At 45.2% G+C, this 142,230-nt stretch overlaps 6 protein-coding genes across 24 annotated transcripts in view; 2 read left to right on the forward strand and 4 right to left on the reverse strand.

Annotated features, from left to right (window-relative positions):
- Positions 1-17,171: 17,171 nt before the first annotated feature.
- Positions 17,172-44,992, reverse strand: FBXW2 (F-box and WD repeat domain containing 2). 4 transcript variants are annotated; one of them, XM_079926906.1, is made up of 8 exons: positions 44,901-44,992; positions 44,690-44,798; positions 39,255-39,764; positions 30,681-30,875; positions 28,489-28,622; positions 23,536-23,622; positions 22,755-22,924; positions 17,172-17,844 (listed from the first exon to the last, which is right to left on the reverse strand). In XM_079926906.1, exons 3-8 carry the CDS (start codon positions 39,742-39,744, stop codon positions 17,556-17,558), a joined length of 1,365 nt encoding a protein of 454 aa, XP_079783032.1. In that variant the 5' UTR covers positions 39,745-39,764; positions 44,690-44,798; positions 44,901-44,992; the 3' UTR covers positions 17,172-17,555. The 4 variants fall into 4 exon arrangements, with proteins under 4 accessions (XP_079783032.1, XP_079783033.1, XP_079783031.1 ...); XM_079926907.1 differs by having other exon boundaries at positions 39,255-39,672; positions 44,410-44,798; XM_079926905.1 differs by having other exon boundaries at positions 44,410-44,798.
- A 3,069-nt stretch (positions 44,993-48,061) lies between these two features.
- B3GALT9 (beta-1,3-galactosyltransferase 9) lies at positions 48,062-49,293 on the forward strand. Its single transcript, XM_079926816.1, has one exon. The coding sequence runs from the start codon at positions 48,216-48,218 to the stop codon at positions 49,188-49,190; it is 975 nt and encodes a 324-aa protein (XP_079782942.1). The 5' UTR covers positions 48,062-48,215; the 3' UTR covers positions 49,191-49,293.
- A 239-nt stretch (positions 49,294-49,532) lies between these two features.
- Positions 49,533-65,455, reverse strand: PSMD5 (proteasome 26S subunit, non-ATPase 5). Of its 3 annotated transcripts, XR_013829098.1 has the most exons (11): positions 65,225-65,455; positions 62,485-62,629; positions 61,350-61,463; positions 60,786-60,914; positions 59,291-59,400; positions 57,587-57,729; positions 56,628-56,819; positions 54,584-54,693; positions 54,054-54,194; positions 50,866-51,303; positions 49,533-50,148 (listed from the first exon to the last, which is right to left on the reverse strand). XR_013829098.1 is itself a non-coding variant. In XM_079926737.1 (10 exons), exons 1-10 carry the CDS (start codon positions 65,395-65,397, stop codon positions 51,046-51,048), a joined length of 1,515 nt encoding a protein of 504 aa, XP_079782863.1. In that variant the 5' UTR covers positions 65,398-65,455; the 3' UTR covers positions 50,553-51,045. The 3 variants fall into 3 exon arrangements, 2 of the variants coding, with proteins under 2 accessions (XP_079782863.1, XP_079782864.1); XM_079926737.1 differs by lacking the exon at positions 49,533-50,148 and having other exon boundaries at positions 50,553-51,303; XM_079926738.1 differs by lacking the exon at positions 49,533-50,148 and having other exon boundaries at positions 50,553-51,303; positions 65,180-65,305.
- Positions 65,456-65,607: 152 nt separating this feature from the next.
- On the forward strand, positions 65,608-85,450 carry LOC307189226 (protein CutA homolog). Of its 2 annotated transcripts, none has more exons than XM_079927107.1 (6): positions 65,608-67,869; positions 73,592-73,740; positions 79,269-79,328; positions 80,967-81,012; positions 81,260-81,309; positions 85,324-85,450. In XM_079927107.1, the coding sequence occupies exons 2-6, from the start codon at positions 73,622-73,624 to the stop codon at positions 85,424-85,426; spliced, it is 378 nt and encodes a 125-aa protein (XP_079783233.1). In that variant the 5' UTR covers positions 65,608-67,869; positions 73,592-73,621; the 3' UTR covers positions 85,427-85,450. The 2 variants fall into 2 exon arrangements, with proteins under 2 accessions (XP_079783233.1, XP_079783234.1); XM_079927108.1 differs by lacking the exon at positions 65,608-67,869 and adding an exon at positions 69,248-69,772.
- Positions 85,423-110,286, reverse strand: PHF19 (PHD finger protein 19). 6 transcript variants are annotated; one of them, XM_079927103.1, is made up of 15 exons: positions 110,066-110,286; positions 107,448-107,648; positions 106,852-106,933; positions 104,339-104,434; positions 103,737-103,837; positions 102,919-103,067; positions 101,118-101,213; positions 100,301-100,369; positions 99,979-100,099; positions 97,686-97,753; positions 96,235-96,393; positions 95,530-95,617; positions 94,682-94,767; positions 93,603-93,698; positions 85,423-92,415 (listed from the first exon to the last, which is right to left on the reverse strand). In XM_079927103.1, the coding sequence occupies exons 2-15, from the start codon at positions 107,631-107,633 to the stop codon at positions 92,073-92,075; spliced, it is 1,740 nt and encodes a 579-aa protein (XP_079783229.1). In that variant the 5' UTR covers positions 107,634-107,648; positions 110,066-110,286; the 3' UTR covers positions 85,423-92,072. The 6 variants fall into 6 exon arrangements, with proteins under 6 accessions (XP_079783229.1, XP_079783232.1, XP_079783228.1 ...); XM_079927106.1 differs by having other exon boundaries at positions 92,050-92,415; positions 107,503-107,648; positions 110,066-110,265; XM_079927102.1 differs by lacking the exon at positions 110,066-110,286 and adding an exon at positions 108,809-108,892 and having other exon boundaries at positions 92,050-92,415.
- A 27,403-nt stretch (positions 110,287-137,689) lies between these two features.
- TRAF1 (TNF receptor associated factor 1) overlaps positions 137,690-142,230 on the reverse strand; it is a 22,723-nt gene continuing 18,182 nt past the window's right edge. For all 8 annotated transcript variants that reach the window (XM_079926704.1, XM_079926701.1, XM_079926702.1 and 5 more), the window contains 2 exons: positions 141,082-141,230; positions 137,690-139,000 (listed from right to left, as the gene is read on the reverse strand). In XM_079926704.1, the coding sequence (XP_079782830.1) occupies positions 138,782-139,000; positions 141,082-141,230 (368 nt within the window). In that variant the 3' untranslated portion in view covers positions 137,690-138,781. The remainder of the gene's footprint in view (positions 139,001-141,081; positions 141,231-142,230) is intronic.

Raw genomic sequence — 142,230 nt, forward strand, 5'->3', positions numbered from 1 at the left:
GAACCCGTGTCTCCTGCATCGGCAGGCGGACTCTGAACCACTGCGCCACTAGGGAAGCGCCCCTGGTGTGTTTATATACTGTTTTTTATCCTTTACTATCATGTTGGGTCTATAGAAGGGGAGAAGATAAAGGCAAGATGAACTTGCCATCTTTTTAAACAGAAGCCCCATGAGAGAGCTTCTTCGAACAAAACTTTATTGAAAAAAAAAGAAGTCATTTACATCATTTTTGGTGAGTAGTTAATTCTTAGTCGTTAAGTCTGAAACCGTGGTTAAATATCTTTTGCCCTTGCTGAATATATATACATGAGTTGAGATTCTCCAATCTGGTTAATGTCAAAACTAAAATTTTGAATTGGATTACTGATGAAGAATTTATCTTCATCTTTAAAAAAACACAGCTAATATTGAACTGAACACTCCTTTAATCTTAACTGATCATAAACAATTCCTTCTCTTAAGGAACTGATTTTCAGGTATGCATTTTTGTCAATTGATTTGTTATCAGTTGTAATTCATTGGAATTTAAAATTTGTAATTTAAGAGATGAATAGCCCTATTTGATTCCTACTATATTTCTTTTTAGTAGCTTCTAACTTTGGCATTTGCCAAAATCAGAGATCATTTAACTTTCTCTAGGCTAGACCTTTTCTTTTAAAATAAGGAATGGGGTGGAAATATCCGGACCCCAAGTTTTCTAGGGCTTTTTTTTTTTTTTTGGCTGCACCACCATGGCATGTGGGATTTTAGTTCCCTGAACAGGGTTCAAACCCGTGCCCAGGCTAAACCACTGGATCGCCAGGGAAGTCCCAAGACTTCTGTTGCTTTTTATTCTCCACCCAAAAAAATGTTTTACAAAAGTCAGATATTATCTCACTGGTTTCAACCATCCCTTGGGAGAGGGCTTTTGGTTTTTTTTCTCCATACTAGAGCAGATCTAAACCTTTCATCAATTTGGAGGGGAAAGCCAGTTTTGTCAATCTGCTTCAAAATTGGGGGGAGGGGTCCTGGCCCCATTTATAACATCAGAGACAGGAACAGAGTTCCAATCATGATTCCTTTATTTCATTTGCAGCAGATTAAATGGGCAGGTCGTTCTCTGCTATTTAGTAGCGACTTTAAACGGTAAGAAGGCACAATTTGGGGGTTAAATTTTCTCACAGAAACTTTGCAAACGCTACGTGGTTCATTTGTGGCAATGATGTAAAAGGGATCTTTCTGAGAAAGGTCCATATGTATTTTAGTTTGAGAACAATCTCAATTTATGCCCACCTTTTTTCTGAGACACAGGAAAAGATTTTAAATATATCCTGGGTGTCAGGAAGCTTTCAGTGTATAAAGGGACATTTGACCGAGGGATTCTTAGAAATACGACTTGATGGCAAGTGAGAAATAGCTTTCCTTTAAAATAAATTCATACAAGAGAAAGCAGTTGTTTCAAAGAAAAACATTAAGTGTGCAGAAATGATAAAAACTCCAGGGTGGTATTTGAATACCAGAAGGTCTTGAAAACATTGTTTAGTTCATTTCTTTTTTTCCAGAAATAGTTATTGAGTAGCTTCTAGCTTTCAGGCAATCTTTTGGGCACAGAATACAGAGGTGAGTGAAAAATTGTTTGAAAGCTCAAAGCTCAAAGCTCAAAGCTCAAAATATAGAGCTCATAGAATGTTATATCTGGACAGGCTCTGAATAGCCACCTAGCCCAAGTCTCCTCTTTTTACTGACAGGGAAACTGAGGCTGAGAGAGCAGACATGACTTTGCCAGCTCACACATTTTGTTGGTGTGAAAGGAAAATGAAGGAAGCCTGTCAATTCCCCATCCAGCACGTCACTGTGTCTTCATCCCTCTGAATCTCGATTCTCTGGAGTCTGTTCCTGGGACTGGCATCTCCAAGACTTTTGTCATGAAGGTTCTGCCCTGGCATCACCCATATTGGAGGCAGCACAGTTTACACCTGGGGGAAGTCACCCTCAGGAGAAGGACTGCTCTGTTCTAATCTCAGGTTCTACTCCCATGATCAACATTAGCCAATCAGTGCCAACTGCCAGAAAATACTGGCCTTGCTTCATTCTGAAGAAGCTACCCCAGTGTTTGTTGGAGGGAGGAATGAATTTTAACTACATTTATGGTGACCTAGTCTTCTCTCTTTTCTCTCATATGTGTCCAGGAAATCAGGATGCCTCTAGTTTTTTTTACTACAGATTTTGCTTACAGTCATATAATTCATTTTGATTCTGTACATCATACAGTTCTATATGATAAAGCCAAAAGAGAATTGAGGAAAAATAAAATTGTGGCTGCAGGGTCTTCCCTGGTGGTGCAGTGGTTAAGAATCCGCCTGCCAATGCAAGGAACACGGGTGTGAGCCCTGGTCCGGGAAGATCCCACATGCCGCGGAGCCACTAAGCCCGTGTGCCACAACTACTGGAGCCCGTGAGCCACAACTACTGAAGCTCACGTGCCTAAAGTCCGTGCTCCGCAACAAGAGAAGCCAGCGCAATGAGAAGCCCGTGTGCCACAACTACTGGAGCCCGCGAGCCACAACTACTGAAGCCCGCGTGCCTAAAGTCCGTGCTCCGCAACGAGAGAAGCCAGCGCAATGAGAAGCCCGCGCACCGCAATGAAGAGTAGCCCCCGCTCGCCGCAACTAGAGAAAGCCCATGCGCAGCAACAAAGACCCAACGCAGCCAAAAATAAGTTAATTAATAAAATAAAATTAGTAAGTTTAAAAAAAAGAAATCTGTGGCTGCAGAGGGGAGCTTGCCAGAGATAAAAGCACACCTCTCAGAGATCAAAGGACATTTATAATAGCCTCTGGTTTTGTTAATCCTTCTCAACCAAATCTCATCCATGTCATTGGAATCGATCACCATGGAGAAGTGCCAGAGCCGTATTGTTTGTTGCGCTGCCTGCCTGCCGTCATAAGAGCAGAAATGGTGTTCCACAGTGATAGCAAACGGCTTTATTTTCTATACAGCTCGTGTGCTATGTGAGATTCCTGAGAATTCCTCCCTGTTGGCTCAATTCACTGGGCCAAGATGACAAACAGCCACATACCAAGGTTTGAAATCAGAAACCCAGTTCCCGTGGATCCTGCAGAGTTCACTGTGTGCATTTCACCTCTTTGGGGGGGGAAATTATAAGAATATTCTACAATTTATACAAAGCATAGAGATGTGCAAACTTCTGGCTCTTCAAACCTGATAATTTACAAAACCAGCTGCAGCAAATTTCTGGGAAGCATCTTGCGGTATTGCATCACAGTAGGGTCAGGAGAGGTAATTCACGGCCTGACATGTCTCCTCCCTGGCACTTCTTCTTGAAGAAAAGTGACTTTGCTTTACTACAGCCAGAGGACAGCCCTCGGCAAGCACGTGTATGGACATACGCACAGCAGCCCATCTGTACTGCTCACTGACATTGAAGAGAGGGTGCTGCAGATCAGGTGCCGGGAGTGGAAGGCTATGGTCGGGGAGCTCAGGCATTTACATCCGGATGGGGGGATTTTCCTGTTTAAAAACTTTGTCTTCTCCAGTACTGTTCAACATAAATCCCAGTTTTACAGGTCTTCATGGAAGCATCTCCTTGGGGGTAAATGTGCTGCAGTCTACTTATAAGGAGCAGGACTGGTTTAAGTCATGGAAATCCAAGAAAATGTTGGTCAAGCCAAAGAAAGTTGTTCACATTTCAGCACACACTGTCCTGGAGAGATGTGGTCCCTCCGTTGATGTGCCCCTAGATCCAGATGCTGGCTTTCCTTTACCACTGCAGAAAGCCCCTCCTGAGGGACGAAACAATAGGGCAAAGTAGTAAGTCTGTAATTTAAAATGTGGGCTTTGTGCTAAGTAAATTATACTTGACAAAAAAAGTTCCTAGATTTCCTCTTACAAGGAGAGAGAACCCTGAGTTAACTTTTGACAGGAGGCCCAAAGTCAGGTCCAGATGCTCCAAGTCATCAAATACAGCTAAACCACACTCTAGTGGGACTTCTCAAACACAATTGAGTGGAAAACTCCCTAGAAGAGCAAAGAAAGTCAGCAATTTGAGCAGTCACCTGACGGAAACATCCATTAGCTTTTGAATCTATGGGAAAGAGATGATCCTAGGTCTTAACAGGTTCTCTATAAATATTTGAAGGACATTCTCTTCCAAGGACATTTAATTAAAAGTACAGTATTTCAATTTTTCTTTCTTTTTGTCTTTAGAATAATGTTATTGGAAGCAGAAAAGAAAGACCTTGTATTTGAGACCTAGATCATTAAATACTTCTCTAAAAAAAGTCTTTGACTTTGCTATATCAAAGCTCTTCTCAAAATCATGTCTATCAAAAGGTTGTGGTGCTGAAGATGTTAGATGTCTGTAAGCAAGTAAGAGATGCATACTTGAATGCTGATTGTAATTTTGAAAGGATGTTTTTTCTTTTATAAGGATTTCATGGCATTTCTTGAGGGAGGCGCTCCTGGCATTCCGGATGGAGCTGTTCTTTGTTGTGCTGGAACATGTCATGCATGTCAGGAAGTTTGGCGTCACTAGCCCTGAGGCACAGAACAGTCTAGTAACCTAGGTCCTGGGACAGCCACCCACAGATCCTACCACTGGACAAAGTCAGCAGTACCAAGTGCCTCTGATCCAGGCACTGTGGCCGGCATTTGGGACACAGACATGAAACAGAGAAGCACACCCATTGCCCTCAAGGAACTTACAGTCTAATGGGGAAGGGAGACATCAAACGACTCAGATCAGGGGCTCTGGCCCAGTAGGGCCCACTGAGCTCGGCCAGCCTAGAAGTCAGGAAGGCTGCCTTGTGAAGGACTGTGCCACTGACCCCCAGGATGAGTAGGCGGTAGCTCACAAGGCATCATCCGTTGTGTTTAGTTCTTATGTTGCTTCTAGTTTAGTCTTCGCTTCTAAAATAATTTCTAATTCTTTTCTGAATTCTTCATTTTTGAGTTTTTCTAATTCTGATTTATGCAGTTCTTTCATGTCTTAGGCCACTTGTTCAATGTATTTTCATTTGTTTTTAAATAACTGACTGCTTTGAACTGTTTCTGACATCTCCGAGGTGTGCTTTCATTGTCTATGGGGATAGCATTCTGCTCCCTCTTATCCTTTTAATAAGTTTGGGTGGAAATTGGCCTTGATACTTTCCTATTGTTTATTTTTATGCAAAATTATTTTTCCTGACTTTTTGGAATAAGGCTATCTTCAGGAAAGATTTTCAACCTTCACAGAGCCCACTCTTGTTGTTTTTGTGTGGAGTGTAAAAATAAAGCAGCTTGATTTCTGGGATTTCCTGCCTCTGTCCTTATCCTTTCTTGGGTCTGGTCCATCTCATTCTTTCCTTGTCCTCAAACTCTGGTAGTGTCTTACATGTTCCTCTATCAGCTACAAAGACCACCCCCGCTTGCCCCCCAGCGCCCCATGAGTAATACAGCCTCTCTCTCTCTCTGTGTCTCTCTCTGTTTCTCTTCTCTCATCTCAGTCCTGCTCAATTCTGATTTTAGCCTAGAAGACAGCAGGTCAGCCTCATGAGCTTATAAGGGCTACGCTGCTCCAATCCTTTCAGGTATTCTAACCATAGGCACTTGCACTCACCCACTGTTGGGGAGGACAAACCCTCTCCCAGCTTCAGCTGACATTTTCAGGTTGGTTGCCCAACTCTCCAGTGATCACCATTGCCCATTTTGGGTTCTGTTCTCAGGTCCATGATATACTTAGCCCTGTTCCTTCTTTCTTTTTTTCCTTCGCCTCTTACACAAATGCTGTTCCTGTGGCAGTTTTTGGTTTGCCCCTCTAGCTTGTATTTTGGGGCTCATGGAGTTACCTTGTTACCAATTTTTTTGTAAGTATTGTCTGGTTTTTTGGTCTTGCTATTTAGTTGTTATTTTTATGTGGGGATTCGAAAAGATTGAAGAACTATGCCGCTACCACGAACCACCTGCTCCTTTTGCGTTGAGTGTCAGGTGTTTACAATGATTTTGTCTTCAAATTCTGGTACTGTCCTATATGTACTTACATTGATTGTAAAGACCCCTGTGATTAATACAGTCCAGCCAACCACATGTATCCTGGAGCCCTCTAACAAAGGCTGGTAATTTACAGGATGTTTGCATCTAGACTCCTCATCTTAGCTTGGGAACTTGATGGAGGGTTACTTCCTCTGGGAAATCTTGGTTATCACCCCAAGAAGAACTTCTCCCTTCTTTGAGCTTCCTTCATTACACCTCTTGGGATTTTGTGTATAGTATCCCAGAGAACCTGGAGCCCCTAGAAGCAGGGGCCATACACAATTATCTCTGTATCCCCAGGCCCTAGCACAATGCCTGGTACAAAGTAGGGACCTAACATTTCCTGATAGAAGGAATTTTAGCTAAATGATGCCTGCAGCTATATTACATACTTATATGAAAATTTTTAAAAATTATTCTTAAAAATAATTTATGCTCATCATAAAACACTTAGAAAATACCCCCCCCCCAGAAAAAAGCATACAGAAAATATTCACCTATAATCTCATCCCCAAGAGAGAACCATTATTACCCTTCTGGTATATTTCATTTTGTTCCTGTGTGTATTTGAATCACGGTGTATGCCATTTAAAAAATTTTATAATAACTTAATTTTTTAAACATCTTTATTGGAGTATAATTGCTTTACAATGTTGTGTTAGTTTCTGCTGTATAACAAAGTGAATCAGCTATATGTATACATATATCCCCATATCCCCACCCTCTTGCATCTCCCTCCCACCCTCCCTATCCCACCCCTCTAGGTGGTCACAAAGCACTGAGCTGATCTCCCTGTGCTATGCGGCTGCTTCCCACTAGCTACCTATTCTACATTTGGTAGTGTATATATGTCCATGCCACTCTCTCACTTGTCCCAGCTTACCCTTCCCCCTCCCTGTGTCCTCAAGTCCATTCTCTACATCTGCGTCTTTATTCCTGTCCTGCCCCTAGGTTTGTCAGAACCATTTTTTTTTTAGATTCCATATATATGTGTTAGCACACGGTATTTGTTTTTCTCTTTCCTACTTCACTCTGTATGACAGACTCTAGGTCCATCCACCTCACTACAAATAACTCAATTTCGTTTCCTTTTATGGCTGAGTAATATTCCATCGTATATATGTGCCACATCTTCTTTATCCATTCATCTGTCGATGGACACTTAGGTTTCTTCCATGTCCTGGCTATTGTAAATAGCGCTGCAATGGTACATGACTCTTTTTGAATTATGGTTTTCTCAGGGTGTGTATGCCATTTTTTTTTTGCGGTACGCAGGCCTCTCACTGCTGTGGCCTCTCCCATTGCGGAGCACAGGCTCCGGACGCGCAGGCTCATCGGCCATGGCTCACGGGCCCAGCCGCTCCGCAGCATGTGGGATCTTCCCGGACCGGGGCACGAACCCGTGTTCCCTGCGTCGGCAGGTGGACTCTCAACCGCTGCGCCACCAGGGAAGCCCTGTATGCCATTTTTTATCCTGTTTTTTTCACCTTAAGTTTTTGCACTTCCCCCACAAATTATTCTTCATAGCATTATTTGACAGATGTGTATTATTCCAGCGTATGATAAGAGAAATTTTAATACAAAATTAAAGGTATTTATTTATAAAACAATAGGGAAGAGTTTATGTAGTCTGCCTACTGATGTCTTGACATGAAATGCGCTATAATAACTGAAAATAAAGTAGAAGCCAACTCCAGTTTTAGAACACATTCAGAGTGGCTGTAATTTTAAGTGCAAGAAAGTTCTTAGTATAATTAATGTATTCTACAGCAACCGACTTCTGCTCAACTCGTTGCCAGATGCTATTCCCAAGGATTCCACTAGATGGCAGAACAGGCTAGGTAAGAGCCATGGTTCTCAACCTTTGTGGGCGCAGGAACCACCTGCCTAACTCCAGCCTCAGAGTTTCTGATTCATTAGGTCTGGGGTCTGGCCCAATAATTTTCATTTCTACCAAGTTCCCAGGTGATATGAATGTGCTGGAAGGATATCACACACATCGGGAACACTGCATTATAGGAATCAATGCAGACCAACCCAAAGCCCATTCACCCACACATCCATCCAGCCCCTCCTTCCGAGTTTATATTAAGCCAGTTCCAGGCAATATGGGCACAGAGAAGAGTAAGACACAGTTCCTGTTCGCAAGACATAGTCTTGTGGGGTAGAAAAAAAGAAAGTAAGAAAACAGTGCTTAGTGTTGTCCTCTTAAGCTGACACATAGCCTTCCTAAGCGTTTTTTGTTTTTCTGATTCCCTCTCAAAGAGTTCAAGCAGGAATTCCCCTGTCGGTCCACTGATTAGGATTCAGCACTTTCACTGCTGTGGCCTGGGTTCTATCCCTGGTCAGGGAACTATGATTCTGCAAGCCCCGCGGTACAGCCAGGAAAAAAAAAAAAAAGAGATCAAGCTTTATGGCCTTAAAGCTTGAATGATCAACAAGCTCAGTCTGCTGAACTAACCACCTCAGGAATGTTCGCTCTCCTGCAAAACCTCACAGATGGAAAATCTCCTCACCGAACTCACAGAGGCCCGAAATATAAAAGCACGCCTGACAGCACCCTCTGCATTAATGAGTAAAAATAAAACACTAGGATGACTGTGTTCTTGGAATCTGTACTTGGTTGCCTTCTGAATTAGTTCAATTTAAATTTCAACACATTAGTTTTGGAGAAAAACCTTTTGATTCACGATTGCTCACATTTTCCTTTAAATATTATTAATCACCTGTGGTATACCTTCATTAGGAAAAGTTTAAATTAAGACAGCTCTGTATATCCAGTACTGTTGACTGGCTCTCTTCTGAAGTTCTAGACCTACTCTGACAGGCAATGCAGTTTATGACATATCATGTTAACTACTGGGATGTAAACAGCGATTGTTGATAGGTTTACTTAACACGAATCCTGGAATGAAAGAAAACTTCAATGCATGCCTTGGGTTGAATTCTTACTTTCAAGTGATGCCTAGATTAGTGAAATTTTATTTGTGACTATAATTCATCTCAATGTTTCCCAAGTTTTTGAAAATGTAATAAAAATAAATGGGTAAAAGAAGAAGAGTTCAGAAGAAATACAAATAAGCACACATAAAAATATGTCTTCACATGTTAAAGAAACGACAATTAAAGCAACCTTGAGATACCTTCTTTGTACCTACTAAATCGGCCATTTCAAATAACCACTCAACACTGATGATGTTGAGACATGTACACTCAATCCAGTAAGGTGGCAACATAAAATCCCTTTAACCCATTTGGAAAGCCACATGATAAATATGAAGCAAAAGCCATAAAGCGTTCCTTCCTGGAAACAGAGGAGGTTTCTGGGGACCCAGAAATGTTCTTTCTTGATTTGGACAGTGGTTAGACAGGCGTTCACTCTATAACTACTCAATAAACTGTGTGTGTTTTATGGTCTCTTCCATGTCTAAATGTTAAGAAAAAAATTTCCTTTGCTTTTACCAGTAAGTCATCTACTGGGAACTTGTTCTAAGGAAATCATGCGCAAAGAAGTTCTCTGTAGCATTACCTAAAAAGCAAAACTAGCAACTACCTAATTATTCACCAAAACAGGAATGCTTTAGCAAATTATATGTAATAAAGGAATATTACAAAGTATTATGGTAATTGCAAAGACAGAGCACAATTCTGACAATACAAAACAATGATCTGTAATTACATAAATCTATACATATATGCATAAGGATTAGAAGAGAATATTAAAAATTGTTATGATAAAGGAGTCTGGGTAATTTTCTCCAGAAGTTTGTGTTATTGTTAGATGATCTTTGCCATAAAGAGAACAGAACATGTGGTTAAAATGCAAAGGACAGGGGCTTCCCTGGTGGCGCAGTGGTTGAGAGTCCGCCTGCCGATGCAGGGGATGCGGGTTCGTGCCCCGGTCCGGGAGGATCCTGCGTGCCGCGGGGCGGCTGGGCCCGTGAGCCATGGCCGCTGAGCCTGCGCGTCCGGAGCCTGTGCTCCGCAACGGGAGAGGCCACAGCAGTGAGAGGCCCGCGTACCGCAAAAAAAAAAACAAACGCAAAGGACAGGGACATCCCACTGGCAAGGACTACCCTTGTCTAATCACAGAGTGATCGTCAAACATTGTTCGAGTGTACTCAGAACACTTTAGATGTTTATAGAACACGGCAGAACAATGCACCCCTATGTTCATAGCAGTACTATTCACAATAGCCAAGACATGGAGACAACCTAAATGTCCAAAAATGGATGGATAAAGAAGATGTGGTAGACACATACAATGGAATACAGTAAGTCCCCTACATACAAACCTTCAAGTTGCAAACTTCCAAAGATGTGAATGTGCGTCCGTCCTCTACAAGTGGTTGTGCTTTTGTGTACTTTACTGTACAGTCCTGAATACAGTAGTACAGTATCTTTATTTCAAGCCCAGGATGTCTGGATGCAAGAGGGTAGATAGAATTGAATCCAGCAAGGAACCAGAACCTGTGCCATCAGCGTCAGGCATGAGCAAAACTGCAGCTTGCCCTCCGTCTCCTGTTGCTGACGATCCTTCAGCTCTACCATCTCCCACCCCCCTCCCTCCTCCAGTCAGTAACTTTTCTTGCCTGTTCACTCGATGCCAGCCCCTGTATGCCAGCTGTTGTACGGTACTACTGTACTTTTCAAGGTATTGCACTGTAAGATTAAAACTATTTGTTTTTTATGTATTATTTGTGTGAAAAGTATTATAAACCTATTACAGTACAGTACTGTATACCCGATTGTGTTAGTTGGGTACCTAGGCTAACTACGTTGGACTTACGAACAAACTGGACTTAAGAACGCGCTCTCAGAATGGAACTTGTTCGTGTGCAAGGGACTTACTGTACTACGCAGCCATAAAATAATAATGAAGTAATGCCATTTGCAGCAACATGGATGGACCTAGAGATTATCATACTAAGTGAAGACATAGAAAGACAAATACCGATTGACATATATACACCAATATGTATAAAATAGATAATAAGAACCTGTGTATAAAAAAATAAAATTCAAAAAGACAAATACCATATGATATCACTTGTATGTGGAATCTAAAATACAACACAAATGAACTTACCTACGAAACAGAAACAGACTCACAAAGAGAACAGACTTGTGGCTGCCAAGGGGTAGTGGGGTGGGGGAGGGATGGATTGGGAGTTTGGGATTAGTAGATGCAAACTATTATATATAGAATGGATAAACAACAAGGTCCTACTGTATAGCACAGGGAACTATAGTCAGTATCCTGTGATAAACCATAATGGAAAAGAATATGTAAAAGAATTTATATATAACTGAATCCCTTTGCTGTACAGCAGAAATTAACACAACATTGTAAATCAACTATACTTTAAAAAAAAATACGGCAGAGTAGGGAAGTCTAAGAGAGGGAGAGCTGTGTGTAATTGGTCTTTCATTCTGCTTCAAGGCTCTGACATTCTCAAAAGTTATTTTTCCTCCATAACATGTAGCCCCTAAGATAATTCATGGAATTTATTAAAATATCAAGTATTGAGCATCTTGTAAGAACTCAATCTTAATATGTTACTGGAGAGACAAAGCATTCACCTAAATCTTGAAAAATGTATGGCTTGAGGGTAAAAGTTAATGGTTTGCCAACTGCAAAAGGTACTACATGATGAATTGCCAAATGAATTGCACACCTACCTACCCTGGAACAAAACACTGAGTCAGGCCCAGTGCGGGGGCGTGGTCACCAGAGGCTTTAACGATGGTGGGAGGTTAATGGGATCCTACAGGCTGGCCCAAAGACAGGTTGGAAAGAGCACAGAGGGCTTCCCCACGAGGACGGGGGAAGACCCAAGGTGCAAAGGCAGGAAACGAAAGAGCAAGAGTCCTTTGAAGAGATGAGCTGGGACTCAATTACACTGATAGAGCTAGACACCCTCTGCTGATAACAGGGAGTCATTAAGGCTGTTGAACAGAGATACGTGCTCAAAAGAGTGGTTGGGGAGAGGCCCTGGAAGCAGAGTCCATGGTGGCTCAAGAGGTACACACGAGTGCCGAAGGCAGATGGCAGCGGGCCAGGTCTGGATTGAAGAGACTGAAGTAGAGAAAATGGGAAGGGAAACAAGGAAAGGCAGGAAAAATCCAGGTCTGCAGAGGCTAAACATCAGGGCCCCAGCCTCATCCTCGCTACTTACTACTCCTCTAAGCAATGAGCCACTCTTTCAAGCCTCAACTCCTTTTATTTTTAAAATAAATTTATCTACCTATTTATTTATATTTTTGGCTGCATTGGGTCTTCGTTGCTACGCGCGGGCTTTCTCTAGTTGTGGTGCATGGGCTTCTCGCTGCAGTGGCTTCTCTTGTCATGAAGCACGGGCTCTAGGTGCCCAGGCTTCAGTAGTTGTGGCTCGCGGGCTTAGTTGCTCCGCACAAGCCTCAACTTCTCACCTGTAAAACAGGAAGGACAATCTGCCCTGTCATGGTGCTGCTGGGGATCAAAAGTACAGGACCATGTTTGATGACAAGGAGTCCTACAAGTTTAAATTAAGAAGAAAGAATGAACCAACTTGGGGATGTGCTCAACAGAGGAGGGCAAAAGAGAGGAAGCTGATCCCAAGGTCTCCACCCTGCATAAACGTACTTTCCCTCCATCTGCATCTATTCATGAGGGTCACCAAAATCCTTCCTTGCATTTTACTTTTAAATTTATTGTTTTCCCTCTTGGATCTCATTCAGAAATTGTTACATTGTTAGACTTACATTCTAGAACATGCAGAAACAGTAGAAGAACAGAGTCACTTTAGATCACTCGAGGGGCAGTTCATTTCTAAAGATGCATTCTAAAACACTCGCTTTTGAAAAGTTTCCTTGGAATTAGTTGGGGGAAAAAAGCAAGAAAATAGTCTTAACTACAGAATGTAATTTTTAAGGAAATGCAGCTTTATTTCTTTCAAGTACAAACAATAACTTGGGCTTGGCTAACCAAATGTTGCCTAATCAAGGGAACCTGCTTTAATGTATAGATATAAATGATTTACAGTTAGCACAATCACTCACAGGTAGAAGAATGCTTCTATGATGCATGAAAATAACTTCTCGTCTTATAGAGACATCTTGTTCCACAATCACTCCACTATTTGCTTAAGCAATCCCTTCTCCCCCGCCCACCCACCCCACAGACAGTTCAAATATAAACTTCACTTCATTCCCCCTAGATCACAACATACATCAAATAAGTGAAACATAAGTTCCATGTTGCCACAGCCGTTGGATTGGTGAGGCCAGCCTTTTTCAACCTGAGCATTCTCATCAAGAGTACCAAGTCTAAATGAGTGAAATACGTTCACAATGTGAGTATATGGACACCAAACAATTGTGAGCTTTTATCATCTGAATTCATAATTTGCCAGGTTTAAATATAGAAAAACACATTTTTATTTGAGCATATTCATGAAGAGTAGAAGTAGCTGGATTCTTTAAGCTGCAATAATTAAGTATGTTTACACTGGTCAAGACGGTAGTACTAGCTTTAAGCAACTATACCATTCTGGGGGAGATCGGAAACGCATTGAAACAACTTGACAGCAAAACACCTTTCTGCACTGAGCATGATCATTCAGCCTGATTAGGCTGAAGGGAGTGATACAAAGACTATCCAGTAATCCACGTGAGGATTTATCCTGAAAGAAATTCACTTTCCTAGAGTAAGTACAGGGAGCTACGGATCAGAACACTGCCAAAGATGGCTGGTAGGCATTTCTGTCAAGAATGCTAACCTGTTCTCTCCATCAGACATCCTATCTGGGGACTGCAGAATTCTCGAGTGTCTTGGTTGTCTTAAGTATCTTGGCAAGCACCAGCATAACCAGGTAGGAAGGCTGTGTCAAGGGGACAGACCTAAGGTGCCTCTCCCCTATACTGACAACTCTATGGCCCTAAAGGCAAAGGGCACAGTGTGCCCTGGCCCAGGCTGCATCCTAGGGCAGCAATCTGACTACACACTTCCCTACAGAGGATGGCAAGTGGTTCAGACACCAAGGCCCAGTAGAGGCCCAGACAAGGAGGAGGTACGGAGAACTAGAAGAGGGACGATGGGAAGATTCACCTCTAGGCTCCCAAGAAGCCAGGGCAACAGTCACGGCTTCAAGGAGTTGGCTGGGTTTGGCCAAAGCAACGCATAAAGCCAGGCTCTACTCTCCTTAGCTACTTCTGTTTGGTTGAAACGCCTCACCTAACAGAAACAAATTCTTCATGTCTAATGTAATACTGTTTCCAGAAGTATTTCTTTTCTCCCTAAGATTTACAAATGCAGAGCAGTAATCATTCTCCTGAGAGCAAATACTAGAATGATTACATAACCCTCATTCACATTTTACTGAGCATTTTTAGTGGCCAGCACAGATTAATTTTAAACTATGAAAAATGAAGTACACAGCTTAAAATAGCAATATTCCCCATCTTCCATTTAAAAGCTATTCAAACACGTGTACTTCCTGTGGAACGTCTTCAAAGTCTAGCCCCTATCCTGGAGGAAGTCTTTCTTCCTACTTCTCTGATAGGTCTAACAGGTCAGGTTTGACAACACTTATTACTTCAAATAATGGGGCTGGTTGGAGGAAACTAGCTTCCTTTGGAATGGGAACAAAGTCTGCTAAAACCACACTCACTCAGCTCTCCTGAACCCCGTCCTCCCCCGGAGCCTGAAGTTGTTATGGTTCCCTACACCAACCGGAGAGGAAAGAAGCCCACCTTCTACCACAGCAGGGCCACTCAAGAAATCCAACACTCATAAAGAAAGATGGAGTCTATCTGCTTATGATTAAGAATTTTTCAGAAATGAGAATATTCACAAAAGAAGAGGCAAAGGCAAATCCCTTGCCTCTGAGCTAAGGAAGCAGAAGTCAGTGTGTAGGGCAGAGGGGCCCCTGACTCCATGAAGGGAGACTGAGTTATCCCCTACCCACTGTTCTCACTGACTCCCCACCTTGCTTTATTTCTTTTTAAAGGATAAGTTAAGTTTTCCATTTGTATAAAAGCTGACAATACTATGAATAAAGCTAGCATCCATAAAGCAATTAAATAAAATGCTCAGGTGACCTCTGTGAGGAGGATCAAAGTTAGGACCCTAAGCACTGCTGTCAAAATCAGCTGTACTACCTTGATGGTAACTTTGGTATTCACCTCTGAGAACTTAAATGGGACATGCCATACAGGTTTCAGGTTTGTCACTTTCAAAACATTTTTCCACAAAGGACTATAGTTATAATCGCTTGGTCTCTGAAGCTACTGGATATATCTGATGGTGAGGTGGGAATAGGGATGGTCATTAGATTAGTAATCTCAGTTTTTTTGTTCTGGCTGGATGAAAAGGAGTTAAGTTGTTTACCCTTATCATGGCCCAAAGCCTCCTGAGGTTCCTGCAAAATAGATTCCAGCTTCTAATCTGGTTCCACTTCTTGAAGGACCGAGCAGAGCTCACACACAGAACTCAATGTGAAACGGATTTGGGGGATGGAGAAAGATAATTGTTCTTTTACGTAATTCCCTCAGAGCCTCAACATGGATATTAACTAAACCCGTCCTTGAAACCAACCATCAAAATTCTCTGAAACCCTAACTTTGCAGCATTCAGAAGTCCACTGTCAGGCTCTAGGCTGATAGGATTCTGGGAGAGCTGTGTCCCCACTGTACTCTGAATCATTCTCAGCTCTGCCAGCAACCCTTTTCCTACCTGAAAAACAGATGTGCTTTGTATCAGAGTTAAGAAGATGAATGAATACCTCATATTCCCAGGCAAAGGCTCTCACTCAGGTTCCCATTAAGTTCATCTTCAAACTAGTTTCCTGTCGGTCTGTGAATGAAATGCCCCCCTCACTCCCCTGTAACACAACGGGGAAGAGCTGAATTCTTCCTACTACTTGCTCCCTCGACTTTCTCCCTAGTGTTTGTGACAGTTACTTTAAAACAGTTCCACTGCGGAATCACAGCATTATCTAATTTACAGGAATGAGAGGGTGGAGAATACAAACTGGCAGCCCGCAGACATGCTTTGTTTAGCCCACTACACCTTGAATGATCTTCAAATCGCTGTCAACATTTTTAAAATTAGGGAATTACAAATACAATTCTGGAGTTCTACCTCCTTCTGAAAAATCAGAAGACGTGCCAAACACTGGACCTGTTTCTGCCTAACACTTAGGGCTGCATAACTGCCCTGCCGGATAAGCTTCCCCTGGTGCAGCCCCACCCTACACAGCATGCTGCACTCACTTATGTTTATCTGCCTGGTTTCCCTGGGCGTGTGGCTTTGCGAACCTTAATCTAGGGCAATTCCTTCATTTCCAACAGAAAGTTAACCTGCCTGAGGCTACACATCAAGTTAGAGGCAAAGGAGGACGAAAGTCAGGGTCAGGGATCTTTCTTTCTAATATGGCACACTGCCTCTCTAGAGGACCACAGCTGCTCTCAGCATTTCTTCTACCAATCACTTACATTTTTAAAGTGGAACATGTAACATTTTCTACATTCCCTCTTATCCATTCTTTTTTGTACGTTTGGATTTCCTTATACGTGACAACCTTCTATCAGTGATTTCATTTATATATTATCTCCAAACCTAAAGAAGCAATGAATCAGCAATCAGACAAAACTGAAATATCAACTTTTGCACACCTCAGCAGACACAGGACCAGAAGGAGTCTTAGAAACCAAGTGACAGCCTGACGACTAGCTATACAGACAGGGAAAATGGGGACCAGAGAAGTATATGCCTGGGGTGCAGGGTTCCTAGGTAACAGAGCCAGTCTTCAATCTGCCAGCTCAGTGCTCTTTCTACTGTACCATGTCACCCTCTGTGCAGTGACCTAGGCCGTGGGGGACCAAGGACCAGCTTGCTCCACCTAGAAACAAAAACTACATAACTTCCTCACATAGACATGGCCCACCTTCACTCCGTCAAGAACTAGGGTTTAGAATGTGTTACAAACCATCAATTTATAGAGCTGGATTTGCACTGGAAGACGACTTTTCTTTAGAACTGGCATTTGGTGGAGAGTATGCATGTCACAGAACCTGGTGGTCTTTATAACACGGGTTGTTAGAAAAGCTAAGCCCCATGTGAGAAAAGTTGCTGTAACAACATCATAGCACCTTTGCTTCAACTTCAAAAGAGAAAAAGGCAATGGTAAAAAGCTTTAATAATAGACTGAATGTGTTTTTATAGGCAACCAATTAGCAGATTAATGAGCCATTTAAATATCTTTACTTAAAACCAATATTCAAGAAAGATGAACCCCAAATGCAGCCTCTTATACTGACCAACATAACTAAGTACGAATGAAGTCAACGGTGCACCCCATCAGCATGCTGCGGTGTATGTCAACGAAATGAGCCCTCCCCGACCCCGAGCCCTGGTCCCCTGGCAAACAGAGATAAATGATTGTGCACTGCGTGATGATACCATTAGGTGAGAACTTTGGTTCATGCAGTCGGCTGCCACAGAGGTTGCACTCAAAACCCGCAGCCCCGGCGCCTGAAGTCAGTCAGCGGCGCAGCTCGCGGCATCAGCCGTGCTCCTTCCACAACACCAGGTGAATACTGTGGTCAGGCATGCTGGTGGCAAAGACCAAGCCCGTGTCATTGTGCCCATCCAGTCCATTCAGCCAGGACGCTTCGCCTGCTAGGAAGCTGGAGCCTCTCTTGGATTTCCTATACTCTGGGAGAGGCCAGCGGCTAATCAGGCTCTCTGTCCGCAAGTCCATGATATACAGGTAGCGGTTGTCAAACAGCAGGGCAAAGATATCTCCAAAGCCAAGCAAGGCCAAGTTTGCTATCTCAGGAGTCTTGATGACCCTACAAGGATGAGAGTTAATAAACATGAACCAGAAGGCACCTGTGCTTCTGTTTATGCTACTGTAATCTTTTCTGGAGAAATTTAAAACCAATGCAAAATTCAAGCAGCAAATTTAGAGTTAAATGAAACATTTTTATAAAAAGGAAAATATGAGGATAAAAAGCTCACCCTCCTTTAGAAAAAAGGCCGGGGAGAAGAGCCCTTCATAATGATAAGGGAATATAACATAGGCATATAAGGAGATGAATATTTATAAAAGCACAAAATGCCCATCTAAGCTGGAAAGGATCTTACAGATTATCTCGTTTAATACTCTCACTTTTAAGATGTGAAAACTGAAGTACAGCTAGGGTAAATAATTTGGCTAAGGATTCACAACTAGTTAGTTACCAGTCAGAACGAGAGGGTAACACTCAACTCTTACCACTAGGTAAAAACTACTATACAGTCATCCTTTGTTATCCAAAGGGATTGGTTCCTGGACGCCCTCAGATACCCAAATCCGAGGATGCTCCAGTCCCTTACATAAATGGCGTAGTACAGCTGGCCCTCCACATCCATGGATGCAGAGCACACGGATATGGAGGGCCGATGGTACTGGCCTAGGGGAACCTCCCCCAGCCCAGAACAAAGACTAAAAACCAAGTGACTCAGACTCAGTGCTTCTCTATTCGGCACGTAGCAAACACAGGTTCCTCTCTAAGAACAGCAGAGGCTGAATATATAAAGTTCCCCCAAATAATTCAGAAACATTTATTAATAGATTGATAATAAGTTAGAGAAAACTGTGAGAGTTGGGAGGACAGCCTTAACCTTCTCAGGTTGGCAGTTCCTAAAACATCGACGACAAAGGCAGAAAGTGGGAGGGACCTTGCCAAACAGGAACACAAATGAAAAAAAACAAAACGAAACGAAACCCTCCGTCTCTCTTATCTGCACATTTAGTAAGGCGAAAAGTTGCTGTCCTCTTTGGAGGCACTAGGAAAAGAGCTATAAGACAAGGGCTATACAAATTCTGCTGTGACAATATATTTAGCCTAGGTGAGACTCCAGTTTATCCTACATCTTAACAAGGACACTACCAACTAGTGTATGTCCAAGAGGTCAATCAGAAGGGACAGGGCCTGGTGACCAGGACAAGCAAGGAACAGCTGAAGAATATGAGCTTGAGGTGGGGAGAAAGCAAAGTGGCAGGGACAGGGAAGCTATACATGATCATCGCCTTTCAATAGTGAAGGATGCGTGAGAGGCCAGGCATCAGGCGCTCTAGCAGAGAGAACGAAGGTCAAAGGGAAAGACCGTTACAAAGGAGCAGATTTTAGTCTGGTATCAGGAAGGGAGGGGATTTAGCAGTGAAGAGTAAGACCTGCTCCTCACACTCAGACAGTCCAAAACAACCTTCTTAACCTGCTTCTCTTCTTCATTTCCTTGCTTGCTCATTCACCCAGCTGCTCAAGCTAGGAAACATGGCAACCATGCAAATCTCAAACCACAAATCCAATCACCAAGATCTACGGATTTTACCTCCTAAACTTTCCTTTAATTTATTCACTACTACCTGAACTGCCCCAACTCTGACCCAGGACATCACCTTTGCCTGCACTGCTACCAAGAGTTTTCAATGGGTGCCCCCACGTCTGCCCTTGGCCCCTTCCAGTCAGTTAACCTCACACTAAAATCTAATCCTATCATATTTTAAACTTTTAAACCCTTCAATGGCTCTCTACTGCACTCACATCTGCCACTCTGGCCTTCTTTCAGTCACTCAAAGGCACCAGGCTCTGGCGTCTCGGGGCCTTTCAGCAGACTCTGCCCTCGCGTCTACAATGCTCCTCGCTGCACTCTCGCCCCTGGCGCTTAGTGAAATGCGTCTACTCATCCTTTACAGCTCGGCCCCAATCTCCTCCTCAAAGAAGCTTTCCTTTACTCCTCAAACTAGGCAGGGTCTCAAAGTACCCTGAACCCTGTTGCTCTTATCCCAACCATGAAAACACCTGAATGTAGTCAGCTGTTTAATTTAGTCAGCCTTCCCTGGGTAGTCATTTCCACAATTTGGTAAGTGTCTCTGCTGGTTCCCAGTGTACATCACGGTGCCTAACATACAGGTTAAATAAATAATTATCTGCTAATGACTAGAGAAGTGGTGCAGTAAGCATGGGAAAATACAAATTCCTACAAGAGAGAGCCAAAGGAAACTGGGGGAAGCAGCAGGAAAGTCTAGTAAGTCCCACATCATCAACACAAGCAGAAAATGACCAGAAACTTGGAAAACAAGAGTGGCTAGGGGACAGGACTTAAGCCTGAGGAAGTTGAGCTGACTCCAAAGACCCCAGCACAAATGTGCTGCAGGACAAAACACAGGTCCTGACGGGCTCACAGCCTGTCTACTTTGATTACTTTAGAACTGTAAACAGACATCCCTGCAGTGCACTCTGGGCCCTTAAACCTACAAAACCCCACCTGCTGTACTGAGATAACCTAGCTCAAGGGATTGCACCATAGCTTAGCTTTATGGAGCAACATGCTACTATTTGTGCTTTCTTTTCAATTAGCATCAAAGCTTACAGAATGCAACCTGGTCCTGGCAACTGAGGCCACAGGATTTGTACAAGATTTCAAAAAGAGGCTGTTATGTTCATGTTTGAGGGGAAAAAGCAAGAGATAAAATAGCCCCTTTTCAAAAAATAAAAAAATCTGAACCTAGTACTTGCTAGCAGCAAACAATCTTGCAGATTTATTGGTTACAGCTAGTATATTGAAACATCAAAAATTAACAGAACTTTCATCTGGGACTCTGGACTCTATATGCCATTCTGAGTAAGAAGCACGAGAATATAGGATCAAATTAAACCTTTAGAGACTCTCAAACTCTAAGCATTAATCAGATTATAATACCTCTATTCCACCTTGCCTCTTCACCCCTCTCTCCCAAATTTTAATTCAAAGCAAAAACAATATTAAACTATCAAAGATCTGATTTTCCCACGGTGACTAAGGTCATATCTGTGGGGAACTGGTTCCAGGACCCCCCTGGATAACAAAATGCATGGACGCTCAAGTCCTTTGTATAAAACGGTGCAGTATCTGCATATAACCTACACACATCCTCCTGTATACTTCGAACCATCTCTAGATTACTTACATCTAATACAATGCAAATGCTATGTAAATAGTTGCTGGTGCATGGCAAATTCAAGTTTTGCTTTTTGGAACTTTCTGGACTTCTTTTTTTTTAATATATATTTTTGATCCTCAGTTGGTTGAATCTGTGGGTGCGGAACCCATGGCCAAATGTACTTCAATTTCTTACTTTGCAAAGAATCAAGTTCTTTCAAAAGTTCCTTCTCTCTGGCTTGCTGGTTCCTTAAGCATATGCCTGCCCGATGATCCAACCACAGATGGATGGATGGATGGATGCTGGACTAGGGTGAGCTGTGGGATATTGGGCAAGGCCCTTATCCTCTCTCAGCTTCAGTTTCCCCATCTATAAAATGAAGAGGTTGGACTAATGTTTTCTGGTATCTGTTCCAGTCTTTCTTTGTCAAAATGTAATTATCAATCATTTCTAGAAATTATTCTGACAGCTTGGAAATCTAACTGGTTAGAAATGTAGGTCTAACTCCAGGAAGACATAAATGAGGTTGTAACTTTACAACCAGAGAGACTGGGCCCACCAAAGTCCTGCGGGCTAGCGGGATCAGATTCCATACAAGTTGACCTCAAACAGTCATGCATAAAAACAATGAAGAAAATGTTCAGTTTCTGTCCCCAGGCCAGCACTTCCTGAAGCATGCTATGGAACACTAATTCTGTGAGCTGTTAACATGTGCTCCTCAAAACCAGGGCTCTATGCACAATACATGTGAAGTACAGTAGGTTAAAGAAATTAAAACAGGTTTCTTTATGTACGACTTCTCACACCTATTAGTAATAAAAACCTGTCAGGTCGTCTGCTAGGTCCTCATTACAGGCATTTCATTTAAACTTTACTTTACAGGTGAGACAATTCAGACACAGAAAGGTTAAGAAACTTACATAAAATCACACAGCTCATAAGAAAGAGAACTAGGTCTTAAACCAAGGTTTATTTATCACCAAAGTAGGTTCTCTTAATCACCATATGTCACTGGCTTCCATCAGCCTCCAATATGCTAACAGATACTGCCAGTCTCCAAGAGTGGTCTATGATATACAGTGAATCACAAAATTATTTGTCTACAGACCTCTATTTCTTTCTTTGGAGAGAAACTTTGCAGGTTGTAACTTTCTCCAAGTTTCTCTGTCTTTCTGCTAGTCAGCAGAAAGCCACTCAATCCCTCAACACAGAATTTCAACTGACCAGGAAGTAGAACTTAAAATATTAGAACTAGAAGAGATCTGAAAGATCTTTTCATCCAAACTCTTCATTTTCCAGAGAAGCTGGAAGGGGAATTCAGAAATTCTTAAAGTGGAAGTAACTCAAAGCAAGACGACTTAGAATCTAGACCCTTTACATTCTAACATATAACTCTAATTTAATTACTGCCTTTAAAACATTTTTATGTGTGAGATTTTCAGCACACAACTGATGGACTAAACATTTCCCCAAAGCAAGTTACTAACTGGTTTATGGAAATATTTAGTCTTGCCTTTATTATTATTATTATTTTTTTTTTTTTGCGGTACGAGGGCCTCTCACTGTTGTGGCCTCTCCTGTTGCGGAGCACAGGCTCCGGACGCACAGGCTCAGCGGCCATGGCTCACAGGCCCAGCCGCTCCGCGGCATGTGGGATCTTCCCGGACCGGGGCACGAACCCGAGTCCCCTGCATCGGCAGGCGGACTCGCAACCACTGCGCTACCAGGGAAGCCCTTGCCTTTATTATTAAACTGCAACAGACTGTTAAAGGTAAAGGTCCAAGGGAATATTACCTGAGAATATCATAACTGGCAAAGTCCCACTGGTAGAGACCCAGTGCCGAACTACAGACAATGTATTTGCCATCAAAATGAAGTCTTGGCTGCAGGCAGATACTTCTATCCTCAGAGACAGACAACGTCTTTAAGCACTTACAGTTAATTTCTCTCCCAATTGGCCAAATCTACAGATAAGAGAAAATTAGCAAAGATGAGAGATCACATCACCATAGAAAAGCTTGTCCTTAAACAATGTGGCCTGTGTTTGCTGACGTCAAATACAAAGTGAAGTAAACTGGAGAGACCACAGGTTTTACAGCTGAAGCATGGGTTCAAATTCTGATTTGGCACATATGTGTTGCGTAATCTTGGGTAAAATATTTAACCTCTTTGAACCTTAGTTCCTGCAGTGAAGATGGTTAGTGCCTACCATATGGAACAGTTTAAAAGATGCAATAAAAACACATGTAAGAGTGCTCTGTAAACTTTTTTGCAAATTGCTATTATTATGACACAAGTAAATGTTTATGTTTTCGTACTTTAGATCTAAGAACTGAAGAGAGCAGGAGATATATGTCTTAAGAAAAGGTAAGAACGCATTGAAGATAAATTTCTGTGGATTTCTTCCCCCTTCATTTACAAATCAGAGTTAGAAACTGCCTAGAACACAGGAAAATGAACAATTCTCTTTCCAGTGTGTTTAAGAGGGCTTAAAGACATTCCTTCCTCCCTTGAAATATTCCCCCCGTGCCACACTCTTTCATAAGGCAAAGTAATGGAGGGAAAAAAACCTCACCTTGATCTCATATTTGTCTGCACTTAAGAGGATGTAGTCTCCAGGGCTGTGCAAGAGAGACTTGACTTTGCACTTTTGCAAGACCACCTAGAAATAATAAATATCCATGTTACAGAAAGATCCTTTTAGTACTGTTCCTACCCCTATGAAAATAGGAAAAAGAGCTCAAAATGATATGGTATATGAGTAATCTATAACTCTATGTTAACTATAACACAAGTTAACCTTTACTAAGAGTTTTACTATTACCAGATTCTTTAGATTATTAGCAAGACCTAAAAGTGTCTAATGTTGGCAGCATTTACTCTTAGCTTTAGTCTGGAAGCAAACATTAGGACTGACTTTAAAAATTATAAAACGTAAAAAAAAAAAAATTATAAAACGTGACTTCATAAAAAATGTGAGGGATAGGAAAGAAAAAAGTCCATTCACATAGTAGATACAAAGGACCTGTTTTCATAAGCATGTGCATCATAAAGGGAAAGGCACTCGACTTGGGACCAGAATCTGTCATATGTTGACTCTGCAACCTTGGGCAGGACCATCTAACCTCTTCATTTCTCAGTTTCCTCATCTTTAAAATAGGGGATGGGGCACCTATTATCTCAAATAATTGTAGTGAAAATGAAATAAAACAAAGAAAATAATAATGTAATGGAAGCTAACATTCCATTAGCATGTGGGATAATCTGTAAACACTAGCTTCTGGTTATTTTAGGAATAAATAAGCATAAAGTGAGAGGGGAGGCCAGGCTCACTCATTCAGAAGCCTGGGTTGCAGATTCAAATGAAACTGACAGACCTGCTACTGAGTGCCAGGCACCTTGCTGGGTTCTGTCCCATCATCTCATTTAGTACTCACAGGAACATCTAGCAGATGATGAAACTCAGGCCCTGAAGGGAAGAGTAACTTATCTAAGACATCTCAGTCAGTGTCCTGGCCCCAAGTCCACTGTTTTTAACATAACACCAACTTGTATTATATATCTTTTCTATTTAAAATTGAATGCACCCAGTACAGAATTTTTTTTCCCAATGTTTTTATTGTCCTAAAATACACATAACATAAAACGTAGAATCTTAACCATTTTTAAGTGTACAGTTCGGTGGTATTACTGGTCTTCTCACACAATCACCCACCCAGTCTAAAAGCCACTAGTCATCAGATTCTTTCTTCTTCTTTGCTCCCCATGAGTAAGTTCAGTTGGCTTTACCTTAAAGACACATCCTTCGTGTATGCCCTTCTCTTTCTTTATTGCCACCCAAGTCCAAGCCGTGGGTCTCTTTTGCTTAGACTACTGCAAAAGCCTAACTGGCCACCCTGCATCCACTTGTGCCCCACTGTAACCCATTTTTCACTCAGCAGTTATCTTTTTCTTTTAAATTTGCTTTTAAATTAATTAATTTATTTATTTTTGGCTGTGTTGGGTCTTCGTTTCTGTGCGAGGACTTCCTCTAGTTGCGGCAAGCGGGGGCCACTCTTCATTGCGGTGCGCGGGCCTCTCACTATCGCGGCCTCTTGCGGAGCACAGGCTCCAGATGCGCAGGCTCAGTAGTTGTGGCTCATGGGCCTAGTTGCTCCGCGGCATGTGGGATCTTCCCAGACCAGGGCTCGAACCCATGTCCCCTGCATTGGCAGGCAGATTCTGAACCACTGCGCCACCAGGGAAGCCCAGCAGTTATCTTCTTAAAAACATGAAATTACACCAGACTCTTGCTCAGAACTCATCACTTGCTTTCTACTATACTTACAATAATCCAGAATCCTTAATGAGGTCTAGTAAAGCGTACATGATGGCCCCTCTCCCACACCTCCCCCAACTACAGCACAGCTCCGCTGGCCTTCCAGGGCATCAGCTTATCAAATGTTCTAGGCTCTTTCCCACCCCAGGGCCTGTGCACATACGGCACCCTCTGAAACACTCCATTTACACAGTTACCTCCCATTTATTCTTCACATTTGGCCCCTTCTCTAAAAGCTTTACCTGAATCAAAATGAATTAGACCCTGCACTTTTCCTCCACAGCACTTAACACAATTTGTGAACTTGTGAAATTACTAACAACTATTCCTCCTACTAGACTAACATTCGCATCAAGCCTGGGTCTGTTTTGCTCATTCCTGCATCCTTAGCCCCTCACAGAATAGCACGATAAACTCAAGAAAAGTGTTTCTGCATGGCATTTCCACTTTTTACATGGCTTTTGATTCTCACAGCAATCGTTTTTTTGAAAACTAGAAGACATCACAACATTCTTCTAAAGATCCTGTACATTTTTGGTTCACTTCTTGCGAGCATTATTTTCTCCTCCTTCCTCCTTCCCTTTCTTCACAATTTATTTAAACTAAAAAACCAAAAAACACTGTCCACCCATTTCTCCCACTCCCCACATCCCACCCCCGGCCTCTGGCAACTACCAATCTGTTCTCTGTATCTATGAGCTTGGCTTTTTTTTCCCCTGTAGAGTCCACCTATAAGAGAGATCGTATGGTATTTGCCTCTTTATTGTCTTACTTCACTTAGCATAATGCCCCTGAGGTCCATCCATTTGTCACATATGGCAAGATTTCATTCTTTTTTTACGGCTAAATAATATTTCAATACATATACCCCTTCATCCATCTATGGACACTTTGGTTGTTTCCATATCTTGGCTATTGTAAATAATGCTGCAATGAACATGGGGGTGCATGTATCTTTCCGAGTTAGTGTTTTCAATTTCTTTGGATAAATACCCAGAAGTGGAATTGCTGGATCATGTGGAAGTTCTATTTTTCATCCTTCGAGGAACTTCCAAACTGTTTTCCGTAGTGGCTGCACCAATTTACATTCCCCTAAAAGTGAACAAAGGTTCCCTTTTCTACACAATCTCACGAACACCTGTTATTTCTTGTCTTTTTGATAATAGTCATTCTAACTAGTATGACGTGATATCTCATTGTGGGTTTTTTCCCCCTAATATTTATTTAGTTAGTTGCCTGTGCTGGGTCTTAGTTGTGGCATGTGGGATCTTCATTGCCACGTGTGGGATCTTTGTTGCAGCATGCGGGATCTTTTTTATAGTTGCGGCATGCAGGATCTAGTTCCCTGACCAGGGATCAAACCTGGACCCCCTGCACTGGGAGCGCAGAGTCTTAACCACTGGACCACCACGGAACTCCCTCATTGTGGTTTTGATCTGCATTTCCCTGATGATTAATTATGCTGAACATCTTTCCATTTACTTGTTAGTTGTTGTTTTCATTTATCATCTATATGTCTTCTTTGGAAAAATGCTCAGATCTTCTGCCCATTTTTTAATCAAACTGTTTGGTTTTTTGCTATTGAGTTGTATGAGTTATTTATCTATTTTGGATATTAGCCCCGATCTGATATATAATTTTCAAATATTTTCTCCCATTCAGTAGGTTACCTCTTAATTTTGTTAAGTTTCTTTTGCTGTGCAGCTTTTTAGTATGGTGTAGTCCCACTTATTTATTTTTGCTTTTGTTGCTTTTGGTGTTAGATTCAAAAAATCATTGCCAAAACCTATGTCAAGATGCTTATGATCTCTTCTTCTAGTCTTAAGTTTTATGATTTCAGGTGTTAAGAAGTTCAAATCTTTATTCGATTCTGAGTTAATTTTTATGTATGGTGTAAGACAGTGGTTGAGTTTCATTCTTTTGTAGGTGGCTGTTCAGTTTTCCCAACACCATTTATTGAAGACACTGCCCTTTCCCCATTGTATATTCTTGGCTCCTTTGTCATAAATGAATTGACCATATATACGTGGGTTTATTTCTGGGCTATCTATCCTGTTCCATTGATCTATGTGTCTGTTCTGCCAATACCATAGTTTTAACTACTGTATCTTTGTCATATAGTTTAAAAGCATGATGCCTTCAGCTTTGTGCTTTTTCAAGATTGCTTTGGCTTCTTGAGTTTTTTTGTGGTTCCATACAAATTTTAGGATTATTTGTCTTATTTCCTTGAAAAATGCCATTGGAATTTTGATAGGGATTGCACTGAATATGCAGATTGCTTTGGGTAGTATGGACGTTTTAACAATACCGATTGTTCCAATCCATGAGCACGAAATACCTTTCCATTTATTTGTGTCTACTTCAATTCCCTTCATTACTGCCTTGCAGTTTTCAATATACTGGTCTTTCTGTTATGTACTGGTTAAACTTATTCCCAGGTAGTTTATTCTTTTTAATGCAACTGTAAATGGGACTGTTTTCTTTCTTTCTTTTTCTGATAGTTCATTATTAGTGTACAGAAAGGCAACAGATTTTTGTGTATAGATTTTACATCTTGCAACTTTACATGTAGTTTACAAGTTCTAACAGTTTTCTGGTGGAGTCATCAAAATGTCATGCATCTGCAAATACTGACAGCTTTACCTCTTCCTTTCCAACATGGATCCCTTTTTTTCTTTTTGTGCTCTGTCTAGGACTTCCACTTATATGTTGAATAAAAGTGGCTAGAAACCAGCACAATGTTCTTTTAAAGAGCCTGTACATTTTTCTTCCACTTCTCGCAAGCATTTTCTTTTTTAAAATGAAAATTACTTTTCTGATTTAAAAATATGCTTATCCTAAAGGGATAAAAGTACTCAATTCCACAGGAAATAATCATCTTCAACATTTTAGTGCAAAAACACATTTAGAAACTGTCGTCATACTCTACATAGTTTTTTGTAAGTAACCTGTTTTATTTGCTCCCTCTACCCACCTAATATATTGTGGGCATATTTCCATGTCCGTAAGTCACTCATTCATTAAACTATTTACTGAGTGTCTTTTACACGCTGGCCACTGTTATACACCATCATGCTTTGTGGTTGTAGCTATCCCATCTTATGACTCATCTACCACTTATGAGGCAGCATCTACCATCCTCCATCCCACCCCCAGCTCCCCCACCCTCAGCAAGACTGATGTCAACATTTCTTCTGTAAGTCTTCCTACCTTGGTGACCCATTCTGTGTGCCCGGTGAGTGTGTTCAGGCACGTCCCAGCAGATAAAGCCCATACTTTCACAGTGAAGTCTGCAGAGCCACTCACCAAGATGTCCAGTTCATCATTGTAGTCGACGCTAAACACTAGTATATACAACACACACAAAGTTAAAATACGCCTTTGCCTGTGGGTCTTTCATAGTAGAGTTCAATTACATTTATTCTCCCTAGCTGCCCAACTGTGTAATTTCTCAACCAGAACTACTGTAGGAATGATGCTTTCTCAGCTAGCAATTTTATGCTAAAAAATATATCCATTTCAAAATTCTTTTTATTATCATAGCTTATAATTCTAAGGATGAAAAGCTCCTGGAATAGTACGATCTCTTATACTTGTACTAGGTTCAGAGTGAGAGGTAAACCAGTGTAGTAGATAATGGCTTTTCTTCTCAGGACTGCCTGCCTGATACTACACGTAACTTATCTAGCCTATGCAGGAAAAACAGAACGTAAGTGGACCAACTCATATTTGTACTATTTACTGCAGTAAGATAAAACGTCAAGAGTATAAGCTGCAAAACAATACCCATACTCAAAAAAAGCCAGTGTAATGAGAAAAACAAAACAAAGATCTTAAAGGTCAGACTGAGCCATTCTCTCAAACTGTCTGATTTTCTTTAGAGCTCTATCCCCAGCACCTAAAACAGTGCCTGAGTATAGCAAGTACTCAAATATTTGTTTTTTAAATGCCTGCCAAGCTCTAAAGGAATACTGGGGACCCAAAGATGAAGACACTGCTCTTTTCTTTAAGGAACTCAGACTAAGTGAGGGGTGGAAGAGGAAGTCCAAAAAAAAAGATAAATAAATGTTTACCTCTTGCTAGGGAAACACCAAGGAGAATGACTAACTCTGCCCAGGGGTATCAGGGAGGACTTCAGGGAAGAGGCGATATTGGAGATGGGCCCTGAAGGATGAGTAGAATTTATCAAGAAAAGAAAGAGAATACTGCAGGTAGAGGGAACAGCAAAGGCATGGAGTTAGGTAAAGCCACAGCAATGTCCAGGGAACAGCAAAGAGGAAATTTTTTAGAACAGGGCTCTCAAAGCCGACCAGGTATAAAATCACCTGGAAGTCAATGTACAACCCTGGACACTGTGGAATATTACACTCAGTTTGATACATAAGTTCCATGTTAAATCATATATCTTCAAAATATTAATTTCTACAACAAACAAGTGGTAGCAGAGAAGACTGAAGAAAAATGTACAGGATGACAAACAAAATGGGGGGGGACTTGGTTTTTTGCCACAAAACATCTAGGTTTACATTAAAGAATTACTGAGTACCAGGTACGGTGCAAGGAATTCAGGACCTAAGTGTGAATAAGACACGCAGGATCCCTGTCCTTCTGGAGCTTACAGGTTGGTGGGGAAACAAGGTTATCATACTTACTTGTATTGATATGGTAAGTGTTAACACACGTATTGGGAAACCTACAGCAGAGAAACTCAACCTGTTTAGGGAGTACAGGAAGGCTGCTCATAAGTGTCTCAAGAGCATAGACTATGATTCTCAGGGGCTAATGCAGTGGGTAAAGGGCAGAAAGGAAGAAGGGAGCAGCTGCACAAGAGGCTGGGAACTACATCAACATGATTTCTGCACAGAGTTCCAAAATACAGTGAAGCAGAGGGAGAAGCTCAGATCTGAAGGGTACATTCAAATGACCAGTTTTTTACAAACTAAGGATGCTGTAAAATTATTGTCAACCAAGCTTCAATTTGATGTAATCTGTATAGTCACTCCAAATGATTTCCAGTCCTAATTCTACAAATAGAGTGGACTGAATTTACAAGTGTAGCACTTACTCAATTTGGAGGTATGGAATCTGATCAAAACAGAGGGGGCTGACTGTTCAGTAGGATATAAATGAAATAGGGGAAAAGAAGAACTGCCTCTCCTAGCATAAGGGTATAAAGGACATAAGAGTTAAAAAATGGGCCAAGGAAAAGCAAAATTAGGGGGAAAATTCCAAAAAAAGAGTAACTTGAATAAAGGGATTAACTGTAGTGACTGAGAAAGAAATTGGGGGAAAGACAGGTTAAATTAAAAAACAAAAACAAAAAAGGGATCACATTCTTGGCTCCTGGCTTTAAGGAATGAGGGTAAAGTAGCTGTTGAAACCCTTGAAGAAAGGCAACCCACCCGCCCCCGTGTGCCCCCGGAAGTGCTGGGTCCTGGCTCCGGAACTCCATTCCCAGCAGGCCACAGTGTTGTCAAAGGAGCCTGTCACAAGCTTCTGCTCATCAAACTTCACCGCTGCACAAGTGTGGGTCTGGATGCCATAAACACACTGCCCTGTGCTCACATCCCATAGTTTTGCAGACAAATCATCTGACCCTTCAAGAGAAAAACAGGGAGGTTAGTAAGAAAACAAACACTAAAGAAGGAAAATCAATTCCCCAAACCATGGTATTCTTAAAGGAGAACCTTAACAGTCACCTCCTCTAGCACTCTCACTTAACAGCTGGGAAAACCAAAGCGTGGAGACAGTAACACAACTTGCTCTGGGTCACCAGAATACTGTTAACAGCCCTGGGACTGAATCCAAGCCTTTTGGTTTAGTCCTTTTCCCTTAACTTTCCAGGTTATAGCGTGGTGTTAGACTAAAGCACCCCTTGGTGCTTCCACTTGTAAATTCTCCCAAATTTTTGGCTATCATGAGCTCTCTGATTTAAGTTCAAAATGGTGGGTACCACCTATGACTGGATGTGTACACTTGCATGCCTGTCCATTACCCAACAATTCTGAACAAATAAAGAATGGTGAATAGTAAAGTTGTCTGCTGGAACATGTTCTACTCTAAGGCAAATCATAGATAAGCCTCCAATCACTGGTTAATTTCTGCAAAGACTAACTGCTAATTTCTTGAGCCATCCTGAAATATGTGAAGGAACTTCAAAGAAAACTAGACATAAATTATTCTCAGACGTTCACAACAACTCAACAAAGAGCTTGTAAAGCCTCTTAAGATTCTGCAGAAAAGAGGGTAGGTTTTACTTCTGCCTCTGATGAAAATATTATACTGATTATGGTGACAATTCAGGACTTTGTCTTAATCACATTTAAAATCCTAACGATGAACACATGTCTCACAATTTACCTGTATAAAAGTAAGAATAAGAACTGACAAAGAGGGAATTCCCTGGCGGTCCAGTGGTTAGGACTCTGCGCTTCCATTGCAGGGGGAACAGGTTCGATCCCTCATCAGGGAACTAAGATACCGCATGCTACACAGAGCAGCCAAAAAAAAAAAAAAAAAAAAAAAAAAAAAAGAACTGACAAAGAAAAAACCATTCTGAAGCTACAAAAATGTAGTCCCTGTAATAAGGACATGGTATCTTGGAAAAGCACCAACTGATCAGTTTTCTAAAAGTTTAAATGACTAAATAAAGTTAGCCACAATGCCACCTTTAAGGGCTGATCAAGAGCCACTGTTTCAGACAATGGAAAAATAGCTATCAGTTATGAAAGAGGCAGAGTATGAATTTCAACTGGGACAAACCCTATGAGAGCATACTGAAATGAAGACTATATTTGTTGTTATTTTACTATTTAAGGATTCAGTTTCCTCTCTATAAAATGAAAGGCGAGATTTGGCTGGTGGTTCTCAATGGGCATATGAGGCATCAGAATCTACTGCGGAGCTTTATCAAAACACACGTGCAGGGCCCTATCTTCACAGATTCTAACTTAGAACATCTGAGGTAGGATCTAATTACTGTAAAAGCTTGTTAGGTGATTCTAATGTATTAGCAATGCATTGAGAACCAATAATCTAGAACAATACCGCCCAATAGAAATATAAGGCAAGACACATACACAATTTAAATTTTTCTAACATCTACTTTAAAAAGTACAAAAAAAAGGGGACTTCCCTGGTGGTGCAGTGGTTAAGAATCCGCCTGCCAGTGCAGGGGACATGGGTTCGAGCCCTGGTCCGGGAAGATCCCACATGCCACAGAGTAGCTAAGCCTGTGCGCCACAACTACTGAGCCTGCGCTCTATGAGCCCGCAAGCCACAACTACTGAGTCCACGTGCCACAACTACTGAAGCCTGCCCACCTAGAGCCCGTGCTCCACAACAAGAGAAGCCACCAAACGAGAAGCCCACACACCGCAATGAAGAGTAGCCCCCGCTCGCCACAACTAGAGAAAGCCCACGCGCAGCAATGAAGACCCAATGCAGCCAAAAATAAATAAATTTATTTTAAAAAGTACAAAACAGGGAAAATAATTTAATATTTTTAACTCAGTATGCCAAAAATATTATCATCTAACATGTAATCAATATAGAAATTAATGAAATAGTTTACATTCTAAGTCTTCAAAATCCAGTGGGTACTTCCTATTTCACATCTCAGTTTGAACTAGCCGTATCTCAAGCGCTCAAAAGCCATACGTGTTGAGTGGCTACCACACTGGACAGCACAGGTCTAGATAATCTTTAAGGTCCTCTCAGCTTTTTGGTCCAGTCAGCATTTTGTGACTATATTTCTAGGAAGCAAAGCAGGAAAAGAAATCATTTCAGATCCTATCTTAGCTTGGTTCTGATTTATTGCCAGTGTTTAGCCAGGGTCTCATTCATTCAACCCATATTTAGAGAACTTGTGTGTCAGGCAGGGCTCTTGCTCTTATGGTGCTTAGTCTTCCTATGAAGACAAAAAGGCTAAACAAACAATAACACTTCAGTACAGTAAGTGGTGGGCAGTACAAAAGCCCATAGCAAATACAAGGGGGGGATAAAAGGAGAAAGCGCCCCAGGTGAAGCTCCACTGAGTTTACAATCGTGCACCTCAACATCGAGGTGTTCCATGAACATGCCTCAGGAGATGGAGCGACTGGCTCCACAGCTATATCCTCTACTCTGCTGTTAAGCCGGGCTGTGCTGTAGGACTGTTGGAAGAAGGAATTTCATGGCTTAAAAAAAACCCCCAAACTTTCAGGTATTAACTAGCTGAAATCTAAAGGATGAATAAAGTAATCAGCACCCTCTCCCCAACCGAAAAAAGCAGTATATGCCAGAGCTCAGCCAAAATCTCTGTAGAAGACTAGACAGTAAATATACTAGGCTTTTTGAGCCCTAGAGTCTCTGTGGTAGTTACTCCACTCTGCTGGATCCAGCTCCTGCAGTTCGTGGTTTACCAATCGCTGGAATATAACTATTAAAGCACCTATTAAATATCCCTATATATTACATAAATATACGTGACTAGGCATTGGGGTCGATTCATAAAGAACTACTTGAATCCATTCTAAAAGCTACCTAGGAATTATTTACAATGTTTGTCAAAATGCATTGCCTAAAACATGGACACTGATAACAGTTCGGTATGACTGGGAAATAGTGGCAAGGTTAGGCTGGAGAACTCGGTCGGGAGGATGTTTAACTATGACCTTATCTGCATTTCTGAAAGATCACTATGGCTGCATCAAAGAAAATGGTTTGAAGGGGAGCAAAACTGGAAGCAGGAAGGCCAGTTATAAACTAGGAGGGGGGATAAAGAAAACATGGCCTATACATACAAAGGATTATTATTCAGCCTTAAGAAGGAAGGAAATTCTGACATACGTGACAACATGGAGGAACCACGGAGACATTATGCTAAGTGAAATTCAGTCAGTCACAAAAGAACGAACACTGTAAGATTCTACTCTAGGTACTCTAGGTACCTAGAGTAGTCAAATTCAGAGACAGAAAGTAGAATGGTGGTTGCCAGGGGCTGCAGAGGAGGGAATAGGGTGTCATTGATTAATGAGTACAGTTTCAGTTTGGAAAGATGCTAAAAGTTCTGGAGATAGATGGTGGTGATGTCTGCACAACAATGCACTTAAAATGGTTAAAATGATAAATCATACAGTTTACCACAATCTGATAAAAAAAGGGAGGGAGATTATCTAAATTAATTATTTAAACTAGTTTATATAGGAAAACATGAGGCCATTCAGTTTTACACCCTAATAAACATCAGAAAACAATCAGGTTGGGTAAAGAGGTTGTAAATGATACAGTGTAGAGGAAAGTGAAAGGGAACTAAATGTAGACTATTTTTCATTATATAAAAGGGAGAAAAAGCCCTCTCAACTCACAAAACAATCTTTGATATAAAAATTACAGAGATGGGTAATGTAACAAAGGTAAGCAGAAAAATGAGCCGTAACCCAAACAGAGTAAGCTATCTTATCAAGTTAAGTTTAAATATTTAACTGGTAGAATCAGATCTCAGCTCTCAAACCACCCCTCTGAGTTATCTGACTCTGTTAACCAACTGAATAAACATTTACCAGTGCCTCTTCAAGTCAGGCAACTTTCATTCTCCTTCTTGAAACTCTCTTCATTACCCTTGTTTCTTTACCTCTCCCCTTTCTCTGAGTACACACTCAAAGGATCCTCCTATGCTCTATCTTCTCCTCTCTCCATCTCCTTTTAAAATTTCACTTACAGCCATAGCTGTGATGTGACTAACTCCTAAATCATTCTCTCTAGCCCTGAGCACTCTCCAAAGCTCTCACCCAGCATTTCCAGATACTGTGGGAATCTCCATTTAGACATCCAACTGAATTCAGTTCATCCCAAATTGAATTCCATCTATCCTCCTGAATTTATCCCTTCATTTTCTATTCTTTTACTACTACTACTATCTTCCTAGTTATACACGCAGCTAGAAGCCTTCAGCCATTTTTGAAATCTCCCTATTCCTTACCACATACCCAATTCATTGACAAATCCTGTCAATTCTATTTCAATAGCTGCTCTTCTCTGCAACTGCTACTTTTAAAAATCTCTACCCTGACTATCCTATATCTAGACCTATTTAAGCTCATCTAAACTGCAAGACTAGTCATTTAAATTGCAAGCGCAAGATGTGTCTATGTCAAAGGGTATCAACAGAATTAGTATCATCTCCTAGGGGGAACACTTCAGAAATTTCTAGGGTGGCTTCACTGTCACAATGAGAGGACATTACTGGCATCTACTGGGCAGAGTCCAGGAATGCTGGACATCCTGCAATGTTTGCAGAGCACAAAAAGAATCTGTATTCTGTATGACATTCCATAAGGTTCTGCCAGATATTTGTAAGTGAAAATCTTAGTTATCTGACTGAACCTAAAATCTGTTTTACAAAGTGTATTAGCAGTTTAACTGTATACCTAATTTTCTATGAGTGTAACTACCAGATAAATTGAGGAACGACGTACTTTCCTGGGAACTCTGCTAAGAGTCTTTCACCATTTGAAAAGATGGTGTCACAGATGATACAAAATACAACATGATACAAATGTGTGACACAAACACAACATTCTGCATTCACAGCTGTCATGTTCACAGTAATAGTACACATAGGTGTAAACATCTGATTACTTTACCACCTTCTAAGCCATGCTTGAGCACGTGTTCAATATGTATTACTTTAAATCACAGTCCTCTTATTTCTCCTCTGGATCAAAGTTTGGGTATTGTATTGATTTTTAAAATGTGTACTTATAGATAAGTTACTTCCATGATTTTTACTTCATGATAGGAGAATACTGTAAAATATGTCATCCAAAGAGGACCTGGGTCTGACAGAAACAAGAAACACTAGCTTATCTGAAATGGAAAGCTCTGAACTCGGCCCTTTTTCTGCTCAAAAATCTTTCATAGTTTATAGAAAACTGTCCAAATACATGTTCCTGGCATTCCAGGCTTGTGAAAACACAGCCCAAGCCTATTTCTTCAGATTATACTCTAGGAGTCTCTCCCTAATTATATTCTAAGATATCAGCCAACATGGGTTTTCTTTATTTTCATCCTCCATGCTTCATGCTTGGCCCTTTCGAATGCTGATATTCCTATTGGAAAGCCCTGTGTATCTCAACTCACCAAAAATCTATACATTCTTCAAGACCCAACATAAACACTGCTCTACTTTCCCAAATGGAAGAAATCATTCCTTCTTCTGAACAATTATATAATTTTATTCCCTCATACAATTCAACAGTATCACTTTTTTGGTTGGTCTCTCTTTTAATTAAGATATAATTGACATATAACATTATATTAATTCCAGGTGTGTAATGTAATGATTTGGTATCTGTATATACTGTGAAATGTTCATCACAGTAAGCCTAGTTAAATATATCATTTGATCATACTTCTTTTATAGCTCTCGTTTTTCCCATTCGAATGTTAAGCCAGAGGTTACAACACAGCCACTTATAGGTTGAATATGACCCAACCACAATATTTTAAAATTCTGAATAATACTTAAAAATTAATACTTTTTAAAAAAATGAGGGTATTTCACAAAAATTTAGACTTGGGGCTTCTCTTGAAAAGTCAGATCTGACAACTCTGAGCCTGAATCCCACATGGCAATAATTTACTACAGTGGAGCAGCAACTATCCACTTCAGTGTTTTCTTATTAGCCACAGTTCACACGGAGACCTTTACTTAATCAGGTTACCTTCCTGATCCCAGTGTGTACGTTCTCTGCAGAAAGAACTGCTCTAATTCAGCTATGCATGCCCTCACACAGTCTGTCTGTCACACAGTAGGCATTTTATAAATAAATACCTACTGAACAGCACAAAGCACAACAGTTTCCTTTCTTACCATTTCAGAAATAAGCGGAATAACTACCTCATTCAATCCATACCATGTTAATTTTTAGCATTATCGATCTTTTTGGTAATACTGTTTTATTGCTTGCTTAAGGGCTAATTTGAGAGTCACTGTAAATTTATTGCCAAATTCAGAATTTCCCAATTCAACCACAGTGAAAATACAAGCTCTTAAGTAACAAAGTGATACAAACACATGTTTAATTCTATTAACAAATATTTCTCACTAGTTAACAGTCCCAGGAATGCTGCTTTAAACTAATGCTTTGGATCATTTTCAATAAACAAAGCATAATTTTCCATATGCCAACCTGGTGAATTTAATCATACTAAAAATAACATAGCATATAGACCCACCTGGAGAATAATCTTAAAATGCAGGGTTGGGTCCACAGTTATCTGCAGATATTAACTGTCCAGGTAGTTAAGGAATTCAGTGAATGTATTCCATTTACTTCTGTGACAAGTAACAGGTTTTACGGCATTTTAAATGCGAAGTTTAACAAGAAATTAAAAAAAAAAAAAAGCTGGAATTGGTTCTGAAAATGAGTCAACTGCCAGTATTGACCCAAGTGTGAATAAATGCCAAGCTCAAAGGCAATACGGCATCTTAATCTTTAAAAAAAAATTACCTGCCGGTGATCATGACGCGAAAAGGATATTGAAAAGCCATCACCACAGCTGGAAAAGTACATCAAAGTGTAAAAGAACAAATGATGTTGTTCCAGTAATCAGGCTTTTTATAGGACAGGGAAAATAATGTAAGCACAGAGTAATTTCAGGATGGCAAACAAACAAAACCATGAAATGCCTTAAATTTAATGTTTATTTTATAAAACTGACAAAGTGTCTAGCATTTCAGAGAATGTCACCACGTGAGAAAATGTACATCCTCAATGAATAAAGAAATGCCATTTTAAAACAATATTGAGAAATCATACCTCTCTTAATTATTAAAAATATTAAAACTGAGTCTGGTAGGACTCTGAGGGAGAAGCAGGTTACTTTAGACTTTGCTGTGGGCATAGCATCAATCCACTGTATCTGGAAAGGACATTTAAGAGGAGCTAGAAAATTATTCATACGTCTGGATCTTGTGATTCTACTCTGAGGCTTCTGCCCCAAATAAATAATTCAAGGGGAAAAAATAATGCAAACAAAAATATTCATAAAAATAGAAACAACCTGAATATGCATAATACGGAAATGGCTAAATAATTATGATATATTTACACAAAGGAACAGTATATACTATTAAAAATGACAACTCTGTAATTTAGGTAATACTCAAGTGTTTATTAGAAATCATCCTGGATGATTTCTAATCATCCAGAACATGGAGTATCCCTATACTATATATATTATATATGATGGAAATAAATAGGCATTGCTATCATTGGTTAAGAACTGCCTAGAGCCATTCTAAATTTTGCTTGAGAATTATTTACAACACCTATCCAAATGTATTGCCTAAAACATAGGCACTAATTATAATCACACATGTAGAAACACATGCCCATTATAATTGGAAGATACACATAATTCTAATTTTAATGATTACATTTGTTATAAAAAGTTACCTAACTACTTGCTTAGTTTTAAAATACCCAACTGTCTTCATTCCCATGCCCAAACTCTTCTAAATCTTCTCACCACAGGATCTTAGAGCAAGACAGAAATATCTCCTTTTCCATATTTTACAGACAAGGGAACAAACAGAGAGGTTATATAATTCTTCCAAAATGACCTATTTGCTAGGACTAGACAGCAACTTTTCTACTGTTTTTTCCCCTAAAATCATAGCTGATAGAAAAAAAAAAAAACCCAACATGGAGGACTGTACATGGAAGAAAAGCACAGAAACAAGTAGAGCTTTCTGACACACATCACGTTTAAAAAAATGTCTGGAGCTTTCTTCTCATAAAATTTTATAAAAATAATTGTCTTCTCAGAGTGAAAAAGGATAAAGAGGAGAAAAACCAGTCAGGGATGGAGGGATAATGCCATTATAGATATATAATTAACAATTGCCATTCTCAAGCCTGAGGAGTATTTTGTTCTATTTGTAAGACTACACTCTATGAAATGCAAAAAAAAGTTCCAGGCTCTCTTACCTGTACAGAGGAGTCCATCTTTGTAGTAAAGTGCATACACTCTGGCACTGTGTCCAATTAATGATGAGGTCTCAAAGGCTTCATGGTCCTCCAGTTGCTTCATTCTCAAAATAGCCTTCAAATAAACCTTCTTCCAGTGCAAAGCGTCCTGAACAGAATCATCTATCTGCCAGCCCAAATTTTTACAGGCAGTCTGCCACACCTCTGTACAGGCACTTATCACCTTATTCCACTGTTTAGAGACGAGGCAGCATGTGAGTAAAGTCTGAGGATCGAGCCATTTTAACAAATAAAAACTGAGCTCCAGGGGAAGGAGTTTGAGGAAGTCCCGCTTGAGGAGAGTCTCCAGGTTATTGGAGAGATGCCTGAGCTGGACTGCCCCACTCAGACTAATCAGGTGATCCAGAGTTTCATTTTTCTGCAAGTCCGTCAGAGAAAGAAATGTAACAGAAATGTTATCAAGCCATGTCTCAAAGTCCTTTCTCTCCATAAGGTTATGGAAAAATTTACCTGTGGCACATCAAAATATTGTATTAGTTCTGCTCAAAATGACCGTTCAAGCAAGACTGCTAACAAATGAAGTATTAAAAATTAGTGTAAAAAACTTGGCATTACAACATTATGCTTAGTTACATTACAACTTTACAGTTAATACACTGTATTTATCTGAAAAATTTCCATGCACACAAAAGAAAATACATTTGTGAAATCAAACTTTAACAAATCATGACCTCAAAACATAACTCAATGAAATTTATGCTGGTGTGTGCGTGATTTGCTCCTTTTGGAGTCTAGCACATGCTACATGCATCTCCACAGTAAAAGATTTACAGAGTATTCATTCCTTATGAAACAGTGTATTCTATACAATGGAACCCCCATCAAAACCATCATAATACCATTTCCTTAATACACTCTATTTGGGCACTAAAATCACAAAAATAAGCACAAGGATGTGACAACCAGAAAACAAGTCTCCGGAGCAGTAATTTGAGACATTGGTCATCATGCTAGGTACAACGTGACCTGTTACTAGAATCACAGAACTGACTACTGGCTTTTGCAATAGATATTCAGGCAAAAAGGTTTGGGGAAGAAAAATAAGCAGATGCAGTAAGTTATACGGCTCATGTATTCTGGTTCTTCCACTTCCTTTATGGCACTGCCTGTTATAACGTGAATTACCAAAGGCCTTATCTGGCCTTACATAGTCTGTTTTTATAAGCCTCATATGAGGTGGTGACAACTCTTAACCTCATGTACCCCCAGAGAGCCATGAGGGTCCTGGAAGCCTGCACAAATAAGACAAATTAGTAACTCTGATGCTTAAAAAACACCCAAAGAAAGGGACCATCATCTTCACTTTGCCGATGAGGAAGCTGCAGGTCAGGGAAGGTAAGTGATTTGCCTATAGCCAACAGAGCAGACTGAAAGCCAGTGCTCTCAAGATCAGTACTCTTCTAAACACACCAAGTGTCTCTCTCTGAAGCCAGCTACCACCAGGAGAACTGCAACCTGGTGATAGAATCTGGGAGCACCAAGCCTGATTATATACCACCTTCCCCTTTAGGGCTAGATACAACAAAAAAAATTTACAAGTATCCAGCAAAACATACTATGTCAAGGTGTCAACACACTCTTAACAACGGGGACTAAACTAACAGGAAGAGAACAAAAAATAAAGCAAATCACGTAAAAACCATCGTTCCCAAGATAGGCCATGTTGGTAGATATTAGTGCTGGGTGATGGGTACATGGAGGTTTTTTATTCTATTTTCATATGTTGAAACATTTCAATGATTTAAAAAAGAATAAAAACTTTCCTTCTAATCTGATCCCTCAGTTTCCCATCAGATTATCATACTAATTTAAAAACTTTATGTCCACATTAAGGGCTTCCCTGGTGGCGCAGTGATTAAGAATCCACCTGCCAATGCAGGGGACAAGGGTTCAAGCCCTGGTCCGGGAAGATCCCACATGCCACGGAGCAACTAAGCCTGTACGCCACAACTACTGAGCCTGCGCTCCAGAGCCTACGAGCCACAACTACTGAAGCCCGTGTGCCTAGAGCCCATGCTCTGCAACAAGAAAAGCCTCCGCAATGAGAAGCCCTCACACCACAACGAAGAGAAGCCCCCGATCGCCGCAACCAGAGAAAGCCTGCACGAAGCAACAAAGACCTGATTCAGCCAAAAATAAATAAATAAAATAAATAAATTTATTAAAAAAAAACCTTTATGTCCAAATTAAGTTAGAAGAGGAAAATAAACTCCTTTCCATATATGTCACCTAGATCAAGGTTTACACAAATATCCAAATCTCATCGTCCAACTTTGTTAATGTTAAGGTATGTAAAAATCATTTTCATTAATTTCCCAATATCAAATTTGGTGGGAATGTTATTAGACAAAAAGCAGTCAAAGCAAATAAACCTCTTCCAATCACATCATCTGTTGTCTAATATTTTTGAACAGTGAATGGACTTTAATCCTCAGGGTTTGGGCTAGGTAGGATTTATTAATTTAAGGATTTACTTGGCTGCCAAAAAACGATGATTTCACCAAAAGTTTTATCAACTTAACACAAGATAACAAGCCTCCTGGGACTTCCCTGGCGGTCCAGTGGTTAGGACTCTGTGTTTTCACTGCCAAAGGCCTGGGTTCGATCCCTGGTCAGGGAACTAAGATCCCACGAGCCACTCGGCGCAGCCAAAAAAGAAAAGAAACAAACAAAAAACCAAAATAACAAGCCTCCTCCTTTTTCTGTATCCTAACAACCTTTTATCTATAAAATTTCTGGAAAAGTTTTACTTTAAAAAAATCATTCACAGCAAGACCAAAAAAAAAAGTTTCTGTGGACATTCACAAAATGTCACAACAGCTAATTAGTTAATACTGGCCAATTAAAAACATAACCAAAACATCTGCCCAGGCATCATTTTTTGCAGTGAAGAAGCAGGGGGGCTTCCTCTATCTCACCTGCACCGCCACACACACACAGTATGCCACAGGTCCATCACAGAAACGCTGACATTTATGTAAGACGAACTGTCGTTTAAATGGACACAACGCAAATTTATAATACCCGTGAAAACAATATCATTACCAAATAACTAAGAGACATCATACAGCATGCCAAATCAATGTATCCGTGACACTAAAGAGATTATGGGACGAGTTTTCCAACGAGCACCTTTAAAAACCCAGCCATTTCTGATATTTATATACTCTCCTAACTCCTAATAAGAATTTTTCTTCCCACTCTTACATTAGAAATTGCCCTTTAAGCTACTGAACCCTTTACAGGAGGCTCTTTTCCAGTTCTTCATCTTTCACTGTCATGAAAAAGGCATCTTTTTAAAATAAAGCAGGCCCCATTAACTTTGCAGAATGCACTATTAAAAAAAAAATCAGCTTTCGTTTCTCTAAAAAATTGAACTGACTCTGGAGAGAACTTTCTTAAGGTCACAGGTCTAAACTGAACTCTTAGAGAGCCTCTAGGAATATCATGTACTGGCAGCAAAGGTCCCACGGGGAAAACTTCAGGAAGTGGGATTTCAATTCAACTGAAGGAGGAGCTTTTAAAACACCAGAGCTTTCCAATAATGGAACAGCTGCCTCCGGAGTGGTGAGCTTCTCATTACTGGGAATGGTCAAGGACAGCTGGATACAGAGGCAGAATGAGGTAAATGAAAATGCTTTGGAGCAGTCAAACCTTTTACTGATTCAGCCACTTCCTCTGTGATCATGGACATGTTCAACTAACTTCTAAGCTTCCGTTTTGTCATCTGTAAAATGGAAGCTAGCTCACCTTGAGGGCTGTGAGAATCAGGACCAGAGTAGGGACATGCCTAGCACAGGGCCCTTGTAAGTTTTATTACTATGAATACCTGGCAGGAAAGCTCCACTAACATCCCTTTCAACCCTATGACATTACCACAGTTTATCTTAAGATGGCTTAAAATACACAGACCAAAAAACTCAAGTGCTCAAACTTACTGGGAATTTAATTTTATAATTAAGGGCAGTTACTGACTTGAGGCTATGATTTCCCACCAGGTGCATTTTCTCTCCACCCTCTCCACACTCCATGGTGTCTCATCCTTTATTTTCCCCCTCACTTAAGACTAAACATTAAACTTGCCCTTCTGCCCTCAATAGTAACAATCACAAACCTCTGAAACAGGTGGATGATGAAAAGATTCCTAAACTGGGAGATGGGAGACCTGGGTTTGGTCTCTGGTTCTACCATTAACTCCCTATGTTCCCTTAGGCAACTCTCATTTTTGTACTGGTTTGACAGACTAAAGTACTACTCATAGATATTACCTCACTTGATTTTCACAACCTCGTGGAAGGTATCAGAATTGCCCTTAACTAATAAATGAGGAAATTTATGGCCCCAAAGGTGGAGTGACTGTCCCAGGGTCCCACAGGAAGGAGCAGGTGCAACATCTGTCCCAGCCCCCACCCTCCAAAACCAAAACCAAACCAAACCTATACTCCCAGGTCTTACTAAAGATACAACATTCTCGATTAAACATGATGAATGCATTTTCCTCTCCTCCCTCAGGACCCGGCCTAATCAAGAGAGAAAGCAAGACACTTGTTGCCCTTGGCTTCATCTTCCCTCTCTTTTCTTATTAAGTATAGCCAGCAATTTAAGAGTACAGAGGCTCTGAACTTATCTAAATGAACTTACATACTTATATTCTGAATATTCAAGACGCTAGTAACACTGGTTGCTTCCAGAGAATGCTGGAGGGCTGAGGAATAGGGGTGAGGGTCCCTTTATGAATTTAAAACCGTGTGAATATCCGTTCTGTGTAAATCCGCCTTCAGTTTTAAGATGAATTTTTAAAAGCTTTGAAAGAATACAAATAGTGTTTCTGAAATAAGGGCTCTGCAACACCACTTGTTGCTGGGTGACCCTGGGCAAATCGCTTCACCGATCTCAAGCCCAGTTTCCTCACTTACAAAAGGTAACCACGAACAGGTAACCCTACAAGGGTTTTTAAGAGGAATAAACAAGATAATGCACTTAAAACATTTAGCACAGTACCCGCACACTGTAAGCCTACAACAAATGCCGATTACCATCATTATTCAGCATTAACCTTGTTATCTTTATTGCAAACAGCACTACACATACACACCTGTTTCCATGGCATACCCACAATTATGGCGCAGTCCCTCACATTAGTACAGCGCTTTATACTTCATAAACCACCTCTCCACACTTCATCATCTTTCAAACTCATGGCAGCCCTGGGACATGACTGTTAACTCATTTCGCAGCTAAGGAAACTGAGGCACTAGGAGGCAGTCACTCCGAGACTCAATTCTCCCATCTCTAAAATCAACTCCAGATCCCTTCAACCCGTTCGTCGCTCCCGGGTCCCCTGCTCCCGGAGCCGTGTTCCGCGCGGCACTGACCTGAGCGAGCGCCCCGGGGCCCGGGACCTCGCGCCGGGTTCACACCGACTAGGCGCGTTCGGGCCGCCAGAGCCTCGCAGCGGCCGGGTCCGCTCCGCAGCCATGGCGCCTGCAGGGAGAGAAAGACAAACAGCCCGAGGCGCGGCGGGTCAGCAGAGGCGCGGGCGCCAGGCAACCCCCTCCCCGACCCGGGCCCGCCTCATATACAGACCTGGACCTGCGGCCGCCGCTCGGGTCCGCAGCCTCACAGGGGAGCGGCTTCCGGTGCTGCCTACGTCATCTCCGCGCGTCCCTCCACCCGCGGCGCCCGGCGGACGCGGCTGCACTTCCGGCCCCGCCTTAAAGGGGAAGTGGGAGAGCTGAGGAGCGTAGAGGGAGGCGGAGCATGCGTAGGTCCGCTTAGATCTGTGGCAGATTGTTCAAAGTTTACTTCCAGGCTGTACACACGGATTTGTCCCGCAGGTTTATGTCCGTCATCCAATCTGATCTTGCACCGACTGTGCGGCACTTTTTCTTATTATGCTTACTTTACGGAGGAGAGAGGGAGAATTTAAGAGAGGTGTCCAAAGTCAAACAACGTATAGACATAACATTTATATAGACAATAAGGCACCCGTATGTCCAGTTAGTGGTAGAGCACATCTAGGGTGCTCTTGAAACATGGGAAATAAAAAGTTGATTCTTTGTGGTGGAAACTAAGTATGGAGTCCAGAAAGGTTTCAAGAGAGCAGATTTGATTCGGTAGGCAACAGGAAGCCTCTGTGAACTTCGAAGCCAGAGAGTGACTGATGACAACATTACAAGAAAATTTAGGAAGACATGGGTACACAGATTGGATAAACTTTATGAAAGAAAAGGCAGTGCTAAGGTAATCAAGAAAACCAGGCACCCCTATCTATTTGCAGCAAATGGTCTCAACCCCAGGATGGTAGGAGTTTGATGAATGAAACTGAAAATTCCAGATGGAGCTGCCCCAGAGACAACATTGTTTCAACCTCTCATGGACAAAGAAACCAAATTGTCTAAGTTTAAGCCCAGAGGCTATCCAGGAGCAAAATTTATGGCTCATTAAAAAATGAAAAGAAAATTGCAAAATTGAATTTGTATTTAATTAAATCCAACACTTGTGTAACCATTCAATTTAGTATATGTAAAAATTCCCTTTCATTTGAATTTTTTTTAGGATATATATTCCCACTTTGTAAAAATCTCCAAGATTGCACAATGATTGTTGAGAAAACATAGCCAACTTTAAAATGTAATGAATTATTCCTAGCCAAATAACTACAAAAACTGCTATGAATGGCAGGTAGGAAGATCAACACGCAAAAAGAAAAACATGAAATATGGCCTGGCGTAGGAACCGAATGTTCATTACAACTGTTTATGTGACAGGAACATATAAATATGCTGGATGTTTTTTCTTTCCTTCCTTCCTTCCTTCCTTCTTTCTTTCTTTCATAAACTTGCTGCTCAAATGGTATTTGGAGTAATTCCTACACATTCACGCAATAGGAAAATTGCAAACATCAAATGCTTAGTTTCTCTGATTCAGGCTAAAATGGACTACACGTTTTCCATTTTGAGATAAAGTTGCCTGGGAAAGGTAGATGGATGACATATAATTTATTTAGGAATGTTCTTCCATGGCCTATACTAGGAATTCAAAATCCTTCTTGATGAGACATAAACCAAACCACACGTTTCTTTGGGTAGAAAAAAAATGCACCCACTAGGGATGACAAGTATCCCTTGATATTTAACACATTTGTTGCATGTGCAGGTACCAGGGAGCAGAAACTACTCCAACTATTTAGTTTCTTGAGATGCACTCCTTCTGTGATGATGCTATGGAGAGATGATATGGGTGAACTAACTGTTCTTTCAATTCCCACACACATTTCACCAGGCACTTCACCAGGATCATTTTCAAGAGGTAAATAAGGTTGGAAGCATTTGAAGAGGTTTGCTTTCTAGTCTTTGTTCTGGATTCACTCTAGCTGTAACATGATCAGCACTTGCTGTCCTATGGAGCCAGCAGGTATTCTGGGACAAAAGCTCAGGTTGATTGACAAGAAACCTTATCCTTAAAGTCTCAGGCACAAGGTACTGTACCTCAATTGCTGTTAGACTGAGTGATCCTGAGATACATTTGGGCATACTTTGGCATCTGGACTCAATAATTTCCAAAGCCCTGAAATCGTTCACAGACAACATGCAGGCAAGTTTCTTATAATCTTTGAAGCATTTTATATCTATTAAAATAAGCTTTTAGTAGGCTGAAGTTTCTTCTGTGTGTAAATCATCAGAACTGAGAAAATGGAAAGGAGTTCAGATTATAATTGTTTGTTTTGCTTTGTTGGGTTTTCCTATTCAATAGACACGGGAAAGTAAAAGATGGAACTCAGGATTCTCTAGTGGTTAAGAGCTTTGAAATCTGACAGATTTGAGTTCAAATCATGGCCTTACCTCACCCTCTTATTCACTGAGAGATCTTGGGCAAATTCCTATACTGCCTGTATGCTCAGCTTAAGTTTGAAGATAACATATCTGAAAGGGATATTACCAGGGCTGAATGAGTTCAGGCATGTAAAGTGCTTAGCACAGTGCCTTGCCCCCAGCAAGCGCTCAGGAAGAGGTAAGTGTCATTAGGGGAGTCTTTGTTGATTGAAGCTCCAATGAATAGAGATTTAATTCCTCCAATGTCCCCTGGCTCTGTTATATTGCAATACTACATTGTATATGCTCTTCCAGATGGAAAGTTTCCATCTCTTTTGATGAGGTAGAGTAAGCTTGGCACAGGTATGTCCTAGATCTCTGAAGAGGTGCTATACAGATAGCAGAAATCTGCCCATATTGATAGATGCGTCAGATGGATTAGGGGACATTGTCAAAACAATGTCAGAATTTATTGTTAAATTGAAAAGTCATACTAGAAGAATGTAAATGTTTGATAGTAGCCATTGTTCAGTGGCCAACAAAAGCTACCACTCCATTGAAAAACAGCCTTTGACCTTTGTAGTTAGAGAAGAAACTGATCCAAGTGCTTCAATTCCAGAAAGAATATCATATATTTTCCTGCAGGCTTTTAGCACAATGGCACTTGTTACTTTATATCCATGTGTCTATGTCTGATTTCTCTTTGCTTCCCCAGTGTCTAACACAGTGCCTTGTATATAGTAAGTAGGCTTTCCTCCAAGCAAGAAAACAACCAGCATTTTATTCATAATGCCTGCTGTCCAGGGGGCCATGATATAGTGGGAGAGACAAATAACAGAACTAAATAATAAACACTTAAAACAGTGTAGTGCTAAGTGTTGTGAGAGGTACATATAGTGTTCAGTGGGGACGAAAACAGAAATGGAGATGGAGCTTGAATGTGTGTTCTTTTATTTAGGTGACATTCTGCAGACTTCGGACTCACCAGTGGTGTTTCATTCTGTTTAATGTTATTCTATTTCATGCCTTGCTTTTTGGGGCTGATTTTGTGGAAGAATATTTTCTGCATGCTTTGCCTTATATAGATATGAAAGTTCTTGAAATTAAGGATAAGGCAAGAAAATTGAACATGGAGCCCCTAAGAAGTAATCTTTCCAAATACTATATCCTGAGCCAGTCAGAGGTGTGTAAAGGGAAGAACATATTTTTGCTCTCTCTTATCTTCAGTAGCCCAGGAAATGGAACAAGGCGGGACCTCATCAGGAAAACCTGGGGTAACATGACCAGTGTCCGAGGGCATCCCATTCTCACACTGTTTGCTTTGGGAATGCCTGTTTTGGTGACTGCCCAGCAAGAGATAGACAAAGAGTCCCAAAAGAATAATGATATAATTGAAGGAATCTTCTTGGACAGTGCTGAGAACCAAACTCTGAAGATTATCACCATGACGCAGTGGGCTGTGACTTTCTGCCCTAACGCACAGTTCATTCTCAAGGTTGATGAAGAGATGTTTGTCAATCTACCAAGCTTGGTAGACTACCTCCTCAATCTGAAAGAACACCTTGAAGATATCTATGTAGGAAGAGTTATCCATCAGGATACACCCAACAGAGACCCTAACAGCCAAGAATTTGTCCCTTTCAGTGAGTACCCAGAAGAGTACTACCCAGATTACTGCAGTGGTGAGGCCTTTGTTATGTCCCAAGATGTGGCTCGGATGATGTACGTAGTTTTCAAAGAAGTCCCCATTATGGTGCCTGCTGATGTGTTTGTAGGAATTTGTGCTAAATCCATTGGCCTAATACCCATACACAGTTCAAGGTTTTCTGGGAAAAGCCACATCAGATACAACAGATGTTGCTTTAAGTTCATTTTCACATCCTCAGAAACTACAGATGCTGAAATGCCCCTGGCATGGAAGGAAATTAACAGTGGGAAAGAATGTACGCTGTTTGAAACCTACTATGGGCTCATTTCCTGCAAACTTCTGACATACCTTGACAGCTTTAAACTTTTTCACATGGGTACCATAAAAAATAATGTCATGTATTATGGTGATTAGGATTTCTTTGTTTTTCTTAAAAGTGTGTTCTTTAAAAATTCCTTCCTACCTTGTTACAGAAAGTGTCCCTCCTTCCTTGTGTTTTATGTAGTTTCTCTGAATCTTTGATTGTACTCAGCAGGTTGCAGTGTTCTTAGTGCTCTGATGTACTACATTGAATTGAGATCTCATTTTAAGAAATTTAAGTTGGTGTAGCATAATTCTTTTCAAAATAATACCTTTTGTCTAGAAAAGAGAGAACATTAAATTTAATTATAACCAAGAGTCTTGTTTCTCTTTACAATTAATGGATTTCTAAAAATCACATTCTATGGAACTGTCATGACTCAGTGATAGCAGCTGTGACTGATTTTTGAGAATTCTCAGAATTAAAGGAAAACACTAAATAAGGAATGTAACAAAATGTTCATCTTGTCTGTAAGATGAAACATTTTAGTAATCTGAGTGGTGGAATTACACTTAAAAGTTTTAGCTACCTAGTATATATTAACTTAAATCTCACTAGTGTAAAGACTTGGATCTCTAATTTTTTGTGAAACAATTTTCATCAAGTCCTAATTAGGCAGTATTTTACAAACGGGATGCAACAAATACACATTTCATGTTATGTATACACTCTATTAGTTTCCTAAAGATGCCTAACAAAGTACAACAGACTAGGTGGCTGAAAACAACAGAAATTTAGTGGTATTAGCAGTAGGAAAATGGCCCATATAGAAAGATGGAAAAAGGGGACTCACGGATACCAGAGATGGCGGAACAGAGATGACTAATCTGGGGACAAGAAAATTCCAGTCACTTGAGAATCATTTTGTAACAGAGCAGGGCTGGTTTATCAACATCACCACCATGGCTTGAAAGAAACCTATCTCTCCATTCTGAACCATCACACTCTGATAACATATTCATGTAGAAACCTCTGGATTGGTGATCACTTTGCTGTTTAGAGAGCAGAGCACTGGAAAACAGGTGGGAACATTTTTTGTCAATGAAAAGCAAGTGCATCCTTTGTTAATCAGTAAGATGGTATCCTGGTTTAGGCATAGTGACCCCTCCATTCTGACTCTAGTTATTAGGAGTCAGTTTCCCTCTCTCTGATCAACTCAATATGGACCTGATGGATCTCAGAAATTAAAAGCAAAGCTCTCAACAACGATGACCCACCAATAAATAAAATAACAGTTTGGGGACCTTTCTGGTTTAGCATGTTATCACTCCTCCCCACCCAAAACCACAACACAGTAAGATGCCTTGATAAACAGCAAAAAAAAAAAAGCATCGAGGAACACTAGAAACATTTTAAAAAGATTTATTATCTATTTTTCAAAGGAATAATAGTAACAAAAAAGCAAAAGAGACCTTATTAAAAGTATTTATTCTTAGTATAGGGAACATAATTTTAAGATTGCATATTACTTGTTTTTCAAAGAATATTTATATCCAAGACTTTGAAAGTGGAATCAGAAGGGAAAAACAGACCAAAAAAATAAGGGAGTGGGGGGATAGAAAGAAGTCAGAAACAATTTGGTTCCATTTTAGTTAAAGTGGATTTTAAAATAAGATGGTAAGTCCACGAAAATTTTCTGGGAGAAGAACAAAACTTCCATCTTCTTGCAAAGATTAAGGCAGCCAAAGGAATCTGAGAAACATCTGGTTCAATTACGATCAACTTTACCTGCTTTCCTGGCTTTACGTTGAATTTCAATGTAGAAACACAACAAATGTTGGTGATAAAATTACATTAGACACTTCATGATAATTCTGGTGGGAGGGAAGTCTGTTTTGTAAAATGCAGATGGATTCAAATGCCTCAGGAGAAATTTTGGTCAATAAATGGTCTAGACTCTAGAAGAAATCACTCTGCTCCTTCCACTGCTGTTGTGGAAATAGGTTTCACATAGTATGGACCTTCGCTCAGGTAAGTTCTGAGCCTCAAATAATTTGGGTTCCCAAAGATTTCTGCAATTGTCTTAGAATTGGCAAGTGCTTTCACCAGTTCATATTTGGCATCCTTTGAAGCTCTGTCACGCTCTACGGACCGGTCCATCACATATTCTACAAAACCTGGACTGTTAAACATAAGTTTCTGAGCCCAGGGTTGGTTTGCAATGGCCTGAAATGGAAGGGGGAAAGAACACAATTCCTCTGAGCCTTAAGTTAAGTTTGTTAATAGGATGGCACAAACCTTAGAAAGAAATTTGGCAACATGAACCTTAAAAATGTTACATTTTGCCCAAGTAAATTCCCTCCTGAAACTCTAACTTAAGAAAATAATCAAAATATTTAAAAAATCTGTAAACGAAGATGCTCATCACACTGTGAAAGGTACACTATAAATCCTTAATAGTGGGAAGATGAGTTAGTAAATTAAGGTATATAGCAATAATAAATTAAACATTAAGAATAAAGTTTATAAAGGATAAGTAAATCTGTTATACGAAAAAAGTAGATCCAAATTATACATATGGCATGATTACAACAGTGGAAAAATCAAGACAAAGACTTGAGAAGAAGACTACCCTAAAGAAACTCTCATAGATGTGCATAAGAGGATATTTTTGAGAATGTTCATTGTAGCATCATTTGTAATAGATGCTATCTAAATCTTCATTTACTGGAGATTGACACACTGTGGCTATACAATGAAATACTAATGACTTTCTAATTGCCTCTTTTAATATAGATAAATCTTAAAAACATAACATTAGGGAGAAAAAGGAAATTGCAGAATGATATGAAGAGCACGATACCATTTGCAAAGTTTAAGAATATTTAAAATACTGTAATTTAAGCATATATGCATAGATAGTACAAGTACAAAATCATGCGTGCACTTGTAAACTCTGAATTCATGACAGTGATTACATTCAGAGAGGGAGGAAGGGGAATTGGATTGGGCAGAGGTAGCAAGGTATGACTGTATGTTTGAAATATTACACCAATAAATAGATAACTACTAATACCAATACTAAAAGGAAACACCTTAAAGTCATACCAAACAGGTATGACTCTATGTGCTTTAAAAAATTTCTACGTCTCAATCTTTTCCAAATTTAAAAATAATGAATAAGCAACGTTTATTAAAAATGTTTTTAAAAACCTCACTACTATATTTTAATGAAGAACAAGGCACAATCAAGTTTACAGCCTATGTCTTCCTCTCAAAATGTGTTCTGCAGGCCATCAGCTTCAGCATCACCTGTGAACTTGTTAGAAATTCAGGATCTCGGGCTCTATTCCAGAACCAATGAATGAGAATCTACATTTTAACAAGACATTACAGTTTGAGAAACATCAGCCTACTTAACAATAGTTGAGGATGGGTGGGTTGAAATAAAAACAGCTGCCCAAATCAGTAAATCAAAAATTATCTCTACAACTATGGCTAAGTGGAGCATAACGTAGAAGAGTGGGAAAAGAACAAATCATGAGAATACCAGTGCAGGAGCCAAAATGACCATCACAGTGACTACTGACAAGGGTGAAACAGTCTAAAAACAACATTCTTGAAGTTGACAGGTATCCTGTACCCTTCAAGATGCAGATCCTGTATCACATCCTGTGGGAAGCCTTCCCACTTTTTAAAAAAATTTTCTTTATTTTTGGCTGCGTTGGGTCTTTGTTGCTGCGCGTGGGCTTTCTCTACTTGCAGCGAGCGGGGGCTACTGTTTGTTGCGGTGCGCAGGCTTCTCACTGTGGTGGCTTCTCTTGTTGCGGAGCACGGGCTCTAGGCGCATGGGCTTCAGTAGTTGCAGCACACGGGCTCAGCAGTTGTGGCTCGTGGGCTCTAGAGCACAGGCTCAGTAGTTGTGGTGCACCGGTTTAGTTGCTCTGTGGCATGTGGGATCTTCCCGGACCAGGGCTCGAACCCGTGTCCCCTGCACTGGCAGGCGGATTCTTAACCACTGCGCCACCAGGGAAGTCCAGCCTTCCCTCTCTTGTCGCCCCCACCCTCCTTGTTCCCTCCCTCTCTAGGACAAGCGTGCTGCCCAAGATCCCATTATTAAGATTACTAAAGTGATGACTACATTTCTATGAGCCCAGGGAACCAGAGCAAGTGCTGAAGCTACAAAGTTAAATCAGCTATGGCTCTTATTTTCAATAAACTCTGTTGAATAGGTCAATAAATAAACATTTTCAACAAAGTGTAATAAACAGAACACAGAGGTATGATCCTTACCACAACTATAATTATACAATTAACTTTATATTTACTGCTTGGGTCCTTCAATAGACGATGAGCTACATGAATGGAAGGTCTTTGTATCTTTTGTTCACTACTATATCCCCAGAACCTAGCAAAGAAAAGAAACTCGACAAATATTTGCTGAATAAATGAATAAATGTAAAGTAGGAAAGCCAGCACTGCTTAACTCAACCTTGTGGGTTTGGGCAAAGCTTGCTGAAGAGACACCCGACTTAGTCCTTGAAGAATAAATAAGAGGTTAACAAGCAAAGTCAGGGAAGAGTGTTGAATGTAGAGCGTACACGAGGGTCCAGAGATATGAAGCAAGCAGTCTGCTATCACTAGAGCTGCCAGTGCCAGAAGCGAATGGCAGGAAATAAGGCTGAGGGAAACCAGGACTAAGGTAGCGAGGGCTTGCTTGATGGCAGATAAGGAATGCGGAATTAATTCTGTGATCCCACAGCACCCTCGAACATTTTGCCACAGCACCTAATACCTTTTACTGAAACCATTTGCTTACATATTTGTCTCCCTAATTAGTCTACAATAATAGTAGAGGGCAGAAACTTCCTATGCACTTGTGCATCCCCAGGGCATGGCAGAGAGACTGGCTCACTTTAAGCACGCATGTGTTGAACTGGCAGAGTCCCAGAAGGCATGGAAAAGAGGATGCCTACCGTGAACACTTTTAAGGCAGCACAGTGTAGTTCAAAGAAGGGTTGAGTACTGATGCCACGGAAGAGCTCCATCGGGTCCCGAGATAAAGAAGAAAACCAGGATTCTGTCATCCTCAGGAGGTCATCAGTCTGCTGCTCAGCCTACACGACAGAAAAGGAAAACCTCAAGACATTAGGAAGTCAGGAAACCTGGGTTCTGCTCATACCCTGTCATTAACTAGCTGTGTGAGCTCTGCCAAGTCTGGAGCATTCTTCCCCAACTCAGCCCAGACTTCCCCAGTTTTGTCTTGTTTCTTTTTTGATGGGGTTGATTAAGCAATCTCTAGGGTCCTATCCAGTTCTAATACTCTATGATTCCACTTTAACTTTAAAAATGTCACTAGTCACATAATGAGGGTCCTCTTCTTTCACTAAGAGTGGGAGAGATGGCATTTATTTGGTCAACATTTATAGTAAGTTAACTAGTATTATACAGACATATTCTCCCCCAGATACACCACTGTTCTTCATTACTTTCCCAATCTACTTACTGGTAAATAAAAAAGAGATGAAATTGCATCCAAACACCTAATTTTGAGCTCTGTTGAGGCATTCTTTGCTTGATATCCTATTCTCATCAGCAAACGTTCAAAGCGAGTTCCTTTGAAGAATAACAAGATATTTTTTACTATGGTAAAATACACATAACCTAAAATTTATCATTTTAACCATACAGCTCAGTACATTCACACTGTGGGGAAACCATCACCACCATCCATCTCCAGAACTTTTTCATCATCTCAAACTGAAACTCTGTACTCATTAATCAACAACTCTCCTTCCCCCTCCCCCCACAACCGTCCCCTGGTAACCACTATTCTATTTCCTGTCTCTGTGAATTTGACTATTCTAGGTACCATGTATAAGTGGAATCATACAATATTTGTCTTTTTGTGTTTGGCTTATTTCACTTTGCACTATATCTTCAAGGTTCCCCCATGATGTAGCATGTGTCAGAATTACATTCCTTTTTAAGACTGAATAATATGCCTTTGAATGTATATACCGCATTTTTTTAATCCATTCATTCATTCATCAATGAACACTTGGGTTGTTTCTACCCTTTTCGGTTATTGTGAATAATGTTGTTAATGAACACAGATGTACAAACATCTATGTAAGCCCCTGCTTTCAATTCCTCTGGGTATACACCTAGAAGCGGAATTGCTGGATCATATGGTAATTCTATGTTTAATTTTTTGAGGAACCACCATGTTTCCACAGCAGTTGTACCATTTTACATTCCCACCAGATATGCACAAGGGTTCCAATTTCTCACATCCTGTCAACACTTGTTATTTTCTGTTTTTTAAAAAAATAATAGCCATCCTAATGGGTGTTAAGTGAACAATGATTTTTAAAAGTATGCTTTCATATACTATGACTGTTACCAACCTAAACCAATATAAAAATAAACATGTAGTCAGAAACCAAGTGACAGGCCTAAGACACATTCATATGCAATACAGCATATATAAGTTAAAGTGTAGAGCTCTGGAATCAAAGGACCTGGATTTGAGTAGCAGCTGCCCCACAGTCTGAATGATCTTAGAAGATTTTCTTAACTTCTCTGAGTGTCACCTACCTTATCTGTAAAATGAGAATGACAATAGTATGTTCTTTGCAAGACTGTAAAAGGATCATATGTCATAGGTACAAGCAGTTAGAAAAGTACACATAATCTGGATACTAGCTGTGATACACAACAGCATATATAATTTTCAACATATATTTCACAAGGGTTTTAACAGTGCTGTACATTTTTCTTTTTTTTTTTTTTGCTGCACGCGGGCCTCTCACCGCTGTGGCCTCTCCCGCCGCAGAGCACAGGCTCCAGACGTGCAGGCCCAGCGTCCATGGCTCACGGGCCCAGCTGCCCCGCGGCATGCGGGATCCTCCCGGACCGGGGCACGAACCCGCATCCCCTGCATCGGCAGGTGGACTCTCAACCACTACGCCACCAGGGAAGCCCTGTACATTTTTTTGTGTGTAGAATTCACAGTACTTGCAAGATACTCATGAATGTGCCATGAGAGTATCACTCTTAACATAAAATCTTGTAACATATTTTTGTTTTCCTTCCTTGACATACAAATATAAAACAAATGTGTCTTTTCAGTAAATATTCACAACAACCCTGAGAAGTAGTTGTTATACACTTGTTATATATGAGGAAAGTGAGGCCTAGAGTAGTGAAGTGAGTAAGTGAAGCTCAAAAAGCTAAGTTAGTGTTAGAACTGGGACATGAATCCAGGTCTTTCTGACTCCAGACTATGGCCTTTGTACTATGAATACTATTTAAGAAAGATGTAGAGGGGAAAGAGTGCTTGGTCCAGCCAAGTTAAAAAAAAAATTCAGTAATAATTATGAAACTTTTTAGGGATTAGTCCAAGGTCATGGTAAAAAGACTGCCATCTGTAAAAGTAGTTTCTACTATGCAGTTAACATACAAGCAAATGAACTTATATGATGAATTCTTGTCCCCCCGCAAAAAAAGAGATATCCTTAAGGAAAGCCAAAACAAGGCATACCAACCTGTTTTCTGTAAAACTTGTTTTCCTTCAACATTGGATCCTAGAATTCCAATTGTGTCCACTGCCACACCAATCATGGTGGGGTCTTGACTTTCTGTCATTTCAAAGACTTTTTCCACAAAGACAGGATAACGCTCACAGATCTGCTGAGGACTATCCATGATAGCCAGGTTTCCAAAAAACTTCACAAATCCTAAAGATATTTACAAGAATGTATTTTAATAGAAAAAGAAGATAGCATAAATTGTGGCTCCTAGGTTTTCATGGGACAGTTAATAAACTTCAGGCCAGAAAGAGGAGAAAGGTTACAGTACTGTGTTGCCTGGAAATCAGACAGACCATAAGGAGATACTGAAGGACCTGTGATGTGTGGTCCTGATGGAATAGAAACCCCAGGGTGTCAACGGAGCTGGGTCCGAATACTGAAGCATTGTCATATGCAAGAGGGAGGAACAAAGAACAAGGACCAGCGGATACAAATTATAGGAAGGCAAGTTTGGAGTCATTATCAGGAAGAAATTTTTAAACAGAGATGTTCATCGACGAAATAAGCGAGGCTATCTAAAATTAATATCCAATTTCTGGAAGTGCTCAAGAAAAACTAATCAACCAAGTCCTAGAACAGAATGGCTAGAATAATTCTATATTAGATAAAGATTCCAACTCAAGATTTGATGAATCAGTGAAATATACTGTAAGTATCATTACTAGTAGTTTTATTATGATTCTTTTGGCTAAGGTTCAAGGGAAACAGCCTAATGCTCTAAACAGCAATATTTCCAGAAAATTAGAATCAACAGTGCATGGCTCCCAGAGCAATAGATTCCACTTCATTAAGGGGCTATGGGTATCATCTTAAGGGAATCAGCTCTACAGAAAACAATCCCTGGCCTCCTCTGTCAGAGATAACTCTGAAAACAAACATACACTGTCATTTCCACAAGTGTCAGTATTTCTTACCTGGCAAATAGAAGCTAGAGAAAGGGTCTGAATCTGCCCCAACAATTATATTAGAAATCTGGTCAATTACTCCTTCTTGAGCAAGGTACTGTCGTCCATGATGAGTATATGCCAGTGATGTCACCATTTCTATACAGGTGGCTCTGAAATGCCAAGATTTTGCATATGATTAGTATAGTTTATAAACTGTTTTCATATAGGTTATTTTATTTAATTCTTCCCACCAAGTGTGAAAGGTGACTGATCCTGGCTCTACTTTTCAGATCAGGACACAAGGATGAGAAAATTGTAACTTGTCCAGAATCACATTGTTTTAACAAGGCAGTTAAGACTTAAATCATGACCTTCTGACTTGAGGCCCATTGTTTTCATTATAACACAACTACCTCCTCAAAGAGTTTTTCAACCTTTGTTTTATTTTGAAATGTCAAACATGAATATTTTCTCACAAAATTATAATGCCTTTACCACATATTTAAAAAATAATTCTTTGGTATCATCTAAAGCCTAACCATGACCAAATCTCCTCAATTAACTAAAAAAAGTATTTTTATAGTTGATCCTAAGGTATTTTAACTGATTATTTGCAAGGTTTTTTCCTATGTCACAAAGTCTGATACTAAGTTAAAGAAATTTAACAAAATAATTTCCTTATTAGGAAGGCTTTGAAACAATGTAACTCAAATGCTCTGAAACAGTATGACTGAGGACTCGTTTATGCATGTGAGTTCAACAAATTCAATCACATTTAAAGAACACAGGACAATCAGAAAATCATTTAAGATAAGAAAAACAAAGTCCTGTGTACACAAAGGTAACTATAGCGCTCTTATAACAGCAAAATACTTGAACCAAGTATTCAACAGTGGGGATGTGTTAGTAAATTGTGGAATATCCAAGGAAACACTTGGCAGATACTCAAGGGGACTTAAGGTACAGGGGCTGGGAGTAAAAAAACTGGAATTAACATTTCTTTGAGAGCCTATATCAGCCATTATAGTGGTCTCTATGGTCAATTCACTTAATCCTCATATTATCTTCTTTACAGAATTGTCATTGTTCCATTTAGGAGATAAGGAAATTCAGGTGCAGAAAGGTTACAATAATTTGTCTAAGGTCAAACAGCTACTAATAGTAGAGATGCATGTAAGCCCAATTCTCACTCATTTTCAAAAGTCCATGTTTCTTCTATCATGCCGTAGTGCTATTATTTAACAACATCAAAAAACGTGCATGTTGGGAATTCCCTGGCAGTCTAGTGGTTAAGAGTTGGCGCTTTCACTGCCAAGGGCATGGGTTCAATTCCTGGTTGGGGAATTATGTTCCCATAAACCACACAGCATGGCCAAAAAAAAAGAAAAAACTTATATACATACATATATATATATATGACGTGCATGTTAACACATTAAGTCATACAAAATGACAGTTACCATGTGATTGGCAACTTTTAAACAGCACACATGCCTAAGGACAGGGAACACCGTTATTCAAAAGTAGCTGAATTGTCATGCTAAGTTCCAGTATGTTGTCACCATGTAAGTTGAGCAATTTTCAAAAAGCCCCTTCTTCAGGACATAATCAGTCATGAGATTGCAACCTGAGCATAGGCTCTACTAAGGGAGATCACACTAAGTTCCGAGGTTGTCTCCTGTCCCCCCAAGAAAGGACATTTTGCTTTAAGAATTCTCTCCATCAACATACCTGACTAGCACATCCTCACCGGTCAGTTCTCGGAGGAGCTGCGTTACCAATCCACTGGTGGTACAGTAGTTTAAAGATTCTGGTGACACAGAGGATATCTCCACAATTAGCTGAAAGAAAACAGAAAAAGCAGAAAGGTCCAAATAGCCCCAAACTTGTTAGATGGCATTTTAAGTTAAATGCAGGACTAGGAAGTATATTACATACTATTATATACTAGTATAAATTATATACTTAATATAATTGAATTTTTAAAAATCCATTATTTGTCTCCACAAGCAAGAAAACTTCATTGAACACATAAGAAATTACTCTGGCACAGAAACACTCACCCAGATATACCTGGGTATATCTGCCCTTTTTTAAAAAGAAACCATCAATCAGGACAAAAGCCCCTATCAACAATAACGAACAGACTGTAAAAATCATTCATTCATTCATTCAATCAGTCGGCTATTCACTTACTCGTTCAACAAGTATGTTCTGAGGGCTTACTGAGAGATCTAGGACACCGAGTATTTTAAGCAGAGGAACGACAGAATCAGATTTCGATTTTTAAAAGATCATTCTGACTACATGTAGCGATAGACTAGGGGTGACAAAAATGGGAGCAGACCAGTTTGGATGCAAATACAATAGTCCGGGTGAGAGATACTGGTAGCTTAGACTAGGGTGGTGGTGGCTATAGCAAAGCAGAGAAATGCACGAGTTTACGTAAAACTGACACAATGTGATGACTGAGTGGATACATGGCAGGGAGGACAGGGCCTCACAGAGAATAAGCTGGAGGTCCAACAGCCAGCCACGTGGACTGGGAGACGGGGCCAGTTTGTTGCTGCTGTTTTTATTGGGGGCATGAGGTGGATGGAGAAGATCAGAAGTTTGGTTTGAACTTGAGCATAAGGGGCCTAGCATGCCTTCACAAACTCCAACAATTAAAGGTCAATAGAGGCTAAGGAGCCAGGAGACCAAGAAGAAACAGCTACAGAAGCAGAAGGAAAATCAAGATTGCGTAATATTAACAATGCTGAAGACATTGTTCTGAAGAGGGAATCAGACTGTAAATGGTTCTGTTTTGAATATACAATCTATTAATTGCATGGCGTTGGGTCAATGACTCCATCAACAGCGAGATTAATGATAATGAAGTATCAGGTTTACTGTGAGAATTGAAGAGAATATATATGAGAGGATTTAGCACACTGCTCAGTACAAAGCTTCTTCTTACTACCACTACTACACTAATTTTTTCAGTCTAATTTCAATGGGATCTCCTCTATTATAGTACTCAGAGTGCAGTGTAAATATTTTTTATATGACTGTCTCACACACTAGGCTGGGAGTTCATCCCTACATCCCAAGCACCTGGTATATATAGGGCCTAACATAGACTATAAACTCAATAAATACATGTTAAATGAGCCATCTCGCCTTCTGATGTAAGCCTTGATGCATTCTGAATTATAGGCACCAGAAACGATGCTTTTAGTCTTACCTCATACACCCTGTATCGAACAATGTCATTTGTTTCCATTACACTTTTCAAATCATCCAGCAGATTACTTTCAAATAAAGCCTCCAGTCCAGCCTGGGTCAGTGATATTCTTGACAGGGATTTAATGGCCTTATAAGGAAAGGAAATATCTCTTGAGTCATAAAAATACCAAACTGTACTTTCTACTTCATAAGATTTATGTGAAAGTTAGTGTATGGAACGCAGCTTACCCAAGGAGCATTCACTACATTTTAGCTATAATTACTTATAATTGGAAAAAACACATAGTATTCCCAACAGAAAATAGAAAAAGCTTCTTATCAAGCAACCCAATGTAAGCTCTATGATGGTTAATTTAGAAATGTGCATTCTAGAAAATAAAAGGGGTTTACTAGTTTTATGTTGATGCCATTTATTTATTTCATACCATCGATATGAGGCTGCAAATTCTATTACGCAAATCATTTATTCTAAACCTCCACCTCTCAGTCCAGAAGGCCTTTCTCTGTCTTTTAGGACATTAATGTCTCTGCATGTTTAGGCTAACGGTTGTAGCTGACTCACCGCTTTAGCTACAGATAGATTCTCTCCACCAATACAATAAACGATTTGTTTTAATAATTCAGCATTATTTAGAATCTCAGTAACAGCATCAGAATTTTCAACAATTCTTCCAACCTGAAAGGAAAAAAACAATCAGAAATACTCTTCCAAGGTAGGGCAACATGGAAACACATGATGGTCAAATTTCCTTAGTGTGCGGTTATTTTAGGAGTTACTAACTACAGCTATGAGTCATTAAAAAATTCCAAATGACCCAAATTCATTAAAGCCAAACACACAGATGGTATGGTCACATCTTTGAAAAGAAAGAAAATATAAAACAAAACAGGTGAGTTAAGACTTGAGACACCTCAGTGAGTGAAAACAATACAAATCTTAGTTCTACCAACTTTCAGTTCTTGATCTTGAGCAAATTAAATAACTTTTTTTGAGCCTAATTTCTTGTCTGTAAAATGGGAATACAATACTTAACTGCAGGACAGTAATAAAGACTAAATGAAACTAAATAGGTAAAGCACCTCCTACAGAGTTTTGCACATAAATGGTCAATGGATAAATCGATCCTTTCTCCTTTTCTTGAATAAATACTTTAGAGAAAAAAAGAAAAAACAGTAGTTGAACATCTAGTGGATAACTAACTGCTCAGCTTCTATCCCTTCAAGATAATCCTCGGCAGCAGCTCTTCACCCAAACACTAGCATGTTTGGTTACCAGGGTGGTAAGAGTTACTGTCTTAATTTGTTGGTATAGTGACCTTTATAATAGTACTTCACTCATGCCACTATAATAAGACTTACCATGGCAATCTTTCTCTCTAGACTAGGGGCTCCTTGGAGGAAAGAAACAGGCTTTATTTATCTTGGTAGCTCTAACAGCATATGGTACAATGCCTGATAAAAGGAGCTCAGTATTTGATGACTAGCTGATTCAGACGGTACTCAGTGGAACTTCTTACTTTAGCTTGTAGCTGCTGGTTATAGTTAGCTACACATACTAGAATAGACTTGATACAGCCTACACAGAGAGCACATGTTTTCTTCACCTCTCTGTATTTGGCTCCCAGCATACACCCTGGCCCAGGGCAGGTTGTCACTAAATGTTGATCCCCTTATTATGTGCTAGTAAAATTTCATACCTGGGACAGAGTGAGGATTTTTACAGAATCATTGGGGTGAGTCAGTCCCCTCTGCAGGTCAACCCTGAGGTCCCGGGCCATGTGAACTGGCTCCAAAGCTTGCAGCAATCTCTCCAGGATGGATACACACAAAGTAGTCTGTTCCCTAAAAGAGACACCACAGATCTCATCAATTCATGTCCTACCAGGTAGGAAGCAACAACCTAATATCTGACATCTAGCTTAATGAGGCTCTTCTCCACCCAGACTTCCCTTTGAAACACCAGCTTCTACTAGTTTATTCAAATTTACCTAGTATCAGGCTTCCCTGGTGGTGCAGTAGTTAAGAATCTGCCTGCCAATGCAGGGGACACGGGTTCAAGCTCTGGTCTGGGAAGATCCCATGTGCCGCGGAGTAACTAGGCCCGTGCGCCACAACTACTGAGCCTGCGTTCTAGAGCCCACGAGCCACAACTACTGAAGCACACGAGCCACAACTACTGAGCCCACACGCCGCAACTACTGAAGCCTGTGCACCTAGAACCCATGCTCTGCAACAAGAGAAGCCACCGCAATTAGAAGCCCGCACACCGCAACTAAGAGTAGTCCCCGCTCGCCGCAATTAGAGAGAAAGCCTGTGCACAGTAACGAAGACCCAATGCAGCCAGAAATAAATAAATTTACTAAAAAAAAAAGATTCTAGGTTTACATCTATCAGAAAAGATCTCGAACCAATATATAGTGCAGGAAAACAGCAATATATCTAGAGACTGCCAATCCACTATCCAGAGAATTATTCCCACAAATTGCAATTGGTATCTACAGTGTACTAAGTTCTGAATTACTTTGTCTTTAAATTTCCATTAAAATTGTTTCCTAGAGAGCTGCTCATTCATTCAGCAAACCATGACCCCACAGACCTTATTCTTCAAACTCCCCTTCATTTCAGTTCCTAGTGCATCTCTGGTGTTAACTTATAGATCACTGAAAGTCTCTTCATCTATAAAATGAAGTGGTTGGACTAGGTGGGCTCTCTAAAATTTATGAGTTTAATCTTTTATTTGGCATATATTGTATTATGTGCTTCATCCTAAGAGGGATGCAGAGATGAATTCTTCAAAGAATTTACAAACTAGACAGAAACACATATGGAATTACAACATAAGGCAATAGTGTCAAGTATTATTAAGAGAAGTAATGATAATGTCCTTTAGGAGATCTAAGGCCAGTCACTTGCAACTGGAGTGACCAAGAAATACTTTTTGGAGGGGGTGGCACTTCACCTGGGCCTTAAAAGATGGACAGATTTGGAGGGGAAGGCATTTCAGTTAGAAGGACTGGCATGAACAAAGTTAGGAAAGTGCCAAGTCATGCTCAAGGGAAAGTAGTGCCACTTGGTAGCTGGAGCAGATGAAATATGTGTAGAGTGGAAAAAGATGAGGCTGGAAAAGTAGGATGGAAATATATTGTAAAGGTCAAAGTGCCAGACTAACAAGTCATGATTTTACACTGGAGGCAATGGGAAACCATGGCAAAGATGTGAGCCAAATATCCTGAGAAGTTCCCTGTGGTTGCAACGTGGGAAGGACACACTAGAAAAGGAAACTCAGAGGTAATGAGAAGTCAGACTAATGCAACAGACCTAGCGAGAGGGAGAAAAGGAAGGCCTGAATTAAAATGGACAAATAGAGATTTCATAGGCAGACCTGAATAATGTTAATTAACAGAATTAATGAAGGGAGAACACATATGAAAAAGGGAGGATTCTTAGAAGGTCAGAGCCAAGAAAGCCCTCTGAAATCATCCAGTGTTGATTCAGTGATTCACTATCTTTTCAAGAAAAAAGGCCACTTTTAAATTTCTGGATCACAAACATTTAAAAAGTCTTTTAAGTTATCAGATGATCAAATACAAAGTGTTTTTAAATCAAACACCACAGATGTACATAAAATGAAAAGTAAAAGTTGCCATCCTACCATTCTAAGTCCCACTACCATATTAATAGTTACTGATGTATCTTTCAGCTATTCCAAAAGCTACACTGGCCTGTGTTCAAGTGGGTGTGGGAGGGTGGTAATCCTTTTTAAAAATTACACATAACGGGATTATAAACTCCTACAATTTTCTTCTTTCATTCAGCAACATATATTAAAGATCTTTCTATGTCCACATATATAGATCTACCTCAATTTTCCTAATAGCTCCATAGTATTACAGTCATGTGTCATAATTTAAGAATCCCCTTTTAATAGATATTCAGGTGGTTCCGTTTTTTTTGTTTTGTTTTGTTTTTTTGCTGCCTCCTTCTGTTATGAATATTCCTGTATATACAGTACATTTTGTGTGTGAGTAAACCTGCATGTTAAATTTCTGTAACAGGGAATTACTGGATCAAGGTATGTGAATTTAAAATATCGATGGATCCTTCCAAATTGCCAGGATAGGACCCCTTCTTAAGAGGTGGGAAAAAGTCAAGGACTTGGATACGTGGTTGTGGAGTCCCCCCCGTAGGTGGGCAACCTTGCTTTCCTCCTCCTATTCCAAGGATGAAGGCAGTGAGGCTAGGCGACGGCCACCTCAGAGCCTGGGCTTGAACCCCGTCTCTCGCGTCTCAGCCCGGGATCCTTCCCTCTCTGAAATTTCAGCGATATTCAACCTTCACTGTGACTGGGAAAAGCCTCCCCCGTCACCACCACCCCCATCCCCGTCTCCATACTTGGGGGTGTCGCTCTCCCCCGCTCAAGCTGCCGGGTCATCTCACCGATGGTTCTCGTTGAGCAGGGAGAAAAGCGGGCCAAGGCGCAGTTCCGCCGCTTGCTCGCGGAGCTCGCTGAGAGGCACCGACTGCAGCACCGACTGCAGAGCGCGCAGCTCCTCCAGCGGCGCTTCCAGCCGAGACACCTCTCTCAGAAGCGACAGCGCCTGGGCCGCCATGATGCCCCCTCCCGCCCGGGCTCGCCAGTCAACCCTCCCAGCTCCCGGGTCCCGGCGCGCTTTTCCAAGCCTCGCGAGATCCGCCCGGCGCAGACTCCCTTCCCCGAGTTTTGGCTGGGCCAAAACGGCCCGGGCTGCACCAATAGAGTTGCGGAGTTGCCGGGCAGCGCGCGCTCGGGGGCTGCCAAGCCTCGCGAGAGCGGGGCTGACTAGAGTCGCTGGTGGTTAGGCGGTAGCGTCGTGGCGTTGTGTTGGACGGTGCTCAGTTGGTCCTGCCGTCCGACTCTCCGGTTGGTTTGCTTCTGTCTCACTGAGAGCGAAGGCTGGGTAAATGCCTGGCAAGCGGTGTGGTGAGAATGAGGACCAGCCAAAGGTTGAACGGCCTTGGGGGCGGCCCCCTGGCTCTAAAACCAGGCTCAGCAGCGGCTCTGGTGGACGCCGCTGCGGCATGGGCAGGGGCTTAGGCCGCCCGGGGTGGAGGCGGTGGGCATCCTGCTCCCGGGCCAGACACGTATTAAGAGGAGGCGGAGGGTCATGTGTCTGGAAGACGAGATGAAAGTTCTCGAGAAACTGGAAGAAGGGTTTGCGCACCCTTAAGCAAAACGAGGAGGCGGTCAGGACCAGCATGGAGAGTGTTTCGCCCGTCTGCTCCTAGGTGCTGTGCATTCCTCAGGACGTAAACATCGAGAAGATGGAGACGAATTAATTTTTGGGGTCTAGGATTAGACCAAAGGAGGAGGGGGCAGCCTGTGACGCTGAAGGCCATCTGCAGCCAGGCCAAACGGGTTTACATGCAACTGGTGGAAACCACTGGCAAGGGCAACCCAGAGAAGTTTCATGCGAGCAAGGGATGGTTGGAGAAGTTTAGAAATCGCTATAGGCTGCTGAATTTGAGGTTGATAGGGGAGGAAGAACCGTTAAATACCCAGTCGGCACCCACGTATTCCAAGCAACTCCAGAAACTGATCAGAGTTAGTGGCTTTGTACCTCAACAGGTCTTCACCGCCAAGCAGATGAGCCTGTTTTGGAAGTGCTTGCCTTCGCGTACTTTTGGGGGAAAAGACAAAATTCTGGAAAGCTTAGAGGAAGCTAAGGACCAGATTTCTTTCAATTTTTGTGCCAGTGCCGCAGGTGACAAAACCATGGCTGCTTTATGAAGCAGCACCTGTTTTATGGAAAAAAATATAAAACGCCTTCCTATTTTCCGGCGATCACTAACAGTATCATTAACAGCTGCCCCCATTTTGGATTGGCTTCGTAATTGTTTTATTCATTGAACCTGGAGTTATTTAACAGAAAAAAATCTTGCCTTTAGAGTGTTACTGTTTTCGGACAGAGGTCTCAGTCACCCAGACTCCATTCTTTGCTCATCCCAATGATGATATTGTGTTTCTTCATCTGGAGGGCAGTAGCTATCTTAAGCCCTTGGATCAGGGTATAATTGAAGCATTCAGGAGGTAATACACCAAGCATATGTTGGACTACTTTGCCGACTTCTTGAAAAAAACCCTTGCCTCACTTTGAAAGAAACATGGCAACAGTACAACTTTAATGATGCTTTGGTAGCAATAAAAGAGGTGATGGATGATATAAAAACCAGCCTCTCAATAAAGCTTGGTGGAACCTTTGGGATGATGTTGTGAATGATTATGCATGTTTCCCTAGAGCTAATGAAGAAGTTGAAAAAAATCATAGAGTCTGAAAATGGATGGGCTTTAAATTCATCGATATTGATGAAAGTGAAATTAATAAGCTACTTAAGTTTCAAGCTTTGGCAATAACAGAGAGTCTATATCTGTAGATGAGGAAGAAGGCAAATCTCTGGAACCAGAGATAAAGTTGAACTTAAGGAAACAATTCTGTCTTACACCACGTGTCAGACCTCATTGAAGCTGCAATTGATCTTTACTGGATTGAAGTTTGGCCTTTAAAGATTTCAGTAAAGTGTTGTATACCTGTAAAGAGGCCCAAAAGAACCTTCAAAATAAAGCAAAGGAGATGAAGAAAGAGAAGGAAGACACAAACAATAAAGAGGAAGTAGTGTGGGTGAAAGAGATGGGTACAGAATCTGACTCTGAAGAGGATTCTGCATCCATATCTGAATCCAGTAAGGAGGAGGAGAGAAAGAGGGTAAGAAGCCTCCAGAAGAAGAGCTTATAATCTCAGGCAGTGGCACGGAGGCTCTTACTAGATCTGAAGAATCTGCCAAGGCCATAAATGCAGAATTGGACTTTTGGAATCTAACCTTGGAATTGAATCTGAAGAGAGTAGAAGTGCCTGAGTTGAAGTAACAAGAGAATCCAGAAGCGGTTTCTTCCAAATAACAGTTCATCTCTTGCCATCCTTCCCCTGCTGCCCCAGCATCGCCTTCATCACGACCATCCTTATAATCACCAAATCAACAAACATTTATTGAGCATAATCTCTGTGGGATCCTGTGCTAAACTCTGGGACATCATCTCAGGATCTAAGGTAAAATGGTCATTAACAGTGGCCTTTCTTATTAATGTAATAGGTTTAAAAGATCATAGCCTTGATTTATTTTAGTGGACTTTGAATATAAAGCGTTTTTTTTTTAGGATCACTCAGCCTCATTTTCTCTAACCCTGTTTTTTTCACACACGCTAAGTTTTTCAATCACAAATGGAGATTTTCTGAGTTAACCTTGTTTGGTAGTTGACATGAGACTACTTGCTCATGAAACGCTGACATGGTCTTACATTTTATAAAGCACTCTTATATTAATCTTCTCTGTTAATCCTCACTTTAAACCTATGAAGGAGGTATTAGCCCTTCCTTTACCAAAAAACCCCCCAAAAGCTCAGAGAGGTTAAGTTATTTGCCTGAGGCCACATAGCTATTGATGTAAATGATAGGACTAAGGCTACAGCTGACTTTGTTAGACACTTTGCCAGGAAGTGTATCAGGCCTTTAAGAATTTATAGTCCCAAGGAATGAGACAGACAGGTAAACAGGTAATTAAAATAAACACAGAGGCTGTGAACTGGCAGCCTGGAGGCCAATTTAGCTAACAGGTGTGTTTTGTTTCGTCTGCCCAGTTTAAAACAATTTTGAATTGGTTTTCCGCATTCCCCCCTCCTTTGTTTAAGGTACTATTTACATACAACACAATTCACCAATTTAAGTGTATAGTTTGTTGAATTTTTTTACTGTTTGTGTAACCACTACCACAGTCAAACTATAGAATAGTTTCCTTGGCTTAAAATTTACTTATGGCCTTGTGTATTCAATTTCTTCCCCTGAAGTGTTGTCATTTAAAAATTAAGATATTTCACATTAAAAAGCTGGATTAAAAAATTGGAAACCCTGACAACAGTGGACTCTGCATTCCCAAAGGGCAACAGTCAGTCCTTAGCTTGCTGCTTTTAAAGATTTGTTTAATAGTTGATGTTAAATGCTGCAACGGAAGTGTGGACAAAGTGCCTTAGGGGAAAGAGAGGACTGTGGGGATTAACCTTGGGAAAGACTGCACAGAGCAGCTGGCCTGGAAAGACAAATGAGTTCACCGGGGAGAGCAATGAGGAGCCAGAGTGTGTGCTCTAAGCCAGAGAGGATTAGAAGGGAGGTCCTAGGAGGAGAGAGTGATGTGTGGGGGACAGGGAAGGGAAGGCAGCCACGTGTGTGCTTCATTTATTTGGGTTTATTTGGTGGGATGGTCCTCTACAGCGGTCCCCAACTTTTTTGGCACCAGGGACCGTTTTCGTGGAAGACAGTTTTTCCAGGGACTGGGGCGGGGGTGGGGGGGTAATGGTTTCGGGATGATTAAAGCGCATTCCATTTATCGTGCACTTTATTTCTATTATTATTACATCAGCTCCACCTCAGATCATCAGGCATTAGATCCCGGGCGTTGGGGACCCCTGCAAAGTGGAAGAGTTTTGTGTATGTGTATTTGTGTTTGGGCTGACGATTTTATATATCTAAGAAACTTAGGTCTTTTAATCTGTACATCTCTGGGGATTTTATGGGTTTTTTTGTATGTGTATGTTAGAATGGGAAGGGAAAATTAGTATTTTTACTTTTGCAGGGGTTGGAGGTTTGCATATGGTGCTTGGGTTGTATGTTTCCAGAAGGAGAGTTGCCCAGTGAAAAATTACTCCCTCTTTCCCCGCCCCCTCCACTATCTCCTTCCGGCCAGCCTGGCTGGGACCTGGCTGGGCAGTGGGGCAGGCAGCAGGTGGTAAGGGGAGAGGCAGTTCAGGCCCTTCGTGCCCGCCCGTCAGCCAGCAACTCGGCCTCAGGCCACAGTTCCAATAGGCTGTGCTGCTAAATTACCAGCGACGCCATGGACAGGCTGGGCTTACGGTGCCCTTGGCCAGGCCACCCGCGGCCCTCTGTCCTTTTATGCCTTTTGGTGAGTGTTCCACACTACAATGCTATGAACCCTCTCACCTCTAAACCTCCAACCTGGGGACCGAGGGAAGAACGTGCATTTCTCTTTTACTCTTCCTGGGGTTTTGAGCTGGGGGCGGGCAGGTAGTGGGTGGGCGGTAGAATCCTTGGAGGCATCACCCTGTGTCTTGGAGATTGTGGTGTGAATGTGAAGATTACCAGCACCTCTTTATGCCCTGCCTTGTGAGGAGGAGTGACTGGGCTGTGTTTCACTGCCAGGGTCCTTGGGGTGGTGAGGGGTGTCTGCTGGTGAGTTATCATGTAAGGGTCACATGATAGGTTCTTTCCCTCTTTCCAGTGGAGTTACCATCTCATTTTTCTGGGGGCTTTGTTTTCTCGTCTCTGAAGTATGTTAAAATGTTAAGGTTGGCAGTGGCTACAGAGTCCCTACAGTGGTGCTGGTGGTCGCAGTGGGCGGGGGCTGAGTGGGGTGGGGTGCGGGGGTGGTGGAAGGGAGAGCTGTGTGGGAGGGCCACAAGCCTAGGGGTCTAGCCCAGCTCTGCTGCTCACTTTTTGGTGATTTCTTCCCCTCTCTGGCCCTTAATTAACTGGCACAAATCAGTGGCTCAACATTTTGGGGACATTTCTTGATTTTTTTTGTGTGTGTGTCTATGTGTGTGAGTGCAAGTCTGGATTTGCACCCAAGGAAAGTGTATAAACACAATGTCAATTTCAGAGTATTCACAGATTCCTTAAAACTAGATGGATTACAAATTTAGAACCACTGGGTGGTTTCTGAGGCCCCTTCTGCCTTCACACAGATAGTAAAGTCAACCATAATCTCTTAAAGGCTAGGCAAATACTGCAGGACGAAAAAAGAATGAAATAATTGAAAGGGTACATAAAATATTTTAAACGAATGTAAAATTAGAAAAGGTATATAGTAAAGACATAAATATGAAAATGCTATAAACTTACAGTAAATCTTTTCCCGTTATAATGTTTCTATTAGGGAATACGGTGATGTGTGTATTTTGCATTCATATAATATCACTTTCTAATACACTGTAGTCCACTTGTGGTTCTAAACCGACCTTTACATGCTTCTGATTCTTTGTTGATATGGTCCACAAACATTTCTCAAGCCCATACTCCTTGTCAGTGGGTTATAAAGTGCTGGGGATACAGAAATGTATGAGGCCAAAGAGCTCATGTCCAATGGGGGAGACGTATGTAAACAACTGTCTGTATTTCAGTGTGATTGATGGTACAATAGAAGGATGTTTAGCAGCAGTCCTGACCTCTACCCACTAGATGCCAGTGGCATCTCCTCCCCAATCATGACAATCAAAATTGTCCCTAGATGTTGCCAGATGTCCCCTGGGGGGAAAAATTGCCCCAAGTTGCGAGGCACTGGATTAAGTGAAGCTGAAATAAGCCCACTGTATGAATTCCTAGTCGTGCTCCTTGCAGTTCAGAGAGCCCAGAAAAGGAGGCAGGAGTCTTGGATTTAAGTCTTGCTTCTGTCACAGAATTTCTGTATGTTCTGCCTCAGTAACATTATCTGTTAAATGAAGGGTTATCTTAGATAATACCTGAGGGCCCAAAGTACCTCTTAGTATTTTTGGACTATGAGTTCATACAAGAGTTTCAATACATTTTAGGTGAGTTTATAGTTAATCCTGTTAGCTCAGTGTTACACTGATAACTGCTGGCCGAAATGCCCTAGATCTTCCTTAGGAATGGTTTTTTTGGTTGCGGGACAGACCATTACTCCTTTTGTTCAGAGTCTGTACAGGAAGCCACCTTAGAGTCATGTAGTTGACCCCTTACAGTTTTTTAGTTTGTCCGATTCTCTGCCAAAAGCGCTGTGGGTGACCCAAAAGCCCTACTTACTTCAGAAGGCTATTTTGTCTCAATATCAACATCTTGCTGGTGTACTAATTCACCAGTCTACAAGTTATTTCTTGAGAACCTGCTGTGTGCCGTGAACTGTCCTGGGGACACAGTGATGAGTAAACCACAGTCCCTTCCTTTATTGGATTAGTGATTATATATTGTTTTTCCTATCTTGTTTGAACCCATGGCAGCTCTGAGGCAGGCAGCACAGATGTCATAATCTCCAGTTTCTAGATAACATTTATAGAAGGCAAAGGAAGTAACTTGTTGAAGACCACAGGCAGCAGTACTGGCGCTAGGATTTAAATCCTGCTCTTCAGTGCCTTTATTTTTTTCCAATATAATCTAATTGAGTTGTCACCAAAAGCTTCATTGAAAAGCCTGGTTCTTTTTTTCTTGTGTGGTCACTGGTTTAGTTCAGAGGCCTAGTGTGTTGGATTGGAGGTGTTGGTGGAGGTAGTGGGAGGGAATGAGAAACCCACCCCAGACAGGCTTCTAGTCAGACTGAAGCTAAAGACATAAAAACGCTACTCAGGCCCTGCCAAGAAGTAGGAGCCAGGCAGGGCCGGGCAATAACGTAGGAGTGGGAGGACAGAGGTTTATTTGAGCGAGATGTGAGCCCGGGGCTGGGAGGCAGAAGCACACTCTTGTTCAGTCTTGCCTGAGTCACAGTGGGGCTCCTTGCAAGTTGCCTCTATCCCTATTAATGACTCCTTTGTATTCCCCCAGCAAAGAACCCTGGAATAGAAGATGTCCTCCAGTTCTTTTCATTTCCTCTTATTTTAAAAGTTTGTCATTAAAAAAGCAAGAAAAAGTATATCTTGCCTGTCTTTTCCTCTCACGGTGTCACTGCCGTTTTCTTAGCTCAAGATCTTAATGTCTTTTTCCTGGAACATTGTAATGGCCTTTTGAATGGACTGCCTTCTGGTCACTCCCCATCCTCCTTCAGCTTGATCATATTATTACTCTTCTGCTTTAAAACCTGCAAAAGCACCTTATCACTTGAGTATGAACCCTACATTCCTTAGCCTGACCCCTTATAGTTCTAGCCAGTCTCATTCTCCTCCCAATCTCTTATCCACAGACTAAGACCCATGCAGACTAGATAGCTTATCTGTCCCTACATACCTCTTGAGTTTGTACATATTATCATATCTCCCTCTTTTGTAATTCTGCTTATTATTTCAGTTCCAACTTAGATAGTACCTTCTTTTCAAAGCCTTTTCCTGTCTCCAACAGGTAGAGCCTTCCTCCTGGACCCTCCAGTTGTCTGTCACAGTAGTACAGGTCACATTGCTTTAGAATTAGCCTTCCTTTTCCACTAGACTCCCTGTAGCACCTGGCACATACACAATTGAACGAAGGTGAAATTAACTCCCTAAAACATCGGCAGGTGTAAGAACTTGTCATTCATAATAATCTCCATAGGATGATAGCAGTTCAGTGTATGCCAATTGGCATTACCTCCAGTAGCAGTTTTGTGCAGTAGGAACGGATTTCAAGTTATCCAGACTCGACTCCTAATCTTGGCTTCAGTTAAAAGCTGTGTGATTTTTTTTTTTTTTTTTGGCCACACTGCATGGCTTGTGGGATCTTAGTTCCCCTACCAGGGATTGAACCCGGCAGTGAAAGTGCTCAGTCCTAACCACTGGACCGCCTGGGAATTCCCAAAGCTGTGTGATTTTGAGCAAGTTTCTTGATTTTTGAGCCTCTGTTTTTTTTCCTTTTTTTTTTTTTTACCATTTGTAAAATGCAGAGGCAAATAATCTAGACATGAAAACTTTAAGCACTAAAACTCAATACAGATCCCAGGAATTATTTTGTGGATGGGAAATAGGGATGAAAATATGGTGCTCAGCTTTGGTTCCAGTCTGCTTGAGCTGGCAAATAGTGAGTTGGCCATGTCACTGCTGATCTGTGCTTCTCTTTTCCCACTGTGTAGATCCTGACTGCTTCTTTCCTGACATACCCCATGCTCAGGACCCTTAGCCAGCAGCTCCTTTCAGTTGTCACTGGCAGCTATGTCTCCGGCACTTACTCCATCGTTTTTGTCAACTGTCCCAACGAGCAGATTGCCAGAGATATTGCCAGGTATGGTGAAGGGGCTTAGGTGCTGCCCCAGGAGGCTTGGGAGCTACCAGGATGCTCCAGAGGGGCCACTTTGGGGTACTTCTCTTGCTTTTGACAACCCCATCTGTCCAGTGATGAACTACACAGCTGTCTGCTTGGGGTGATATGAGAAGCATGGCTGAATGACACTTGGATGGATCCTGCTGCTGGGCCTGAAAATGCTGAGTGGTGCATGGGGGCGTAAAAGTGATATGAGACCCAGAGAGATAGCTGGCTTGCGCAAGGTGTTAAGATAAGAGAACAGTGGAACTCTGCAAGTTGAGAATTTAAGAGTCCTAATTCCTGACCCAGCTGTCTTTTTGGAGATAGTCTTTGCTCAGTCCCAGAGGTGCCCACCATGGCAAGAGGAGGAGGAGACCAATTCCAAGTATATGGCAGATTTCTAAAAGCAGCTGTGCTGTGGTGGAAAGAGCACTGGACTTGTAATCAGAACAATTTGAATCTTGGCTCTGCCACTTGCTGTGTGACCTCGGGCAAGTTGCTTCCCTTCTCTAAGCATTAGTTTTCTGAATTATAGAATAGGATAATGCCACCTACCTCACAGGGTTGTTGAGAGGATTATATGATATATGTACAGTCCTTATTCCAGTAACTCAGATGTAGTAGATGCTCAAAAAATGTTTGTTGTATCTGAATTTCCACCCTTCACTTCTCTTCTTTTTAAATTTATTTTTCTTTTTTTGGCTGCGCCTTGAGGCTTGCGGTATCTTAGTTCCCTGAACAGGGATAGAACCCAGGGCCACGGCAGTAAAAGCGCCGAGTCCTAACCACTGGACTGCTAGGGAAGCTCCCCTGCCCTTCACTCCTTTATAGCTGCAGCTTTGAAGCGGGTTAGTGGGGCTGAGGGGTACTGGATTTGGCTCCTGGCTCCCTTTCTTCTTGCTCTACAACTCAGCATTCTTGAGGTTTGATGATAGCTTAAGTTATAGTGTTTTATGTGTTGAATTCGGTCTTTGGGGGCACATAGCCTCCAAACTAATGGTCACAGGTTAACTTTGCATTTGATTCCATCTTTCCTGCCCCTAACCAGAATGTCTATTTTTTCCTTATTTACATTACTTTTGGAGAATAGCTCTTGTCTAAAAGAACATGTGATTACTCCAGAAATATGACCTAGTATTGTATTTAGCAGCTAGGAATTGAAATCCCTCCTGTGCTTCTGGTATACCCAGGATCTGTGCTGAACTCTCTGGACCCCTGGATTAGCCACTCTGGGTCCTGTGAGGGAACAACTTCAGCTGACATCTGTGAGGTGTTGGGTATCAGGAGGAGAAGGATTCTAAGGCCTGGATTCTAAATACAGTAGTTGAGAGGCCAGTTGAGGTAAATGGATCAGTATCAGCTTGGAGAGGGGTCTCTATTGTCTTTGCATCCAAGGTTGCTCATGAGAGGTCAGGAATGGGGTCTCATTGCTTCATAGGTAATGCTTTTTCTCTCTGGTTTTTCTCCTAGTTTTTAGGAATTTCTCTTTGTCTTAATGTTCAAGTATTACTTTGTTAAATATAGCCTCTCTACTCTCTCTATCTGCATCACTTTTTCCTGGAACTCCTTATAGATGTTGAATTTGTTTTCTGTGACTGAACTTTTATAGTTTTCTTTAGACTGAATTTTATAGGTTTCCTTTTCAAGATTTCAGATTGTTTTTAATAACCAACTGCTCTTGTTTTGTAACTGTCTGATCTTGTTTTATAAATGCAATAATCTTGCTTTATCTTTCTGTGGATAGTAATTATACTTATTTTATGCTTAATTTTCTTCCAGCTTTATTGAGATATAATTGACATATAACATTGTGTAAGTTTAAGGTATACAACATGATGATTTTATATGTGTATATATTACAAAATGATTACGACAATAAGGTTAGTTAAACATCCATCATCTCAGTTACTTTTTTGTGTGATAAGAACTCTTTAAGATCTACTCTCTTAGCAATTTTCAAGTATACATAATTGTACTTATTTTTAAATCTTGGTTTCAATTATCCTTCTCATGTAAATTCTTTTTTGTTGTTGAATTTTAGTCTCTCATGGTGTTGACTTTCCTCAAATACTTTGTAATTCTTAATTGTAGCCTCTCTCATCTTCTTAGCTATGCTTATGGGGAAGTGTAGAAACAAATGGAGGAATTGACCTTAGGTGGTACTCTGCAGTGTGCGTGTGGGGCATGTGGACATTCTACTGGCTGGGGTACCCAAGTAACTGGTCTTCTGGGCATGCACTCTCCCTTTTGTCCTTGGCTGTCGCCGGCCACTAGGACAGTGTTTTGCCTTTTGTCCAAAATTCCCATGCTCACTGCTCTGCCTGTATCAAACATCCCATTACTGTTGCCTGGGCCATGGGAGATTTAGGGGGTCTACCTGCTCCTGCTGTGGCATTCCAACTATTTACCTTGATGGTTGCCTCCAAGTTCTTGCCTGCTCTGGTTCCCATTACATCTAGATTTCAAACTGTTGCTTTCATTTTCTCTCCCCCACCTCCTGCCCCAAGTTCAAAAAGGCACATTTATTTACAAAGGAACAGTATAAATGTAATAAGGAATAAAGGAAATAAAATAATAGGCATACATATTTACATAGCAGATGTAGGCAAAACTTACTAAGAAGGTTCTTGAAATACTTTTACAATCTAGGATTCAACAGTTAAAATCAGTTTCTAAGAATAATTTATCACCTCAAGAAGAATTTTTAGGATGGTCAACTTATATGATTCAAACTATGGCTATGTTAGTGAAAAAATTATAATTTTATATTCTTCAAAATTCTCCAGGTTGCTGGAGGCCAAGAAAACCAGATCACTGCCAATGTTTAAAAGATTCAAAGGCTCTTAAGTTAGGAAGTCCCCCTACATGCTCCCATGCATGTCTCAGGGCTGCCTTTTTTCTTTAGGGCCTCCTCCTAGTTGCTAGTGCATAAAGCGTTCTTACTGTGCTCTGGCACGGTGAAGAAATGTTTTGTTGTTTCTGGTGTGGGGTGTAAAAGGGAGGTTGCAGTGTGTGTGCAGCCCACCAGCTGAGCTGGAAGTCTCAATTGGAGTCCTGAGTGATGTGGCAGTGGAGCTCTCCCCTCAGCTGTTCTGTTCAGTATTTTTCGTTAATGATTTGGGTAGAAGAGAGGCAAATAGGTTCGCTTCCAGGATTTGTAGAAGGAGAGTAAGTGGGTACATGGTGGGGAGGGCCCCACAAGTGTTAGCCGGCAGGAACCCCAGCTCTGCCTGCGGAACTAGTGCTGGGACCAGGTCTTTCAGCTCCAGTTTAGTGCTCTTTCTTCTTTAATGCTCTTTAGCGTTCAGTCTGCTGCCTCTCAGTTCTGGTTCAGTTCCATTCTGGTTCCTGGCCATGTTCTTAGAGCTCTTCATTGACAGATACATTCTAAACTGGAAAAATCTCTTATTGGGGCTAGGGTGAAAACCTGAATGTTGAACCAGGAGACCTGGATTCTAGTTTCCTTTTTGCTGCGAACACCACATATGACCTTAGACAAGTCTTCCTTCTCTGGGCTTTGATTTCATACGTAGGGAGAGGGAATTGGATTAGGCCAGGGTCACAGACAAAGATATCACAAGCAGGCAACTTAAATGAGTGAAGTGGGCTGGGGTGTCGCGCTGAAGAATGACTGTAGTTAGCAACCCTTACTCGTCCCAGGTGTTGAGAGGGAGAACAGTGGAAACTGACCCGAGAAGCATATGTCATGCCTAGAGGGAGTAGCCCCTGCTCAGCTCTAGCTAAATCTGACCTTGTAGGACTACAGGTCCAAAATGTTATAAGATTCATTTTTTGGTGAGAAGCTAGGTAATGTGTATTTTTTTTAATGTGAAATACCCTGATAGTAAATATTGGTAGCAAAATCAAGATTTTTTTAAATGCCGTGAGAGCCAAACCATGTATCTGGTCTGTGAGCCTCTAGTCTGTGAACTTTGCAGTTTCTAGAGACCCCAGAAGCTCTGTCTTCTGCTTTACTCACATGAGCATGAGGGCTTGAGCTTTCCGTCTGTGACTCACTGCTGGGCTTTAGTGTGTGTGTTTGTTTTTTATTTGTTTGTTTGGCCACAGGAGCTTTTTGAATAACACAGCCCTCCATAACTTTACAGTCTTTTACCCAAGGACAGGTTGCTGTGATTACTCAGGAGTTGACACTACCAAAGAGATTGGAGGCCCGTGAGGCAATGGATTATTTTTTTCTAGAGGTTTAACTCACTCCCTCTGTTTGCGTGCCACCTTCAGAACCAGTGAAGTGTAATTTCTCAGCAGATCATTTGATTGAGTGAGTGAGACTTGCAGACGTTGCTTAAACAAATTTGTGCCGTGTGCCTCTCCTTACAGTCAGATTTATTTAGCACCTGGAACTTTCCAAGGGAATGAGGGTGGTGGTAATACCACATTAAAGTGGAGCCTTAAATAGAGCACTGTTCAGCCTGGAACTCAGGGGAAGAGAAAGTAGGTCAGTTCTCTTGGCAGCAGTCAAGAGAAGGAGAGATCAGTAAGCAGGGCTCAGATTAGGGTTATCTGGCAGGGGCCACACACCTCAGAGAACTGAGACCAGGCCCCCTCGGCTGACTGAGACCTGAGAGGGGGTTGTCAGGGCCTGCCTGATTCCGAGGGCTTGAGGTTTGATACTTGGGGACACTTCTTTGCATCGATGACTTGGTGGTGCTTTTGTTTCTATGACACTTGTACTAGTTCAGGCACTTTTTATTGTGTTCACCAGGGCTCTGCACAGGAATCAGACTATCAGAGCAGGAATTCCAACCTGTGGTCTGTCAAAGAAAGTTTTTAGAGGTCTGCAAAGGTGATGATAATTGTGCTGTTAGGATTGTGGTAGGAACCTTCACAAAAATAAAAAGTGAAAAGAGCCTGTATTTGCCAAAGACAGACATAGGATAGGATGCCTTTTTTTGCTTTCCCTTGGAGTTATATCAGTTCCATGTGGTCACATGATATCTACAGACCAGAAACCCTGTCAGCCTAGTACATATCCAAGAGAGAAAAGGAGAAGGTGACATAATAAAAGGAGTTTTTGGTGGTGAAAAGAGTTGGAAACCACCGACTGAACCAGTCCTCTGATTGTACAGCAGGAGTCAGGCTGAGTGAGGGGGTCGTGCCTGTCTTGGATAGGTGCTCAAATACTTATTTCTGTAATGAAAGAAAGAGCTTGCATAAGGTCACACAGCCATCCTACTGCAGGGCTGGATTGGAATCCAGGTCTTTTTGTTCTCCGTCCATTGCTAATAAATTCCCATTCCCCAAGCAGACTAGGCCTGTCCTTTAAAACTGCCTTCCCATAGCTGCTTCCCTACTTCTCTCCCCACCCAGGGAAGGACTTATAAACAACTCTGTCTTCAGAGGTTCTGTGCACAGTAGTTACGAAACATGTTGGTTTGAGTTGGGAGGGGCACTCTAAATGGTTATCTATTTAGAATTAGGTTTCCTGAGTAGTTCCCAGGAACTGCTGGACACTTGCCCCAGTAACGGTCACTCTCTCTTTGCTTTAGGGCTATACTGGATAAGAAGCTGACTGCCTCTGTGAACATCCTGCCTAAGGCATACTCACTGTGAGTTTTGCTGTGGCCAGTGGAAGGGTGTGGGAGTGCTAGGTCAGGTCCTGCCTGGTGGAAAGAGCACTGAACTAATGGGGAATTGTCAAAGAACAACTCAAAGACACTTAATTAATCAATAGTTCACTGTCAATTTCTATTCAGAGGAAATCAACCAGTGGGTTTATGTCATTCAACAAAAGCAAAAACAGGCTGTGTTTAGAGAAGGGAGAAAAAAATCTACAGTTTAGGCACAGCAAATCTTGTGTGCACATTCTTTGTTTAAATCAATTAGCTTGCTTTTAGCAAAGAAGTCGAACTGGGCATTCCATCCCTGAGTAAGCCAACTAGGGATATCAAAGATTATAATTTCCATTACTTTTGGATTCTCTGGAAAACTTTGAGAGTTTAGCATATGCGACAGGCTGTTTCTGTGTATTGTCTGCCTTTCATTTCATCAGCTCCTTTACTTAAGCCTGGTCTGCACCATTTCCCTCATCAAAATATGTCAGTATCCCAGTACTGGCTGTGCAGGATTTGTCTTGTGCCTTAATCTCTCTGATCAGCCTGTTTCTCATCTCCTTCCTCCCCTGATGAGCAAGAGGGAGGGAGGGAGGGAGGGAGGGAGAGAAATAACGTCTACTCTAAAGGTCAGCACAGAAAAGTGCTATATAATGAAAGCTTTCCCCTGCCCAGCAGTGCCATTCCCTCAGTGGCTCACATCACCTGTAGCTATGGTTCCCAAATCAGGCTATGCTTTGGATTCCTGAGCTCCCTCCTGGATCTACTCAATCAGTCTCCCTGAGGATGGGCCTTGAATCTGAATTTTTAAGAGGTTATGTAAGTGATTCACATAAAGCCAGCCTGGGAGCTACTGCTTTGGAGCTAGAACAGAATTTTAGCCTACTGTTTCCCCTCATGTGTTCATCCTTCCTTGTAATTCATCCTTTTACCACAGCTCTGTGAGATGAGGCCAGTGGCCTAAGTCATCTTAGATTTGCCCTGGGTTAGCATAGACATTCTCAGGCCAAATTTCTTTCCCTTCCCTTGATGCTGTTCTCGTACTCTTTTCTAAACATTGTCACTGACTTTGTTTTTAACTTTTGGACCTGTTTCCATATTTTATAAGGCTTACTTCTTCCCTGAATCTTCCTGTGCTTTTTCATTTACCCATTGGTGGGCACTCAGCTTTGAGAGTCAGTGATACAGATAGCACCAGTCCAAAGGATGGGGAGGTGCCTGGAAGCCAAGAGTATGGGATGAGCATTGAAAAAGCTGGAGATGGCCAGTTTAGAGGAGAGAACATATAGGAGTTTCTGTAGGGCTGTCCTGAGGTGGTTCTTCATGTGGAAGTTGGGGAAAACAATTGGGTGGCAAATGTTGGCACACCATAAGAAAAACCATCTCATGTGAAAACCTTTCAGGAGATGGTGAGCCCCTCACCTCCAGGAAAGTTAAGGCAGGTGCTAGAAGCGTGCATTAGAATGTTTAGACTAGATGACCTGTAGGGCCTTGGCCAACTCTAGGCTTTTTTATATGGGCTTGGAAAGATTTTAAAGTTTCCCCCTTAGTAAGTCACCTAATTGGGCCAGGCTTATTTCACTGAACTCATCTTGTAAGCATGATAATTTTTTTTGTTGTTATTCTCTTCTCCAGATACTATTGGAATGGAGAAATAGAAGAAGCCACTGAAATCCTGCTGGTGAGTGAGGATAGGGGGATGCGGCCTTGATAGGGAAAGAATGAGAGCACAGTTCCAATTAAAAATTAGCAAAGATCAATTAACTGAGGTTCTTGCCCCACATAAGATGCCCTAGGTTCATTTGTAAGCCACTAACAGGGCCTGGGGACCCGGAGGAATCTGTCTCCTAAACAGCCAGTTGAATGAGCAGCTGCAGAGCTGGGGCTGATCCCCTGAAGCAGTGATTTTTTTTTTTTTTCTTTTACAGTTAATAAAGACAAAGACTTCCAAGGTCCGTATGCTATCCAGCTACATCAGGTAATAGTGCAATCTCTTCCCATCCGGGACATGCTGGGAACTAAGTGAAATGAGCTTGAGAAGTAGGATACCTAGAGCTTAGTCACCAGCCTCCCATGTGACCCTGGGTATGGCCCTGTCCCTCAGACTCTCCATCTGTAAAGTGAGTGAGTTTTAAACCAGCGGTTCTCAAAATTTTGGTCTCAGGATCCCTTTACACTTTTAAAAATTATTAAGGACCCAAAAGACCTTTGTTTATGTGGGTTATATCAAAGTTTACTGTATTAGAAATTAAAGCTGAGGGGCTTTTCTGGTGGCGCAGTGGTTGAGAGTCCGCCTGCCGATGCAGGGGACACGGGTTCGTGCCCCGGTCCGCGAAGATCCCACATGCCGCGGAGCGGCTGGGCCCGTGAGCCATGGCTGCTGAGCCTGCGCGTCCGGAGCCTGTGAGGCCACAGCAGTGAGAGGCCCGCATACCGCAAAAAAAAAAAAAAAAAAAGTAAAGCTGAGAAATTTTTAAAATATGTATTTTTAGTTCATTTAAATTAACAGTAATAGAACAATTACATATTAACATAAATACAGGCATACCTCAGACAGCTTTGGTTCCAGACCACCGCAATAAAGTGAATCATATGATTTTTTTTTTTTGGTTTCCCAGTGTATATAAAAGTTATGTTTAACCTATACTGCAGCGTATTAAGTGTGTTAATAGCGTTATGTCTAAAAAAAACAATGTACATACCTTAATTTAAAAATACAAAACAAAAGACAATTATAGTAACATCAAAGATCACTGATGACATCACCATAACAAATATAATAATCATGAAAAAGTTTGAAATTTTGCAAGAATTAGCAAAATGTGAGACAGAGACACAAAGTGAGCAAATGTAGCATCAATAGACTTGCTTGATGCAGGGTTGCCACAAACCTTCAATTTCTAAAAACACACAGTATCTGTAATAAAGCATAGTGCAATAAAACAAGGTATGCTAGTAATGTATTTTTACGGAAAGTAACCATATTTTCCAAAAAACAAAAAAGTGAGAAGAATGGCATCATTTTCCATTTTTGCAAAATCTGGCTTAATAAGAGAGCTGGATCTTGTCAAAAGCATCTTTAAGTGTTGGGACACTTTTAAGCTCATGATGATAAATTCAGGTTTTCCAAACTTCTGATTTTTGCTTAAAAACATGATTTTTTTTTAATTTACAATATTGTGTTTAATTTCTGCTGTAGAGCAAAGTGACTCATTTTTATATATATATATATATTCTTTTTCATATTCTTTTCCATTATGGTTTATCAAAGGATAGGGAATATAGTTCCCTGTGCTATTCAGTAGGACCTTGTTTACCCATCCTGTATATAATAGTTTGCATCTGCTAATCCCAGACTCCCAGTCCTTCCCTCCCCAACCCCCAAAACATGAATTTTTAAATTGGCATTAAATGATATAAATTGTCTTCGTTTGAGTGATGGGCCCACTTTGTTCATATTTGATAAAATGTCTACCTAATACACAAACCTGAGTAACCTTAATTTGTAAAACTGACAAATGATGGTTACTCAGGCTTGAAAGTAAAAATGGTATTCTTTGGGAAAAGTCTAGTTTAGCTTGTGTCTCAGTCAGACAAGTTTAAGACAACATTGAACTTAGGTATATAGCAGAAGTGCTTTATGTATGCTTCCCATTCTGTCACACAGAATATTAAAAAGGCACACTCAAGGGTCAAACTTTAATAAAAATAGTAATTTTTACCACATTATCAAGAATGTTCTTAAGTGAATTTGACTTTTTTAAAATGCAAGTATTGTGGTGGTGAAGAATACAGTGAGAGCTAGTACAGTTTGGTGCTGTTGTCTTGATGCATGCTAAGGTGCCACCAGTTTTACCCATCATTGCTTTTGTACCATCAGTGCAAATGTCAACATAAATGAAAAGATAAATAACAGTTAGTATTATTATGAAAATAGTTTTGGCCTCATGGACCTCCTGAAAGAGGCTTGGAGTTCCCGAGGGGTCAGTGGACTCCACTTGAGAACCACTGGTGTAAATCCTTATTTATCATTCAGAGTGTAGTTTTGTAATAATTGGCATCACCTGGAAGCTTGCCATAAATGCAGAATCTCACACTCACCCCAAACCTACTGAATCAAACTACAGTTCAACAAGATCCCCAGGTGATTCCTATGCACAGTAAAAGCTTGAGATTCTCTGGTCTAAACCAGTGATTTTTGATGTTGGCTACATATTATAATCACATGGAGACTTTCTCAAATTACCAATTTGGGCTCCACCTCAGATTCTGACCTAATTCATCTGGAATGGGGATCAAATATGGTGTTCTTCAAAGCACCCAGGTTGACTCTCCTTGCAGCCAGGATGCAAGTCACCTGTCTGGATGATAAAACCCTTTCCTTTCACATCTTAGGGAACCAGGCAGGATTCTATGGTTATATGGCTATACTGGGTCTCAGATCTATTGGTAGAGAAGGCCCTCATGTTACTGCCTTAGCGCAGGTGTGGAAATAGGGTATCTTTGGTAGAACCAGTGCTGTTGAGAAATTACAGCCTGACTGGTGAAAGACAGCTTCAGGGTTAAGACAGTGAACCCCAGAGCTTGACCTCCAGCGTCAAATCCTGCCTCTTCCACTTGCTGGTTGTAGCATAAGTGCATGCAAATTACTTTCTGTGCCTCAGTTGCCCCATCTATAAAATGGGGACTATACTAGTACCTTGGGTTGTTATGCATATTGGAAAGAACTTATGTCAAGTGTACGCATGAATTGCTGTATCAGTGACAGCTCTTACTACTAAAGTGTTATTAAAATGCCTTATACTGGGGGCTTCCCTGGTGGCACAGTGGTTGAGAGTCCGCCTGCCGATGCAGGGGATACGGGTTTGTGCCCCGGGAGGATCCCATGTGCCGCGGAGTGGCTGCGCCCGTGAGCCATGGCCGCTGAGCCTGCGCGTCTGGAGCCTGTGCTCCGCAATGGGAGAGGCCACAACAGTGAGAGGCCTGCGTACTGCAAAAAAAAAAAAAAAAAAAAAAGTCTTATGCTGAATGCTATTCAGACCTACATACACTGAATTCTGTGTGTCTGCTTATAAAAACACATACACTGGTCTAGGTATCCGTGAAATAAGAAAATTCATTTTTCTCAGGCATTAGATAAAATTACCCAGCTTACTGCTAATGTTTAAGCACCTATACATACACATGTTGTGATTTAGTAAACATTCTATCTCATGAGAACTTTACAGTGCCTAATTCAGCAAAAAAGCAGCAGAGGATCATTACTCCTGTGTGACAGATGGGACCAGGGCCCAAGGCCTCATGTTTTCTCCATTTGGAAAGTGAAGAGAACTGGCATTTTGTGCCAGGACTAGGTGAGGACTAGGTGAAAGAAATGGGGAAAAGGGAGAGATTGCTGTGGGTTTGGATGGTCAAGGAAGATCCCTGGGGAAAGGTCAGTGGTTGAGTTGAGCCTTGAGGAACAGAGAGGCTTTTGATTTATCAGCAGGAACAGGGAGAACTTTCTAGGTGGAGAAGAGAATACAGAGGTACAGGGGAAGGGGGAGTTGTTTGCGGAAGGCCCAGTGATGAGTGAAGGATAGTAATAAAAACAGTAGCTAACATTTACTGAATGCGTACAGCGCCAGTGTACCAGGTATGTGCCTTATATACCTTGTCTCATGTAATCCTCAGCAATCCAGTCACAGAGGTACTATTTTTATCCCCTCTTTTGCAGGGCCTTTAGGGAAATTAAGTGATTTGTCCGTGCTTACATAGCTAGTAAGTGGCAGGCTTAGAATTTGAACCCATGTCTGTGAGACTCTAAAGCCGTCTGGCCTAACTCATCACTTGGTGACAGATGGGTAACAGGCGTAGGAGTGGTGGGCTGTGGGGCTGGAGTAGTGGGCTGCAGGCATATTGCAGAGGGCCTCAAGTGAGGCTGCCCAGTTGGGTTTTATTGCATAGGCTGACTAAGCCTGGTCACTCACAGAGCTCTGCTTTCTTTCCAAAGGTTGGTGCATCCTTTTGAAATCCCAGAGGTCTTCAGTCTTCCCATGGACCAAGGAGATGTGCACTATTTAAAGTGGCTGGAGGAGGGCATGGAGGAGGAATGAGTGGGGGCTTCTTGTGCCTCCTGCTGGCTGACTCTAACCTTCGTCAGCTGTTCTCTGGGGGAGGGGAGGCTTCTCTCTGCCCCCTCGCATCTCTGGATATCATGCTTTTGTCAGCACAGAGGAGTTAAGTAACTTGTGGAGGGTGAAGGCCCAAGGCTTCTGAGGCTGGAAGAGGACGCTGGGCCAGTCAGGCCAAGCAAGAACCCCGTGGATCTTGTCTCTGAGTGCATCATGCGTAAAGGTGGCTGGGGGTGGGAGGGCGAGGGTGACTGTGTATGGGGACCAAGGGGAGGCAGCAGTGAGGGTGAGGTTTGTCATCTACGTTCACTGAGCCTATATTGAGTGCCTAGTATGTTATTACTCTCCTGCCTCTCATGAGGAATGGACCTGTTGACCTGTCACCCAGAAGTGTGTGGGGCGAATGCCACCTTCTAGGGGAACTGGAAGTGCTCTATCCAAAAGCATGAATTGCTAATGGTGGAGTTTCAGGGACAAGCAGGATTTTATTTCTTCTAGCTAAAGATGGTGTTTGTTATTCCTGAGTCCTGAGGAAGTGGGACTGGAAGTGGGCTTCCTGAGTGCACGTAGCACTAGGGAGTATTAGGGCTTAGACATAGCCTCACGGATTGGGAGTAGGTCTTGACTCTTTCCTAGCCTGAAGGGGCAGACATCAGAAGGTTCTGGTCCCCTGATCAGTGGAGACATGGGTTCTGAGCCCACCATACTAACCTCTCCACTTGAGCATTGAAACTGAGCATCCTGAAGGAGGAAGAACCCAGGGGGACTGCTAGACAAGTGTTTTTCAGACTTGCTCCACAGAACCCCAGGGGTTCACAGAAGGTATCCTGGGGGCTACTCATACTTCAACCAGTGCAACTGTGCTTTTATTATTTTTATGTATTGAGCTAAGTTTCTGTTGTTAAAAGTTTGTAAACCAGTGGCCTAAGCCAGTCTCCATTTTATAGGAAAGGAAACTGAACTGCAATGAGGTCCAGAAAGTGGGTGGCAATGCTGAGTTACAGACGGGATAGCCAAGGCTGCTCACTCTGTCCGGTGCTCTCCTAAACCTGTTCCACAGGTGTCTTCTCCACGGGGAAGATCCCTGTGGGGTGAGAAGAGAGACCTGATCTAGGCTGCTTCCATGGCTCTGTCACAAGGTGACTCCGCTCTGGGGACACCATGGGCAGTTTGGGTGGGAGTCCACAGACATCTGCGGTATCCTAGGTCTTCCTTCTCAAGAGGGAAGGGTGTGTGGGAAGGGTGTTGCCAGCCTCTGGTTCTGACACCTTCTGTGCTTCTTGGACCTTAGTTCCTCCAGATATAAAATGAGGGAGGATCTGCAAGGACCCTTCCATGAAGACCATGTAGCGACTTCAGGCTGAGCCCCTTCCAAAGGTCCAGAGGATCCTGTTTGTGATAGTGGGGAGTTTGGTGGGCTGCCTCAGGAGAAGAAAGAAAATGTTAATGGTGATGTCCTTTTTTTTTATGACAGATGTTTCTGGTGCATGTGAAAATCTTGTGTAAAGTAAACCCTACCGAAAATGTACTGGGGACCCCAAATGGACTATCCGTATTGCTTTCACGATAAAGTCAATTTCTTGGTCTGGATTTCAAGGCCCTTCAGAGCCTTGTCTCAACTCAATTTTCCGTCCTCACCTACTCTGGCATGTGGGTGCTCCAGTGTGCTGTGCTGTTACTCCCGTGTTCAGGCCATCCCCTCTGCCTGATCACCCTTCTGCATGAGTGCTTAAGAAGCCTTCTTGGCAAGGGCTGGCATCCCTGGTTGGAAGGAATCTCTCCTGCCTTGATGTCCTGTTATCCTTGTGTGTCACAGTCAGTCTCCTGTTTCTAGACTGTGAGCTGCTCGAGGTGAGGGATATGTTTGAATCCATTTGGTCTCTTGCACTGGGTTTGGCAGATAATTTCCTGAATTGATGTTTCAAGGATTTGAATAGCTAAAGCTTTCTCTATGGTCCACAATTACTTCCTAATTTATGGAGTTGGCAAAAATCCAACTTTTTTTCCTTCAACTTTTTTTAGGTGGGACTAATTCCAAAGGAGGTTTTTCTTTCTATCTCTGGCCTTCATTAGTTCATTTTCTGTGCTGACTGTGCATTGAAAACTGTTTCTTGGTGGCCTTCCTTTGTGACAGTGTCACAGCTGACTATAGGCAATAGGAGAAGACAGGGACAAGACACCAGCTGTCTCTGCCAGGTACTGCCCTAGGTTCTTAACATTATTTTATCCTTACAAGTCAGTGTTATCCTCATTTTGCAGTTGAAACCTGAGGTCAGAGAGCAGGAGACACTTAAAAGTAAATGGCAGAACTAGGCTCCTAACCCAAGGCTCTGATTCTAAATCTGATGCTCTTACTGCCTCTTTCAAAGAGGTTGGGTGTATCCCTTTGTAGGCCAAAGATCCAGAGAACCTGCTGTAGCCAACTCTAAAGGAAGAGTTATTCGCTCTGAAAACGTGTGGTAGTTGGTGTTGATATATTGCATTACTTCTCCCCACAGATCTGGATGTTGGTGATAATATCTTCAATTCTGCAGATGAGGGAACGGATTTAGAGGAGTTTAATGGTTAGGGTCTGTGTGACTCCAGCTTACATGGTTTGGCCACTACACCACATTGTCCTCCCAGATGATGCTGTGGGAGCTGGGGCTAGGACCTTCATCAGGGTTTCCACGCGGGAATTCCTTCCCAGCATTTCTCAGGAAACTTATGTTTTTTGATCCCAGAATCCCTGGGAGAGGAGAGTCAGTTGAGGAAATGTGAAAAAGTATTAAAGTTTTATCCGTGAACACTAAAGCTTAAAAGCATAGAGACGTTGCTGGTTTGAGGGACTCCAGCTTCATCAAATAAAAAACTAGAGCAAGAAATGCTAACATAGAGTTGAAGACTAAGAGAACCAGGACAGGAGCATGTAGAAAGATGGTTTCCACCGAGTCAGTCTTGCCTGTGATTGTTGGCACCTCATAAGAGTGTGTGTCTAGCCCTGTCTGCCGCAAACTGTGAGTTATTCTTGCAAATAAGATAAGTTTATACATGTAGTGTACTTTATACAAATCCTATGAGCAGTGTTCCAAGAAATAAGCTTTGGAAGCAAAATAAATTCTTAATTTGGCAATTTTGACACATGATTCTGTATACTCCTAACCTTGTTAGGATATTTGAATGTTACGTTATTTGAATACTATCCAATAATGTTCCCTGGTGTTTTCCAGTGTTTAAGTATTCCCTAGAGGCTGTAGTTTTCTCTAAATTCTACTAAGCTTACTATTCCTATTTGTTAATTTTTTTTTTTTTTAGATATCTGTAATAACGGGGAAAGTATGAAGAATGTTCACAGTATTTTAAGAATAAGTTATGATTTGGGGAATTTTTGAGAATTCTGATTTCTTGCTCCTAAATTCTAAACGTAGATAGATATGTGTTGTAAATTTGTGAACACTAACGTAGACCACACAGGAACAGCAGGGACTCCCCAGCTCAGGGAGACCACTCACCTCAGGAGGGTGTATAGGGCTCTTCACTGTAGAACTTGGACTAGAGCCCAGATCTCTGGATGCTTGGTGCCGTTCACTTTTTATTCCATTACGCTGATTTCAGCCCAGAGAATAATCCCATCCTCTACCCCGCCCTAGCTCCAACTGTGGTTTTGTTCCAAGGGCAGTTATAAAGTTGCAGCAGAAAGAGTGGTAGGAAAAAGCGGGAGCCGTAGTTAAAGAAGATTTTTAAGGGCAGACATTAACACTTGGGGTTTAACATGCTACACTAACCTCTGAAAACAGAGTTCAGTTGAACTCATAGCCTTCAGTTCCCTGTAGCTTTTTCCTATCCCTTCATGCTGCCTCTTGTTCTCTCTCCAAACTACCCCCGATTTAGAGAAGTTTATTTAAGGTGGTAGTCCATCACATTTGTATGTGAGAGGGCTCCCTCAGTATCTGCGGTGCTGAATACAGCGGGGATTCTCCCAGGCATGTGAAGGGTGAGGAACTGGAGCAAAGGAACCTGACAAAGTGGTGCAGGTTCCAACCAGCAGAGCCAGGCCAGGAATGCACTTCAGATTTCTACAACTGTGTGCTTGCAAACTCTGAACGAAGTTTTACAGTGCCTGTGCTTAAGCATCTTCGTAGGGTCGCATTCTAAACCCAGTCCCCAGCTTTCACTTCTCTGTGGCCCTCAGCAAATGTTTTTTGCCCCCATGGGTCAGGTACTCACAGAAAAAAGGTTCCACATCCTTCTGGTGGCAAAGGTGAGAATATTGCTGAGAGAATGTGGTGGTGGTAGGAGTGGCTCAGTGGCCAGAGAGAGGATGGGGTCTCACCATTCCTCTTCACCTTCCAGGAAACCAGAGCTAATTCCTCCTGGTACCCAACAGCTGATATTTCACTAGGGGAATGACAGGCAGTTTTTCAAAGTGAGCCTTTAAATTGTAAATCAGACACATTAATTATAATTTTAATATAACAAATGTTATTAAAAGCAGCAATTCAAAACCATAAATCTTTTCGAAGGTGCACAGGGTTATGATAAGGTCAGTTGGCAGTAATGCAGCTATTTTCAGGTATGAATGAAATGCTGGGGTGTGGAGTCAGTGTGACCTTGCCAGGCCTTACACTGACCTCCAGGTGAGGAAGACACTGTCTCCCCCCGTCCTCCTCTTCAAGGCCAGAGCCTCTGGAGCTTGAGTAGAGGAGGTGCAGGTCCACTGACAGGCTGTGTTCATCCTGCACTTTCTCAGGAGCCTGGAAGGCAGGCCTGGGAGGCTGCTGTGTTCTCTGGAGCCAGGCAGGAGGCACCCGGTTAGGTCTGGCCCCGTACTTCAGGCGGTTGGGGGCTGCCTTCTCAGCTCCCCTTCCACCTGGCCCCAGTTGCGGGCTTCAGTGGCAGCAGCTGTGGAGCTGAGAAGGGAGAGAACTGGGCCCAACCAGCTTGTTCCTGCCTGGACCATGCTGGGAAGCAGAAGGAAGTGGGTGGGCTGTGTACAGGAGGTGAGGTCCCAGTTGAAAGGCACTGTTGGGGCTGAGGTTTGAGGCAAGGGGCATCTGAACTCTCTCAGGGACCCCCCTGAATGCCCACAGATGGGGAGGGGTCAGCCTAATGGAAAAACCAGCTCCAGGCCTGCTGCTCTCAGCTCACTGTTCACCCCCCTTCACCTTGCAGCCGGCAGCCTCCAAAACCCAGCCGAGCTGGAGGCCACAGCAGCAGTTGGCAAGGATGGTCCCCATCAGGTAACACCCCTCGCCCCAGTCAAGGCACTTCTTTCCAATCAAGTGAGTCAGTTTCTAATACCTCTGGAAGCAGCAAAAATGAGGGGTCTCCTCCCCCTCCCATTTTTGGTCTCCCTCCAGGTGGGTCTGAGTTTTAATGTTGGTTCTAAGAACTCTATGTATATTCCCACTGACAAAGGCTTCCCTTTGAGGGGACTTAATGACTCAGGCCCTTTAAAAAAATCCCAACCTGCCCCAAAAGTGATTGTCAATTTCAGAACGGGGCAGGGGATAAGGAAGAGGGTATGAGTCCCCCGTGCCTCCCTCTAGGGTCGCAGCTGGTTCACGGGCAGGTGCTGGATGTTCACAGTGAGTTGCAGCACATGGCCCCCAGAAGAGAGCCAAGGAAAAGCCAAGGGCAGGAGCCACGCTGGCACCCTAAGGAATGTGTGGGTGTGTGTGGGGGTGTGGGTGTGGTGTGTGTGGTGTGTGTACACCTGGAGGCCGGGGCCCGTGTGTGTGCCTGGAGGTGAAAGCACACATGCAGATGGAAGCTTCTGCGTGGGGGGGTGAGTCTGCGGGTGGGAGGCAGAGGAGACAGTCTGAGGTGTAGCAGGACACGGCTTCCTTTCCTTCAGCCTCAGGTTTGCGAGGCCAGGCCCAGCTCCATGGTAACAGAGAGGGATGTAGCCAGGGGAGGGAACACGGGTCTCAGAAGCTGACGCCTGCAGCCTGCACTCTGGGCCTTAATAACTGGGCTCTGGTGCTGGTGCCTTCGGAAGCAGAGGCTGAGTCTCCTCACGCCTCAGATCCTGAGGTCCCAGGGCCTCTGCCACACAGGCTTTCCAGAGGCATTCTCTCTCCCACCCTCACCACCTCTTCCCAAGGGCAGAAGGAGAGGCGGGAAAGTGAGAGGGAAAGGCTCCTCAAGGCATCCTCTTACCCACCTTCACCCAGTCTTTCTCAAAGGTTTCTGTTCTCATGATGTGGTCCCTGGGATGGGTCAGGTGTAAGGATGTCCAGTGGAGGGTTGGGTGTGTAAACACACACACCCAAAAGGGGAAGGAAAGGTAAAGGGACGCACTGGGGACAAAGACTCGGGCCTCAGGAACAGCCCACAGAGCCAGCAGGACACTAATTCAGAGGAACAGGTAAACAGTTTGAGGGAGTGTGTGGAGACACTGAGAAGTAGCCAGCGGGACCTCAGAGACACAGGCAAAGAGGTGGTGAGCCTGAGGGGGCCGGAGAGCAGAACGGGCACAGCGGAGGCACAGCCCTGGCAGGCAGGCGGGCAGGCAGGGCTCTGGCCAGGCACTTGCAGCTCCGTCTTGCTTCCCTCCCCCACCCCAGCCTGGAGAGAACTGGGGAGCCTGTGGCTTCCGCTGTCTCTCCTTTGGTTTCCAGGACTGCTGGCATCCTTTAGGGGCTGGTCAGTAAGGGGTAGTCCCTTCCCACTCCACCAGGTACTGAACCTTGCCCTCAGGCGTGACCCTCCGAGCCAGCACCTGGTACTTCTCCCCACAGGCTAACCGCCCGGCTGCGCCAAAATAGTTGGTGATGGATGACTTGAGGTGGGACAAGGACGAGTCATCTTCACTGATGCTCTCGAACGTGTGGCTGTCGATGCCCTCGTCGGGCCGCTCAGGGCCTGAGGCCCCCTCTGCGCTGCTGTCGGAGGGGCAGCGTCCACCCAGCTCGGCCGCCCGCCGCTTTGCCCGCAGTGGCATGTACGCTTTGGCTGCCAGCTTCCTCTTGCGGCTGCCCACTGTCCGTCTGTATCGGAAGGGGAGGAGGACGACGACGGGAATGAAACGGGATTATCCCACCAAGTCCCTGTCCCTGAGCACTCCGGGCACCAGGCCCTGGGCACCGATGATCACCCTGGATCCCTACAACAGCCCTGAGGAGGCTCCAGAGGAGAAACCACCAGCCGGGGAGTGGCAGAGCCCGGATTCAAACCTAGGCGTGTCCAGCTCTAAAACCGTGTTTCTTACGCTGAGGAGCTCAGTGTGGCCTGAGTCCGGGAGCACCATCCTGGTGCTTCCTGCAGCCGTGCAGTGCAGAGGCCCTGCTTACTCTGCCTAGTCGGTCACCTGGACTCACTGTAGCCGGAGGCGGCATGCAGGGGTAGGGACGGGGAGGCAGACATGTGTCCCCCCCTCTCCTCCCCTCTCCCCTCCACAGGGGCAGAAAGAGGCGGAGCGGGGGAAAGAAACGCACACACAAAAGAAGAGGTACACGGTCACGGATACTTAGGAACAAACCAAGACCCAAAGAGCTAGTGAGAACCGAAGAGAGAAAAGAAAACACAGAGGCAACAGCAGAGAAAGACAGAGATGTTTGGAGACAAGACACGCTTCAATGGGCATTACATCGATACTTTAAATTCTACTTTTTGCAAGGGCCTCAAGTATCCTAAGTACAGTTAAAAGAGCCTCAGTTAAAAAGTTGTCTGTGTGCTTTGCAGCACCACCCTCCTTTTGCTGCTGAGGACCAGCTGTTGCCAAGCAGGCTGTACCCTCAGCTAGGCCTCCAGGGATTTCTGTGCCCTCTCCTAGTCCTTATACTTTGCAGGATGCCATTTCCCCTCTCCCAGGCTCTTTTCCTTAAACACCCACAAGACAGACACCAGGTTCAGACAGCCAAGAACCAGGGTCAGGGGACCCTGCAGTCAGAGGCACAGACATTGCAAAATCATGGCAAGCAGAGGCCAAGAACCCCAGAATGGAAGAACCCTGGATCTGAAACTGCCCAGCAAGAGGTGTCACATAACCTGTAGCAGGCTAAGAGGAGCAGCCCGAATGCCCACAACTCAGAACCGGAGGGTCCCAGACCCTCACGCACTTAAGGGCGGCCAGGTCCTGAGACTCAGATGCACAGAGTGAGCCACACATCCCAAAGGGGGTTGGGGGTTCTGGGGGGAGCGATGGAACTTGAATCCATCGTGCTGGGAAGCTAACCTGGAGTCGTAGGAAAGGCTGGTGGAAGCGGAGCCAGAGGTGCTGGCAGCATCAGTGGAGTCCACGTCGGAGAAGAAGGTCTGGCCTGAGCTGGCGCTAAGAGGGAGGAGAGGGTGAGCCAGCCGCTGATCCTCAGCGCCCCTTGGGACCTCCCCGTCATCTCCTGGTCCCTCTCACATGCATCCTTCGTCCCAGTCGAAGCCACCTTCCCACTGAGCTTCCCGCCACCACAGCTGCAGTGGCACCTCCTCTCTCCTGAACATTTCCTACCCATCCAGCCTTCAGAGTCCAAGGAGTCACAAAAGCCTTCCCTGACCACCCTCCCCTGGCACTGACATAAACACTGTGACAGTCATTAGAGATGATAATCACCATGATCCCAGACACTCGTGCAACACTGTACAGGCCGGGAGTGCTTTCGTGTACAGGATTTTGAGTCTCATAACAACCACGCAGGAACAGGTGAGGAGGTTCAGAGAGGTTAAAGAATTTTGCTAACGTTACACAGATGGCAACTGGTAAGTAGGGGCCGGAGCCCAGGCCTGACTGACTGAAGCCCTTGCTCTCTCCTCCATGCCCACAGGAAAGCACGAAACGACCTTTAATAGTTCTGGAAATAAAACGATGGATGCGGCCCCTCCCCTTGTGTGTACCAAGCACGAGGCTCTGTGGGAATACACAAGGAGCATCCGCCACAGCCTGGGGAGGGTTAGGGAAGGCTCCCTGGAGGAACGTGAATGTGGGGTGATCACAGCAATTTTGGTGTCAGGCGTGAGGCAAGGAGAAGTGGGAGAGGTAGGGAGGGCCGGGCTAGGCAGGCCTTGAGCGCTGCCCTGCGGAGCTGTCCCCGGGAGCCCTGCAGGCTTACAGCATGGGTGTTAGGCTGCCCTAATGCAGACAGACCTTTCAGGCAGCCTTCTGCAATGCGGACCCTTTAACTCAGTGACCCCAGGGGAGCTTCCCTTCCCTCCAAAGGCTCTCTGCTCCACATCTTCCATAGCTAGAGGAATGGTGGTCTCCCTGCTTGGTTCCATCCCAGGCTCCAGAGCAGACCTCTGTGCCAGGTCCCTCACTGTTACCTTTTTAAACTCTGTATCTCATCCAGCGTGAAGTCGAATATGCTGGCTAGGTGGTGGTTGGTGCTCCAGGCCGAGGTGAAGTCACTCTGTGGACACAGGGAGGAGGGGCGGTCAGCCGGCAAGCATCACTTCCGCCTCACAGCACCCTCCTCCCCGCTGAGGGCCGCACGGGCTGCACGGGGCCAGCTGGCCTTCTGAGGGTCAGACTTGTCCCTTCCTCTTTTTTCCAGTCCTGACCAGGGAGCCAGGTCATGTCAGTTCTAGTCCTGGCTCTGTCTCTGGCCGGTTGTCTGACTGTTCGATCTCTGGGCTTGAGTTACCTCAACTGCAAAAGGTGGGTAATAACCCCTTCTGAGCTTCACTCTTAGGAGGTGTCAGGGAGCGTGGCAGAATGGAATGACAGTTGTGAAGGTGCCTTATAAATGGTCCATTGGAGACACGGCTAATGTTACTGCCCACAGCGAGGGCCTCAGTGAGGATGCAGGGCTACTGAAGAAGGCAAGAATGCTCTGGAGCTCTGGTTCTGGGCTGGGCTCTGCCACTGCCTGAGGTGTGACCTCAGGAGGGTCACTGCCCTCCTGGGCCCTCAGTTTCCCCACCTGGACAGTGGAGGCAAGGATATTACCTGCCCTTGCCCAGCCCCGCTCTGGGTTCTTGGGAGAACTTGGGGAGATGAAGGAGGAGTCTCGCAGTGCCTGGCCCTTCCTTGTTTAACCAGCTGTAAAAGGATCCTTTCGGGGACGTGGGAGAGTCCCCTGGGCCTGGGGGACTTAGTTTTCTGCACAGGAATCCCTAGTATGTGCTGACCCTGAGTGTGAAAGTGGAGAGTGAGAAAACGAGAAACTAACACTGGGGATAGCATCTTCCAGCAAAAACTTTGATCTTTTTCTTCTATAAACTCGCCTTTTCTGCTGCTGGAAATCATGAGGCAACAAACTGTGGAGACAGAAAAGGGAAAGGGTGGCCCAGTCAGAGCCTGAAGGCCCAGAGGGTGGCCCCGAGGGAGGAGTGGCTGGGCAGGGGTGGGGTCACAGCGTGGGAGTGGGCACAGGCTCTCCTTTACAAGGAGACCTGGGGAGGCGGCGGGGGGGTCCTCTGGGGCAGCAGGTGTGTGAGGGTGGTGGGGTATAGTGGGCAGGCAGGAGAGGAGGTGCCTCTCCTGCCTCGGGCATCCAGGTGCTCTGCCCCTCACCCCCCATGCCAGGAAGAGGGGGCTGGGCTCAGCCGGGAGCGCTAGGGACCCCTTACACACTGACTGCCCCTTGACCTCTGCCTCAGCCCTAAGCCAGCAAGACTGGGTCCCGTGATCTGGCTTTCCCTCCAAGCGAGGCCACAAGGGGCTGTGGCTGAAGGAGCGGGAGCGTGGTATCAGGTCCCGGCTCAGCCACTGACTGGCCGGTTCAGGGTGCCTCCAGCTGGGACTAACTGGCTGGAGGCCTGCCTTGATCACTTGGATGCCACCACACAGCCCATCGGAGGGGGCTGCAGCTGGAGCCGGGAGCAGAGGACCCGAGGTCGGCTGCGGCCCCGGCCCAAGGGCCCCAGGCACTGACCCAGGCTTGCTCTTTCCTCTCTTACGCAGCTCAGAGGCGCCGTTCTCAGTGGGCACCAGGCCCTTGTCGGGCAGCAGCTTCCCGGGGGGGTTGGGCGGGACGCGGATGCGCAGGCGGAAGATGCACTTCTTCTTCTTGATCTCCTTGCCACAGAGGAACCTGGGGGTGGGCAGGGAGAGGAGAAAGCTCTGGAGCCTGTCCGTCCATCCTCCTGGGGAGGAGAGTCAAGTGTTAAAACCTCCCTCTCTGCCTCCCCGGACCCAGAGTGGCCCGTGGAGACACTGATTCCTCGAAGCCTGTGGGATCAGGGGCTCCAGGTGGCGGCCGAGAACGCAGCCGGCGGCTCGTCCCCGTGCTTCCTTGTCTTGTGTGTGGCTCTTGCTGCTCCTCCCTTTTCTTCTCTGCCTCAACCAGCCCCAAGGCCTCTGCCTACAGGAAGCCCTCCTCCAGCTCCCCGTGGAACCCTGTGGTCAAAACACTGCATTCCACACCACTCTGTTCTCTGCTCTCCCCAAGGAGACTGAAAGCACCTCCAGGCACTTCCCTCACCCTTTCATCACTGGCTGAGCTGCCATGAGGCTGCAGAGGTGACTTAGCCACAGTCCTACCCTCAGGAGACCGTCCACAGAGAGGTCAGGAGGCCCCACGTACTCAAGTAGAGGGCTGTGTCTGGGCCCCAAACCGTGACAAGATGAAAGAGAGAGTGGATAGTTCTGTCTAGAGATGTCTGGGGAGGTTTCACAGAAGCAGGGACCGTGTCTTATTCACGGTGTCCTCAGTACCTACACAGGGCTGACACAGAGCAGTTCAATAAATAGTCATTGATGGAACAAATGAATGAAAGGCATCAAGGAGCATCCTAGGTGAAGAAAGAGTGTGAGCAAAAGCACTGAGTAGGAAAGCAAAGGGTTCAGAATGGCTGACGCCCAGAATAGATAAAGCAAAGGGTCCGTGGCAGAAGGTATGGGCAGGGTCTGATCATAAGAGGCCTTGAATGCCATGCTAAGGAGCTTGGGCATTCTCCGTGGTGGTAGCGAGGGGCATGCCAGCCGTGTGTTCTGAGAAGAACTCAGCAGTGTGGATGGGCAGACATGGGCTGGGGACAGGTGGTGAATCCGTGCTTCAGTGCCTGGCCCAGAACCACAGATGGCTACTGCAAGGGAGACCTCAGACAGCAGCGGGCCCTCAGAGAGCAGGGGTTTCAGCCCCCTATGGAGCTGAGTCCAGTATCAAAATGTGTCTGGCTGCTGGAGTGGTCAGGGGAGGCATCCCAAATGAAGTGGGTGCTCCCTGATCTTGAAGGACGGGTAATATTCATATAGTCAAAGAGAAGTGGAGGGAGACCCAGGTGGGAGCATAGCTTGTGCCAAGGTTATGAGGTAGGAAGACGCTTTAACTGAAATCCAACCTGTCGGGGGGCCCACAGCACTCCCTCCCTTCCCTGCACGCACCGGCTTTTATAACTGTTCAGAGCGTTGAGGAGATGCGGTCCTCGGTCCGTCACGGGGGTGCTGGTGAGCTACGGGGGAGCAGGGCAGAGGACAGTCAGACCTGGCGCATGGCATCTGAGAAGACCTCAGCCCCTGCCCCCACCCTCCCCTCAATCTCCTGATGCCCCGAGTCCTCCAGGCGAGGACCACTGACTTGTTCCATGATCTCAGACAAGTCTTTTCACCTCTGAGCTCACGTCCCCATCTGTAAATGAGGAGCGTAACTCCTGTCCTAAATGTATCAAGAGGTTTAAAAATGTCCATGCCCTTGACCCAGTAATGCTGCTCCGTGGAACCTGTCATACAGACATGACACACAAATAAAGCTTTATGTACAAAAAAGTTCACCGCCTCATTTTCCTAATGATGGGAAAGAAACTACATGCCCAACAGGAAAGAAACAAGCAAGTAAACTATGGTGGAAACCATGCAGCCATGAAAAATGCTGATTAAAAACTCTTTCATAACATGGAAAAGTATTTATGATATAATGTAAACTGAAAAAAAATGACTTAAAATTGTATATACTGTCTGTTTTGTATACAGATTCATTTGTATTATTTTTTAGATTCTACATACAAGTGACATAATATTTGTCTGACCTATTTCACTTAGTATAATATTCTCTAGGTCCATTCATGTTGCTGCAAATGGTAATATTTCATTCTTTTTATGGCTGAGTAATACTCCATTGTATATATACACCACATCTTCTTAAACCAATCATCTATTGATGGGAAATTGGGTTGTTTCCATGTCTTGGCTATTGTAAATAGTGCTATGACCATTGGGGTGCAGGTGTCTTTTCGAATTAGAGTTTTCATCTTTTCTGAATATATGCCCAGGGGTGGGGTTACTGGATCATATGGTAGCTCTATTTTTAGTTTTCTAAGGAACTTACATTCTGTTTTCTATAGTGGCTGCACCAATTTACATTCCCACAAACTTACGGTTACCAAAGAGGAAAAGGAGGGGGAAGGGATAAATTAGAGGAGTATGGGATTAAGAGATACACACTACTATACGTGAAATAGATAAGCAACAAGGATTTACTGTATAGCACAGGGCGCTATATTCAATACCTTGTAATAACCTATAATGGAAAAGAATCTGGATAAAATATGTGTGTGTGTGTATGTATACACACACACGCACACACACACACACACACACACATATATATATGACTGAATCACTGCTGTATGCCTCAAACTAACATAATATTGTAAATCAACTATACTTCAATAAAAAATTGTAAATGCCGTATAATCTAAGCCCTATAAAAAGAAAAACAGACGTAAATGAGAGGCTTGAACTCTGTGCACCTGTGTGTGTTAGCAGTGGACGTTTCTGAGTGGTGAGATGCAGGAGTATGGATGGTTTTCTTTGAAGTGTACTTTCTTATACTTTTTGGTACTTTGAAAATTTTCTACCAGGAACATGTATGAGTTTTTTTTTAATAAATCAGGAAAAAATTATTTAAAAATCCCAGCTCTACCTATCTTTAAGGGCTTTATAATATGTATGCCTTTTGTAAATTATCAAACACTGTAAACGAAGATGTTACTATATGAAGAACTTCTGCCAAGCATAAGGTTACTTTAAAAAAAAAAGCCCTATTTCACTAAAGGATTTGGGGCAGTCAGCAGAGATGACTCACTCTGGATGTGGTGGAGAGGATTCAGAGGCTGTCATTAAAGGGTGCATGGCCCTGCCGTGGAAGTGGTTGGGGAAGCCCTGGCTCAGTTCTCTACCTCTGACATCCTGAAAGTCTCTGGTTTGTGACTTCACTCCGTAAATCCCAGTTCCCAGACCCCTGGTGATCTCTTCTGCTATTCAGAGTACGACCGGCAGAGGGCAGGCCCACTTCACTTTCCATCCTAGCCAGGTAATCTGGAGTGGGTCACACAGCTCTGTAGGGAGATCTCCTCCAGCCAGACTCGACCCCCAGCTCCCTACAGCTGAGCTGGTGAGGCCCTAACCCACCCACTACCAAAGCCTGGGTTAGGAAGCTCCTTGCAGGGAACAGGCTCAGACGCCTGGACTCAGAGATGCAACGGCTCAAAGGCTCTGGGTCTTTGTCCCCACTCAGCAGCCCTCACGGACAGCCAGCGTTCCTGAAGAACTGTGCTCAGAGACCCAGATCCTAGTGCGGCGCCATGTGGCCCTGGGCAAACCTCTCACCTCTCTGGACTTAGGGAACCCCACTGTGGAACGGCTTCTCGCCATTCTGACGTCCCACGGTCTCGCATACCTTGCCAAGCTGCAGGAGCTCCCAGTGGTGGTTGACAAAGGCCAGAATCTCCTCAAAGTCAAAGTACTTCTTCTTGCTCTGCACCCCCAGGTTGTAGAGGGCCAGGTGAACCACATCGACCCTAGGCAAGGGTGCAAGGAGGCAGGCCCACAGTGAGCTGGCAGCCTGTGCAGCCAGGGCTGGAGCATCCTGGGTCCAGGCTGAAGGGCAGGGGCAAGGCTGGGACCTGGTGGCTGGAAATGGAATTGTTCCCGGAGGGAGGAGGGAAGGGAGAAACTGGGAAGGGACAGGAGTGGGCCTGGGCCAAGCCCCACCCTCTCACCATCGCAGGGGCAACCTCTCGATGTACTCTGGGCCCTGGTTGCACACGGAGCAGAAAAACAGGTAGAACCTGTGGGTGGGTGAAAAGGGGGCCTGTGGTAGGAGGGGCTCTGACACCCGACCCTGGTCCAGTGCCCTCACCCCCACCTCCCGCCTGCTTTCCCAGAGTCAGCATTGTCCTCATTCCCTCTGGGGAGGGGATAAAGATGGGGCAGAACAGGGACCAAGAACTACTCCCCTACCCCTTCTAACCAGTACCTCAAACCCTTTCCCAAATATCACTGCCCTGGAGGGTGGCTGAGTTCTGAGTGAGCTGAACTAGGCTGGGCTGCAGGGACCACCCTCTTCCCCTCTGCCTGACACACACACACACACACACACACACACACACGCACTCAATCACAAACCACGTGAGACACCAACCAAGACACACACAGTATCCTGTTTGACACACATAAGCCTTCCACTAGCTTAGCCCCCTTGGTTAGAGGCCAGATCAAGTCATCCATTTCCCCCACTGCCTCCTCCAACAACCCCGGTCAGGGCTGGGGCAGGGCCTGTGTCTCTCCCCCTTCCCCAGACACTTGAAGCGTCTGGGGCTTAGGGAAGGTGGGGCTGCGACTGGGGATGTGGCCCAGAGTGTCCCTCTACTGGGAAGGCCTCCTTACCCTGAGCTGCCTCTGTAGACAGGGACACGCTGTCCCAGCCCCCCACTGGGGGTCTGGGGCTTGGCAGGCAACCTGAAGGAGTTGCTGCAGCTGCTGCCCCCATCCCCCCACCTCGCCCCCAAGGCTGAGCCAGACCAGATTAGCACCTACCGGTCTCCGAACATCATGGGCTCATTGAGACACTGGGTGCAGGCCTCGTGGAACCACTGCCTGCACCGGTAACACTGCAGCATCCGCAGGTACCATCTGGAGAGCCAGAGGAGCCAGGGTCAGCCAGGCCCACACTCCCAGCCAGGGATCAGCCTCAGCAACCTTTCCCAACACAAACTCGCCCTCCAGCGGGGGGAAGGGAAGAGAACTCACAGTTACTGAGCACTGGGCTGTGCCAGGGGAAGCCCTGGCAGCAGGGCTTAGGCTATATCATTTGATCTCACCGTCTGGTCAAACATGGGCCGCTGACCACTTTACAGGTGAGTCAGAGGTTAAACAGATTGTTCAAGGTCACTCAGGAGGCAAGTGGTGGATGGTGACTCAAATCCTGGCCTCCCTGACTTCAAAGCCCACGCTCTTTGTGCCACACTGGAGCCCCCATCTCTGGTCTGTGCCTCACACACTGCTTCCCAAACACTACTGTTGGGGAAAGGTTTGCCCTGGAGACTTCATGGGAGAATAAAGGCTCCTATAAGCCCCTCACCTGGTAATGTATTTACCCTATGACAACCATTCAACAACTACTCACTGAATAAGAATGAAAACCAAAAAGGTGCTTTCTTAATTAACAGTCAATGCTTTGTTCACACCTTGTCAGGTGTGGTCCTTGGACCACCAGCATCAAAATCACCTGGGGTCCAGGTTAAAATGCAGAAGATTCCTTGACCCGTTCCAGGCCTACTCAATCTTTGGGATAGCCCCCGGGAAACACACTTCTGACAATCACCCGAGCAACTCTGCCCAGTAAGCATTGAGAACCACCACCTCAATGCTGCAAAGGTCTCTATAAGCATTTCTCCATCTGTTATCCCAAAGGCCTCAACACCCACGGAAGGATGATGGGGCCGAGGTTATTAATCCCACTTGAGAGATGAAGTACTTCAAGTGATTTGCCCAAATCACCCGGCTACGTCGTAAGCACAGCCTCCAGACCCCTAGTGCTTGTCAGCAGAACTTGGGGATGAGACTCAGGACTTCAGGGTGAACTGGAGGCTGTTTCCTGAGGGCAGAGGTTCCATCTCTCACTTCCGTGGTTCCTCCCACAGTGTTGGTGCAGTCAGCCCAAGGGAACAGGCTCAATCGGCCATGGCTGCATGGAGGCCCAGGCCACAAGGAAGAATCAAAGACTCCCATCCTACATATAGTCAGGGTGAGAACCCCCTCCACAGCGTCCCCAAGGTATTCCCCCCAACCCCTGCTTGCACACCTCCAGGGAAAAGGACCTTCATAGCTCATCAGCAGCCTGTCTCATTGACTCTGGCAACGGAAAGGTTTATCTCCACGTCCATGCACCAACAGTAACAGCTCACAATTGTTAAAGTGCTTACCAAGAGCCAGGAACTGTGTGGGCCTTTACGTGAATGACCTAATTCACACACCGCTCACAACCACCACGTCACGGGAAAACTATGATGAGAACTGAGGCTCAGGGGTAGCACAGCTCTAAGGGGCTGGTTGGACACTGGGGGCCAGTCTGGTAACCACTCTTCAATACTGCCTTCTTTTCCACGGTGCCCCAAGAGAACAACCGCCACTCCCCTGCACCCCGCTGCGGAGAGCGCTAGCCCTGTGCTCTCGAGCCCCGCGCGCGCTCAGGTGTCATCCCCGAGGCCTGAAGGAGGATACGGGCTCTTCCATGGGGGTCTGGCTGCCGCAGCCAGCCGCGCCTACCCCGCTTCCCTGGGGCCCCGCCCCGCGCCCCGCCCCTCGGGGAGGCCCCGCCCCGCCCCCGCGGCCTTACTCTCCCGGCCCGCCGCAGTAGCAGTAGCATTGCTGCTGGTTGGTGCGGTGGGGCGAGTCCCACTCCAGCTCCTCGGGCTGGTAGGACAGCACCATCTTCACAGCCTGCAGGGTCCTGGCGATGGCGCCCTTCTTCAGCGCGCCGCCTTTCTGCGGGAAGATGAGGGCCCGGGTTACCCGCGGGGGTCCCGGTTGGGCCACACATGGCTCCCTATCAAGGCTAATGCCGACCAGGTGGAACAAGATATTGCAATGTAGTCAGAAACGCACAAAGCCTCTTCTCATCAACCCCAGATCCATCCTCTCTCTATCCCCAAGGAGCTGCATTTTCAATAATATTAATAGTAATAAGCACAACAATAAAAGTAACAATAATAACCAACACATATTGAGAGTGGGCGCTTATATGGATTTTCTCTCTTAATAGTGATTTCTCACTATTTGTTGGGGGCCTCCTACTCCTGACACCAAACCTGTATCCATTTAAAGAGTACTTGTTTTCTTTTTTTTGGCCGCACAGCATGTGGCATCTTAATTCCCCCACCAGGGATCGAACCCGCACCCCCTGCATTGGAAGCGCGGAGTCTTAACCACTGGACCACCAGGGAAGTCCCCAAACCTGTATGCATTTAACAACCAAGGAAACAGGCTCAGGGAGGCTAAGGAACTGCACAAGGACATACAGCTGATTAAGTGGCAGTCTCTGTCTGCCTCCAAAGCCAGGCTCTGTGACCAGGAGTGAGGCCCGAGCCCAGGGGGCCTCTGGGCTTCCAGACTGGAGGATGGGGAGAAGCAGGGTGGGAAGGATGGAGGGCTCACCCGCACAGCCAGCGCAAAGATGCAGCGTCGGCAGAACCAAGGTGTGAGCAGGGGCCGGTCGGCACTGCCCGCTATGGGGATGTGGCACTGCTGGTGGTAACCTATGGCAAAGGAGAGGGGGTGAGTGCCCACGAGGAAGCAGTGGCCCGAGGCCAGTCAGCCCAGAGGCGGCAGGCTGGGGAGGGCTGCGGCAAGTCCTAGGAGCTGTGTGCCTGCCAGCTGCCAGGGGACTGGCTGGTCACGCTCACCAGGCAGCCAGGCTGGTGTCCAAGCAGGCCACTAAGAGCCAGCATTGGCCCACGGCGGGAAGCACCAAAGGTCTGGCTTCAGCCTCTGTGCCCCATCTCTCCTACCCATCCTCTCCACCCACGGGGGCTCCAAAGTGCATAACTTCTCTCACTTTCCAGAAGCCCCAGCTTTCCCCAGGGATCACCTCCCTGGGCCCTCTTTCCCAGAGACTGGCCCCTTGTCACTCTGGAGCTCCAAAAGAAACAGGAAGCCAGCTAAGGCCCCAATGGTCTGAGGCGACGCAGGTCCCGAGCCAGCGGGGAATGGGGACCCACAGGTCTGGGCCTTCTCCATGCCCTGCTCATCACACTCACCCAGGCCACACTTCCCACAGATGAGGATCTCATTCAGTGGTCCTGATGTCTTCCCCAGGCAGATGTTGCACTTGGGTTCCTCTCCTGGAACACCAGCTGAAAGAACGAGGCCCTCTAGGGTCAGGTCGGGCTCACAGGAAACAGCAGTTTTAAAATTACATTCCAGGTGCTGAGCCTCTACTGAGTGCTGGGCCCCGTAGGCCAACTCACTGAATCTCCCCAACCAGTCTGAGCTGCCTATTCCCATTAGCCCATTCTAAAGATGGGGAAATTGAGGCTCGGAGAGGTTAAGTCCCACGCTCAGCTGGTAAGTAGGAGGGGGGGATTCAAACCCGCAGCTAACTGACATCACATTATTTGTCCTTTTCACCGTGTCATGCTGCCTCCCCTGCTTAATTTAACTTGATTTGTTAAAGTATTTTATGTTAAATAATTTAAAAAAAAATTTTATTATGGAATAATAACAGAATGTTATAATGAAACTCCACGTTCTTATCAACAATCATGAACTCACGGCCAATCTTGTTTTGACTATATTCCCACTCACTTCCCCCCCTCCTGTATTAAATATTTCAGTACGTATCGCTGAAAGTTCAGGACTCCAAAAAAAAAAAATAACTACAGCACCTTTATTGCACCTAAAAATTAAAAATAAATTCTTAATATCAACAAATTCAGTTAGTGTTCACATATTCAATTGTCTCAAAAAAGTCATAACAATTTTAAGTTTGATCAATTGCTTTTAATCTACAGTTTCCCTCTCCATCTCTCTTTTTTTCCTTTGCAATTTGGCGTTGCTGAAGAAGAAATATGTATTTATGACTGAAGGGTTTGAGTGAATAAAGTAAGATACATTTTGATGTGTGTTTCTGTCTCATTTCCCCTAGCAGACGGAAAGTTCTGTAAGGGCAGAAAAGGTATCTGTTCATCTCTGTGTCCCCAGGACCTCTTATGGGGTGTGGCACATAACACGTGTTCAAGACATGTTTGTTGAATAAATGATGTCTTGCCTCTTATCCCTGAATATGCTCCCAGGAAGGCGGGACCCACTGTGGGTCGCAGTAAGTCTTCACTGGCTTAATGAAGTGATGGATCAGTAACTATAGCGTGCTCAGCCTTATGCTCTAATCTTGGGCAACCCCGGAGGGCTGCTGTCCTACCTGTGAGGAGCAGTGATCTGGCTGGGGAGCCACACGGTGAGCACTGCAGCACCTCCTTAGTGCCTGGCACACAGTGGGCCTTCTATTCATGGTGTGCTACTTCGATCCATGGTTTGGACTGTCTTTCCTCACCAGCTGGCTCCTTCTGCTTTGAAAAAGAAGGTAGCCCAGGAGAGGAGACCCTCGTTGCTTTGGATTTTTAAATAATACCTTTAGGGTGAGAGGGGCTTGGAGAAGCATCAGCCTGTATTAGCCACAACGTCTTGGAGAAAAAGGCAATTTGGAAGCTCAACTAACTGGCTGGGTTCTGTGGCCTCTGCTTGGCAGGCTCTTGAAATCATCTCTTACGGTAACAAATTCTTCAGAAACAGCCTCCCTGTAACTCAGCAGCACTGGGCTAAGCATTTAACCACACTGTGAGGCCAGTACGTTCAGTCTCCTTTTTCTCAGATGAAGAAACAGGCTCACAGAGGTTATGTCACTCACCCAAAGATATGCAGCAGTAAGTGGCAGAGCTAGAATATCTTGGTCCGAGGAATACTGGACCCTAAAACCTGCCTCTTCCCCACATACCGCCATGTCGGTTCTCCTGTTAGAGCATAAATGGCAAAAAAAAAAGTCTCTTCTCTCACGGTAACTCTGACTGGTAGTGGCTGCTTGGAGCTCCATGTTGAAAATATGCAAGTGTTGTGATTGATTAGTGATGTCTGTCATGTACATGGCAAGGAAGAAAGGTGGCAAGAATGCCCCCAATCTGTCATCTCTGTAAGACAGTATCAGCTCTCTGAGGGCAGGAATGGTACCCAACCCAGCTCCCTTTCAACTCTGAAAACTGGCCTAGCTCCATCCTGGTAAGTCCATCATCACCTTGCCTGGTTCATATCTGCTTGTTTGGTCTTTCCCCCATGAAGAAAGCTGCCTCCCTCGTTTTCTTACCATGCTGACAGGGGACACTGTGCTTATATCGAAAGGTGACAATTCTGATTGCCTGGGCCCTTCCCTGTTCCCTAGCCCCAGAGTGACCCAGAGCTTTGGGCAGCAAGGAAGCAAACACAGGCCTGGGACCCAACCCTGCTCTCCCAGCACCTCCCTGGGCCACTTTCTCCATCTGCCTGCCTCCCTCATGAGTAGGAGTACTCAAGGGGATGACAGATGTTACAAGTGTGTTTCCACATAAATGTACAGCTGGTAATCCGATCAGCGTCTCAGGTGCACCTGGGGCTCCAAGGACAAGGCCAGTTGCCAGAAGTTAGAGACAGAAGGCGAGAAGGAAAAAATGGAGGGAGAGGCGGAGAGAGGATCGGGGATTGGGCTGCGGGGCGGGGGGGTGCCTGAAATCACAGGAATACTCACCATGCTGTATGTCCTTCCACAAGACCCAGTATTTGGAGTTATCTTCAAAAGTTACAAGGCAGCTCTGCTTAGAACTGCTGACCTGGGGCAGAGAGAGGGAAGGGCAGTGTGAGACAGTAGCCGGGGAAAAGCCACTTGAACACGGTCTTCCTCTCCCATTTCTGTCCCCACAGGTCAGAGGCTTTAGACCTCTCCTTGTGCTGCAAAAAGGAAAGCCAGGCTAGAAGGGGAAGGAGGATGGCAGTTCCGGAGGTAGTGCACACCCACTCACTGGAGTTGTGCAGTCAGGGACTGGGGGACGGCAACTTGGCGGGAACGCCAAGGACAGAACAGGCCAGGTGATCGTCTGTGGTCCTCTCCAACCTGACTTTATTTTGTTTTGTAGGCTCACAGAGCACTTTTCTAAAGATGTTGGCCCTAAGGATGGCACCTGCCTTTGCAGGCTCCGCCTCCTTCCACTTTCAGTTTGGAGCATAAGAACAAGGCGGGAATTTCCCAGCAGTCTCCCAGCCTCCATCACTGGTCTGAGGCCAAGACCAGAGGATGAGCAGAGAGATGCTGAGCCTGGGAACTGGGGCCAGGAAGGAAAGGTTTACCCTCTTGATCTTCCCGAGATAATACAGTCCATCTGTCCACCGGCACAGCACATACTGGCCCTCTGTCAGCTTGGACATCAGGTCTTTGAAGTTGTTCTTGGCTTTTGCCAGGGCCCCCTTGTTGGGGAGGTGGCTGGTGGCACCATAGGAGTCCCGAGTCCCTGGGTCCAGACCTCGATTCTCCATCAGCTTCCACTGACACTGGAAGAGAAAGAGAAAGGGGTTTTTACTCCTTACTTCAGGAGAAGGGGAAGGAAGGAAAGAAACAACCATTTATGTAACCTGTGCTATGTGCCAGACGCGTTTATCATCTCACTGGATCCTGCTGACAACGCTGTGAGGGAGGCATTATTATTCCCATTTTACCAGTCAGGAAACTGAGGTTTGGCAAGGGGAAGTGGCTATGGGGTCAGAGGCAGAGTCATGGTCCATAATCAGGCGAGCTGATTCTAAGTCCTGCTCTCTCCCCACCCATACCATGCAGCCTTCTAAGTAGAAAGGCTCTCTCAACCAACCACGGAGCAAAATCTCCCTGCCCAGTGGGGCCTGAACCTCACTCCCTGGCTTCACAGCCAGAGGTTTTATCCCTAAAGCAAACACACTCTGTGTTCTCTGAGTGGAGGACCTTCTCCAGGGGGCAGCGGGAAGTTCTCAGACCCCTGACCCCTACCCTGAGAGCTGGCCAGAGAAAACTCACCTGGAGAGGGAAACTCCTGGGTGGCTTGTGAACTGGTATAGACTTGGCCATCTGTGTCTTCTGCAATCTCCTTTTCTGTTCTCAATTATGGGATGATTTAATGGACACCAATTCTGGGACATTTAAACTCACTTATGCTTTTACTCAGATGCAAACCGGCTCCAAGCAGTGAAGTCATTGCCATGCCAACCTCTCCACATCTGTCTCTCACCATCCTACAAATGTGCCGCTCCCATTGCTTTCGCTGCTTCCTGCTAATGGTACTACTATGGTCCCCAGACCCCCAAGCATCTTAGACTTCTCCAACCGATCAGCTGCCACAGCAGCCAAGCACAGTGGCCTCTGGCAACCCACTCCTCTCTTCCATCCCCCTGTCCTGGTCTGAGTTCAGGCCTCACCTTGCCTGGGCCATTCATTCATTCAAGAACTGTTTCCTGAGCCTTGTGCTCACTCACCTATGCTGGGAACCTGGGATTCGGAATGGAACCACCAGCGCCCAGTGTTAAACAGGCCACTCCCTGTTTCCTGCCTCCCCACCAGACTCTTCCACAGGGCCCTCAATTCCCATCTTCTTATTCTCCCAGAAACCTTCTGTGGCTCCCCAGTACCTTCAATGGCATTCAAAGCACCCCCCACGGCCCCCTCCTCCTCAATCTGGGCTCACCTGGCTCCAGGCCCCTCCACACACTCTCCACTAAGCCAAAAGCACAGCATCCCTCTGTTCCCTGCACCCGCTACTCTGGTGCCCTCCTTCTCTGCCAAGGCGCTGGGCACCTGGTGTTATGATTACCTGTAGACAGGGAGAGAGTCCTGTGTTTTTCCCTGTAAGTGTGTGTGTACTCCTGTGAGACTGTGTTTGATGTCTACAGCCTTATGTCAGTGAGCATATGAAATGGAATACATGTGTGTGCATGTCAAGGGCCCTAGGGCAGGCAGGGCCTTGCTGGGGTCTTCACTCTCCAGATGGTGGCGCGGCCACGTCCCCTCTTGCCTCCCCCCCCACCCCCGCCCCCGCCCCTCCCCCCCCATTCCTCTCTTTTCTCCAGGGCAGAGCGCGCAGGCACCGGGCAGGGTGTGCAGTCCAAATCTCTGCCTTCTCCCTGCCACCTGGCTCCCGGGCGCTGCAAGGTCCCTGCCCAGGCCCGGGCCCGCGGCAGGTTCACAAACTGACACTTCCTCCCCCGCCGCGCCGTTGGGAGCAGGCCCGGTCGCCGCACCCCCCCTGGCGGGGCGGGGGCCCTCGGGTGGCGGCCCCCCCAACCGCGCCTCCATCCTCCCGGAGCGGGCCCCCGCGGGCTGTGATTGGCTGATTCAAACCCATCTGCAAAGAAATGCCTGTTTGCGGGTTCCCGTCGGCGTCCAGTTCAAATCCGCGGCACCCGGATCGCGGGGCCGGGCGGGGGCAGGAAGCGAGGATGATTCATGCGCAGGGGCCTCTCCCAGGGCGGCCGTTGGCTTTTTAAAAAGGGTGTTTGGGAGGGGAAAAAGCTTGCAAAAGTACCCCCTTCGGGTTCAAGCGCTCCTCTCTTTAGTCGCTCCGACGCCAAGCCTCCCCCATCCCAGTCCTGCCGCAGCCTGACTTCGGACGTGAGCAAAATCCCAAACGCCCCCGTCGGTCTCCAAGCCACCCACCCCCCGACACACACAACAGGAAAAATAAAGATTTTAGGCACAGGACTAGCGACCTGTCACACACGCCCCCCAAAGGCTCGGGGATCCGGGCGGGGCTCCCGCCACCCCGCGGACACCGTTCACCCCTCTCCACCCCCAAGGCGTGCGGCTTCCCAGGACTCCAACGCCCCCGGAGGCGTCTGACCCGCCAAAGTTCGGGAAATTTCCAAAAGAGGGATGATTGCAGGGAAAGGCGAGTGTGGCGGGGAGTCCCCCGGCCCGGGCCGTCAGCCCGCAGCGCTGAACTTACCGCGAGGCTGCGTGTCCGCCGGTCCCACTTGGAGTCTGGCCACCAGGCGCATCGGCGGCGGAGGTGGCTGCGCTCGGCCCGCGGCTGCCCGGCCGAGTGTCCGCCCGTGGGGCCGGGGTCGGGGTCTCGGCGGGGGCGGGGCGGGGCGGGGGCGCCGCGGGGAGGAGGGGGGGCGGAGGAGGAGGGAGGGGCCGGGGCGCTCAGGAAGGGGCCCCCCGGGCGCGGGGCGCCATCTTTTTCGCGTTTTCCCGCGAATTATTGACGTCTCGCTTATGTAATTAGCGGGGGCCGCGCCGGCCTCGCCATTGGAGCCCGCGGCCGCGGGGCCCCGCAGCACCGCCCGCCCGCCGGCTCGCCCACTCCCGCCCCCGGGCCGCCCCCGCGCCGCGCCCCGGCCTCCGCCCCCGCCCCCGCGGGCGCGCATCCTCCGCCGCCACCGCGCGCCGGACGCAGACAAGCGGCGCGAGCGCACACGGACGCGGAGCCTGCACCCCGGCACGACCGCCCGGCGGAGGCGCAGGCACAACGCGGGCACACGAGGAGGCGCGCGCGGCACTCCGAGCCGGCACACACTTGTTGAGGAAACACAACTCTGCGCGCGGGGCACAGACGTCAGCTGGCACAGACACACAGCGGGGAGGTGCAGATACACACGGACTCCCTGCGTAGACACAGACCTAGAACAACCCAAACGGGATTCGCACAACAGAACACACAAACATCCTGCACTTGCGGTGTAGAGAGCACACACAGAAACAGATCCACAATGCGCACGGCACAAACACAAATTCACAACACATGATACACACGACACAACACACAATAAAGAGGCAATTACAGAGTATGGACATAGATACATAGGAGAGACACACCGTGTACACAGCACGGACACACAACAAAACATACACATAAAGTAGACAAACAGGCATAGAGCCGTAACACAGGCGCACAAGAGAAACAGAGTACACCAACAGCAAATTGCACACAGACGTAATGCACCGAAACACAACACAAAGATACAGTTGCAAATACATACCACACACACAAACACAACATTTAAATAAGTGGCACACAGTGAAAGACAGCATACAGAGTCATAGGAATAGCAGATTGAGGAAAGGGGCGTGGCTCCCGTCATATCCAGTCCTTGCCCTGGGGAGAATGGGCAGCAATGTCCCCATCCAGACTTACTCTTTGGGGGTTGGGGGCTGGAGAATACTTGCCAACCCCTCTCCTTATCCCTCAGCCCTCTTCTCACCTGCTACCATCACACTGCACAGACACCCGTGAGGCTGTGGAGTGTGGACATCATGGGTGTAGCGGGTGGACCATACTCCCCCAGCCCCCAGTCCCTCCTGTTGACTGTCAAGTTGCCCACCCTTGGCCCCCTGCCTCTGGGCCTTGGGGTGCGATCTCTCTGGCTGGCTGGGTCTACCTTTAGGATGCACAGAGCAGAGATTACAGTTGGAAGCACTTACCTCTGGGTCTCATAGGCCAACTGCACTGATTACCGGCCGTGGGACCCTGAGCATAGCACTTCAACTCTTAAACCCCAGTCTCCTCATAGAGTTGTTGGGAAGGGTAGGGTGAATGAATGCAAAGCCCCCGGCAGCCAGTGGGTATGCAGTAAGTGATTATCGTACTTTGTCAAGAAATTATATATTCATTGAGTGCCCCCCTGGGTAGGACTAGAACTGGGAGCTATGGGGCCCACAGGCTCATGGGGGAGTCAGGTGTTGGCTCAAGCAGCAACAACATGCATATATAAATATGAGGGGCGTGGTGCAGCGAGCTGGACATGGAATCGGAGGAGTCCTGGCTTCAAGTCCACCTCTGCCTCTGAGCCAGAGTAAGATGTTGGGCGAACTATTCCCCCTGTAGGCCACGTTCCCTATCTGTTCAGAGAGGGTAGGGGTACTACCCCAATTCACAGGGCCATTGCAGAGATGAGGACAAAATAGCATAATGCAGGGGCGGGTGTTTTTGTCAATGAAAAAGTGATGGGCAAGATGAGGAGTGGTTAAAATACTACAAAAGGAGAAATGATAAATGCCACTAGAAAGGTATAGTTTCACCTGACCGTTTAGAGGCAAATCCAACTTTGAATTGAGAACTGTCACAGAAAAGGTGGCATTCAGAGGAAATGTGGAGATAGGAGGGAGGCATTCCAGGCCTAGGGCATGGTGTGTGCAGTAGGCCTGGGACGGAGTGAGTTGTGTCCGCTGGACCGGAGTTCAGGGTGCAGACGGTAAGGCTGGAGGAGAAGGTGGGGCTGAGTGTCCTGGGCTGAGCTTTGTTTTCAGCCCACGGCAAATCAGGACCACTGAGCAAGGTTGTAAGTTATGTGTATCCTAGAGAGCCTCGGGGAGTTGAGAACTGAGAAGGGCCATGATCCGAGTTTGCTTTGCGATCTGGCAGAAGTAGGTTGAAAGCATGGACAAACCAGAGAAAGACAATCATTTTTTTAAGAAATGGGTTAAGACCATCAACAGGCAATTCACAAAAGAGGAAACCTAGGTGGCCAAAAATGTAAAGAGATGTTCAACCTCACGGGTCATGGGAGAGATGCAAATGAAAAGAGCTGTGAGACGCCATTTCACATCCTCCGGACTGGCAAGGAGTAAGCATTCTATCAATGTTGGGAGAAGGGTGGAGGGGGTGAAGAGGTGGCACCCTTGGAACCCTTGTACAGTCTTGATGGAGGTGTAAATTGGTACAACTTCTCTGAAGAAGAGGTTTGGCAACATCTAATAAAGTTGAAGATGCTCGTGCCTACAATTCAGTGACTTCACTCACTCAGCACATAATTATGAAAAATGAGGAATTGATTAATTGTCCATCAACAGCAGTGCAGATAGATAAATTGTGATCTATCTGTGCAATGGAATAATATACTGGGAGGGAAAATAAAATGAGGCTGTAGCCTCAACATAGATAGAGTCTAGAAAAAAAAAGAAAAAGGGAACATCAAGTGGTAGAATAGTGTGATACCAAAAGTTTTTTTTTAATTCAAAACTATGCTATATATGTAGTTTTAGGGATACAGTCAGATAGTGAAAGTGTGAAAACATGCATATGAAATCAAAGACACTAAATTTAGAATAGTAGTTACCTCTGGGAAGGGAGGGATGGGAATGAGATCAGAAAGAGGAACACAGGGGATTTAATTTTATCTGTAATGTCCTATTTTTCAGAAAAAAAAATCTGAAGCAAATATGGCAAGGTGTCAAGATTTGGCAAAGCTGGGTGTCTTGTCTGTAATTCTTCGCAATGATCCTTCTCCTTCTCAAGTCCAAAACGTTTTCTCTATTCTCTGTATGTTTGAAATACTTGGTAATTTTAAAGATGGGGGGCGGGGGCTGGGAGATTACAGCAGAGGAGGTTTAGTCACAGCACTAACCTGTCACATATGCAGGGCCATCAGACCTCACGGTGTCCTAACATGTCTGTTCCCTGAGACTTGTCACAGCATGGTGAACCAGGCATGGCAGGCATCAGATCTGTTCACAGGGGAAAGAACAAAAGCTTGGAGAGGTGGAGTGACTTCCCCAAGGCCACACAAAGTAGGGGGAAGTACTCTTACTCTCAGCTGTGTCTCAGGGGAGACCAGCAAAGGCCAAGGAATGTCGAGAGAAGGTCTCCCACCTTGCAAGAATCCATCTTCTTCCATCTGCGGCCCTCTTCTATTTTTGCTTTCAATTAAGGACACCATGGAAAATATAGAAAAGCACAAGGAAGAAAATAAAAGTCACTTGTGGTTTTCACTGTCTTACTTTTTAAGTCAGCTTTATTGAGGTATAGGTAATTCACATTAAAAAATTCACCTATTTCAAACGTGCAACAGTACCTTAATTCTAGAGGACATATTTGTTTGAGTCCTAGACCAGTTAGTATATATGAAAGTGCTCTACAAAGAAGAAAACACTTTTCACAAATTTGAATAATTATGATTATAATAAAGGTTTTGGAAATCATTGACAATAATTATTTGGAAATAATTAAGATTTCATCCATGAAAGCAGATGGCCGGTAGGCAGGCCTGTGTTTTGTTGCCTGAATTTGGGGGTCAGTTTATTATGGCCTCAGCATGGAGGTGCTGAGAGCTTTCAAATTATAGTAGAAAGGATGACTTTTAACACCATTTAAAAAAAAAAAAAAAGAAATAGTTGACAGGGTCAGACTGTGGCCTATTGAAGTGCTTGTGGCCTTTGTTGGCTGCTAAGCCATAAACACCTTTACCAGTGGCTTTTGTGGGGAAAGGAGAGACATCAAGTGTCTGTCCTCTTTGGGAGCCCAGGAGCGCCTCCATTGGGATGTAGGAGATCCTGTTGACCCTCCCTGCAAGCTTGCTATAGAACCAGGGGTGGGTCCCTTCTCTTCTCTGATTTGCTCTCCCCATCTGTTAAAAATAAAGTACGGCTTTATTCACACTTGCTACATTCAGCAGCCGGTTAGGGCAATGTGCTGTAGGCAGGTACCCCTAGGAATAAGGGTCAGGGCAGAGGGAGATGTGCTATAAAGATAAATAAATCCCAGTCGTTGGCATCAAGAAGCCCATATCCGGCAGGAGGGCTGGCGGACAGACACATCAACAGGTCACTGTGATAGTCTGTTAAGAGATGGGATCAACCAACACTCAGGATTGTCAGAAAGTTTATTTTTTTGCCAATACAAACTTTGTATTTCTCATTGTGTTTCCACTTTTATTACTGTAATTACTATTAAAAAAATTTTTCACGTATATTAAAAACAGAAAAAAAAGAAATGGCTCAAGACAAGGAGTGGTTGTTTCTGAGTAAATACCCATGATCTCTAAAGTGCCTCTGACTGCAAAAGTATTTGATTCTATGAACTTAATCTGAGCTTTGTTCTCCCTCACTGGCTAACCTTGAATAAATCACTTCTCCGGTCTGGGCTTCAGATTTACTCACTGGTCAAAGCATAACGTTTAAACAAATGAGTAGTTCCCAACCTTGCTGCACAAAGGATCTTATATAAAGATTTGAGGGACTTCCCTGGCTGTCCAGTGGTTAAGACTCCAGGCTTCCACTGCAGGGGGCACGAGTTCTATCCCTGGTCGTGGAACTAAGATTCCACATGCCGCAGCACCGCCATAAAAGAGATTTGATCCACCAAACATCGCATTTATTATGTGAGAGTTATTTTGTTTTCTTTTTTATGAATTAGGTCCATATATTATATTCAATCAGAGATTTTGATTGGTATGATACAAATAATGTGATTATAAAAGATAGAATTAGATAAATAGGTAAGTAAATTGAATAAGTCAATAGAATTCTAGCCCAAAGCAAGGGCACTGTGTCTTTTGTTAATCTATGCCATTGTACAACAGATACTTCTGGGGAAGAGTAAAGATATCTTTCAAATTATCCCCATATTAAAATACAGAGGAGAATTTTATTAGTGAATTCCAGTATTTACAAGGCATCTTTTCTAGAATCAAGCAACCCGTGAGTCTGTCAACTTGGTGGCTGGGCGCCCAGCCCCAAGCTGAGCAGATAGGAAACAGACAAGAACTGGTCCCCGGGAGCCAACCCCTTGCTGGGCATTTCATGAAGGAGACAAACTATTAACTGCTCAAGAAATAATCAGAGGAGAGCAAAAAAGAAGACAGTGGATATCCCATGATCATTTGTATGATTCAGCTAGTAGAATGGAGGTTTGAACACAGTTAGTTCTGGCCAGCAAAGCACAGGGAGATCAGCTCGGTGCTTTGTGTCCACCTAGAGGAGTGGGATATAGAGGGTGGCAGGGAGACACAAGAGAGAGGAGATATGGGGATGTATGTATATGTATAGCTGATTCACTTTGTTATACAGCAGAAACTAACACACCATTGTAAAGCAATTATACTCCAATAAAGATGTTAAAAAAAAACAAACCAGTGGCCATCCCACTGCCCCACCCTTCCTCCTTGCTTCACGATAGGAAGATAATCATGATAATCATCAGCGTTGCTAGAGAGCACACCACGTGCCAGGCACTGTGCTGGGTTTCACATGTGCTATTCTTAACCCAGTTTACTCATGAGGAACCTGGTAAACGTGGGAGAGCTGAGCCACAAACCCAGGCAGGCTGGGTCCAGAGCCTTTGACCACCATGCCCTTCTGCCCCTATGAATGCTATTTGGTCTTGTAGCTTCTTACGCAATTAAGACACCGTAGATACATCATACAATGATATTTCATCTTGCACTAATACTTCATATATGAATAGCTCTTTGGAGTTTACACAGGGTATTTTCACATCTCCCATTCCATCCCCACAGCAACGCTACAAGACGAACAAGGCTAGGATTACGAATCCCCCATTTTGCAGATGATGAAACTGAGGTTAAGGAGGTTGAGTGAGGTACCCAAGGTCATGCAGCTGGAAGGTATTAGACACAAGTCTCAGGGTCAAGTAGTCACCACTGGAGAGGACCTTCCACGTCACGTTACCCAACTGCTCATGTTCAGTTAGGCAAACTGGTACCTGGAGAGCAGGTGAGGCTTGCTCAAGGTCATCCAGGAAAGACTTGTTCAAGTGGTAAATCAGCAAATGAGTCATAGTTTGACCAAGGTTTCTGCCTGCCTGCTGAGAGATTTACACCCTGTTGCTTTTGTCAGATCTCCAGCAATCCTCTTGGGTTTTCCTACAGCCAAAATTTATTTTAAAACCCTTCTTGTTCAGTGTTCTGTGATATATGACATTCTCCTGAATTTCTGAGGGAGTCCTTGCCTGGGTGGGGGAATGTCTAGGTGACAATCAGCTTGGAGAGGCCGTGAGTCTCTAGCGATTTAAAGAGAATCTTCGCGCTTTTGCTGCTCTCAGAAGAAACTCCCAAGGCTGCTGTCTCTCTGTGGTCTGTTCTGCTCCCTAACCTTTGGGCCTAAACTGGGGCAATGGCTTTGAGAGGTTTAGCTGGGACCACTTGGATCTGTGTCTTACAGCTGCCCCTTCCAAGATTACAGTTCAAGATCCCGTACATCTCCTGCCATGGACAGGAAACATCTGGGCCAGAGCTGCATGGAGGGAGCCCAATTTGTGAGACACCCTGGGTAGGAGCCCGTGAGCCAAGAGCTGTTCACTTCAGATGCGGTTCAGACCACTGGGGTCTGGATCCCACCTGGGAGCCTTCGACAGGCCCAGGGTGTGTGTGATGGCTGAGGTGGGGGTGGTTAGAGAAAGGGAGAGGGAATCCGGAGTGGTAGGCTTCCAGGAAAGAGGCCCTGGGACTTAGGTTGGTGGGAACAGTAGGCACAGTTTGTACGAACATTCAGCCGAAAGAGAGATGCTGCGGCAGTTGGACATAAAAAGGTCAGGGGCTGGGGGTGGCCACCGGGAAAGGGAGAGGCAGGGACAGGACTCCGCAGCGAGGGGTCTTGTATGTCCAGGTCGCAGCGGGAGCAGAGAGAGCACAGGCTCAAACTATGAGTAATCTGTTCGCAAGCCCTTCACAGCCAACCTGGCTTTGGCAATGAACCCTTGGTTCATGTCCTCGTCTGCAGTCAGGAGATGACCCAGTGCCAAGTTGAGTGTTTCTCACTCCAATCTCTGGTCCATCCTGTCCATAGTCACCCGCCTCTGACAATCCCAGGAGGTACCAACCTGGGATGACCCTTCCATGAGGGTTAATTTTAGCACCCAGTTATTTAATCAAATGTGGATCTAGGTGGGGCTGTGAAGGGATTTTGTAGTTGTGACTAACATCTACAGGCAGTGAAGATGACCCTGGTAGCGTGTGGGAGGGCCTCATCCAATCACTTCGAGGCCTGAAGAGCGAACACTGATGTTTCCCAGAGAAGAAAAGCTGTGTCAAGAGCACAGCGTCAACTCGGGCCTGCGTTTGAGCCTGTGAGCCTGCCCTGGACTTGGCAGTCCCCCCATCCCGTGAGCCAGTTTCTTAAAATAAAGGTATTTCTTTTAAAAACTGTATATACATATTTATTTTATAGCTATCTACCACCTATGTATCTATCTATGTGTCCATCTATGTCTACGTCTGTATCTATCCTCTCTGTATCTATCAATCAACCTACCTTTGTATCTATGTATCTTTGTATCTATCAATGTATGTATCTATGTACCTAGGTACCTATCTATCTATCTCCATCGGTTCTGTTTTTCTGGAGAATCCTGACTGATGATCCCTCTTTCAGAGCCTTGAGAACAGATCACCGATCAGACTCTTCCCAGACCATCTCCTGGCACATATTCGGGTCCCCTTATTCCCCTCCCTCCTGCCCCTCTGTCCGTGTACTCCAGCCCGTTGCTCCTTCAGCAGTCCACACCCGTGGGTTTTACCTCAGCCTCCATCTCTACACTCATAACCCTTAAAAGGCCAGAAGGACCCAGATGAGGATGGAATCCCACAGAAGAGCAAGCTTGGTAGCAGCTTGAAGGGCTGAGAGGTCTGGACCAAGGGCGCAGCCCTGGGAGCCACAGGAACCCCAGCTAAGGGAATGCTGCAGGCAGTCTGATCTGGGGCCCTCTGCTCAGAGTGATTTTGACCTCCAAGGGTCCTCTCACCACTCACTCAAGAGTCAGTCCCAGGAGGGAGGATCTGACTGGCGGAGGTTGTATTTCACATGTGCCTATCCACTGTCTGGGCAGGAGATGCTGGGGAAGCACTGGGTCTCACTAGGCTTACATGGTGATGGAGCCATGGGAGGTGGGTGCTAGTTTCCCTTCCTCACAATGGGCGAATTCCCTCAAAAGAGAAATCAGGTTCTAAGAGGAGGGCAGATACTAGACAGATTATAAGTTGCAGCTAAACCTCTTGGAGCTATTGTTCAACTTAAGCCAATAACGGTTAGATGGTGTTGCTTAAAAAGGAGCAGGGTGGAGTGGACAGAACGTGGGTTCTGAACATGGATGACCCAAGGTTGAATTCTACCCCTTATTACTATTGTGACCCTGGGCAAGTTACCTAACCTCTACGAGCCTCAATTTCCTCCTCTGAAAAATGGGGATAATAACATTACCTACAGCTCCCAAAATTACACGTGAAAACACTTTGTAAACTCTAAAGTATTTTGAGCCCTTGGGGGCAGTGGGGATGGGGCAATCATGCCTAAGGCATCTTCTCAGCTTGGTGCCCAGCTCAAGCCTGGTACCCAGTAAATGCCCAGGAAGTGTTTGTTGAGTGAATGGATAAAGTGATCATGGGATTATCATCATCGTTCTAACTTGACCATCAGCCTTGCAGAAAAACCCAGGCAGATGCTGTTGGACTCTGATGTGAGTTTTGTGAGCTGAGCTGCATCTTTTTCTTTTCTTTCTTTCTTTTTTTAAACAACCCTTTTGACGTTTTCATTTTAATATGTGAAACCTGGCTACTTGTCTCAGGGAAAGTTTATGGAAAAAAAGCTTCCAGCTGGCTTTGGGGCAGCCCATAAAAATGTACTGAAAACTTTGACCAGTTAGAATTTAGGAGCTGTTGGATGACAGAGATCAGTGACGCCATAAACCCTGGTGAGGCCCACAGTATTTCAATAATTAGCTCTCTGGGCAAGAGGATGCGTTCTTTATTCCTTCCTGGTTCCTAGTCAAAGGATGGGGCCCAGAATCTGCTAAAGAGAAACCACAACTTTCAAATAACCGACAAACACAACTCTAAACAGGGGCAGCTTGTGATTCAAATGGTTTCAAAGGGCGTGGGGGAGGGAAGGGTTTTGAAGAGCATTAACAGTAGCAAGTTGATCAGAATACCCACACCTCTCCCTCCCGGCCAGCTTTCCAAATCCTCCCCCCTCCCTCAGCTCAAGTCTGACCTCCTCCAGGAAGCCCTCCTTGATAACCCAAGCCCATTATGGATTTGTTCATCCATATGACTCTTGGACTTAAAACCCTCCAGAAGTTCCTCTGAGCCTCAGGGCAAAATTCCATCTCCCTAGCTTGGCATGCAAGGCCTTTTGTGATTTGGCCCCTTCCTGCTTCTGTGGCCTCTTCTCATATTCCTTCCCCCTACCCTTGACTCAGCTGCACCAGACAACCTTCCGCTCTATCTCTTCCCCCTCTCCGTTCGGGCCTCAGAGTCTTGGACTGTACCCTTGCTTTGGCTAGGATTCTCCTTCTCCTTCTTTATGTGGCTGGATGGTATTTATTCCCAAAATTCAGCCCAGGCCTCTCCTCCAGACGATGGGGTGGTGGAGAGTTTGAGTCCCTCAGGCTGGCTTAGGGGTCTCCATTTGGGTTCCCAGAGTACTCATCACACTTACCCTGACAGTCCACTTACCTCCATCCTCTCTGCTCTCCCGGAAGCCTTCCTCATCTCAGTATCTCTCCAGCTGATACCAGACCTCGCCCAGAGAACATGGTCCTTTTTAAGCCCTGCGCCTCACACCTGGCAGTCCTCTGGGATAACCTGGGGAGCTTTAAAATGCTGATGCCTGTGTTCTCCGCAGAGATTCAGATTTAATTGGTCTGGGAGGTGGCCTGGGCCTGTGGATGGGTTGAAAAGTTCTCCAGGTGGTTCTAACGTGCAGCCAAGGGCAAGCAGCACTGTGATTGACAGCACCTGACTCAGGGCTCCCCCAGAGACTCAGCGGAGCTACACTCTGGGCATCTGTCAGGGAGCGTGATCTTGAACTCAGAGCCCCACCGTAATTGCCAAAAGCTGTGTTCAAAGGATCACTATTCATCCATTTCCCTGGATCGGTGGTGCTGAGCAGCTATACAATCACTCCTGGGCCCCAGCCAGCCATCCAGCCCGTCAGGAGAGACACCTGCACCTCAATACCTGTTAGAAAGACTGAGCCCCACCCCAGACCCAAGGAGCGCAGCCTGGGACCCCGCACTGTAAACAGTTACTGACTGCTGCTGACGCACACCAATGTGACACAACTCAAAATATCCCAAACCAGGGCTGCAAGCCCCTGACAACTTGCAAAGCCGGGTAGGGAAGTTGAAAACAAAAAGGGCCTCAGGGAACCATGGAGGGATCATCGGAAAACTACTCAGCTCAAGCCAATTCTCATCCTTAGGGAATGTAGGTCCCATGTAGTCAAATCCATTTTTCTTTTTTGCGGTACGCGGGCCTCTCACTGCTGTGGTCTCTCCCGTTCCGTAACACAGGCTCCGGACGCACAGGCTCAGCGGCTGTGGCTCACGGGCCCAGCCGCTCCGCAGCATGTGGGATCCTCCCGGACTGGGGCACAAACCCATGTCCCCTGCCTCGGCAGGTGGACTCTCCACCACTGCGCCACCAGGGAAGCCCCCCCTTTTTTTTTTTAAAACAGACCGTCAAAATCTGGCTTTTTAGGTGAAATTTCCTAACAGTTTAAAGTTGGCAATGAATCCAAACAGAGCTTACCTGAGGACTGCATGTAGCTAGCAGCCTGCCAGTCTGTTCTAAATGTTTCCTATAAACGCTGTGTGGGGATTAAACCAGAGAATGGAGACCGGCAGGCCTGTCCTGCGCTGTGTTCTCTCCCCTGAGCTGCCTTCCGCTTTGGGACTTGGGCCAGCATGGAGGGGAGCACAGGAAACAGCCCCCGGGGCCTGTGCTGCACGTGCAGCCTGTACTCCTTTTGGGGACATTGCTCCCTTCGTTCCACCATGTTCTCCTCACGCCAACTCCCTAGGAAAAGGCCTCTCTGGTATTAGGGCCCAGGAGAGTCACGTTTTCCTGCAGCCGCTGATTCGTTGGTATCTTATGGACCCTGAACCTCGTGGGATTAGATTTTGGCCGCTAGAAAGCTCAGAGGACAATTTGGGGCTTGTCTCCTGTAACCCAGAGGACCACGAGCTCTGCCTTTTGTCTGCCTGTCTTATCCCCGGGTTCCTCTGACTTTTCCAGCTTCTGTTTTCCATTTGGCAACCACCGTCACGTGACCATGCCTCTAAAATTTTTATTCTCTTGTACATCAAGAAGTTATGTTAAGTGCTTTCTGGAATAAGGCATGCTATAAATAAAGAAGCCCATACAAAAGAGTAAGTGCTCAACAAGAAAAAAAAGAAAGCTTGTTGAATCAGTGACTTCTTGAATGATTCATCTGTGGTCCCTCCCAGGGCCATGCAGGGAGCAGGTGTTCAGGAAATGAAGGGCAGGGTGATAGAGAGGAAAGTGACGGTTTAGAGGTGGTGAGACAGTAGCCCTGTCATTTCCTAGAGACTAGGACCTTGGCCAAGTTATTCAAGCTCCCTTAGCCTCAGTTTCCTCATCTGAAACATGGGGATAATCTCAGAACCCACTTTCTGGAGGTTGTTGGGAGGACTGAACGAGGTTTTGTACGTAAAAGTCCTGGTGCATAATAGACACAATAAACGGCAGCTGTGATTATTAATTATGAAAACCCCCTTGTGTGGCAATGTCATCATTTAATAGCCTGATTTATAAGGTGTACCGCATGGGTAAGGGTACTCTTGCTGTGCTCAAAGAAGCCACATGTAAACACTGGCGGAATAAAATGGAAATGCATTCCGAGAACCCCCTGATTTCCTCAGCTCTCTGTCCCAGCTCTCTGCTTACCAGGCCCCGGGCACCCCTGGTTTCAGCGGTGATGCAGGTAGCTTCCTCTCCAAGTCTGCAGCTGCCCCATCACTCTCTTCCCAGCACGCTCAGCTCCTGTCCTGCCTTCCACATTACTCAACTCTCCAGCCATCCTGTATATCCCTTTCTTGGAAGCCGCTGTCAGTTTTCTCCAAGTCTTCCAGCTCCTTCTTTAGCTCTGACTGTCCCCTCTCCTGAGGGTCACTTAAGGAAGCAAATTCATCATCGACAATCACTTGCCCTCTTTGCTCAATGGACGCACCCCACTTTAGGAAGTCCGTGCCCTGTGGTGTCCAGGAGGAGCACTCAGACGACTGAACGTAGTATGGGGGAGCGGGGCATTCCCCTGCAGGTGGAACAGTCAGGAATGGAACCCTCTACTATCGGTATACGGAAGGCGGCTCATCATACATCCTTGCCATGGAAAGTGGCCCACGGTGAATGTCACGTCTCCCTAATTGCTGAAAATTTATTCAGAGGGGGCACCATAGTGTAGGCAGAGCTTCCCAAAGTGTGGTCCTGGACCAAGAGCAACAGCATTAACTGGGAACGTGTGACAAATGCAAATTCTCTGGCTCCACCCCAGAACCACTGAATTTAAAAATCTGGGGGTGGGGCTTCCCTGGTGGCACAGTGGTTGAGAGTCCACCTGCCGATGCAGGGGACGCGGGTTCGTGCCCGGTCCGGGAAGACCCACGTGCCGCGGAGCGGCTGGGCCCGTGAGCCATGGCCGCTGAGCCTGCGCGTCCGGAGCCTCCGCAAGGGGAGAGGCCACAGCAGTGAGAGGCCCGCGTACTGCAAAAAATAAAAATAAAATAAAATAAAAATCTGGGGGTGGACCCAGCACTGTTATTTTTTTTTAATTAATTAATTTTTTTGGCCATGCCACGCGGCTTGTGGGATCTTAGTTCCCTGACCAGAGATCAAACCTGGGTCCCTGGCAGTGGAAGCTCAAACTCCTAATCACTGGGCCGCCAGGAAATTCCCCTAGCACTCTGTTTCAACAAGCCCCCAGCCTGGTTCAGGTGAGTGGCAGTTTGCAGACCTCTGGAGTGGAGGGAAGGGCGAAGCCTGGATTCCAGTTCTGAGCCTCAGTCACCTCCTCTGTAAACAGGGACCATGCTTAAGGCAGGGGCCTTCTGTCAGGGAAGTGAGATTAGTGTGGGACTTATGCCCGCACATGGTTGGTGCTCAGCCATCCCTCACCCAGTCATTCATCAAACCAACCACTGAGGGTCAAGTATGACCTGACACTGCTCTGTGATAGGCCCAGAATCAATCATGTACCCCAAGACTCCTGACGCTGTCAAGGTGGGGAAGTAAGACAAAGTTACGGGAAACCTGATTAGAAAGATTTGTGGGGGACCTGCATGCCCAATTGAGGATTTTTAATTTAATTTTATTTCATTATTTCTTTTTTAAGAAATTGAAGTATAGCTGATTTACAATGTTGTGTTAATTACTGCTGTGCAGCAAAGTGCTCAGTTAATATATATATATATATATATATATAATTTTTCATATTCTTTTCCATTATGGTTTATCACAGCATATTGAATACAGTTCCCTGTGCTATACAGTAGAATTTTTATTTTAAATGTTTCTACTACTTTTCTACAACAAAGCAACCAGATGCTGTGATTCCAGCGGCCCCTGGGGCCACTTGGTCTCTTCTCTCCAGGCCGCCTACCAGTCCCTGCCAGGGCCGTGGAGGAGCAGCTACAGAGCATCGGGGACACCCGCCACCCCCCCGCTGACCTTGACATTGCACAGGTGGAAGGCAGCCTCGGGGAGGCCCTCGTATCAGGCACTGAGGCCCTGGCTGCCTGCAGAAGGCGCGGCACGGTTCAGGAAAAGGCGCCTGGGAGAGCAGAGCCGGGTGTTTGGAATGCTGGAGCTGCTCAATGCATTCCATGTGGCTGCGGGTGCTGGCGGCCTGGCCCGACCCAGGGGACCAAGGGAGGGGGACGGACTCTGGCAATCAGCCGCTCCCCCATCAGGCCCTTGCCAGCCCGTCCCTGCAGGAAGGCACATTTATTTGGGCTCATTTACTGTCTGTCTCCCCTCTGCCCTGTGCTGGGATGTTGAACACTGATTGCCAAGACTAGCCCGGTGCCAGGAACATAGATGTTGGGAGGATTTGATGAGTGAACACCTAATAAACAACTTATTGGTAGAAGGCTTTAGGGATTCGTCCTCTTAGATAAGCCCAGCACACAATCCCCCAGAGCACTCAGCTTCAGTTAACGTTCCTGGGAAACTTCTGTGTGTCTGGACCTCACATGTGTCATCCAGCTGCCCCTCTTACCCCACCAGTTGGGAACTGTGTCACCCAGCTTTGCCCATGAGGGCAGTTGGGCTCAGAGATGGTGATGTGACTTGCCCAAGGTCTCACAGCCAGCAAGGGTAAGGATCTGAAAGCAGGTTAAAGGATTCCAGGTCCAGTGCCCTTTCTGTCCAAGCTCCAGAGGGAGGGAAGTCCCGCTGAAGCTTTAATCTACCCTGACTTCCTGGGGTTTGTCCTCACTCAGATCCCAGAGTTCCTCAGACTCGTAAAGTAAGGAACTGACCCGTTAAGAAAACAAGGCACAGAAACCTCCAGCAACCTTAAAAAATTTCCCCCCAGTTTTATTGATGTATAAATAACAAACTTGTCAGAAGTTCTGAGCTTTCAGATTTAAGGGAGAACAATTGCCTTAAAGAGGAGTCTGTGATTTTCATGTTGTGTTTATGAAATAGCTCTAGAGGCATGATGGCTTGATTAATAGGCTCTTTGGGTAAAACCGTGGAAGTCCTCCAATCAAAATTAGGAACTCAATAAAGAATAGAACCCAGGGCTTCCCTGGTGGCGCAGTGGTTGAGAGTCCGCCTGCTGATGCAGGGGACACGGGTTCGGGCCCCAGTCCGGGAGGATCCCCCATGCCGCGGAGCGGCTGGGCCCGTGAGCCATGGCCGCTGAGCCTGCGCGTCCGGAGCCTGTGCTCCGCAACGTGAGAGGCCACAACAGTGAGAGGCCCGCATACCGCAAAAAAAAAAAAAAAAAAAAAAAGAATAGAACCCAATACTATTATTCAACGTTGATCTGAAAGTTTTAGCCATTGCCGTAATGTGAAGCAAGGAGGTGACTTAGGAAAAAGACTACCACTTCCTAAGGATTCTGAAATTGGAGATTATATTAAATATCTTATTTTACTGAATACTCATAGCACCTCAACAAGATAGACAGTTATTTTATGTATTAGCATTGTTTCCATTTTTTTCCTTATAAGGGAACTGAAGTTCACAGATGATAAGTAACTTGCTTATGTTTATCCATCAAATGATCCTTGTGGCTCCAGCATTTGCTGCTATTTGTAAAGGAGTCAAAATTATGCTGATTTAAACAGGATTTGTTTGTCCATCTTGAAAACCAGTAAAATTAACTGAAAAAGCTACCAGAATAAATAAGAGAATTCAGCAAGGTGACTGGATATAAAAGGCAGTCACCATCCTATACATCTGTACCACCCTACATACTAACATAACCAATTAGAAAGCATAAGTTTAAAAATTTTCGGTCATAACTTATCAATAACTAACCTTAACAAGAAATGTGAAAGACTGATAAGAAGACAGCCACACATCTTTACTGAGAAACAGAAAAAGATAACTAAATGAAGCTTCATTCCTACTGTGGTCTTGGATAGGAAAACTGGATGTTGTAAAGATGTCAACTTTTATCAAGGTAATTTGCAAGTTTAATGAGACTCCCATAAAAATCTCTGAAATATTTTTTATCATGTTTGTTCCATCTGCAAGAATAAAAAGTCAAAAAATGTTGAAAAATACAAGTAATTACAAAAAAAGGGTTAATTTGATGTGTGAAGGAAACCAACACCTGTCATGTCACATTTTAAAACATACTCTGAAACTTTAGTAATCAAAAACAGCATGGTAAGGACATAAGAAATGGTAATGGATCAGAAGAAGAAAAATAGCCCGGAAACAGTCCTTATCATTTACAGGCTTCAGTGTGTAATAAAGGTGGTGACCAAATCACCAGGTAAAGGAAGATTGATTCAACCTCAAGGCTAAGACAATTGGCCAGCCGTCTGGAAAAGAATTAAGTCAGTCTCATCTCTCACTTTATATCAAATAGATTTCTGATGGAGAATGAGTTAAAATATGAGTCCATAAAACTTAGAAGAAAATCTAAATAAATACTTTTAAACTTAAAAGAAAAGTTTTTTAACATTGTATTTGGAAATAATTTGACTCACATAAAGTTACAAAAATAGTACAGAATTCTTGTGTACCCCATCACATAGTTTTCCCTAATCATAGCCTCTTACATAACCATAGTGCATTTTCAAAACCAAGGAATTGAAGCTGGTATGACACTATTAAGAAACTACAGACCTGGCACATATATGTAATGGAGTATTACTCAGCCATAAAAAGAAATGAAATTGAGTTATTTGTAGTGAGGTGGATGGACCTAGAGTCTGTCATACAGAGTGAAGTAAGTCAGAAAGAGAAAAACAAATACCGTATGCTAACACATATATAGAGAATAAAAAAAAAAAGGTTCTGAAGAACCTAGGGGCAGGACAGGAATAAAGATGCAGATGTGGAGAACGGACTTGAAGACACAGGGAGGGGGAAGGGTAAACTGAGACGGAGTGAGAGAGTGGCACTGACATATATACACTACCAAATGTAAAATAGATAGCTAGTGGGAAGCAGCTGCATGGCACAGGGAGATAAGCTTGGTGCTTTGTAACCACCTAGAGGGGTGGGATAGGGAGGGTGGGAGGGAGACGCAAGAGGGAGGGGATATGGGGATATATGTATATGTATAGCTGATTCACTTTGTTATACAGCAGCGACTAACACAACGATGCAAAGCAATTATACTCCAATAAAGATGTTAAAAAAAAAAGAAAAGAAACTACAGAACTGGGACTTCCCTGGCGGTCCAGTGGTTAAGAATCCGCTTTCCAATGCAGGGGACACGGGTTCCCCTGGTGGGGGAGCTAAGATCCCACATGCCACAACTAAGACCCGAGGCAGCCCAAATAAATAAAATAAGTTAAAAATAAAAAAGAAACTACAGACCTTATTTGAATGGGGACATTTTAAACAATAAGAAATAAAACTCCAGGGCTTCCCTGGTGGCGTAGTGGTTGAGAGTCCGCCTGCTGATGCAGGAGACACGGGTTCTTGCCCCGGTCCGGGAAGATCCCACATGCCGCGGAGCAGCTAGGCCCGTGGGTCATGGCCGCTGAGCCTGTGTGTCCGGAGCCTGTGCTCTGCAACGGGAGAGGCCACAACAGTGAGAGGCCCGCGTACCGCAAAAAAAAATAACAATAATGAGCAGTTATCACTTTAATATTATTATTTTAATGGCTTATTGAAATATAATTTACTTATCATAAAATGCACCCTACCTTTATATTATTTTAAATGATTATGTATTTTGTTCATTTAAAAACAAATTTATATTTATTTTATTTTGTTTTTATTTATTTATTTATTTATTGGCTGCAATGGCGGCATGGTGGACCCGGGCCCCCTGCGGTGGAAGCACAGAGTCCTAACCACTGGACCACCAGGGAATTCCCTAACAAATTTATATTTGGAAAATAGAACAGTATTTAAAACTAAAAACAAGTCTTCTAGACTGCAACTGTATCAGTTAGGGTTCTACCAAAGAATGAGAAATATATATATAAATGCCATTGAATTGTACACTTTAAATGGGTGAATTGTATGGTATGTGCGTTATATCTTAATTATACCTTCCTAAAGCTGTTACCAAAAAATTCCTAGCTCTGCCTCTCACCAGATGTGTGACCTTGAAAAGTGACCTCACCTCCCTCAGCCTCAGTTTCTTCATCTGTTAAATGGGGATGATGACAACAGTAACCTCATGAATTGTTGGGATGTTTTGCTGAGAGGACACAGTAAGCCCTTGGTAAATACTAACAATAACGATTGTTTACTGAGGTGGGCTCCCCAGTGCCTGGCTCGGGGCTGGGCACTTATGTTCATGACCTCATTTTGTCCTCTGACCCCTCCTACGCCGATTGTGCAGTGGAGGAGACCGAGGCTGAGGGCTCCAGCAGACAGGCAGCATCGAAACCCGGGTGTTCTAGAGGCCGGCACCTGAGTTCTAACCACAGGGCAATCCTGGTTTTCGTGTTGTGTTGCCTTTCCATACGTGTGGGTGCTTTCATTACTGGGACCCACTGCAACAGGAGATGTCAGCTGCACATCCTGGATGTCAGCTTCATCCACCTCCCTCCCTCCTTCCAAATGGATTCTCTCCTTTTCTCTGGCTTAGAATACTTTCCAAGGTAGAAAACGCTCCAGAGAAATGCCACCCAAGAATTGGTGACTTCCTCGAGTCCCTGAGCAGGTCAGGCCTTGGGGAGGAAGACTCAGACTCAGCTCTGCCCCCTCCTCACTTGGAGAGACCGCTGAGCCTCAGCCTCGTCACAGAAAACGTACAGATTATGATAGTATTTCCTTGCCAGGGATGTTGCAAGGCTGACTTACGTGCCCTGAGAGGTCCCATCACCAGGGTGTCAGCTCCTCCTGAGACCGCCGTTGGCAGGGAGAGGGCAGGCCTGGGGCTGGCCCCCACCCAGCAAGCCTCGGAGCTAGCTATGCGGAGCCAGCGAGTACAGCTGCTAAAAATAGAAGTCACATCTAGCAGGGACATGGGTTGGCCCAGAGGCAGGGCTCAGCCCAGGCAGATGGGAGTGGCGAGGGGGGGCCAGGACACTCGCCCACCACCAAGGCCCCTCACCTGCAGTGTGTGTGTGTGTGTGTGTGTGTGTGTGCGTGTGTGTGTTGGGGGTGTGTGATTCCATTACTCAGTGCAAGGCCCCATCCCCAGCTACAACAGAGGGGTGGAGACTACTCCTTCATCAGGGCGATGAGAAAAGTCCTCTAGGGATGTTCAGTAGACATATGATGTGAGCTACACATGTAATTGTCAATTTCCTAATACAAACATTAAAAAAAGATCAGGGGAAATTACTTTTAATAAATTTTATTTAATCTAAAATAATGAAATGTTGATCATTTCAACATGTCATCAATATAAAAATATTAAGGAAATCAATGAAATTCTCTTTCTCATACTAAGTCTTCAAAATATGGTATGTAGGACTTCCCTGATGGCGCAGTGGTTAAGAATCCGCCTGCCAATGCAGGGTACATGAGTTCGAACCCTGGTCCAGGAAGATCCCACATGCCGCAGAGCAACTAAGCCCGTGCGCCACAACTACTGAGCCTGCACTCTAGAGCCCGTGAGCCACAACTACTGAGCCCGTGTGCCACAACTACTGAAGCCCGCGCGCCTAGAGCCCGTGCTACGCAACAAGAGAAGCCACCGCAATGAGAAGCCTGCGCACCACAACAAGAGTAGACCCCCCATGCTCTGCAACTAGAGAAAGCCCACACACAGCAACGAAGACCCAACGCAGCCAAACATAAATTAAAAAATAAACTTATATTTTTTAAATATGTTATGTATTTTAGGACTCATGGTTCATCTCAATTTGGAGTGGTCACGTCAAGTGCCATGTTAGTCTTCGACCACCGCTGTAACACGTTAACACTTAGTGCTTTGAAACAGCATGGATTTATTATCTTACAGTTCTGGAGGTTAGAAAGTTGGAAGTGAGTCTCAGGGGGCTAAAATCAAGATGTTGGCAGGGTTGTGTTCGTCCTGGAGACTCCAGGGGAGAATTCGTTCCTTGTCTTCTCCAGCCCTCCTTCCATCCATCCAACCAGCCAGCCATCCATCCATCCATCCACCCACCCACCCATCCATCCATCCATCCCTTCCTCCATCTTCAAAGTGCATATCCCAAACTGCTTCTGTTGTCACATCTTCTCTCCCTCTGCTTTACTTGTCACTTTGCCTTCTCTGACTCTTACCCTCGACTCCCTCTTATAGGACCCTTATGATGATATTGGGCCTGCCCAAATAATCCAGGATAACCTCCCCATCTCAAGATCCTTAATCACATCTGCAAAGTCCCTTTTGCCATGTAAAGTAGCATACTCACAGATCCGAGGATTAGGGTGTAGACATCTTTGGAGAGCGTTATTCAGCTGGCCACACACACTTTACAGCCCCACGTGTCAGCGGCTGCTGAACTGGACAGTATTGCTCTAGGGAAGTAAGGGGAAAAATCTAGTTAGAGCTTCTACCTTCACCCTCCTGCTCAGTCACTAAGCCCCTGTGGGATCTCAGGCAAGTCAATTCACGTCCTGGTTGTCCATATTTACCTTGCGTGTAAAGTGAGGTTGACAGTAACCCAAGCCTGGGAAAATGCAACAAGCTAGGAGGCACATCCATGCTTATTTAACTGTAAAATGGCAGGCAGTTCAATTGGCAGGTTGGAGGGGCTGCTGCCCTGTGGTAAGAGAATTGAATACCAGGAGGGTTCTCAGAGGCCATTGGGTTCTCAGCTGCCCCATCTTACAGATGGGAAAACTGAGGCCCAGAGTGGAGAAGAGGCTTGCCAGAGGTCCCCAGTGAGGTGGTAGCTGAGCCAGGGTGGGGATCCAGTGGGAAAACTGTTCCCTGTCACATCACACTGCCCATCCGTCTGAGTTTCCTCACTTATAAAATGCAAATAGTGATGGCATATTATCAGGGCTGTTGTGAGATCAAAGGACCTCCTAGGTGTGAATGTGCTCTGTGAAGAGCTAGAGGGTTGTGTAAAAGAAGGTCAGGATGACACCTGGGCACAGGTGTTTATGGTCTCCCTCCAGGGCGAAGGCTGGCTGCACCCTCTACCTCCCTGGCCTGCAGTGCTCTGGGCACCTCGGAGGGTGTCAATCCCGTCTTTCCGTCTTTCCCCTTTCCCACTTCTAGAACCAAGTCTCGGGCCTCAGGAGGCAGGCCTTCCCCCGGTCGACAAGGCGCCCTTAGCCCTTTCCTGAAAAGTGACCTCCTCCAGGCTTGGCCCTCCCTAAGCTCTGCTCCTCCTGTGGGGACTGTGTTCTGGTCAGGGCAGGGGCCAGGTAAGCGCTCTTCCAGGCCTGGGTGGAGGAGCCTGGGTCCCCTGCTGGCTGGCTGTGCAAACCTGGGCACGTTCCTTGGCCTCCCTGTGCCCATCTGCACAGTGGGTGACAGGGGTTAGACCAGAGATGCTCACAGCCCCCTGAGACCTAAGATTCTGGGGATCCCTTCCCTGTCTTCACAGAAGCCCAAAGACAAACTATTCCTGATTCAAACTCTCACCTGCACCGGTGGGCAGGGCCGGCGGGCTGGCAGAAGCCAGGGCGAGAGGCAGGAGTAGAGCAGGATCGCAGGGTGGCCTCCATCTGTGTCAGGCTCTACCCCCCTGCCAGCCTTCCAGCTCCACCCTGGACCTTGGGCAGAGGGCAGGGCTGTCCTGCGGAGCTGCAAAGAGGCCTCTGGGCCGGAAGGAACTGGTGCCGGCATCAGTGAGTGGTGAGGCTCTGAAAACACCTGACTGCAATGAAAAAAGGAACTCTCTGGATCTTAACAGCCCAACACACGGTTTAGGCAGGTCCATGCCAGAGGGAGGAAGGGGTGCACATTCCCTCCCCCTCAAGTCCTGATGACGCTGGGCTTTGCAGAAACACCCTCAGAGGTGCACAGCACCCAGCCTGTGGAAGATTTGTTCGTGATTGTCTCCTAAGTGTCAGCTCTGTGCTGTGTCTCGCGACCCAGAGTGAAGTCCAAGTGTCATTTTCTACATGAGGTCACTGAGGCCCCACAGGGTTAGGAGCTGGCCTCTGGTGGATCAGCGATCGGGAGACAGTGCCAGGGCTAGTGGGAAGAGAGCTGTATGGCCTTGACTCACGGCTCCTCAGTGGGCTGGAGCTTGAGGGTTAAGACCTTGGTAGTAATTGTAGCAGGAATACTACACGCCGCTCACACTAGGGGCTCCATCGAAATTCCTGCCATGTGTTGGCTTGCTTCATTCCCACACATCCCTACAAGGTAGGAATTTATCATCACCTTTTAACACTTGGGGAAATGGAGGCACAGAGAAGTTAAAGAACTTGCCCAAGGACACACAGCTACTAAGTGACAGAGCTGGGACTTGAACTGGACTATTGGACTCCAACACCTGCTCTTGACCAAATGCAAGTGAGAGGCTGCGGGGAGACAGTCTGAAGTGATCTGCATGCCCTGACCAGGGCATGCTGCTCACGTGCCGTGGGGAAGAGGGCCTCCTTCGGTCTGGCTCTTTGCGCCCAGAATCCCACATGGTCAGCACTGTATCTGTCCCCACCCACCTGTCCACTATGCAGATGGGAACGTGAGCTCAGATTTGCCTTTGTGGTTTTTTTTTTTGTTGTTGTTGTTGTTTTGCCACACCATGCAGCATGTGGGATCTTCCCTGACCAAGGATCGAACCCGTGCCCCCTGCATTGGGAGTGCGGAGTCTTAACCACTGGACCGCCAGGGAAGTCCTGGGAACGTGAGCTCAGAGATGGCAGGTGACTGGCCCAAGGTCCCACAGCAAGAGTACAGAGTCCGGGGCAGGCTGAACACCGGACACTCAATGGTCTAGGGGGTTGGGAGTGCACTCATACCCCCACCCCGCCCCCAGGAGACATCCGAGGGGCAGGCAGCTCCCCAGGGGGCACAGTAGCAGCAGAGAGGAGCTTTTCTCCCACCTCCCCAGTCCCAGACACCCGTGTCCCAGGTGGATTCCACTCCATTGCCAGCCCTGGGATTTCTCCCCAGATGGAGCTGTGCTTGTGAGAGGAAGCGGGGATAGAAATCAGTTGTTTCCATAGAGAGAACCTTCAATATTGAAATCGACAAGTTAGTGGGTACAGCCCAAGGGCAGGGGTGTGTGGCAGCAGACCCAGGTCCTAGGAGGCTCTGCCTCTAGGCACCTGGCTGCCCCGAGGGAGTTGCTCTTCTCTGAGCTCCTGCTTTTCATCTGTACAAAGAGAACAGGGGCCCTACTGCTGGAAGAATGGATCCAACTGCCCAGAGGGCGACAGGAGGGTGAGAGCAACAGGTGGGGAGGGACGATGACTCAGCTGACCTCCTCCCACCAGAGAGGAATCACAGGCCACCATAGCCGAGCCACTGACCTGCTGGGTGACTTTCACCTCCCTGCCTTACCAGGATTGGCTGGGACAGCTATGATGACATTCGCACCATACACCCCGGACTTTCTACGGAAGAAATGCCTTGAGACAGGTGGGAGTTGAGGAAAGGACCTGAAAAGGAAGAAATGTCATCAGCCAGATGACTGTAATATCCCAGCCTCTCTGGAATGGTCCCCAAACTCTGTGCCACATGAATGTGCTTTGCTTAAACGAACGCAAGTCCCAGATGCCAAGGCAGCAAATGAGATCCAGCTCCTGGCAAAGGCTCAGGGGCCCCCCAGCAGCTCCCCTGATTTCATCCTTCCCCTTCCCCGTGGCCAGTGTCAATCCTACCCAAGAGGTCCCGCCAGGTGGAGTGCTCCAGGCAGGCCCATCTCCTCTGGAGAAGAAGGGCTGGTGGCTGGTCCAGAAGGGACATCACATCCATCTGACCCTCTCCTGCTCCCCAAAGCACTGGAGAGGACACCACCATGGGTAAAACCTCTCACTGTGGAGGCAGAGACATGCCTACTAGCTGTGTAACCTTGGGGAAGTTGCCTGGCCTCTCTGAGCTTGTTTCTTCATCTATAAAGTAAGGACAACAGTGCCTTCCTCCTAGGTCAGTTATCAATATTAAGGGTGGTACTTGCAGGTAATGCAAGTAAAGTAGGTGCTCAGTAAGCTGTCGTTCTCATCGTCATGCTTGTTTAAAAATGAACCTGCAGTCTGCGCAGACCTAAAACCGACCTCACCTTTTTCTGTACCATTTCCACCTTATGCTGATCACGTCATGGGCTAAGGGTTTGAATCTGGCATAGACTGATCTGGGTCCAAGTCCTGGCTCCCGGCACTTGTGTGACCTTGGGTGGGTGATTTTTACCTCTCAGAGCCTGGGTTTCCTCCTCTATAAAATCGGGGTGATAATCATCACACCTCCTCTTGGGGTTTTTATGCAAGTTTCATGCAATGATGCCTGTGAGCCCTCAGCTCAGCGTCTACCGGTAGGCTCGGCACTCCATGACTGTTTGGGACCCTTGTTTCTGTTATTATTAGACTGGGACCCCACAGTGTCCAAAACTAGTGGTTTCCACAACCTTGGCATCCTCATAGCAACACTGTGAGGCTAGGATTTTCACCTTCATGCAGAAGTAGGAACTGAGGCTTAGCAAGTCTCTGCTCTGGAGCTCAGTAGGGGAGCAGGGGTCAGGAAGGGGAAGTGGGTCCTGTCTGCTCCACTGGGGTACAGCTGCTTGAAAGCACAGGAAGCATCACTCTCCCAGGCGCAGTTGGGCACAGCGTCCCGCCCACTGGCTTCTGGACCCACGGTCTCTTTCAGACCCACAGAGCAAATCCTCTCCTGAGATCTCCGGGAGCCGTGCCCAGACACCAGATGAAAGGCAGAGAAGAGTCCAGGAGCCCTGCAGTCACATGACCTCCGACAGGCTGATCCTCTTGGTGCCTCAGTTTCTCCATCTGACTGTGAATCACATCGAAAGTGTGAATCCTGATTCCACCACTGATTCAGATTGGGCTTGAACACATTATCTCCCTCTTCTTAGTTTACTTGGCTTCACCTATGAACAAGGGCTAACGGAAGAATGGGATAAGGGGGTGTTAAGTGAACAAAGGAGAGCATAAGGCTGTAATTAGTATGATTTAAATGCATTTTTAAAAGTGTGTGTGTGTGTGTGTGTGTGTGTGTGTGTGTGTGTGTGTGTGTGTGTGTGTTGTATCTACTGTTTCAAAAAGACATAGAAAATTTATTAAAATGTTTCTGGTAGTACTCTCTGGACACTGGGCTCATGACTGATTTTTACTTCCTTTTGTATACTACATTTGTAGTTTTCCAGTTTTTCTACCATGAGTATGTGTCTCTTGCAATCAGAAATGAACAATTAAAGGCATAAATAGTCGTCCATATGGCTCAGGGTGGTCCGAGGATCACCTGTGGACACCCCCAAGGAGGCCTGTGAGCCGCCAGGTAACAGCAAACGTTCCCTTTGCTGACTGTGCTCACGCGCCCCTCCTGGGCACCATCGGGGTGACGTTGTGGTTCCCACGGGCAGGCCCTCTGGCTGGGAGCAGAGGGACCCGTTGCCTCCCAGGGCTTCCCGTAAAGATGTGACTTCATCTTGGCTGAAGACACAAAAGGAACTGAAGATTCCTCGTCAATCTAAACGAAGGAAAGTAACTAGAAGCAAAGACCTGGCTTCGAATTCCACTGCCTCCCCTTCTCCCACCTGACATTAGGCAGGGCACCGGGCCTCTCTGGCCTCAGCTTCCCGGTCTCTAAAAGGGGATTACACGATGCTTGCCTCACAAGGGTTTTGTGAGGAGCCAATGAAACAGCAGCTTTGCCTGCATCTTGCCTCCCCTCCTCTTGAATCGTCTGTAAGAGGTAAGACATCAGGTGTTTGGTGCACTTAACATAGGGCTTTGGTGGAAGGTAAATTAGTTAACGGTTTCAAATCATCGTCTCATCCTGCTGTTAACAGCCTGAAAAGTCACACGCAGGTTGATTTGGGAACCTCCCACCCAGTGCTGCTACTTTCGGGCAGTTGGGACCACCTTAGATGCCTTCTGTGCTCCAGCCCATCCTGCCTTCCTGCCCTCCCCTCCGCGGTTCCGCCTCCCAGACCTTACCTGAGGGCAAGACTGCATCCCAACTCTGGGTCTTTACTGTCCCTCACAGCCCTATTCGCTGCATCTCAAAAATATTTTAAGGGTGAGTTTACAGGCCACCTCTTCCAGGAAGCCCTCCGCGCTTCAACCAACGGATCTGAGTTCCTGTGCTGTCTCTGAGCCTCTCTTATGTATCAGTTTCAATGAGCTACTTAAACCTGTTTCACCCACTGCACTAAGAGTTTCTTGAGGGTAGGGTGCACATCTTACCGTTCCCCACACCCTAGGGGCCAGCACAGTAGGTCTCAATAAAGCTTTACCGAACGAATGGCTGCAGCTCACAGTGTCTGAAGAGAGTATGTGTCTTTTCCCATTAGATATAAGCGATGAAAGGGACAGAGTGATATTTGTCCCTAGTAGTGCTTGTCCCACAAATCGCTTGTTACCTTAGTGAGTAGGGATGATTTTTTTTTTTTTTTGGCCAGGATACCAGCTTTGAGACAGATGTCCCCATCACTTGCTGGGCCAGACCTTTGTTTCTACACACATCAAGGAAGCAAGTCAGCCTCATGACAGGTTGTCAGCAGCGGGGACGAGAAAAAGAAGCCCTGACACGTTTGTAGCCTATCACGTGTGGCAAGATGCCATTACACTACAAAGCACTAGGGCTCGGGTATCATATTTGGGCCTCGTGAAAACTTTGTGAGCTGGGCAGGGCCAGGCAGGATGCTTCCCCGTGTTTGTAAATGAAGAGGCTGAGGTATGATGGGATACCAGGTCTGGACTAGGGGTGGGTCTGGGTTTTCTGATATACTGATCCCACTGGGCCGTGCTGCTCCGTTACCTCTTATGTGAGCATCATCCTCACAAACGCTGGGCTAGAGAGGACAGGCAGGGCTGCTGACCCATTTCACAGATGAGAACCCTGAGGGTGTGAGACATGAAGCCCATCACAGCCTCGGCAAATAGAGGAAGAGTAAGCTGCAGGGAAGCCTGGTGGGGAGAGGAGCGGGGGACCTGCCCTGCATCTCTGAGCGGCAACGTGCAGCCTCAGGGCTCTGGAAAGACGGGCGAGGGTCCTTACAGGAACTGGTTGTGTAGGGACCTCCAAGGTGAGAAGACAAGCATGGGCCGCAGCCAGGCCAGGCCAGGTGAGCAGTGGTGCCCGGGCCTTTCTCTCTCTAGCCTCTCCTGTGTAGCATCTCCTTTGAGGTCACAGAACTCAGCGAGGGAGGCAGGCCGGGGCGGTTCCCCCATTACAGTCAGAAGACTGAGGCAGAGAGGCATGTTCCTGCCAGCACACCAGCCTTGGATGCCACCTGCAAAACTGGCAGCGCCACCCAGACCTCACAAGTCACCACCAACTCCCACAACCATACCCTTCATGAAAAGTGCAAAAGACATTTAAAAAAATTCTTTGGTTTTATACATATAAAAGGTCAACATCTGTGGGTGGCTCAGCGGTCCTGATCCATCAACTAGAGATGTGGTTGCCTTCGTTCAACAGGAGACACGGGATTCTGGAAATGGCCAAGAGTGGGGCCCCCAGGCAGGCAGCGTGGAGAGTCTGTGCCCCTCTCCTTCTCCGTGCTCCTTCCAGCTGCCTCTGGGAGCTAGGGACCTGGTTTCACCTGGAGAAGGTGGAGGGGCGCTCAGCTGGGGGACGCGCAGGACGCAGGGCCTCTGCGTGGCTCTGCATGGAGGGCAAGCAGACTGCCGGGCCCAGGGTGGCAGGTACCATGCGGGTCAGCTCAGCCCACCTGGCGGTACTGAAGGTGAGTCAGGAAACTGGAGGGCATCGGGCTCCTGAATGTTTCCAGACCCCCTGCGGCACTAGGCCTCATCTGGCCCAGGAGGCCTAGAGTCAGAGACTCTGGGCTGGAAGGATCCATGAAGGTCTTCAAAACCACCCCTCCCCGCATCTGATGCCCTCCCCGCAGCGTAGCCCCCTGGTTTTGCTTGTTCACCTCCAGTACTGGGGAACTCGGTCCAGGCTGGGACAGATTGAATTCGCACTGGCACCCTGTCACTTCCACCCCCTGGTCCTGGTTCTGATTCCAAGCAGGACGAGAGCAAGCTCACTCTCCGTGGCGGCCTGCAGAGGTCTTCCCATCCCTGGAGCTTCTTTGCTGAGGTCCCACACCTCCAGTTCCCCATCCATGCCCCAGCCTGGTCCCCACACCCTCCCCATCTCGGCCAGAGTCCATCTCAACATTCAGAGCCAGGTGGCTCTCGGGGCTCCAGTGCTGCACGGTCAGTGCAGGGGGATCAGTCCTGCACCACCTCCTTTGGGACCGTGTGCCTTTGTGGGCCCAGTCCAAGGTCCCGCCACACTAAACCGATAGCTAGCCACGGTCAATCTGTCCGCTCGGCTCATGTCATGCCAGCCCCGGCCCATCACTGTGCCTTGGGATCTTGGGCGCCAAAGGCAGGACCTCAGTCATCTTGCTGAACCCCCATCTGAGCGGGTGCTCCCTCGGGACCCGGGTGCGGCTCGCTCGGCCCCTCCTGCCCTAAGCGTCTGTCTCCACGATGCACTTGAGAAACATGGTGTCGTCCTTCACGTAGGCATGCTTGGGCGACTGCAGCTTGTTGAGGGGGAAGAAGAGTGGGCAGCCGCTGGCCACATTGGTTTCGCTCTGGGGCCGCTGGAAGGATGCTGAGTTCAGGTCGGGCCGGAAGGCGTCGATGGCGTGCTCACGGTTGTTCTGGTCGAGCAGCATGAAAGTGACCTGCGGGGCAGGGGCCAGTGGGAGATCAGGGACAGGGTCTGTGCCTGTCACCCGTGCAGCCCCTCTAACCCTGAGCTCACACTGATCAGGAGTCAAAGAAACACGTAAGGACCACACATGGCGTACAGGAAGAGCCCGGAAACAGAAGCACCTGGTACCGTGAGCAGGCTTCAGGGGTGTCCCACGATTAGAGCTCAGGTGTTCTTAACAGGACGGGGAATTCAGATGCCACTGCCAGTTGTGGTTGGCTGTTGGGGGCTAAAGGGGGGACTAAGCCCGGACAAGGAGGTTGGACTCCATAACCCAAGATGTCCCTTCCTGCACTGAGATGTCTGTCTGATCCTTCAAACACAGCTGGACCCTCCCAGGCGAGAGCAGACAGGCCTTCCACTGAGCAGACGGCAATCAACACCCTGAAACACGAACCCAGCTTCTGGTCTGTACAGGGGCCCTGTGTGCCTCCGAGAAGCCAACGATCTCAAAGTGACACACAGCCTCCTCCCTGGCACACGTCACTGAAATGCCCATCGCCCACTGCAGCAGTCAGTTCTCAAACTTGGCTGCACTTTAGAATTCCCTGGGAAGGTTTGAAAACTCCCAATGCTCATGTCTCACCATCTATGGGAGTGAGACCCAGTCATTAGTATTTTGAAAATCCCCCCAGCACATATGGGAACCACTGACCTACTGACTCATAGCCAGACCACTGCGGCACTACCGCTTCCACCCCACCTGCTCGCCCTTATCTTCCTCCACCCAGCTGAAGTGTGGAGTCCACACCCTCCCCTTCCCCTCTCCCACTCCCTTGCTGCCGCTGTCCACCTGCGGGGAATCCCTGCCACACTCCCACCTCTGGCGGCCCTTTTAAGCATTTTTAACAAACTTTATTTTTCAGAGCAATTTTAGGTGCACAGCAAAATTGAATGGAAAACACAGAGATTTCCGAGTACATATCCCCACACGACCTCCTACACTGTCAACATCCCCATCAAAGCGGTACATTTGCTACAGGTGATGAACCTATGTTGACGCATCATATTCACCCAAAGTCCCTAGTTTAAGGTTCATTCTTAGCGTTGTACATTCTATGGGTTTGGACAAATGTATAAGGACGTGAATCTTATCATTATAATATCATTCAGAGTATTTACACTGCCCTAAAAATCCTCTGCGTTCCACCTATTCATCTCTCCTCCCCTCCATGAAATCCTGGCAACCACTGATCTTTTTACTATCTCCACAGTTTTGCCTTTTCCAGAGTATCATGTAATTGGAATCACACAGTATCTAGCTTTTTCAGACGGGCTTCTTTCACTCAGTAATATGCCTTTAAGCTTCCTCCATATCTTTTCATGGCTTGGTAGCTTATTTCTTTACAGCACTGAATAATATTCCACTGTCTAGATTGACCAGAGCTTATTTATCCGTTCACCTACTGAAGGACATCTTGGCTGCTTCCAAGTTTTGGCGATTATGAATAAAGTCGCTGTAAATATCTGTCTGCAGGGGTTTTGTGTGGACGTAAGTTTTCAACGCATTTGGGTAAACACCAAGGAGTGTAATTTCTGGGTCACATGATAAGAGTATGTTTAATTTTGTAAGAAACCGCCAAACTATCTTCCAAAGTGGCTGCGCCATTTTACAGTCCCACCAGCAGTGAGGGAGAGTTCCTGCTGCACCACATCCCTGCCAGCATTGGGTGTTGTCAGCGTTTGGGATTTTGGCCATTCTAAAAGGTGTGCAGAGGCATCTCCTCCTCCTTCTCTTTTTCTGAGAATGCTGTCAGTTCAGGCCAGCCCCACAGGACCTCCTCCAAGAAGTTTTCCTTATTCACCCCCAACATGAACTTCATCTCTACATGTCTTCCAGGGTCGCTGGTCCAAACATTTTAGCTCCTAGACTCAGAATGCAGCAAAGAGCCTTGGCTACTAGATGTGAACTCAGGCTCTTGTTTTATGAGGGGAAACTGACAGCACGGAGGGCAAAGGATCTGCCGAGGTCACACAGGCAAGTTCATGGCTCAATCAGGATCAGGACCCAGGTTTCCTCCATCCCACCCCCACTGTCCCCCAGGCCCATACCTTGTTCCGGAAAGGCCACGGCAGCAGAGCATCATACTCCCCTCTCATGATCACGATGAAGAGGGACAGGTGGGTCCTCTTCCCCGTCCCATCCCCATTCAGGTAGAGCCGCAGGCACAACTTGTATCCGTACTTGGCAGTGTAGAAGGCTGAAATGAGGAAGCCAGAGTCAGCGCCGAGGCAGCTGGAGAGTGCTGGGCTTTGCAGATGAGGAAACTGGGACTGACAGTTAGGCATGCCCAGGTCATGGCTCAAAACTACAAAATCGGGACTTCCCTGGTGGCACGGTGGTTAAGAATCTGCCTGCTAATGCAGGGGACACGGGTTTGAGCCTTGGTCCGGGAAGACCCCACATGCCGCAGAGCAACTAAGCCCGTGCGCCACAACTACTGAGCCTGCGCTCTAAAGCCCGCGAGCCACAACAACTGAGCCCGCGCACCACAACTACTGAAGCCTGCGTGCCTAGAGCCCATGTTCCGCAACAAGAGAAGCCACCGCAACGAAGACCCAATGCAACCAAAAAAAAAAAACCATAAAAATGAAATCTGGGGATGGAGCTCAGCATTCTTCTCCATTACAGAGCATCAAATCTTGGAGATCATCTGGCCTGGTGGCTGTCAAAGGCCATCAGAATCACAGATTGCCCCTGGAGCTTCTGACTCAGTAGCGCTGGGGTGAGGACTGAGAATTGGCATTTCTAACAGGGGACAGAGATGCTGCTGGCCCTGGGATCACACTTCTTTTTTTTTTTTTTTTTGCGGTACGCGGGCCTCTCACTGTTGCGGCCTCTCCCGTTGCGGAGCACAGGCTCCGGACGCGCAGGCTCAGCGGCCATGGCTCACGGGCCCAGCTGCTCCGCGGCATGTGGGATCTTCCCGGACTGGGGCACGAACCCATGTCCCTAGCATCTGCAGGCGGACGCTCAACCACTGCGCCACCAGGGAAGCCTGGGATCACACTTCTGATTTAACCAACCTGCATTTTGTAGTCGGGAACCCAAGCCCAGCAAGGGGAAGTGGCTGGCCACAGTGTCACAGTGTACTGGGGGCAGAGACAGAATTAGGGGCCAGGCCTCCTACCTCCCAACACAGAATTCTTTCCGCTGCCCTAGGCCAAGCGGTTGGGGTCTCCTGGAGGCTGGGAGAGAGT

Source organism: Stenella coeruleoalba (genome assembly GCF_951394435.1).
Source record: "Stenella coeruleoalba genome assembly, chromosome: 7".
Classification (NCBI taxonomy): Eukaryota; Metazoa; Chordata; class Mammalia; order Artiodactyla; family Delphinidae; genus Stenella; species Stenella coeruleoalba.

Excerpts from the sequence above, each read along its gene's own strand:
- FBXW2 (XM_079926905.1), bottom strand. Across the intron at positions 28,623-30,680 it reads CCGGGGGCACACGGGGGCGG|TGTTTAGCGTCGACTACAAT; the intron begins GTGGGTTGCCTT and ends TGTATATACTAG. Across the intron at positions 17,845-22,754 it reads GCCAGTTATGATATTCTCAG|GGTCATCAAGACTCCTGAGA; the intron begins GTAATATTCCCT and ends TCATCCTTGTAG.
- B3GALT9 (XM_079926816.1), top strand. The coding sequence starts at position 48,216 with ATGAAAGTTCTTGAAATTAAGGATAAGGCAAGAAAATTGAACATGGAG.
- PSMD5 (XM_079926737.1), bottom strand. The coding sequence starts at position 65,397 with ATGGCGGCCCAGGCGCTGTCGCTTCTGAGAGAGGTGTCTCGGCTGGAA. Across the intron at positions 61,464-62,484 it reads AAATCCTCACTCTGTCCCAG|GTTGGAAGAATTGTTGAAAA; the intron begins GTATGAAATTTT and ends TTTTCCTTTCAG. Across the intron at positions 60,915-61,349 it reads ATCTATCTGTAGCTAAAGCG|GCCATTAAATCCCTGTCAAG; the intron begins GTGAGTCAGCTA and ends TTTCCTTATAAG.
- LOC307189226 (XM_079927108.1), top strand. The coding sequence starts at position 69,704 with ATGGACAGGCTGGGCTTACGGTGCCCTTGGCCAGGCCACCCGCGGCCC. Across the intron at positions 73,741-79,268 it reads ATTGCCAGAGATATTGCCAG|GGCTATACTGGATAAGAAGC; the intron begins GTATGGTGAAGG and ends TCTTTGCTTTAG. Across the intron at positions 81,013-81,259 it reads AAGCCACTGAAATCCTGCTG|TTAATAAAGACAAAGACTTC; the intron begins GTGAGTGAGGAT and ends TTTCTTTTACAG.
- PHF19 (XM_079927101.1), bottom strand. The coding sequence starts at position 108,195 with ATGGCCAAGTCTATACCAGTTCACAAGCCACCCAGGAGTTTCCCTCTC. Across the intron at positions 103,838-104,338 it reads CTGTGGGAAGTGTGGCCTGG|GTTACCACCAGCAGTGCCAC; the intron begins GTGAGTGTGATG and ends CCTTTGCCATAG. Across the intron at positions 97,754-99,978 it reads AGCTCCTGCAGCTTGGCAAG|CTCACCAGCACCCCCGTGAC; the intron begins GTATGCGAGACC and ends GCTCCCCCGTAG.